This window comes from Dipodomys spectabilis, unplaced genomic scaffold (assembly GCF_019054845.1).
Source record: "Dipodomys spectabilis isolate Male_0828 unplaced genomic scaffold, ASM1905484v1 ptg000104l, whole genome shotgun sequence".
Classification (NCBI taxonomy): domain Eukaryota; kingdom Metazoa; phylum Chordata; class Mammalia; order Rodentia; family Heteromyidae; genus Dipodomys; species Dipodomys spectabilis.
The window spans coordinates 1240890-1362785 of NW_024870781.1; the positions used below are offsets into that span (position 1 = coordinate 1240890).

The 121896-nt window shown below is 40.6% G+C and overlaps 3 protein-coding genes across 3 annotated transcripts; 2 read left to right on the forward strand and 1 right to left on the reverse strand.

Moving 5' to 3' along the window:
* Positions 1–12121: 12121 nt before the first annotated feature.
* On the reverse strand, positions 12122–45282 carry Riok1 (RIO kinase 1). The gene is made up of 17 exons (XM_042687157.1): positions 45020–45282; positions 42561–42771; positions 37750–37840; positions 36293–36362; positions 33868–33910; positions 29729–29821; positions 28039–28151; positions 27866–27946; positions 25744–25830; positions 25253–25390; positions 24143–24246; positions 23661–23767; positions 18884–18949; positions 17418–17537; positions 16619–16672; positions 14940–15092; positions 12122–13974 (listed from the first exon to the last, which is right to left on the reverse strand). Exons 1-17 carry the CDS (start codon positions 45088–45090, stop codon positions 13864–13866), a joined length of 1713 nt encoding a protein of 570 aa, XP_042543091.1. The 5' UTR covers positions 45091–45282; the 3' UTR covers positions 12122–13863.
* A 378-nt stretch (positions 45283–45660) lies between these two features.
* Positions 45661–97754, forward strand: Cage1 (cancer antigen 1). Its single transcript, XM_042687138.1, has 14 exons — positions 45661–45752; positions 50729–50986; positions 53010–53097; positions 57378–57904; positions 60723–61766; positions 70720–70860; positions 73520–73630; positions 76878–76952; positions 77110–77217; positions 84734–84838; positions 87261–87331; positions 93637–93705; positions 95000–95036; positions 97646–97754. The coding sequence occupies exons 1-14, from the start codon at positions 45747–45749 to the stop codon at positions 97658–97660; spliced, it is 2655 nt and encodes an 884-aa protein (XP_042543072.1). The 5' UTR covers positions 45661–45746; the 3' UTR covers positions 97661–97754.
* Positions 97755–103887: 6133 nt separating this feature from the next.
* Positions 103888–121558, forward strand: Ssr1 (signal sequence receptor subunit 1). The gene is made up of 8 exons (XM_042687139.1): positions 103888–104065; positions 106731–106843; positions 108648–108735; positions 111662–111924; positions 113936–114012; positions 114500–114578; positions 116443–116536; positions 119300–121558. The coding sequence occupies exons 1-8, from the start codon at positions 103987–103989 to the stop codon at positions 119365–119367; spliced, it is 861 nt and encodes a 286-aa protein (XP_042543073.1). The 5' UTR covers positions 103888–103986; the 3' UTR covers positions 119368–121558.
* The last annotated feature ends 338 nt before the right edge of the window (positions 121559–121896 follow it).

A 121896-nucleotide genomic window follows, 5' to 3' on the forward strand; every position in this document is an offset into this window, starting at 1 on the left:
CCGACTTAATATAGTAAAGATGGTGATACTTCCAAAACTAATATACAAATTCAATGCAATTCCTATTAAAATCCCAATGACGTACATCACTGAAATACAGAAAACAGTCCAAAAATTTATATGGAACAACAAAAGACCTAGAATAGCCAAAACAATTCTAGGGGATAAAGACAATATGGGAGGGCTATCCATGCCGAACTTCAAACTCTACTACAGAGCTATAATCACAAAGACAGCATGGTACTGGCACAAAAACAGACCCGAAGACCAATGGAACAGAATAGAAGATCCAGATATAAATCCACAGGCCTACAGCCAGCTGATATTCGACAAAGGAGCCAAAGACATACAATGGAAGAAACACAGCCTCTTCAACCGCTGGTGCTGGGAAAACTGGGCAGCCACATGCAGAAAACTAAAAGTGGACCCCAGCCTATCACCATGCACCAACATCAACTCAAAATGGATTAAAGACCTTAACATTAAACCTGAATCTCTGAAACTACTGCAGGACAGAGTAGGAGAGACACTTGAACTAATAGGCACAGGAAGGAACTTCCTGAACAGAGTCCCAGGGTCACAACAAGTTGGAGAGAGACTCGACAAATGGGACTACCTTAAAATAAAAAGCTTCTGCACAGCTAAATCTATCGCAACTAAGCTAGAAAGACAACCAACTAATTGGGAAAAAATATTTACCAGCAATATATCAGACAAGGGGTTAACATCCTGTATATACAGGGAGCTCAAGAAACTAATCCCTCCCAAACCTAACAAACCAATTACTAAATGGGCAAGGGAACTAAAGAGGGACTTCTCAAATGAAGAAATAAAAATGGCAAAGAAACACATGAGGAAATGTTCATCATCCCTGGTGGTGAAGGAAATGCAAATAAAGACAACCCTGAGATACCACCTTACCCCAGTCAGAATGTCCCACATCCACAAATCAGCCAACGACAAATGCTGGAGGGGATGTGGAGAAAGAGGAACCCTATTACACTGCTGGTGGGAATGTACACTTATACAACCACTTTGGAAAGCAGTCTGGAGGGTCCTTAGAAAGCTAAAGATTGACCTCCCTTACGACCCAGTCATACCACTTCTAGGCATCTACCCTGAACAACAGGAACCAATATACAAGGACACGTGCACCTCCATGTTTATTGCAGCACTGTTCGCAATAGCTAGGATATGGAAACAACCTAGGTGCCCCACCACAGATGAATGGATCCAAAAATTGTGGTATCTATACACAATGGAATATTATGCAGCCATTAGAAATGACAAAATAATGGCATTTGCAGGGAAATGGATGGAGCTAGAAGGAATCATGTTGAGCGAGGTAAGCCAAGAACGAAGAGACAAACGGTACATGGTCTCCCTGATAAGTGGATGCTAAATCCAAAAGGTTAGTGATACGACAAAACTAACAGGACTTAAGAAACAAAGAACTCCCGCTCATCTGGTTGAACCACTACTAAATATCCTCATGCTGCTGATCACAAATATGGTATATAACATGTGAACACTGTTATATATTACAGACTGTGGTAGACAATTTGCTCCAGGGAAGTTAGAATGAACTTGTGACTTTGAAATTATGTAATCATTTAATCACAATCAAAAAAAAAAAAAAAAAAAAAGAACCTCGGGGAAGGGAGGGAGGGAGGGGATGGTAGGGGGAAAACAATGGAGGGGGTAACAATGTTCAAGAGGAAGTGTACTCATAACCTCACTCATGTAACTGTGACCCTCTGTATAGTAGCTTTACAATAAAAAAAAAAAAAAAAAAAAACAAAAAACAAAAAAAAAAAAAAAAAAAAAAAAAATCAATGGCTTTTCTGTATACCAATAACGATAAGAGCATGGCTGAGATCAGGAAAGCAACTCCTTTCGTAATGGTCTCACAAAAAAATAAAATACTCAGGAGTTAACTAAAGAAGTGAAAGACCTCTATGATGAAAACTTTAAAAATCTGAAAAAGCAAATTAAAGCAGCTAGTCTAAGGATGTGGCAAAACCTTCCATGCTTCTGGATTGGGAGGATTAACATTGTGAAAATGGCAAAACTGCCAAAGGCTATCTACAAGTTCAATGTGATACCATCAATATCCCAACCTCATTCTTCAATGAAATAAAAGAAGCAATCCAAAAATTCATATGGAACAATAAAAGACTCCAAATAGCAAAAACAATCCTTAGCAGAAAGAACAGTGCTGGAGGAATAACAATACCAAATTTCAAACTTTACTACAAAGCCATAGTAATCAAAACAGCTTGGTACTGGCACAAGAACAGACGTGAGGACCAATGGAATAGAACTGAAAACCCAGAAATAAACCCACAGACCTACAGCCACCTAATCTTTGATAAGGGAGCTAAAAAAAATAGAATGGAAGAAAGACAGCCTCTTCAGTAAATGGTGCTGGCAAAATTGGTTAAACACTTGTAGAAAACCAAAGTTAGATCGGTATATATCACCTTGCACCAGAATCAACTCCAAATGGATCAAAGACCTCGAAATAAAAGCAGACTCCCTGAAAACATTATAGGAAGGAATAGGAGAAATTCTAGGGCTCCTTGGCACAGGCTGAAATTTTCTTAAGAGAGACGCAGAAACACAACAAATCAAAGAAAGGGCAAATGGGACTGCATGAATCTGCAGTGCTTCTGCAAGCAAAGGACATAGCTAGCAAGATCAATAGAAAGCCCACGGACTGAGAGAAGATCTGCACTAGCCATACAATGGACAAGGGCCTCATATCTAAAATATATTTAGAACTCAAAAAACTAAATCCCCCAAGAACAAATCCTCAAAGAAACAACTGCCTGATTAATAAGTGGGCTAAAAACTTAGAGACTTCTCTGAAGAGAAAATAAGAATGGCCAATAGACACATGAAGAAATGCTCAACTTCTTTAGCCATAAAAGAAATACAAATCAAGACAATGTTGAGATTCTACCTCACCCCAGTTAGAATGGCTATAATCAAGAAATCTAATAACAACACATGCTGGAGGGGATGTGGCCAAAAGGGAACTCTACTGCATTATTGGTGGGAGTGTAAACTTGTTCAAACACTCTGGAAAGTAGTATGGAGGTTCCTCAAAAGACTCCACATAGAGCTCCCTTATGACCCAGCAATCCCACTTTGGGGCATTTACCCATATGATCACAAACAAGTTCATACCAAAGCTACCAGTACAAGCATGTTTATTGCAGCATTATTTACCATAGCTAAGATATGGAACCAACCCAGATACCCCTCAGTAGATGAATGGATCAACAAAATGTGATAGATATATATATATATACGTATATATATATATATATATATATATATATATATATATATATGGAATTCTATGCCTCCATCAGAAAGAATGATATCGCCCCATTTGTTAGGAAATGGAAAAAGTTGGAAAAAATTATATTAAGTGAAGTAAGCCAGGCCCAAAGAAACATAGATCCCATGGTTTTCCTTGTTTGCAATGACTAGTACATGTCTAGGACAAGCAGAGACGGTCAAAGGCTATGTACATATGACCACATGAGAGACATTGTTAAGCAAAATGTACCCCGACAAGAACACAAGTGGTTCTTTTCTTTCTTCCTATTGTTTTTAATGTACTTATAATGCACAATGCGATTCTTTTGCTCCTTTTGTATGTTCTTACTCCAAGGTATAACCCTTGTTTTCACTGTATTTGATTCTGGTGTTCTGCATCTTGTATATACATTTTTGTAATTTGGGGAGGGGAAGGGGTATAACAGAATGCTTAAATGGGGACGCAGGTTGACCCATCGTGAGAGATGTACAGGACACTATATTGAAAATGAACTTTACAATGTCAGGGTATGGGGGGTAGGAGGGAGTGGGGAGAGAAGTAATGGTAGGGGGAAAACAAAGGAGGAGGTAACAATGCTTGCTACGAAATGTACTCGTTACCCTACTCATATAACTGTAACTCCTCTGTACAGTATTTTTACAATTAAAAAAAAAAAAAGCCAGAGTTCCAAAATATCTTCAAGGGCATGACCCCAATGACCTAGCTTCCTAGGTCATGAGGACTCGCCCCAGCAAGGGCGACAATCCACACAGCAGCTGTCAACACTCCACTCTCTGACCTATCACTGCTCTAGCAAACTTGCTGCAGGAATGCTATGGCTCCAAAAGGACTTACTACCACTTTTCACTACCAAGTTATAGGACCTTTGCCTACTAATATGTATGTGTAAAGGCTAAAAGTTCATCCAAGATGATTAAACTCTAACCAGCATCAATACAGGACAGAAATCTTATCTCAGAGATCTAGCAATGACTCTGCTTATGTCAGAAGACCACCCTAAAAATAAAAGAGGATACTGAGCCCTGGGCCACTTCCTCATGATCATGGCTTGCCAACAACCAAAGCTGAGGATATGGAGTGACAGAGAAAGCAGAAAATGAAAGTATACAAAATCTCAATACTCCAGAAGCTTCCACACCAACTAGGACTAACGTCTCCAAAGCATAGGCGCAAGCAAGACAAGCTCTTCCTTAGGTGATGGGTTAAATTATTAATGACAGTCTAATTTCCTCACAGAAGACGTGGTCCAAAGCAATACAACCCAAAGGATGTATTAGTCAAAACTTCCCACCAAGATGCAGGGAGTGGGGGGGACCAAGATGGCGACGGGGCAGTAGGGAAACGCCACAGCTCTCTCCAACCAAAAAGAGAGTTCGAGTTCCAACCTTTAATCTCCCCAAGAGACCGACAACAACAAAAAGATGAACACTCAGAGAAAAACCAGAGGTGGAAAATAACAAAAAAAAGAAAGAGAGGAAAAGAAGAATTTCAGAACAGAGAAGAGCGAAGACCCCTCCCCCAACCTTTACTGGCCGCGCGGCGGTGCGCCAAGCCGCCGGCCAGCCGGCCCGGCAGGGGCTGCCGGAGCCACAGAGACACAGGGGGCTGCTTGCAGATCACCAGGTACCGGATTGCAGAACAGCGGATCGCCAGGAACAGAGAAACCTACCAGCCGGGAGTCTCCAGGAGGATCCCACCCCACCCATCACTCTCCACCGGAGCGGAGAGGCTCCATCCCGCCAAAGCGGCCCGGCACCAGCAGCGCCACAAAGGGACCTGTCCGCAGACCACCCGCCCAATCGCGATCGCAACGACCCGGCGGGGGGCCGCCCAACCCAGCCCGCAACCACCCCAACTGAACTCGGACTGCAACAACAACTGACGGACTGCAACAACAACTGACGACCTACAGGGTGAGTACCCATCAGGGGACAGGGAATCCATCAAGGGAGACCAGAGCTGGAGGGAATCCCCAGACCCTGACCTAGACTCCCTACCCCAACACCCGGACCACAGGACCCACTAAAACTGGGAACTGTTCGAGAGCTCCACCAGCCGGTGGAGCACACTCTGCTGGCCAGGCCAGAGCAAGAGCGCCCCTGGAAGGGAGCTTAAATGCTCAAGCCAGGAACAGTGCCCCTGGGTCAAGACTACCAACAGTAGAAGAAATTTGAACTGTGTCCTCCAGGCTGCATAACCAAGGTGGTATACACATTAGCACAGGCCTAACGAGCGCGCTCCAGGCTGGGGCCGGAACCAGGCCAGGGGACCGGCGCCTGAACAAAGCAAAAAGGGTCAGAAGTGGGGCTGTGGCTCAAATGGTAGGGTGCCAGCCCTGAGCTGAAGAGCTGAGGGACAGCACCCAAACCTAGAGTTCAAGCCCACAACCAGCCCAAAACAAACAAAAACACATCAGGAGCCCATAGCAGACTCCAGTATTTGGGAGAGTGCATCCAGAGCATCTGATCTTCCCAAGAGCACCCGCAGGAGCAAACACAAGCAGTCTAGGCTGCTCAACCCTTCCAAAGGCGGGAATTGCTACAGCAGAGAGCTGAGAATCCTAAGTGAATAGCAGCTGGAAATAGGCTCCCAACAGAATCCAGATCAGGCATAGACTCTCTCTACCAATACAGAATCAGCAACCAAGCAAAGACAGACACACCAAAACAAGATTGAAGAGCAGTCTCCTGAACCCCCATGCGAAAATCACAGAGAAAAATCACAAGGTTTACCACTACCCAGGACAGCAAGCTCACCTCAAAAGCCAGCAGCCACGCAGGGGAGAGCCCCAGAGGGAGCAAAGCAGGAATGGAAGACAAAAACTACATCCAAGGGTTGCTGGAGGCAATGACTCAAGAAATAAAGCGAGAAATGGATCAGAAATTGAAAGAGCACAAGGATGAGCTATCAAAAGATATACAGGATATCAAACAAAAATTGGATGCAAAAATAGAAGCTGCACAAACCTCAGTAAGAAGTGAGATAAACGCCAAATTAGAGGTAATGCATACTGATCTCACCTCATTGAGAGGTGAGATCAGTACTCTGAGAACCAACATTGAATCCATAAAGGGATCCATTTCCACCATGCAAACCACAATAGAAGCCACGGTCAACAGAGTGAATGAAATGGAAGGTAGAGTGTCAGATACAGAAGACAGAATACACCAACTGGACCAAAAAGTGACAGATATGGAAAAATCACTCAAATTAAACCAAAGGGAAATTCAAGAGCAAGCAGATAATGCTAAAAAATTTAACCTTCGCATAATCGGAGTGGACGAAGGTGAGGAATTCCAGAGCAAGGGAATGCAACACCTATTTAACAAGATAGTCAATGAAAATTTTCCCCACCTCAAAAACGACCATCTTAACTACATCACAAAAGCTTATCGAACACCCAACAAGCAAGATCCCAGGAGAAACACTTCTAGGCACATAATAGTAACAATGATGGATCTGAATAATAAGGAAACAATCCTGCATGCAGCAAAAAGGAAGAAGGAGCTATACTACAACGGGAAAAAAATTAGAATCACTGCAGATCTCTCTACACAAACAATGAATGCAAGAAAAGCCTGGGAAAGCACCATACGAGCCCTGAGAGCCAATAACTGCCAACCCAGACTGATATACCCGGCAAAGCTAGCATTCACATTCGATGGAGAACTGAAAACTTTTAATAGCAAAGAAAAACTAAATGAATACATAAACATTAAGCCAGCATTACAAAGAATTCTAAGAGGGGGGACACAACCTGAAGAAAGCAACCAGGAACTGGGACCTGCCCCAAACAGGCATTACTCAAAGTCTAACTGAGCAAGCACAGGAGGAAAGGAAAGAAGAAAAACTTAGGAAAACGGAATGGCAGGGACAACAATGCATCTCTCTATACTTTCTCTTAATATAAATGGGCTGAATTCGCCAATTAAAAGAAAACGAACTGAGGACTGGATCAGAAAACAAGACCCATCCATCTGTTGCCTTCAGGAGACCCACCTCTCAGCCAAACATACAAACAAACTCAGAGTGAAGGGGTGGAAAAGGATCTACCAATCAAATTCCCCCAATAAGAAAGCAGGTGTAGCTATCCTGATATCTGACAAAATAAACTTTTCATTAAAATCAGTACAGAAAGACAAGGACGGACACTACATATTAATAAAGGGAACAATCCAAGAGGAGGATATAACCATCATCAACTTATATGCCCCAAATATCGGTGCACCCAGATATGTTAAACAAATGCTCTCAAACTTACAGAATAAAATAGATCCCAATACGATAATACTAGGAGACTTTAACACGCCACTCTCACCAAAGGACAGGTCTACCAACCAGAGGATTGGCAAAGAAGCTACCGAATTAAGTGAGGCCATACTTCAAGCGGAATTAACTGACATCTACCGAGTATTTCACCCTAAAACAACACAGTACACATTCTTCTCAGCAGCTCATGGAACTTTCTCCAAAATAGACCATATCATAGTTCATTCAAGGAACTTAAGCAAATACAAAGGGATCGACATAATCCCCTGTATCCTATCTGACCACAGTGGAATCAAGCTAGCTCTCAATAACAAAGCATACCGCAGAAATTTCTCTAATACATGGAAATTGAACAGCACACTCCTTAACAAGGCCTGGGTAACAGAAGAGATCAGAGAAGAAATAAAGCATTTCCTAGAACTCAATGAAAATGAAAACACCTCACAAAGAAACTTGTGGGACACAGCAAAAGCAGTCCTGAGGGGCAAATTTATTGCCCTCAGTGCCCACATCAAGAGAATGGAGACAGACCAAGTAAATAATCTCATGTTGCAACTAAAACAGCTAGAAAAACAAGAAAAAATGGGACCTAAAGCTACTAGACGAAGCCAGATAACCAAATTGAGAGCAGAGATTAACCAATTAGAAAATCAGAAAACCATAACCAAAATAAACCAAACAAAAAGCTGGTTCTTTGAAAAAATAAACAAAATTGATGGCCCGTTGGCAAGATTAATTAAAAAAAGAAGAGAGGAAACCCATATTAATAGGATTAGGGATGCCACGGGAAACATCACAACACGTACCCAAGATATCCAAACAATTCTAACAGACTACTTTCAAAAGCTATACTCTCTAAAGGAAGAAAATCTGGCGGAAATGGATGCATTTTTAGAGAAATACAAGTTACCCAAACTGAGCAAAGAAGAAGTTAACCAATTAAATAAGCCAATATCCTATAATGAGATACAGGAAGCTATCAAAAGTCTTCCAACAAAAAAAAGCCCAGGACCAGATGGATTCACAGCAGAATTCTATAAGACCTTTAAAGAAGAACTAATACCCATACTCCTCAAGCTCTTCAGAGAAACAGAGAAGGAGGGAGCTATCCCAAACTCATTCTACGAAGCCAATATCACACTCATCCCCAAACCAGGCAAAGACCCAACTAAAAAGGAGAATTACAGGCCAATCTCCTTGATGAACACAGATGCAAAGATCCTTAACAAGATTCTAGCTAACAGAATCCAGAAACACATAAAAAAAATAATACACTATGATCAGGTAGGCTTCATCCCAGAGACACAGGGATGGTTTAACATACGTAAGTCAATAAATGTAATCCAGCATATCAACAGAGCCAAGGTCAAGAATCACATGATTATCGCCACAGATGCAGAAAAGGCCTTTGATAAAATTCAACATTCATTCATGCTAAAAGCTCTGGAGAAAATAGGAATAGAAGGAACATTTCTAAAAACAATAAAAGCCATTTATGACAGACCAATAGCCAATATTATACTTAATGGGGAAAAGCTACAACCAATCCTCCTAAAAACAGGAACAAGGCAAGGATGTCCACTGTCTCCACTCCTCTTCAACATAGTCCTAGAACCCTTAGCCAGGGCAATAAGGCAAGAAAAAGACATTAAAGGGATCCGCATAGGGAAAGAAGAAGTGAAACTATCCCTTTTTGCAGACGACATGCTACTATACCTCCACGATCCCAAAAACTCCATCCCCAAACTTTTAGAAATCATAAGTCACTTCGGCAAAATAGCAGGATACAAAATAAACCCACAAAAATCAGTTGCCTTCCTATACACTGATAACGCACAGGAAGAGAGGGAAATAAAGGGAGCAACCCCATTCACAATAACCTCCCAAAAAATAAAATATTTAGGAATTAACCTAACCAAAGATGTAAAAGAACTATTTAATGAGAACTATAAAAAGTTAAAGAAAGAAATTGCAGAAGACACTAGGAAATGGAAAGACCTCCCATGCTCCTGGATAGGCCGACTTAATATAGTAAAGATGGTGATACTTCCAAAACTAATATACAAATTCAATGCAATTCCTATTAAAATCCCAATGACGTACATCACTGAAATACAGAAAACAGTCCAAAAATTTATATGGAACAACAAAAGACCTAGAATAGCCAAAACAATTCTAGGGGATAAAGACAATATGGGAGGGCTATCCATGCCGAACTTCAAACTCTACTACAGAGCTATAATCACAAAGACAGCATGGTACTGGCACAAAAACAGACCCGAAGACCAATGGAACAGAATAGAAGATCCAGATATAAATCCACAGGCCTACAGCCAGCTGATATTCGACAAAGGAGCCAAAGACATACAATGGAAGAAACACAGCCTCTTCAACCGCTGGTGCTGGGAAAACTGGGCAGCCACATGCAGAAAACTAAAAGTGGACCCCAGCCTATCACCATGCACCAACATCAACTCAAAATGGATTAAAGACCTTAACATTAAACCTGAATCTCTGAAACTACTGCAGGACAGAGTAGGAGAGACACTTGAACTAATAGGCACAGGAAGGAACTTCCTGAACAGAGTCCCAGGGTCACAACAAGTTGGAGAGAGACTCGACAAATGGGACTACCTTAAAATAAAAAGCTTCTGCACAGCTAAATCTATCGCAACTAAGCTAGAAAGACAACCAACTAATTGGGAAAAAATATTTACCAGCAATATATCAGACAAGGGGTTAACATCCTGTATATACAAGGAACTCAAGAAACTAATCCCTCCCAAACCTAACAAACCAATTACTAAATGGGCAAGGGAACTAAAGAGGGACTTCTCAAATGAAGAAATAAAAATGGCAAAGAAACACATGAGGAAATGTTCATCATCCCTGGTGGTGAAGGAAATGCAAATAAAGACAACCCTGAGATACCACCTTACCCCAGTCAGAATGTTCCCACATCCACAAATCAGCCAACGACAAATGCTGGAGGGGATGTGGAGAAAGAGGAACCCTATTACACTGCTGGTGGGAATGTACACTTATACAACCACTTTGGAAAGCAGTCTGGAGGGTCCTTAGAAAGCTAAAGATTGACCTCCCTTACGACCCAGTCATACCACTTCTAGGCATCTACCCTGAACAACAGGAACCAATATACAAGGACACGTGCACCTCCATGTTTATTGCAGCACTGTTCGCAATAGCTAGGATATGGAAACAACCTAGGTGCCCCACCACAGATGAATGGATCCAAAAATTGTGGTATCTATACACAATGGAATATTATGCAGCCATTAGAAATGACAAAATAATGGCATTTGCAGGGAAATGGATGGAGCTAGAAGGAATCATGTTGAGCGAGGTAAGCCAAGAACGAAGAGACAAACGGTACATGGTCTCCCTCATAAGTGGATGCTAAATCCAAAAGGTTAGGTGATACGACAAAACTAACAGGACTTAAGAAACAAAGAACTCCCGCTCATCTGGTTGAACCTCTACTAAATATCCTCATGCTGCTGATCACAAATATGGTATATAACATGTGAACACTGTTATATATTACAGACTGTGGTAGACAATTTGCTCCAGGGAAGTTAGAATGAACTTGTGACTTTGAAATTATGTAATCATTTAATCACAATCAAAAAAAAAAAAAAAAGAACCTCGGGGAAGGGAGGGAGGGAGGGGATGGTAGGGGGAAAACAATGGAGGGGGTAACAATGTTCAAGAGGAAGTGTACTCATAACCTCACTCATGTAACTGTAACCCTCTGTATAGTAGCTTTACAATAAAAAAAAAAAAAAAAAGAATTAAATAAAAAAAAAAAAAAAAAAAAAAAAAGATGCAGGGAGTGTGATAACCTGAGCCAATTCTACTGTAGGATTGAGGGAGATGGCTGATGATTCCAGTGGTTAAAACGTATCTATTCTAAGTAAGTGGACTAAAAAAAAATCTCAGGAAGCTCTATATCAAAGAACCTGCCCATGCTGCTAAACCTTGTAATTCTTCCATCACCAATAAACCCCAGTAACCTTTTATGCTCAAGATGTTCTAGAGTGCAGTGAATTTAAACTCTAAAAAACTTGCCAAGTCTTTTGTTTTATTGCTTTGTTTCTGTGACAATCTTAGTCTGAGGTCTACACTGGCCTGGACCTCATAAAGTTGCCCAGGCTGCTTAGTATTCAGAATCCTCCTGCTTCAGTCTCCAGAGTGCTGGGATTATAGGCATACACAACCAGATGGGCTCTGGTTAAACATTTAATAATGAAAAGGAAATAGAGGCATGGCTGCCTAGCAAGAGACTCACAACCCAATACTGCTAATGTGTATGTATGTGTGTATCTAATGAACTTAAACCCAAACATTTACAATTAGACATCTGATGTGCCCTTAAATTTATTAGTATACACTAATAGTACAAGAGTGCATAATTCTATAGATAGGCAGTATACTTTGAATGAGTCCACCCCTTTATTCCTTAATAAATTTTTATCAGCCTCTGGAAGAATCTTTTGTCTCTTCACCTCTTGAATCTGGTTAATGAGATACCAACCATAGCACAGGTAGCCAAGAAATGAGCTCCTACTACAGAATTACAGTGCATTCATGAAAGGGGAGGAGAGTGGAATCTTCTCAAAGTACTCTTAGTGTCACAATATAGAGTGTTTCAATAGCTTAAGTCCATCTTGAATAAAATGCAGATAAAGCAAAGCAAATTTGCTATCGGAAAAACAGCAAGGACTCACATTTGACCAGGCAAAAAGCTGCCGTACTATCTCCTCACAGACCAACTCAAGTGATGAAGCACCAAGCTGAGTAATTACAGCTCTGTTGCCCAAAAGTGCTTTACAGAAGGCAGAATGAGGACAGGTTTCATAGGAAATAGCTGTGATTCTGTACTTCAAAGAAATTACCCAAAATTCACATAGAAAACCTTCACAAACATGTATGTTATTTGGAGATGAGAGAACAAACCTACAAAATGATAGAAAAGTCAGATGCCTTAGCATGCCCAGCCTCTTCTCTCCACTTCCTCCGCTACCATCCTCGGGCAAGCCATCAGCATCTCTCACTTGGGTTATGCCAAGCATGCACAATTCAATTCGCCCAGACTCTGGTCAATCCTCCAGAGGCTATAGGGATCCTTTCAAGACAAAAGTCAGGTCCCATCATTCCTTTGCTCACAACTCTCCAACAGCCTTACAATAGCCGATTTCATTGCTTGATTCTAATGCTTTAGCGCCATTTCTAGAGTAATTCTGCCTCAGGGCTTTTCCATGACTGTTCACTGAGCCTGAAATGTTCTTCCTTCTTGACATGCACATAACTCAGCTTTTTATTGGCTTGTTTTTTGAGACAGGGTTTCACTATGTAGTGCAGGCTGGCTTATGTAGTCAAGACTAGACTTGGTTTGGAACTCACAACCCTCCTGCCTCTGTCTCCTGAGTGTGGGATTACAGGCATGTGCCATGAAGCCTATCATGACTCGGTTTCTTTATGTGTTTAAATATCATCTCTCAGTATGGCCTTTCTAAGAAATCTACTTTACACTGCAAACTCCTACTTCCCTGGGCATTCTCCCTTCTCAGTGTTACTTTCCTTCCATAGAATTTATTGCCTCCTGATAAAAATTGTTTATCTTCCTATTAAAAAGTGAACTATTAAAATAGAGCAATTTTTGTCTATTTTGTTCACTGATATATCTCCAGCATTTAATATACTCAAATATCTGAGTAATGGATGAACATGACAAATAATTAACTGTGAGAGGTGAACTGAGAAGCCACAGTTCCAAGAATGCTAATGGTGACAAATGACCACAGATGTGCAAAAACAGAGCTGAGATAACTTATTATACCCAGTGATTTGTATGTCAGAAGTGACTCTGGCATGTACAAAGAAAGCAAAGTGAATTCTCCACGTTTGTCCAAATTGTCTTTACATTTACATAAAAGTTACAGATGTCCATCACATTTAAATATTTACATGAGTCTAAAAATGTATTTGCAGGAGAAAAATATAAAAGTTAAAATGTAAAAAGTTCTTCATTAATACCATAAATAAATCTTCTGTCATCACCACTCCAGTGACTATTAGAGCTGGACATCTGAATCAATCTCCATAGATGGTTCATGACAAAAATTTGTTAAAGTGAAGATGCTACCTTCCAGCTTCATGCAGCTCCAAGCTCAGGTAGGAAAGGTAGCTGGTAGAGGATCGAACAGATTGGAGCCCTCATTCTATTTGCCTTTTTTTGTTTTGGATGCCTTTTCTTTTCTTTTTTTCACATGTTTAGGAATCTTGTTTTTTCTTTTCTCTCTCTGGGCTTCCTTGACCATTTTTTTTCTTTCCTGTAAAAAAAAAAAAAAAAAAAAAAAAAAAAATCAAACAAATCTCCATGTATTTCATTAAGAGTATTTCTACTATCACATAATTATTACATAAAATAATTTGTATGCATAATAATTAGCACAGCAATCAAAAATCAATACAACAAGCCACTTATAGTAGGTAGTGAAATTTAGTCTTTGGATTTACTGTCTTTTTCTTTTTTGCAAAGCTAGGGATTGAAACCAAGGTACCACATATGCTAAGCATTCTCTAGCCATGCCCAAAGTTCAGTACTGAACTTTGAACTCAAGGCCTCCAACCTGCTTGTGCCCTGGTTGTTTTTTGAAACAGGGTCTCACTTTCTGCCTAGGTATGTATCTTGGGCCTGGGTATACATATTATACTAAGATGAGAGACACACCATTGTGCCCAGCCATCAATTGATAAGGTATCTAAAGAACTTTTTGTCTAGCCTGGCTTCAAATAGTGATCCTCCCAAATTGCTTGTATTACAGGCATAAACCATCAATGCCCAGATTCAAGCCCACATTTGCCCCCCCACCCCCGCTTTCTTTTGTGGTACTGGGGATAGAACCTAGGACTTCACACATGCTAGACAAGTGCTCTAGCTGTATCCTAGCTTCTTAAGCTTTCATAATAGGAATTTGTTGACAGCCTAACAAAAATGTCCTGTGGATGTTAACACATTTCATATTTTGACAGAAATAAAAGTTGGAAAGAAAAATAATGTTTTATTCTACGAGACAGAGTATAGTGTCCTCTCATTACATAATGCCTGAGGAATTCCTAATAACAACTTAGTTTCTATTATTACCTCCTAAAGCAAAGCTCAGCTTATTGAAAATTCTAATTAAAAATCCAATCAATAATGTTTCAGCTAACATCATCTCTTGAGAACCCTTGAGCAAAGAATCAAGAACAGCTACTACCATACTGAAGAAGACAATGTAAGTTCTTGGCCAACCTTTTTATCAATGTCAGGGTCAGTGGTATGTTTTCTACAGTGAGTATGGTCCCCCTGCTCTTCAGAGTCTGTGTCAGAGCACTCAGAGTCTCCAGCATCTTCTGAATCAGAATGAGTCTTTTCCTCAACTTGGCTTTCTAGGAGTGCAGGGACCTTGAAATCATTACATATCCATATTATTTGAAGCAAATCAGCAATCTGTTTATTGTTACTAACATGTTAAAACCAAATGTGTACAAAAATAATATTCTGTACTGAAACATCAAAACTGCCCAAATGAACATGCGAGAGAAAGAAGCAATTCTACTAGGGCTCAAGAGCACAGCCAAGTCAAAGAACCTAGGGCTTCATGGATGACCCAGATCAACAACACAACTGGCCTCAATCCACAAGTCAGAAGGTTGTGGTGAGATTTGGAAGTATATAAAGTATACATGGAGGCTGAAAATAAGGATGTAGTTAGATAATTTCACAGCTGTTTTCCTCTGAACCACAAAACAATAAACTAATCCAATCAGAAGAATGGCAATATTCAACTGAGAGTAATTTTTATTTCTCTTGAAAAGTAGCATAGCTACTTTTTATTTTACTTTACTTTGTTTTTCTGCTGCTACTGGGACTTGAACTCCAGGCATTGAACTTATGGCCAACACTCTACTACTTGAGCCAAATTTCCACTTTTGGCTTTTTGTTAGTTAATTAGAGCTAAGAGTATCTTGATTATCTTGTATTTTTTTGGGGGGGAGGGAGGGGCAAGCTTCAAACCTCTGTCCTCAGATCTCAACCTCCTGAGTAGCTAGGATTCCTAGTAGCTAGATTAACTAGTAGCAGGAACCCTACTGATAAGCTTGCCTCTGACCTGTTTCTGCACTGGCTTATTTTGGGATAAGATGTCACTTTTTGCATAAGCCCACGCCTGGACCACAATCCTCCTATTTTTTGCTCCTGTCATAGCTGGGATGACAGATGGGCACCACCACACCCCTCTATTAGTAGAGAAAGTATCTCCTGAACTTTTAATCAGGGTGGCCTTGAATCTCAACCTCCCAAGTACCTACTAGAATTACAGGTATGCGCCATCATGCGTGGCCCCACATTACTTTTTTTTGTCAGTAGTGGGGCTTGAACTCGGGGCATGGGTGCAGTTCCCAAGCTCTTTTGCTCAAGGCTAACAATCTACTACTCTACCACAGCGCCACTTTCAGTTTTCTGGTGGTTAACTGGAGATAAGTGTCTCATGTGAACTTTTCAGCCCAGGCTGGCTTTGATCTGTGATCCTCAGATCTCAGTCTCATGAATAGCTAGTATGTTATAGGCATGGGCAACCAACACCTGGCTCCATTTTAAACTGGCTGCAAAAACTATTAAGAATCACATGTTCACTGTTAATAACTTCAAGTTGAAGACCAGAGTATTAAAAAAAAATGACTTCCTAAGGGATAGTAGAGGAAAAACAGAGGAGGAGATAACAATGTTCAATAGGAAATGCACTCATTACCTTACTCGTAACTATAACCCCTCTGAACACATTTTTACAATAAAAAACATTTAAAAAAATGTCTTCCTTATTTGAACAGAAGAATTCAGGGACAGAATAAAAAATGTCTCCAAATTTAATTCTAATATTTAAACTTTAGAAGAATTTTCACATAAACAAATAGCAACACATAAATTCATACCTTCTGAACTCCTGACAAATCTTTCTTTAATCCGGTGACAGTCTGGTATAAAATCTTATAACCAAAAGGGGGGAAAAAACCACAATCAATATAAAAGCAGACAATGATATGTACACTAAACACTGTAGGCTAAATGGTATTTTCTGTGATTGTAAAATATACTTGAAATATTTCTCATAGTAACAGAAAGTATATGGTGTTATTCTCTCCTGGCCAAATCCATCCAGACACCTGGCAGGTTTCTGCATGAACAACTGACTCAGAACCCCACTAGGTGAAGTATCATCCATTTCTCCCACTTTCTCATTGGTCACTCTTATTACAAAAAGTTGTGTTCAATTTCCATTAAAGTTTTTTTCATTTAAGGAAATTTTTGTTTGTTTCTTGTTATATGAAGACTTACATAGATGCCTAAAGTTTGCTTCTTAGCTGGCAAAGACTAAAAAATTTACTAAGTAAGTCCTTCAACAGCAAAACAATTTTCCTTAAGTATGTACATTAAGGATCTACTTACTGTTAATGGATTCTACTATAAACATTGATAGATTAGACTTCTAGATATATCTCTCCTCTTATCTCACTATAGTCTGCTATACTCATTCAAATGTGTCATTCGTTCATAAATCCTATAACTTCCCTTTACATCCAGTGTGTAGAGAGGCATATTCATATAAAGAGAGCCACCTTGCTAGCTCAAAGCCAGCATTCAAGATCAGAGGAATTCAAAAGCCATAAACAGGCTTGCGACAATCCCCTCCTCCTATAAACCTGCTTATTATACACAAACCAAGCTACTCACATTGTCTTGTTGAGCATTCATGGCCATGTCCTCTTCTTTCAGTTTCATCATTATGTCCATGTCCCTCTCATAATTTTTTACTTCATTCAAGGTTCTAGGAATATAAGCTCGCTTGAATACCTAACAGAGAGGGGAAAAGTAAAACCCAACTATTATCCTCATGCCTTTCACAGCCATGGAAGAATGGATGTGCACCATCACCTCTAGCCCTGGATCTCAGCCCAGCTACACACACTACCAGGCTGCAACATCTGGGTGGGGTGTTAAAGCAAATGATTAAGACAAAACAAACACTGCATTTTGCATTCTTTATTTTAAAGGGAGGAAAAAAAAATACATTAGAGGAGACTCAAGGTTTCCCTTAGAAAAAAACATTCTTCCTATTCATTTGCGTTCCAATAAGCTCTACCTCACAGAAGGGAAGGGGATGGAATTATATTGCTGTCCTTACAAAGGAACACACTTTTTTTTTTTGCCAGTCTTAGGGCTTAAACTCAGGGCCTGGGTTGCTATCCCTGAGCCTCTTTGTGCTTTAGGCTAACTGGCGTTCTACCACTTGAGCCACGGCTCCACTTCCAGCTTTTTCCGAGTAGTTTATTGGAGAGTCTCACAGACTTTCCTGCCCAGGATGGCTTGAACCGCAATCCTCAGATCTCAGCCTCCTGAGTAGTCACCAGCGCTCAGCCAGGAACACATTTTTACACAGCAACATAACTTATCCAAGTGTCACAAGGAAAGTCCAGAACTTCCAGAGGGGACCTCATATTCATCCATCATGATGAGTATTGTGAGAATTTAAAAAAAACAAAAGAGCTACTATGGAGCCTTTGGGGGGGAAAATGTCCTGATTTCTGAGACTAAAATCATTTCACCTTTTAATTAAAATATCAGTATTTAAAGTCTGCAGTATTATGAAATCAACATTTTAGTCATTTAAAAATTCCTACTTGCAAATAGTAACAAGCTTTTCTTTTTGGGGGGGGAAAGGGTAACACTGTGTTTGAACTCAGGGCCTCTATGCAATTGCTGGGTAAGCACTCTACCACATGAACCACATCCCCACCCTGACCTTGAACTTTTGATCCAACTGCCTAGCATCTCAACTATTAGTATTACAGGTATGCACCACCACACTTGGCAGCTTTTCTTTCTTAACTCAAATACACTACAGGTTGTTTAAAATTTTTCTATCTAGTAAGTTGGTCAGCTAAATTATGCAACTTAGCTCAGTTAAATTATATTCTTTGTTTCTATTTAAAATCAAGCTTATACTCCACTAATTAACCACAAAAAGACTGTAACAGGGCATGGTGTTACATGCCTATAATCTATGCATTCAGGAAACTAAGGCAGGAGGCCCGCCTGGGTGACAAAGAAAGACCATTTGCAAAGATAAAGTGAAACAATCACTACCACCACAATAAAATCCAAGTGTTTCCAAAGACTAAATTGGTAATAAATCCTACCTCTTCATCCACATGATCCTGGTTAGACCTTTCTTCTTTGGTCCTTTGAGACGCTATTTCCATGGCCTTTAAATGAAAGCAAAAATTACATTTAACCTAGAAGAGACACATCAACTTTCCAATGTTAAAATCAGCTTACTCTAATCTGCACAGGTATCAGTTCTTCACACTTCTGGAGTATTTACTTGAGCTTTAATGGTTTATTCTCCACTACAGACCTTACTAAGAAGGCTGACACCAGCCCAAAGAAACAGAATAGACTTTCCAAGCCTCGGGAATTGTGAGCCTCCTTCTTCAAAAGCAATATTGAGGGCATAGCTCAGTGGACAAGTGCTTAATATGTACATAATCCTGGTTTCCAGCCCACAAACCAACCTAGCACCAACAAAAAAAAAAAAAAGAAAAAGAAAGAAGTAATACAACATCTTTACAAAATTTCAAATGATGATCAAAATGAAAGAACTGAGACCCAAAGAATGAGGCTATTTCTTAATTCTTAAAAAAAAATAATAATAATAATCAATGAAGGGGGCTGGGAAAGTGGCTCACATGCATAAGGCCCTGGGTTTGATTCCTCAGAACCACATAAGCAGAAACAGCCGGAAGTGGTGCTGTGGCTCAAGTGGTAGGGAGCTAGCACTGAGCTTAAGAGCTGAAGGACAGTGCCTAGGCACAGAGTTCATACCCCATGACTGACCAAAACAAACAAACAAAGAAAAATCAATGAAGGGCTGGGAAGGTGGCTCAGTGGTAGGGCTTCATGCACGCATGAAGCCCTGGGTTCGATTCCTAAGCACCACGTAAGCAAAAAGAAAAAAAAAAGCCGGAAGTGGCACTGAGGCTCAAGTGGTAGAACGCTAGCCTTGAGCTGAAGAGCTGAGGGACAGCGCCCAGGCCCAGAGTTCAGGCCCCACAACTGGACCCTTCCCCCCCCTCAAAAAAAAATCAATGAAGAGCACTATGAGGTTGAGATATGATCTAATACTGGTTAGTATAAATCATCAGAATTCTTTAACAATGACTGAAACTAAGACGACAAAGATTTTAGATACTTTAGGCTTAAACAACTCAAAGTCTACTCTCTAGTTAAAAAGACATAGACAGAAAAACAGTGGCAACAGTGTTCTATTTTAAGTACAGACACAAAAATCTGTTCTTACAGCTCTAGACTAAGAATGATGTGATTCTAAGTCAAATAACATACATGGTTCTCTACTACATGTCAAGTGCTAGCAATACACAAACACAAGTCCTATCCCCTTAAGAGATCATAATCTAACAAAGTGTGTGATCCCAGCATTTGGAGGCTAATAAAGGAAGATCACAAGTTCGAGGCCAGCTTACACAGGTCTCACCCTATCTCAAAACAAAACAAAATTCTTTTTTTTTTTGTCAGCTGTGGGGCTTGAACTCTGGGCCTGGGTGCTGTCCCTCAGCTCTTCAGCTCAAGGCGAGCACTCTACCACTTGAGCTACAGCGCCACTTCCTGTTTTCTAGTGGTTTATTGGAAATAGGAGTCTCACGATCTCTCCTGCTCGGGCTGGCTTTGAACAGCAATCCTCAGATCTCAGCCTCCTGAGTAGCTAGGATTACAGGCGTGAGCCACTGGCGCCCGGCAAAACAAAATTCTTATAGCTATACAATATTGAAAAGTAGGAAAACCATTTCTGCTGAATTTGTCCCCTAAGAAAGATTTCTCAACTAAGACCACCAGGCTGGGTGCTAGTAGCTTACACCTGTAATACTAGCTACTTGGGAGGCTTGAGATTAATTGGAAGGACTGTGATATGAGGCCATCACAGGCCTCACTGATTGATATCCCACCTCAGCCAATACCACCTGGGCATAGTAGGACATACCTATCATCCTTGCTACGGGTAAGGCTAAGATCAAGATGAATTGCAGTTGTAGGCTAGCCCTGGCAAGAAAGTTGGTAAGACTCTATCTCAATCAATAACTGTGTTTGGTAGCACACAGCTATCCAGGGGAGCATGGGTAAAACACAAAACTCCATTGCAAAAAAAATTAGATCAAGAAGAGTCTGTGATATAACTCAAGTAAAGCATCTGCCGAGCAGGTGGGAAAGCCTGAATTCAAACTCTGGTACTGTCAAAAAATAAAAATAAGAAAACAAAACAAAACAAAGTGCTGATAAGGCAAAGCAAGATGAGAAAAAGGAGAACACAAGGAAAGGGGTGATGAGGAAGTAGGACCACACTTGAAAACCTGTGTAGGGACATACGTGTAGTAACTTCACAATCCTGTGACTAGAAGAAAAGGAAGAACAGATAACTGGACTATATAAAAATTAAAAACTTCTGAACTGGGTGCTAGCATTTATAATCCTAGCTACTCAGAAGGCTGAAATCTGAGGACTGTAGTTTGAAGCCAGCCCAGGCAAGAAGGTCTGTGACACTCTCATCTCCAATTAACCCCCAAAGGCTGGAAGTGGAACTGTGGCTCAGTTGGCAGAATAAATAGTCTTGATAACAAAAGTTCAGGGCCAGTGCCTAGGTCGAGTTCAAGCCCTAAGATGGAAGGTCCTCCCAACCCCATCTAAAAACTGGGCACTAAGGTCCAAACAAGAGAGTGAAAGGCAACCTATAGAATGGGAGAAAATACCTGGACATCACGTATTTTATAAAAAGTTAATGTACAGAATATATTACCAATACTACAACTCAACAAAACAAGTGAACAAAGGAGCCAGGATGCAGCAGGGCAGGCCTATAACCCCAGCTATTTAGAAGGCATAGGTAGAAAGAGCTGTCAGAGGCAGGCCTGGGCAAAAACATAAGACACTACCTGAAAATTAATGCAAAAAGGGCTGGAGGCATGGATCAAGTAGTAGAGCATCTGTCTAGTCAACACAATTCAAACTCTAGTAGTACTGCCAAAAAAAAAAAAAGAAAGAAAAGAAAAAGGAGGGGCTGGGAAGGTGGCTCAGTGGTAGAGCGCTTGCCTTGCATGCATGAGGCCCTGGGTTCGATTCCTCAGCACCACATAAGCAAAAAGAAAAAAGCCAGAAGTGGTGCTGTGGCTCAAGTGGTAGAGCACTAGCCTTGAGCAGAAGAGCTGAGGGACAGCGCCCAGGCCCAGAGTTCAGGCCCCACGACTGGAACCCCACCCCCCCCAAAAAAAAAAGAAAAAGGAGGTTTTCAGGTAGGTAAAATATAAGAGAAAAACCTAAACATGCTCATAACTGCAGTAACTTTAGCCCAATGATGACCTCACTTTCAGTGATCAACCTGCCTTCAGTGATACAAGTTTTAAATCGTATTTTCTTGTTTCCTCTTCATCTTTTCTTTCCCCTCCTTCCTTTCCATTCCCCCATGAATAGGAACTCAAGAATGTCTTTATAGCTCCAGGAAACATTATTTCAGTCCTCTTTCACAGGAGTGAAAGAACACCCAGGACAGTTTTATCTGGGATCCAACTACAGAGACAGCACAGTGAGAAATGAGACCCATGGCAACCACCCAGCCCAAAGCCCCACCTGGGCCAGCAGATCTGCAAGCCCATGTATGCTGGTGGGGTTTCTTTGAAAACCCATCTTCAACCACTGGGAGGAGGGTGGTAGCACAGGGGATAGTAACTCATGCAGTCTCCAATTTGCCCAGCAAAATTAATAACCCTTCACTTCCGTTTCTCCAAAGACTTGCTCTCATTATTTGGGAACTGGCATCAAGTTCAGAGGGCTGTATTTCTGGTATCAAAAGGACTGAAGAGCCATTTCTTCAAAGATGTTCATATGGGCAACAAAGTACGGAAAGATGTTCAACATCATTATCATTAGGGAAATGTAAAATAAAACCAAAATTATACCATCTCCCACCCATTTGGAGGGTGAAAATGCCCGAAAGTAAGCACTGGGAAGGATATAGAGAAACTGGAGGACTTGTGTATTGTAGGTAGGACTGTCATTGTAAACAGAGTAATGGTTCCCCCAAAACTTACAATTACCACATGACCAGCTTTGGATAAGTATTGAAAAGAATCAAAAGCAGGTTCTAGAAGAGGTATTTATCCACTTATGTTCACAGCAGCATTACTAGCAGTAAGCAAAAGGGAGAGGCAACCTATATTCCACTGACAGATAAAGACAGGCAAAGCCTTAAAAAGGAGAGAAACCAGGCCTGGGAGCGTGGCTCAATGGTAGAGTGTTTGCCTTGCATGCATGGGGCCCTGGGTTCGATTCCTCAGCACCACATAAGCAAAAAAAGCCGGAAGTGGGACTGATGCTCAAGTGATAAGAGTGCTAGCCTTCAGCTAAATCGCTGAGGGACAGCACCCAGGCCCAGAGTTCAAGCCCCACGACCGACCCCCCACCCACAAAAAAAGGAGAGAAACCTGTCACAAGTTACTATGCACTTATGCATGAACCTTGATGGCATTCACCACAAAAAGGCAAACATGCAAGACTATTTAGAAGTGGTACCAAGAGTCAGTTCATAGGCAGAAACTAGAATAGTGGTTACCAAAGGCAGGGGAGTTGCTGGGATGTTAAGAAAATTCTAAAGATAGTAAATAGTGATGTTTGCACAGTAATATCAACATACTTAATGCAAATGTTTACACACATGTATTTTCCCACTACTGTAAAAATGCTGACTTAGGAAGGCCCCCACAAACACCAGACAGGAATTAATGACTAAAACCTCAACAGGCTTCTTACAAGACATTCATGAAGGATAACAATCTCAACAATCTTGTCAGATGACTGCGGTCAGGAATCCTGGCTTTCCTCCTCTCACCTCTTCCCTACCCCCAACATTACCTTGGCTAGGTAAGCATCTATGTTCTCAGCTGTAATGGAAGGATCCGTTACAAACTCAAAGAGCTCCCGCATAGTCATGACAGCCACAGCGTGCTTCAGAAAGAAATCTGTCAGAAGGAAAATCATCAACCATACTTTGTAAGATAAAAAGAGAACAAAGTAAATGAAATACATAGCACTTCCAGACAATTTTTTTTTTTCTTTTTGGTGCTAGGGAACCAGGGTCTTATACATGGTAGGCCACTGCTTTACCACCAACCTATATCCCAGCCCCAGAAAATGAGTTGAGTGTTATCACACTGGACAATGCAGTGAGAGATTTTTGTTTTGTTTTTCTGCATTGAGATCAAATCCAGATCTCATACTTGCACTCTCCCAATCTATATTCCAGTTCCTAGTGGCAAGGTTTTACATCCACAGTTTAAGCAAGTATAGAACTAATGGACACCAACAGGCTATTCAAAATTCCACTTTCTACTCACCGTTGACATTGGCACAGTCTTTTCTTAGAAACTCTAAGGCATGCGGGTGGTCATGTTCCACAGACTGAGAAACATCAATGATATACACATCTCCGCCATGATACCTTGGTGGGTCAGAAATACCAAAGCTGTAATGCACTACTATTTGGGGAGGGGGAAGAGGATTGCTGAGATTGAAGGAGTGCAAAACTCTACCTGGCTAAAAGCATTTTGTTCTTGTGCTTTTGTTTTTGGTGTTTTTTTTTTTTTTGGGGGGGGGGAGGGCTGGCTCTAGGTCATCAACCCAAGGCCTAGATGCTATCCAAGAGCTTTTATTTACTCAAGGCTAGCCATCTAACAACTTCAACCCACAGCTCCACTTCTCTGGCTTTTTGGTGGTTAACTGGAGATCAGTCTCATGGACTTTCCTGTACAGGCTGATCTCAAATCTTGATCCTCAGATCTCAGCTTGAGTAGTTAGGATTATAGGCGTGAACAAACAGTAGTTCAAATCTGTAATCCCAAGAAGTAGAGAATGGGAGGATCATGGTTTGAAGCTAGCCTGGGGCAAAAAGTTAGTGAGGACTCTCACACACACCCACACCATTTCAACAAAAAGGCATAGTGGCACACACTTAAAATCCCAGCTACATGAGAAAATGAATAGGAAGAATGTGGTCTAGGCCAGTTTGGGAAAAAAATATAAAACCTTATTTCAAATTAACCAGTGCAAAAAGGGATAGAAATAAGTCTCAAATGGCAAGAGTACCAGCCTAGCAAGAATGAAGCCCAAGTAACTACCAAGAGGTGAGTTCTTTCTGACTCTTAAGAGAAAGGGAAATAATTCATAAAAGGATAAATAAGAAAGGACCAATGTGACTAACGAGAAGCTGAGAACATTTCCAAATCCCACTAACTATTAATGATTAAAGTGGTTTCTTCCTTGTTTCTGCAGTGCTGGGGACTGAACCTGGGGCCTCATGCATACTAAGCAGTCCTTTCAAAATGGTCACTTCTAAACTTAAAGAAATGAGAAAGACACCTTTGCAACAGAAAATAGTATGACTTTGAGAACTGGGATATTGTTCAAAAAGGCATGAAATGACTAATGTCTAAGAGACAGACACTTACAGCATGTTAAATTCACTGAGGTCTGCGTGGACAAGCCTGGCGTCCTGATACATTTTTCTCATGTACTGAATGACTTGCAGATATAACTCTCGGGCCTTGGATTCAGATAACTGAGTGTTTTTTAATAGTGGTGCAGGCCTTGAAGAGAAACAAAATGAACAAAGATAAAATGACCAGGAACAGGTTTTCTTGCTTTATACACTACACCGTTACATTCTCTTCTTCATGTGAATTGTATATGAATCACTCTATATATGACACTCCAAGCAGCTGCCAATAGACAACTAGACAAAACACTGAATAAAATATCTCAAAAAACACCAGGGATAACAATTATTCTGAGGCATTTTGATACTTTAAAAGTAACTTAATTTATAAATAAGTTGCAATAGAAGGTAGGAAAGACTGAGGAAAAGAACTACTCAAATAATATTGGATAAGCACAAAATACAGTTCTGAGCATACAATTCTTAGGCTTCCCATGTACTCACATGTCACCTTTACCAATGAACCCCATGACAAGAACATGACTTCTTAGCATTATTGGCTTTGGACATGGTATCTCTGCTGTGTTCAGCCTGTGGTAAGGACAAGTGAAAGTCAAAAAGGCATATACACAAATTACAATACCAACAGTGTACGATACTGCTGCTGGGAAACAGGACATTGAGTCCTCTCAATTACATTTTATTTCATAAATTAAGGTACCAAGGATTTTAAGTGATAGCACAAAGAATAAAGCAGCTGAGCATGTTGACACATGCCTATAATCCTTGCATTTGAAGCAGAAGGATAGTGAGTTTGAAGCTGGTTTGGACTAAATAGTGAGACCTTGTCTCAAAAACAAAAATGACAGGACTAGGAAATTGGCTCAGTGGTAGAGTGCTTGCCTTGAATGAATGAGGCTCTGGGTTCCATTCCTCAGACCACATAAGCAGAAAAAAGCCGGAAATGGCACTGTTGCTCAAGTGGTAGGGGGCTAGCCTTGAGCTGAAGAGCTGAGGGACAGTGATCAGGACCAGAGTTTAGGCCCCACGACCAAAAAAAAAAGGCAAAAAGACAAAGACAAAACACTAACAATTAAACCATTAGATCCCATAATCTGTAACTTGTAACACTAAATTCAATTCTAGCACTGTAAATTGAAAAAGGGTACAATTTAGATGGAATACAGAAGGTAAGTGTACAATGTTCTTGAACACTAGCCTGAAGCATGCTTAATAAAACTGGTTGGCACTTTGGAAAGCAGTCTGGAGGGTCCTTAGAAAACTAAAGATTGACCTCCCTTACGACCTAGTCATACCACTTCTAGGCATCTAGCCTGAACAACAGGAACCAATATACAAGGACATGTGCACCTCCATGTTTATTGCAGCACTGTTCACAATAGCTAGGATATGGAAACAACCCAGATGCCCCACCACAGATGAATGGATCCAAAAATTGTGGTATCTATACACAATGGAGTACTATGCAAATGACAAAATAATGGCATTTGCAGGGAAATGGATGGAGCCAAGAGCAAAGAGACAAATGGTACATGGTCTCCCTGATAAGTGGATGCTAAATCCAAAATGTTAGGTGATACGACAAAATTAACAGGACTTAAGAAACAAAGAACTCCCACTCATCTGGTCGAACCACTACTAAATATCACCATGCTGTTGATCACATGTATGGTGTATAGTGTACACTGTTGTATGTTATAGACTGTGATAGACAATTTGCTCCAGGAAAGTTAGAATGAACTTGTGACTTTAAATGAGCATCAATATTCCACAATACTGTGAAATTCGGGAAATTATGTAATCACTTAACCACAATTAAAAAAAAAAAAGAACAACCTCGGGGAAGGGAGGGAGGGAGGGGATGGTAGGGGGAAAACAATGGAGGGGGTAACAATGCTCAATAGGAAGTGTACTCATTACCTTGCTCATGTAACTGTAACCCTCCGTATAGTATCTTTACAATAAAAAAATTAATTAAAATAAATAAATAAATAAAACTAGTTGGACTCATACCTAATAGCTAATTGGGCACAAGATTTCAGAAGGACTTTCAAAACCAAAAGTATTTACTGAAGCATAAACAAACTAATGTATAACATGTATATGTAACCAAAAAAAAGACACAGTAAGAGGAAATAGTTGACCTCAACTAAATAAGCAAGTTTTTGTTTTTTTTTAACTCTGTTAGTGCAAATCTGTAATATGTATGTTTGGAAGAAATACATAAATATATTCAAAACTGGACTAAGAAAATAAAATTGACACAGTATCTAAAATTCTAATAACTAATTGTGATACATCTTTCACACTTGAATGTGTCATCTGTCTTGTTTAAAACCCGCAGCTGCCCAGTACATGTTCTATGTATTTGCAAACAGTTCCTCCACGATTTGTTTTAAGTAAATATGAGCTGCAGTCAAGTTTTCTGCTTATAACTGAGAACAGATAGCTACTATGTCTAGTAATGTTTCCTGTGCTTGTCTCAGCAGGTAAGAGAGCTAAGTGGCATAAGGAGCCCATTTACTTGGGCAGAAACAGCGGGACCTGTGGGCAGGAAGGGCTGGAGCAGGTGTACAGCCCAGACACGTGTATCCCAGATAGTCACCTGATTAAGTTCCTCATTTCCTTTTCGGCCCAAGTTTTCACCATTTTTCGAGGATTTCCTTTACAATAGCCGTGACGAAATCTTGAATTTAAAAAAAATTGGTATTTTAACCACTTATTATTTTAACATTTTATTAAATAGGAATTAAATAGGAAAGGGGCATCTGGCCTTACCTGAATTCCCCACTAACGTACTTATCCCGATCTTTAAACACCAGAATTGAAGTTTTATAAATTTTGATTGCTCTGCTCTCTCCATCTGCTGTGCTAGCATGGTATACATTAGCCTATTTTAAGCCAAAAACAATGAAACAAAGTTTATGTTAAATAACTACAGTTTTACTTTTCCAATCAAGATAGTTCTCTTAAGAGAAATGAAACAACATGTATAAGCAACATATTTGGAAGATGTGAATTAAGCATGAATATCAAAAGGCACAGTAACTATGCCTCTCATATAGTATTGTACCCCACGATATTCTAATCATAATGGCCGTGTATACCCCAGATGTCCTATAGCTGCATCGCAGCCAAACTAGTTTTTCTAGGTTTACTGTTTGCACACAAAATGGTTTAATGATCTAATGCTCTGAAATGTATCCTATTGTTAAGCAATGTGACAGTACAAACAGCGCAAAATCCAATTTAAGATACATAAGGATTGGTTTCAAACTAGTACATGGAAAATATTTAAAGATAGTCTAACATCTAGTAATCCCCACAGAATGAGTTGTTAATTTAAAAATGATCCTGTTTGTCTTTTTCTACATCTACATATTTAAACAAATAAGAAAGACTTACTTAGAAGGGAGTCCCTAAACAATTAGTACTTTTTTGTCAGTCATGGGGCTTGAATTCAGGGCCCAGGCACTGTCCCTGAGTCTTGTGCTTAATGTTAGTGCTATACCACTTTGAGCCACAGTACCACTTCCAGTTTTTGAATGATTCATTGGAGATGAGTCTCACAGGGACTTTTCTGCCTGGGTTGGCTTCAAACTGCGATCCTCAGATCTCAGCCTCCTGAGTAGCTAGGATTACAGGCATGAGCCACTGGCACCCAGCTCCAAATGGTACTTTTTAAACTAGGCCCCAAATGATCTAAGCACCTAAGCTTGCAGTTGGGCACAACCAGTTACACTCAATATAATGTAGTAATTGTAGTGAAAAGGCATGGCACTCTACAACTTCCCATCTAGCTATTAACTCAAAAACTATTAACCAAGATCTATCCTGACATATGTATAGCTTTTTTTTTTTAAATTGGTAGTAGGGGGGTTTAAATTAAGTGTCTGCCAGAGAGATACTCTATCAGTTAAGCTATGTCCCCAGCCACTTTTGCTCTAGCATGTTTTTTGTTGTTGTTGGTGGTGGTCATGGGTGCTAGTTTCTTGAGTTTTTGCACTCAAGACTAACACTTTACCACTTTGAGCCACAGCACCACTTTGTTTTCTGGTCCTATGCAGGTAGGCTTGAAAGCATGGTCCTTAGATCACAGCCTCCTGAGTAGCTAGGTTTATAGGCATGAGCCACAGGCACCCAGCTATGCTCTGGCATTGCGAAATAGGGTCTCCTTCCCTGCTCAAGTCAGCATATACTTCTAGTTATAGTTCCTACAGGTTTGAGCCACCAAACCCAGCTTTCTGTTAAGATGGGGATCTTCTGAATAAATGCCTCGGCTGGCCTCAAACTGTGACCCTCTGGACCTCAAGTAACTAGGATTGTAAGCATATGCCACCACATCCAGTGCAGTCTGTTTCTTCCTTTTTTAAAGGCACAATTTATTTAGTAAGTGCCTAAGTTCCCTTTGGTATTTGAAATAAAGAAACTAACATGAAAACATTCAGTGATCCAAAGAAAAGCTCACTTCTTTTCCTGTGCTAATACATCCATTTATTTCTGTTATGATTCCTCGGGTCAACATCTTAAATAAAATCATTCTTGTTCTGGGGTCCAAAACCTACAAAGAAATGAAAAATAAGTTTCTAAGTCTTGTCATTAAAACACATCCTAATTACTAAACAGAAGCACAAATCTATAGTATGTTAAATGAGAGTTACTACTGAGTTTTATTCATTTTTTTTTTCATTCTCAATTTTAGTAAATGAAAAACCCACGTGAAGACCAAAGGAACCAGAAACAACAAATCACGACATTCATCCAGCCAAGGAAATCAAAGTCTACCAAGTCTGATGAAAGTAGAAATGGATTCTAGACCAACACTGGTTAAAGAAATATAGAACAAGCCATATAAAATAATTTTACAGAAAGTAAAACATAATAGGTGATATTGTTTTAAAATACTTCATTTAAGCTAATATGTCAGCATCAAAAATCTATTCAATTTAAAAATCATTAGAGACCTGTAGGTATGACTCAGCAATATAGCAACTGCCTAGCAAACTTCAGGCCCTGAGTTCAAACCTGAGTACTGCCCCCACCATAAAGAAAAATTAATGATATTTAGCATTCTATTTCTTTTTTGGGGGGGGGGGTGGGATCAGTCATGGGGCTTGAACTCTGAGCCTGGGCATTGTCCCTCAGCTCTTCAGCGAAAGGCTAGTGCTCTACCACTTGAGCCACAGTGCCCCTTTGGTTTTCTGGTGGTGGTGATAAGAATCTCATGGACTTTCCTGCCTGGGCTAGCTTTGAACAGAGATCCTCAGACCTCAGCCTCCTCAGTAGCTAGGATTAGAGGAGTGAGCCACTGGCACTCAGCTTAGCATTCCCTTTTTTACACCATCTACACAAGATCTAGCCTTTACTTTTATAACATAACTCAGGCAAAGCAAACTGCAAGTCCTCATGCTACTGTTATAAACAGGCAGTTTTAATAGGTCAGCACCCAATGGCCATGTTTACACAAATCCTAGCCATAGCCAATAAGCTAAATATGGCTTCTACATTTTAATAACTATTACCAAAAAAAAAATTATTATTCAACAGAAATCACAAATCCTGCCCTACAATGCCTAGAGTACTTGTTAGTCAGCTCTTTAAATAAAGCCTGATTAGGCTGGGAAGGTGGCTCAGTGGTAGAGCGCTTGCCTTGCATGCCTGAGGCCCTGGGTTCAATTCCTCAGCACCACATAAGCAAAAAAAAAAAAAAAAGCCAGAAGTAGTGCTGTGGCTCAAGTGGTAGAGCACTAGCCTTGAGCTGAAGAGCTAAGGGACAGCACCCAGGCCCAGAGTTCAGGCCCCATGACTGGTCCCCCCTTCCCCCCCCCAAAAAAAAGAAAGCCTGATCATCTCCAGTATCCTAGATGAGTAAATCATGTGAGTCTCCTTCAAAGACACAGGCTTTTCGTTTAATAAGGGGCAAGGAACTTAAAGCCTGTTCTTGTTCTTCTGACACTGAAGCAGCCCGACATTTGTACCTCTGTGGCTCAAGTATATCTTCTAGTTCCTGATGTGAGCTGGAAGTATACATTAACCAAACCTAGTTATATTTTAGGGACTATATACTTAGGTCATGTCACAAACCTACAGTTGATATAAACAAAAACAAGCTTAAAAGACAGTAGGACCAAATAGATGCTAGAGAAGAAAGGGAACTGAGTGAACAGGCACTAATTTCCACCACTCTCTTTACAGCTAGGTAAAGGGGGAAGTAACCTGGCTAAATGTAGAAATCTACATTTGAGACTATGCGTTGAGACTATGCATCTGCAAAATTGGGAATTAGAGAAGAGGAAAAGAGGAAGGAGCCACACACCAAACAGATTAAGAACATGGCAAAAAAATTTAAGTGCAGTGGTTCACGTCTACATTCTCAGTATTAGGAATCTGAGGCAGGAGGATCACAAGTTCTAAGCTAGCCTGGGCTACCTAGTGAGCCCTTGTCTCAAAAAAAAAAAAAAGTCAAATACATAGCCTAATACTGTAAGTATACACACCAACATTAAAAGAAAAAAAAGATTTCCTAAGCTATTTTGAGTTCTTGAAAAATAGGGTTGCTTCATTTCTCTAAGCCAAAGCATACTGCTTTCAATCACAAAAACCAAATTAGACAACATAAATGATAGAACATGGACCCTGCTCCTGCTTACTAACGATGTCATTCTTCAATTGCATAAATAATTCTAGATCACCAGTTAGCTTCTACTCCCTTGGGGGCTAAGGTACATGAAGAAGGGGTGCTTAGGCATTAATGCAAGAAGCTTATAGGTGAAGAGGGTATTACACAAAATGGGTTTGAACATGTGTGCATGAGTGGTGAAGAGTATAGCAAGCAACAGTGATGTTCTGACCCTTTTTATCCTTTCTTCACACCAAAAGTCTAGACCAAAGCCATAACACTCATGGACATCTACCCAGAATATCAAAAGCCAGGATACCATAAACACACTTGCATATCCATGTTCATTGCTGCACTATTCACAACAGCCAAGCTATGGAAACAGCCCAGAAGCCCTATAATAGATGAGTGGATTAAAAAAATGTGGTTCCGGGCTGGGAAGGTGGCTCAGTGGTAGAGCGCTTGCCTTGCATGCTCGAGGCCCTGGGTTCGATTCCTCAGCACCACATAAGCAAAAAGAAAAAAAAAAGCCGGAAGTGGCGCTGTGGCTCAAGTGGTAGAGCGCTAGCCTTGAGCTGAAGAGCTGAGGGACAGCGCCCAGGCCCAGAGTTCAGGCCCCACTACCGGACCCAAAAAAAAAAATAAAAAAATAAAATAAAATAAAATAAAATAAAAAAATGTGGTTCCTATACACAATGGAATTTTACATAGCCATTAGAAAATGTAATATTGTGTCATTTGCAGGGAAATAGATAGCTAGAACAAGTCATGTTAAGTAAGGTAAGTCAAGCTCAGAGACAGTGCATGTTTTCTCTCATATTCAAAAGCCAGAATTAAAATATACTGGGACATGATAAATTATACAGGACTCTAGGCATTCAGACACAGTGAAGGAGGATATTCTTAGGGAAGGAGCACAAATGCATAATTCCTATTTCATATAAAATAATATTTATTGAAATGAACTTCAGGAAATGGAAAAGAGGTATTTTTTGTTATTGTCTTCTTTTCTTTTGGTCTTATGATCATTTAGCTGTCTTTGAGAGGATAAGGAGAGGCATAGGAATGGAAGGAAAGGTACTCGCTAAACACTATTTTGAAAATGAACTATACAACTTGTAGTTGGGGATGGGAGGGGAAAAAATGGGAAAGAGCAGGGAAGGGGTAAGTGATATTGTCCAAAAAGAAAGGTACTAATTACCTAACTTATGTAACTGTAACCTCTCTGTATATCACTTTTATAATAATAATTAAAAAAAAAAAAGAAAATCTAGGCTAATGCCAACATCTAATCACATCCTTCTATATAGGGGAAATTTAGTCCTATCCCCCTTTTTTTTTTTTGATCAGTCATGGGGCTTTAACTCTGGACCTGGGCACTGTCCCTCAGCTCTTCAGCTCAAAGCTAGAGTTCTACCATTTGAGCCACAGTGGCACTTCCAGTTTTCTGGTGGTTTATTGGAGATAAGTGTCTCACTGACTTTCCTGCCTGAGCTGGCTTTGAACTGCGATCCTCAGATCTCAGCCTCCTGAGTAGCTAGGGTTACAGGCGTGAGCCACCAGCACCCCACTAGTCCCCTTCTTGAACAGAAACACACAATTTCTAAACAAAAAAAGGCATTTCCAATTCAAAATTTCAAGCTATTATCTTTTCCTCTCCCTCACCCATAACCATACCCCTGCTTAATGGCAGATAATCAACCTATTTTCCATCACCGCTAACAAAATCTGGGAAAAGATTCTGGGTCTGATGATCTCTGCTCACCCCTCACCCTATGGAGGAAAGCACTGCATTGTGGTTGTCACTGTGTTATGGAAGAACCACTAACTCTCTTATGAAAGCAAGGTTTCTAGACTGTAAACAAAAGGAGTATTTTATATAGAACAATTGTAGGTAACACCACCACTTAAGAAGGATAAAAGCATATCACAATTCAAAGAAAAGAGAATGCTAATTCAAAATAAGAATTACAACACTTAAATGGTACCTGCTCTACAGTTGCTCGATCAGCTTTATCCTTAATGCGATACCTGGACAAAAAAAAAGTGAAGATAATATCTTAAAATTCAGTGAGAAGCCAAAATAAAGCTAAATGTACATCACTTTACAAAAATTCCTAAGTAGTTGTTTCATAGCAAAGTTCATGATTTAATTGTAAATTTTTCACCTAGTAAAACTTCTTTCATTTTTCCTGAACATAAAATTCAATACTCTCAAGTAAAAGATACGTGTATATACCACATACACAGAAAAAAAAAAAGTCTCTCCATATTCTAGAACTATGTAAAAGAGCAGCTGGGAACTGGAAGTGTGGCTCAAGTGGTAAAGGAGCAGCTATGAGCAGAAAAAAATCAGAAACAGCTCAAAGCCCAGAGGTCAAGTCCTAGTACATGTAAACACATAAACACACCACTACCACCCTCCCATCCCCCATCACCAGCAGCAACAACTGGGTTAAAGTAACAAAGAAAACACCAACCCTGAACTTTTCAATGATCCTATTAATTTAATGATCCTAGAAGTTTTTTTTTTTGTCGGTTGTAGGGCTTGAACTCTGGGCTTGGATACTGTCCCTGCACTCTTCAGCTCAAGGCGAGCGCTCTACAGCTTGAGCCACAGCGCCACTTCCAGTCTTCTAGTGGTTTTTATTGGAATAAGAGTCTCACGGACTTTCCTGCCCGGGCTGGCTTTGAACTGCGATCCTCAGATCTCAGCCTCCTGAGTAGCGAGGATACAGGCGTGAGCCACCGGCACCCAGCCTAGCAGTTTTTGTGTATATATTTTTATTGTAAAAATACTGTACAGAGGGATTATAGTTTCATGAGTAAGGTAATGAGTACATTTCCTATTGAGCACTGTTCCTCCCTTTGTTTTTCCCCTATTACCCTTCCCTCCCCACCTCCACAACTTCTCCCTCCCCACCCCCTGAAGTTGTAAAGTATCTTGTACATCTCCTTGTTACAATGGGTCATCCAGTAATCCTATTTCAGCATTGTTATTTCCCTTTTCATCCCCAAATTAGAAAAATGTATATACAAGATTCAGGGCACTGGAATCAAATACAATCAAAACAGGGGTTATACTTTGGGGGAAGAACAACAAAGGAAACAAAAAATCACATGGTACATTATAAGTACATTAAAAACAACAGCAAGAAAGATAAAACCACTTGTGTCTCTATCTTAAGGTTCATTTTGCTTGGCATCATTTTATAGTCATATGTACATAGCTTCTGAGCTTTTCTGCTTATCCTAGACATATACTCGTTAATGCAAATAAGGGAAAACATGGAACATATGTTTCTTTAGCATTTTTTTATATCATTTTCTCTGTAGTGATATTCTAGGAACACTTACGATTTCAAGACAGTCTTCAAATGTAGGCTCACACACTAGTTCAGTTCACACACTAGTTCAGTTCACACACTAGTGATTCAATCTAGCACACTAAATTAATGCAGATTTAAAGATAGTCAGAAATGTTAGTGGATCTAAAAAGGCTACTACCTCTTGGATATAGAAATTAACCATGGAAAACTAGTTATAAATTTAAATTCTATGCTGGGTGCTGGTGGCTAATGCCTACAATCCTAGCTACTCAGGAGGCTGAGAGCTGAGGATCTCGGTTCAAAGCCAGCCCAGGAGACTCTTATCTCTAATAAACCACCAGAAAACGAGAAGTGGTGCTGTGGGGCTCAAGTGATAGAGCACTAGCCTTGACATGAAGAGCTGAGGGACAGTGCCCAGGCTCAGAGATCAAGACCTACAACTGACAAAAAAAAAAAAATTAAATTCCAAGCCTGATTTGATTGCTCCTATCTACAATCCCTGCTACTTAGGAGGAAATCAGAGGATCTCAGTCTGAACTAATACCTTATCTGAAAAATTTCCTAAAGCAAAAAAGGCTAAGGATATGGCTTAAGTAGTTGAGCACTTGCCTAAAAATCTCAGGGCCTTGAGTTCAAACTCCAGTATCATCAGTAAGTTGTAACATTGCTAGTTGTATTATACTGTTATTTTCTATGATATCCTGGTAATATTAAGAGTATTTCTGAGAAGAAAAGCATACATGGAAATAGTTCTCAGTTACATTACTATTTAGTTGTTAGTCTTCCTTGAATTTTAAAAAATATTTCTGGAAGAGAGCAATTCTTAATAAAAGCTAAAAAGGGAGAAGTTTTATATATTTAACCTAAACAAACACTGTTACTGTAATAAAAGCACACTAGTGAATTTCACACAAGATCATAGTTTTATCATGTTTCTTAAGAATTCGTATTAATATTTTTAACTTACAAGAGGTATAAAACACCCTCACTTAAGCTTTAAAAATGATTTATCCTTTGTAAAACAATTATTACTCGTCAGAAACAAGTCCCTATTACACATGTTTATAATTAAAATAGTACTTACATATCTGCTTCTTTTTGTCTAGATTTTTCCGTGACTTTATTTATGACAGAATCAGTAACATTTAGCTTATCTAAAAATATAAAAGCCCACAATATAAACAATACGTAAGATAAGACGATATTAAGTTTCTTTGAATTTATCATAATTACAATTTAGTTATGAAAAAAATTAATGTTTTTAATGGTAACTATTAAGTTGTGTTCCCTTCATAACAAGTATTACTTTCTTTTCAAATCTATAGAAATCTAGGCCAGGCACCAGTGGCTCACGGCTGTAATCCTAGCTACTCAGGAGGCTGAGATTTGAGGATCACGGTTGAAAGCCAGCCTGGGCAGGAACGTTCATGAGACTCTTATCTCCAATAAACCACTAAAAAACTAGAAGTGGCAATGTAGCTCAAGCGGTAGAGCACTCGCTCGCCTTGAGCTGAAGAGTGCAGGGACAGCACCCAAACCCAGAGTTCAAGCCCCACAAGTGATCAAATAAAAAAAGAAAAAGAAATCTAGACATAGAAAAGAACTCTTGGGAGGTGGAGATGAGAAGGATCTCAGGTGAAGGGCTAATAGCGTGGCTCAAGTGATAGAACATCTGCTTAGCAAGTGCAAAGCCCTATGTTCAAACCCTAGATGACATATTAAGCAAGAAAAGATCACAGTTAAAGAACAGCTGACAAAAAGTAACAAGATTCCATCTCAGTCAACAAAAGGCATGTTGGTACATGCGTGTGATCCCAGCTATACAACCATAGCAGGAGCACACATAGTAAGAGTATCAGACTTAAGAGGTATGCCTAAAGTGGACGAGCACTTTATAACACTTTACTCTGTATAGCAAGCATAAATCCTACCCACCCCTCAAAAAAGAAAAACTCAAAAAACTTCTTTAAAAAATACATATTAAATCTCATAATACACATAAAATGCATATTAAACCTCAGGTACTTAATATTCTTGTACAATATAGACAATGCAACTAACTGCCTGAATTTCAAAATAATTTTCTAAAATACTTGTTTTCATTATTTATTGACTGCCTGTATAAGAAACACTGTGCTAGGTTTATAGTCAGCCTTGTAAGGAGAAAACAATGGCCTTGCATTTTAAAATAGTTCAAACCAGCAAACTGATTCCTTGAATTCAATAGTTCACTAAATGATTAACACCTACATAAAAGTCTTCAGTAAAATAATATAGCATTTTCAACATATTATTATGAGATGGCCCTACCAAAAAATCTACTACAGAATGAACAAGAACTTGAATGAATACCTGTAACTTCATAGTCCCTCAACAGATGAGAAAATAGCTAAAAAAAAATGACACTTTTGGTTTTTTTTCTAGTATATATTCACTATTGACATGCAAAAAGTCTTAATCATCTTTAAGCAATATGTATATTTCATAGTTTTTGAAGAATTTCCTCATAACCTAGTGAGGTAATGTATTTTATGAACTCACCTAGATTAATTTTATTTTCAAATTTCCTTAAGACCTTATCAGTTGGAGTAGACATTCTGGCTGAATTGCAGTTGGAAGCCTGTCGATTAGCCTGTAAGAAATGAATATAGAGAATAAGGCATTAGTTGTTCTAAGATTCATCATCATGTGTTTTCCTTGGTTTAGTTAGCTATTGAAGAATCCATACTTACAAGCAGGGCCAGTGGCTTACACCTACAATCCTAGCTATTCACGAGGCTGAGATCTGAGAATTGCAGTTCAAATCCAGCTCAGACAGTCCATGAGACTCTTTACCTCCAATTAACCACACACACAAAAAAAAGCCAGTAGTGGAACTGTGCCTCAAGTGGTAGAACACTGGCCTTAAGCAAAAAAGCATAGGGACAGGAGATGGGACAGAAGTCCTCTGAGAAAAGAACAGAACTGACTCAAGGACATATTTTAAAAAGACACATGAAATAGAAGATTAAAGTGTCTGACTAGAATAGAGTCAACATGTTGTTTCCTTCTCTTCAATATGTAGTTCATTATGATAAAATTGTTTTTCTAAGGTTTATAGATTCAATACTTCAAAATGTTTATCTAATCCATATTGTTTAATGAAGACCTTAAACAAACATTAAACTCATTCTAACAATTTTGAGTCCAGTATCTCGAGAAGGAAAATTAAGCATGATGCTTACCATTTAGCTTGGTGTAAATAATAACAAAACCCCTAAATAATATATTATATATAAACACAGTACCTCTTAAATTGTTAATTCAATATTTTTTGTGTGCCAGTACTGGGGCTTGAACTCAGGGCCTGTGTGCTGTCCCTGAGCTTTTTTGCTTAAGGCTGGTATTCTACCACTTGAGCTACACCTCCACTTTCAACTTTTTCCCTCAGAGTCTCAGGGACTTTTCTGACTTGAGGGATAGCTTTGATCCTCAGATCTCAGCCGATTACATGGCTAGGATTACAGGTGTGGGCCACCAGCACCTGGCTTTTTCAATCTTTTTCTTTTTCTTTCCCTCCTTCACCCTCTTCCTCTTTCTTTAGTCCGCTGTATCTATGCAGTGCTAGGACTGAGCCCTGGGCCTAATGCATGTTAGGGAAGTGATTGAACATTGAGCTGTACTCCCAGCCCAACAAAGATAAAAATTTAATTGCTGTAACTTCAGCACATAAACCTAACAGTTAACATACATTTAAGCACATATACTTCCACTCTTTTTCCCTAGATTTTTTTTTTTTTTTGGTCAGTTGTGGGGCTTGAACTCTGGGCCTGGGTGCTGTCCCTCAGCTCTTTAGCTCAAGGAGAGTGCGCTACCACTTGAGCCACAGCACCACTTCCAGTTTTCTGGTGGTTTATTGGAGATGAGTCTTATGGACTTTTCCTGCCCGGGCTGGCTTTGAACAGCAATCCTCAGATCTTAGCCTCCTGAGTAGCTAAGATTACAGGTGTGAGTCACTGGTGCCCGGCTTCCTCTAGATTTCTTAATAGGGATCACAGTGCATCTTGCAATTGCTCAGTCTCATCAATGAATCACTGGAACAGTTATCAAAACAAGACTACAGCAAATAAATATAAAGTTTCCATAGTTTTAAAGCATGTTTTCTGTATCTGATGGCAGAAGTTTGAACAGTGGAAGGACTACTGTTGGGTGTATCTTTTAGTAATCATTACATACGACAATAATCCTGTAGCTCTGCCAAATTCCCATCTGAGAAGCAGGTTCCATGTTTGGTAATTGCTTTTTGCACACAGACCATGACAATAGTTCTACCTAATTAACACAAATTTTAGAATAATATTTTATTGTGTAAATCAGTCTTGAAGTTACTAATGCTCCTCTTTCATAAAGTCTTGGACAATCACTCTTTTAATTAAGTCTTGGCACACTCCTAGAGGAAATGCTGGTCAAAGCCATTTGAAAACTTGTAAAGTTTCAATCAATTAATCTTCCAAATAACTGTACCCACTTATTTACCATCAAGGACATAATTTCATTATCTGTCAGTTTCATAAACAAGAGTGCCATGTCCACATACTCTTCATTACTTCAATTACTGAGGTTACATATTTTCTGTATTTGTACTGTTATTCACAGCCTTTCCTCTGTGTATGTGTGTACATTTGTATGCATACATATTTTTATTTTTTGGCAGCACTGAGGTTTGCTAGGTAGGTGCCCCATTATTTGAACCATTGCCCCAGATCTGTATGTTGTCGTTACTCTCCCAGTAGGTCTTGCTTTTGGCCCAGGTAGGCATGTTCCACTATACCCAGATTTTTATTGGTTGAGATGGGGGGCTCTCAAAGTTTTTGCCCAGGTTGGCCTTCAATGGCAATCCTGCTGAGTAGCTAGGATTATAGGCACAATTCACTGTGACTATTCCTATGAACTTTTTGTTGGTCATGGGGCTTGAACTCAGCTTGGGCTGGCTTTCAACCTCAATCCTCAAATCTCAAGATCGCAGCCTCCTGGGTAGTTAAGATTTTAAGCATGAGCCACTGGTACCTAACTAAATAACTCTTTAACATTTAGTGATTATGGAAAGACTCCTAGCTAAGAAAATTGAGAAATATGGAAAAAATAGAAACATTTTTTTAAAAGATCAATATAAGCTGGGGTTAAAGGACAGTGGAATCCCGCCCCCCCCAAAAAAAATCTTCAGTAACTCAATTACAAAGCCACAAAAAGTCCTTTAAAGTGGGGTGCCTGTGGCACACGTCTATAATCCTAGCTACTCTGGAAGCTGAGATCTGAGGATTGCAGTCCAAAGCCAACCCGGGCAAGAAAGTCTATGAGATTCCTATCTCCAATTAACCACCAGAAAACTGGAGGTGGCACTATGGCTCAAATGGTAGAGTGCTAGACAGTTCCCAGGCACAGAGTTCAAGCCCCATGACCAACCAAAAAAAAAAAAAAAAATGCAGCTAGGTGCCAGTGACTCACATTTGTAATCCTAGCTACTCAGGAGGCTGAGATCTGAAGATCATGCTTTCAAGCCAGCCCAGGTAGGAAAATCCATGAACTCTCATCTCTAATATACCACTCAGAAAAAGCCAGAAGTGGCACTATGGCTCACATGATAGAGCCCTAACCTTGAGTACAAAGAGACTCAAGGACATGCCCAGGCCCCTATAAAACTTGTAGGTGGGAATAGGAGAGAAAAACTGGGAGTGAGAGAAGGGGTGACATTAAACAAAAAGAAATGTACTTGTTACCTTATATAACACTTCTGTACATTGCCTTTACAATAATTTTTTAAAAATACAAGTGGGATTGTCCAAAAATGAAATGTACACATTACTTGACTTACAAATGGTAACCCCTCTGTAAACCAACTCTATAGCAATTAAAAAATAATTTTTTAAAAAGACATAAGCTAGGTGCCAGTGGCTCACAATTCTGTTTTGGCATGTTTACATCTCCTCTAAGCAACATACAAATACACCCTGAGAAAGGGAAGGTTGTGTTCCAGGTCAACCTGAGCAGAGAAGCCCATAAGATTCCTTCTTAATGAAGGAAGCTCAATGACCCAATGGCACACACCTGTCATGACATCAATAAATAATGGATGCCTAAATAGGTGGCCTGAGGCAAAGACATGTACAGGAAGCAAGACCTCATCTCACAAATAACTAGCAATGGCTGGGAAGGTGGCTCAGTGGCAGAATGCTTGCCTGGCATGCATGAGGTCCTGGGTTCGATTCCTCAGCACCACATAAGCAGAAAAAGCTGGAAATGGTGCTGTAGCTCAAGTGGTAGAGAGCTTGCCTTGAGCTGAAGAGCTGAGGAACAGTGCCCAGGCCCAGAGTTCAGGCCCCACGGCCGACAAAAAAAAACAAGGCAAAAAAACAGGGATAAAGGTATGACTCTGCAGTCTAGTGCCTGCCTAACAACTGCAAGGTTCAAGTTCAAAACTCTATATAGGAGCTCATATCTGAAATCCTAGCTACTCAGGAGGCTGAGATCTGAGGCAAGGCAGCAAAGTCTGTGACATTCGTAATGAGTTAACCACCAAAAAGCTGGAAATGGAGTTATAGCTCCACTAGGTAGCCACTTGCTAGCCTTGATCAAAAAAGTTTAGGGACAACATCTAGGCCCTGAGGTTAAACCTCAGGATACGGATATACACACACACACACACACACACACACACACACACACACACACACACACAACCACTTTATACTGAGCAGAAATATGTGAGGTTTTTATTTCCAAATAAGCACTAAAAATCTGGAAGTGAAGATGTGGCTCAAGTGGAAGAGTACCAGCCTTGAGTAAAAAAGCTAAAGGACAGCACCCAGACCCTGAGTTCAAACTCCAATACTGGAACAAAACAAAAACCTGACACTGCAAGAAAAAGGGCAGGGTGGGAAGAAGAAGAAGGAGAAGAGGAGAGGAGAGGGAGAGAGAAAAGGACAAAGGGAAGGAGCTGGTTGAGACACAATGCCAGTGTAGCCTGGTACACAGGCTTGCACCTGTTATCCTGAGTACTCAGGAGATGGAGATCAGAGAAAATGTCAGTTCAAGAACAAAAGTTAATGAAACCCTCATCTTGAATAACAAAAGCTGGATATGGTGGTGTTTGCCTGTCATCTCAGCTATACAGAAAAGGTAAATCAAACAATCATAGTGCAAACAGGCCCACACATAAACATGAGACCTTATTCAAGAGGCTGGGGCATAGTTCAAGTAGTAGAGTGCCTACCTAGCAAGGCCCTGTGTTCAAACCCCAGTACCAAATAAACACACACACACATACACACACAGATATGAACAGAAACATACAGATGTACAGAATCATTTGATACCTGTGGGTTACTCCCTCCATTCCAGGAATAACCTTTGGTGAGTTTTCCAACTCCATCATCCCAATCCCAGTCACTGTCATCATCATAGTAGTCCTCTTCTTCCTCCTTCTCATCTTCTATCTCACCTTCACCCTTCTCCATCACATGATTTTGGAGGTTTCCAAACAGACTGCCATCTTCCACTTTGATTGTCTTCAACTCAATGTTCTCACTAAAAAGTAACAATGTTTTGGCATGTTTACATATCCTTTAAGCAACACATAAACACACACAACACATGCAAGCAATACATAGAGAATACAAATACATGCACTTTTATTGCTAATTCTCCATGTCTTGTCTTCCTAAGAAAGAAGTACACAATCTGTTAAATCTGCTTCTGTCTTAAAAAAAAAGTCAGGACTTACATTATTTTTCTATTGAATGAACTGACTTTAATCAGTGTGACAGATATGACCTAGGAAACTCATTCATGAAGCTGCTAATTTATGAAGGGGAAAAAATTCCAACCAAATTCGGGAATAATTCTTTTTTTTTTTTTTGCCAGTCCTGGAGCTTGAACTCAGGGCCTGGGCACTGTCCTTGAGTTTCTTTTGCGCAAGACTAGCACTCTACCACCTGAGCCACGGCTCCACTTCCAGCTTTTTGTTTATATGGTACTGAGGAATTGTACCCAAGTGCTTCATGCATGCTAAGCAAGCACTCTACCACTAAGCCACATTCCCAGCCCTTGGGAATAATTCTAAAGCAATCTTATCTTGAACTCAATAATATCAAGATTACTATGACAGAAAGAATTTCAATCATTTATTTGTAAAGAAAAGAAATGATGAAAAGAGGTGAGACATTACAGAAGAGTGAAATAGGCTGAGAGGGAAGGGACTTTGAGAAGAGGCTCCCATAAAGGGCACACAGATAATGAGGTCTTTTAATGCCATGCAATAACTGAGACTTTGGATTAGTTTTTCAAGATGAGCCAGAAATCCAAATGTTTGTGTAAAATCTTCCACATGATTGGTGTATTCTTTTTCACATAACTGATGTATTTAATTTTATATAACAGTTCATATCTAACAAAACATGTCTACAAGCCAAATTTGATAAAGGAATTCCCTGTTTTGATCTGTCATACAGAGAATGAGAGCAGAAATCAAAATCCTTTTCCCTATGTTTCTTTCTTTTTTTTTTTTTTTTTGGGGGGGGGGGGGTCCAGTCGTGGGGCCTGAACTCTGGGCCTGGGCACTGTCCCTCAGCTCTTCAGCTCAAGGATAGCGCTCTACCACTTGAGCCACAGTGGCACTTCCGGCTTTTTTCTTTTTGCTTATGTGGTGCTGAGGAATCAAACCCAGGGCCTCAGACATGCAAGGCAAGCGCTCTACCACTGAGCCACCTTCCCAGCCCCCCTATGTTTCTTTTAAGTAGGAGTTATCCTCCACTGCTCTTTTCTCAGATCCCTACACCCATTCAATCTAACACCAAATCCTAACACTTCTACCTCCAACTCATCTCTATAACTCTAGCTTTTGTTGGCTGTTACTGAGATTTGAATTCAAGGTCTGGGCTTGCTTGCTCACAGCCAGGGAATCTACCATTTGAGACATGCCCCCAAGCCCTAATTTTTTTCTTACCATTTTACTTTATTCCACTCTTGCTACCGAAGATGACCTTCCATAAAGCAAATGACACAATTCCCTTGCTAAAATCCTCTTAACCCCTTAGCCTCACTTGTGGGTCTATACAGCATCTGTCCATCACTTTCTCTATCTCCACTGTACTGGCCTCTTGGTTTTCCTTTAACAGACAAGGAGGATCCTATCTCTATGTGTCTTCTATGCCCAACATACTGTTCCCCTCTGCTCCTGCTCATTTCTTGCCATTTAAATCTGGGCATTCACTAGTTCTGACCGTTACTAAGGATGTAAATCTACTTTAAGTACAACGATCTGTTTAAGTGTCTTCATGGTTGCCCTTCTTCCTAAACACAAGGTGAAGGTCCACGAGGCAGGGACTTAGTTTCTCTGGTTCAGCGCTACCTCCAGCTAAAAACAAAAACCTAACCGAGTGTTCCTACAACACTGATTGTAAACACCTGGGTTCCGCACGCCCATTAGCACTCTCTATTTCTTCTCACTCCAGCCCCTGGCAACTGTGAATCCTATTCTGGATGTTTTAAATCAAGTAGAATCATACCACAAAAACGACAAGATGAGAACCTCTGTTTCCCAGCTGCGATCTGCACGCCTGCCTCTCGGCTTCGCTGATCACCTGGGAGCCCGCACACTCCCCGACAAGTGACTTTCAAGAATCCTAAACTAGGGCGGCGGCGGCCAGGATGCAGACACGAAGACTCGACACCCTCAAAGCACAAACAAGGGTCAGCTTCCCAGAGCGGGAAAGGAGCGGGCAGAATGTGTTGGGGGCAGGGGGGAGGAGTGTCGGTGTGGTCCCCTAAGGCCTACCTGTCAGAGGACTCCGCGTCGTCGAACTGCCCGGGCACCACCTGGCTCATCAGCAGCCGCCGGTAGTCCATGGCCGAAGGCGCTTCTTGCACTGCTGCCGGAGGCCGGCCTCTGCCCTGGGACAGGAATGGCACTGAGACGGTGTTACCTACAGCGACGTGGGTAAGCCGCTCCGAGCCGGCCCCACGCTCACAGCGCGGTCCACGTGCGGAGAGACACCTGCACCGACAACTCGCGCCGCCTGCGCGCCCCGCGGACCGGAAGTTCCCAGCCGGAAGCAGCACCGGAAGTCCCGCTCGCGCCGTGCGGGCCGCCGAGAACTCGCTCCGGACGGCGTGCGAGAGGGACAGTCCTCATTCTCTGGCGGACGTTTTGGATGGTCCGCACAAGTGACGCGTGGGCCGCTCGTTTTGCGTGTCGTTTTTCGTCCCTTGCGCATGCTCGGCTTAGAGTTTCCTCCCACCCGAAGAACGCACCAGAATCCCCACAGGCTCTCCCGTGGGGGCTCGCACGCTCCTAACGTCATGCTTCCGGGAGCGTGATTGACGGGCCCCGCGATTGGCCGGCGCCCGGTGACGCCACAGAGAGAGGACGCGATCCTCAGATCCAACGGCGGGGTCGCCGAAGGCTGCGGGGGGAAGGGGGCGTCCTCCCTCCCGCCGCGTCTGTCCTCCCGCGCTGGAACTGAGAACTCCTTCGTTTGGGTCAAAGAAACTATCAATGGATCATGGAAGTGAGCACAGTTTTACATGTTAGCGAATTGGGTGCGTCGTTTTGACGGGAAGACGAGATAAGAGGTTTTCGAAAGTTAGAAGTTGGTGAGACTGCAATCTGTTAGGCACAAGATGGAAGGACACCTAGAAAGTTCCTAGGACGCCTCCTCACCCTTAAGATAGCGGCTTGAGAATAACAACAGGATAGGTATCCTAACACTGAATAAGTTGTTTTATTAGTGCCAGCCCTGGGGGCTCCTCCCTGAGCTTCCCCTCCCTTCTCCCCTCCCCCAAGGCATACTCTTTCCACTTTTTTTTTTTGCTTATGTGGTGCTGAGGAATCGAACCCAGGGCCTCATGCATGCAAGGCAAGCGCTCTACCACTGAGCCACCTTCCCAGCCCTACTCTTTCCATTTGAGCCACGTCTCCACTTCCAATTTCGGCTTTGGGGCAACGGGAGACTCTTATCTCTAATCATAGGGACTTCCCTGCCCGGAAAGCTTCAAATTGTGATCTCCTCACCTATATCTCCTGAGTAGCTAGGGTTATAGATGAGTACCACTGGCGCTCAGCTGAATAAGTATGTTAAGTCTGCTAAGAACTCAAATGGAAGGTGGAAGACTGGGGACATGGCATTAATCTTAAGGCCTTTGGTTCAGTACAGGAATTTTTAAACAGTGAAAGATGGAGAGAGAAAGGCTGAATTTAAAAAGTAATAATAGTGGGGCTGGGGAGGTGGCTCAGTGGTAGAGCGCTTACCTTGCATGCATGAGGCCCTGGGTTCGATTCCCCAGCACCACATAAGCAAAAAGAAAAAAGCGGGAAGTGGCGCTGTGGCTCAAGTGGTAGAGCGCTAGCCTTGAGCTAAAAGAGCTGAGGGACAGTGCCCAGGCCCAGAGTTCAGGCCCCACGACCGGACCCAAAAAAAAAAAAGTAATAATAGTGTGAGTTCTCAAGGCTTTATGCCTACCTACTCAGAAGGCTGAGAGCTTAGGATAATGGTTCAAAGGTAGTATTAGGCTGAAAAGTCTGTGAGACTCATATCAGGTTAACCAGCAAAAAGCTGGGAGCGGAGTTACAGTGTAAGTGGCAAAGTGCTAGTCTAGAACTTTTGAAAAAAGCCAAGGGAGAGTGTCCAGTACCGGCACCAAATAAATAAATAAGCAAATCAGTGCCAGAAGATGGATGAAAAAGTTGTAAAATTGTAATTGGGAATTGTGGATTTACAAATATAAACCAAGAAATTAAGCTTTTGCTGTTTTGCCTGTTTGTTGGTTTTTGCATTTGGAAAGCAAAGCAAGACTTTTCCAGATTCCCCAGTCACCACAACCCAGGGAACATTTGTTTGCATGACAGGGAAATAATGAGTATAAGGTTGGGCCTTTCACTATTGCTGCCTAACCTCTTTGACTTACTTTTTTATAATATACCAAGTAATAACACAGGCTGGGACAACTTAAAATTATCTTAATTAATCTTAATACAGAGGAGATTTCAAGGATTGGTATATGTTGTAAACATAACAAAGAATGCAGAACTTTTTAAATCAGTATTTACTGTGTAGACAACACTGACCTGTCTGCAGTAGGAAATATTGGGAAGCCTCTGTCAATCTCTCCCCACACTCTTTTTCCCTCCCTCTCTTTCTGGTACTGGGGCTTGGGGCTTGCCACCCAAGTACTATTATCACTTGTGCTACATCTCCAACCCTTTTACTTTAGTGATTATTTTTCAGATAAAGTTCTTGCTTTGAAATCTCAGCTACCTATGCCAACTGAGTAGCTGAGATTGTAGATGTGTTCCACCATGCTGAGCTTGTTAAAACAGAATCTCTGCTATTTGCCCATGCTCGCCTCAAACTGTGGTCTTCCTTATCTCCATGTCCCAGTTATCTGAGATTACCAGCATGCACTACCATCTTAAAACATCTTAAACTGCTCTTTTTATACAACATTTCTCTGATAGAAACACTGGGAGCACTGTGTGAAGATTCAAACATTAAATGAACAGATGCTGAATTGTTGGCTAGAGATTTAGAGACCATAGCAATAGGAAATTTATAATCAGTTGGATGAGGAGATAGGAAAGTTTTTACCAGGGCAAGATGGCTCAAATGATAGAGAACATTCTCTATGTGTAGGAAACAAGCCTGATTTGGTTAGAAGAGGAGAGGGGGTTGGCTTAGCAGCTAATGTACAGATAGGCACTAGAGTGGTACTGAGTGTTGAAGGATCCAATGAAGGATCCCACACATCCATCCCAGGGGACCATGCAGAGACAGGCAGGCACAGGAGAAAGATTATTATGAGGTTTATTAAAGGAACCATATTTCCCACAAGAGGGAGCACCTGGCCTCTGTTTCCATCCAGGTAGCAGGAGAGTTTGGGGGATAGGAAGTGAGGTAGTTCTGGTGGGTCTGGGCAGAGAGAGGGAGGGGCCAGCTGTATGGAGGGAACTCCAGGAATGGGAGGGGGCCCAGGTCTGGGTGGAGCTGAGGACCAAAGATGAGCATAATACTAACAAGTGTAACTGGACATCTACTGACAGATGAAAGTGGGCTCAGCAAAAGCAGCTTATCAGTTGTCCTCTTACATGGTTGTAATAGGAGATGAAGTGAAAGCATGGGTCATGGAGAGACATTTTTCGAAGGAAAAAGAGAAGGACAGGACTTAGTAACATGGCTGTAGATGATGAATTAGAGGGATACCCAAGATGCCTCTAAAATTTCAATCCCTTTCCATTGTATGGTAGCATTCAACTAAAATTCCAGTTCTTGGGAGGCTCAAATAGGGTTGTTAGCCCAGAAGCCTCCTCTTAACATGCTCTTTCCCTAGGCAACACTAGGCCCGTGTGGTAAAGGGAGCAAAAGCTTTGCCCCTACCCCCTTTCCCTGAGAGAGCACCCTGTTGGGATAGCTATGCCATATAAGGCAGTGAAATCCCCCAAATCCCGGAGATTATAAAGGTCATCTGAGACAATAGCTGTCATTTCTCACTTCCTCTCACCTGGCGAGATAGGGTCTTGCCATTACTGGCATTAAACCTTTCTGTATGGTTTTTCTGGCTAAGTCTAATTTACTCTAACAAGGATAATCATAAGATTGGGAGTTAGATGCCAACCTAGGCTACATAGCAACAACTTGTCTCAAAACTTGTCTCAAAGCAAGAGCAGAGCAGCTTCTCGAGAAGAGTCTGAAAGGGTAAGAGTCATGGTCAGTTGGTGAGGGAAGGGAAGGCTGTTCCTGGTGGAGGCCTGGTATGTACAACGTCCTCAAGCAGAGATATAGTCTGGTAAAACAGGGTGTGCAGGAGCTGTGGGTATGAACATTTGAATGTCCTCATTTAAAAAATAATTATTCTCATCTTGCTGGTTATTAGCTCTATTGTTTAACTTTTTGAGGCTATTATATATTGTAGAAATTAACTCCTGCCTTGGATGAATATATCACAGATTTGTCTCCACTGCCCCCATCCCATCCCCAGAAAAGTAAGGGGAGTAGCCAGGTGCCCATCGCTCACACTTGTAATCCTAGCCACTCAGGAGGCTGAAATCTGAGGATTGTGGTTCAACACCATCACAGGCAGACAAAAAAATCATAGAAATTATTTTTCTCCAAAGCCGGGTGCTGGTGGCTCATGCCTGTAATCCTAGCTACTCAGGAGGCTGAGAGCTGAGGATTGCAGTTCAAAGCCAGCCTGGACAGGAAAGTCTGTGAAACTCTTTATCTCCAATAAACCACCAGAAAAACAGAAGAGGTGCTGTAGCTCAAGTGGTAGAGCACTAGCCTGGAACTGAAGAGCTGAGGGACAGCGTTCAGGCCCAGAGTTCAAGCCCCATGACCGACAAAAACAAAAAACAAATTATTTTTCTCCAATTAACCAGGAAAAAGCCAGAACTAGAGTTATAGCTTAGGTAGCAGAGTGTCAGCTGTGAGTGGAAAAGCCAAGCGAGTGGGAGAGTGGGACACCCTGAGTTTAAGCCCCAGGACTTGTAAAAAAGAAAAAAAAAGTGGGAGGAATAGCTAAGAAAGGGTCATGGGGTAAATTTGACCAAAGTGCGTTATACACGTGCATGGTAATATCACAATGAAACACCTTTGTACAGTTAATTTATGCACATAGAAAATAAAAAGAAAACAATAGAGGGGCTGGGAAGGTGGCTCAGTGGTAGAGCGCTTGCCTTGCATGCCTGAGAGGCCCTGGGTTCAATTCCTCAGCACCACATAAGCAAAAAGAAAAAAGCCGGAAGTGGCGCTGTGGCTCAAGTGGTAGAGCGCTAGCCTTGAGCTGAAGAGCTAAGAGACAGTGCCCAGGCCCAGAGTTCAGGCCCCAAGACCAGAACCAAAAAAAAAGAGAGAAAACAATAGAGAAATTCAAGTCCAGTTGCTTGAGAGAATAGATGTGACAGGAAAATGAGGAAAGAAAATTGATTTACAGGCTTAGGCATAAAGTATTCAAATAAATAGAAGGTATTAGATAAATAGCAACAGTATTTTGTGCAGACTAATAGATTTGTAATGGTATTTGTAACTATTCTTTTTTTTTTTTTTTGGGGGGGGGGGGTCCGGTCATGGGGCCTGAACTCGGCCTGGATGCTGTCCTCAGCTCTTCAGCTCAAGGCTAACGCTCTACCACTTGAGCCACAGTGCCACTTCCGGCTTTTTTCTTTTTGCTTATGTGGTGCTGAGGAATTGAACCCAGGGCCTCATGCATGCAAGGCAAGCGCTCTACCACTGAGCCACCTTCCCAGCCCCTGTAACTATTCCTCAATTGACAAAGCAATCCATTTTTTGTAGTTCCTAAGCCTTTTATTATTATTACTATATAGTAGCCATACATATAACTTAGTATTGTCCAGATCAGTATGTACTATCATACTAAGCCAACAAATGAGATTTAAAATTTAGAGCAATGAACGTTGCTTCCTAAAGTGAAAGAGGGTAAAGGGGAACCTTTTTATGTGCACATACTAAAACTAAAATTTGTTTGTTTTAAGAAACCTTCTATCATTCAGCAATTAGGAATAAGAACTCTCAGACATTTTGGTCATCGTCCCTGGCACCGCAAAAAGAAGAAAAGGCTTTTGTCCTCCCCTGCGTATCCTATACATTCTGAAGTGGATGCTTCTCATGAAAAATTAGGAAGCATGTCAGAATCAGATGCCATGAATGTCAGTGGTCTTTCTCAAGACTTATCTCACTCAGATTCTCTCTTCTGTATGGAAGCTAGCCCTGTCACCCTGGACTTGCCTCAGGTGAGCTTTGTTACCAAGTTCTAGGAGTTCAGGTTCATTCATTACTTCTCCTCACATCTCCCCTACAAACATTTCCCCAAAAGAATGAGGGATAGTAAAAGGATCTCCAATGAACATATATTGGAGGAATTCAGGGCCAGGTTTTCCTAGTCCCAATAACATACAAAGAAAGATAGAATTTTGAAAATAGAGTGTTAAAATTTATCTTTCTTAGCTTGCTCCTGAAATTCCAAGAATATAGCCTAGGGTCCTCCACAAATTTCACAGTCTAGACTCAGTCCCAAGCGAAAGGAGACCCCAAAGGACTTGATTCCTAGTCGAAGGCTTCCATCACTGTGGTAGTATGCAAATGATATGACTGGCATGTACAATGACAGTGACATCATCCTGAATGGAAAGGACTACCAGCCTGTGTCTTCATGAAATCAGAGACTGTAATGTCTCAAGATCATGAGTGTTACTGTAAATGTTTGATAGTTCCCATCAAAAGAGTAAGGGAAGCCGGGCGTTGGTGGCTTATGCCTGTAATCCTAGCTACTCAGGAGGCTGAGATCTGAGGGTCGCAGTTCAAAGCCAGCCTGGGCAGGAAACTATGAGACTCTTATCTCCAGTAAAACACTCAGAAAATCGAAAGTGGCTCTGTGGCTCGAGTGATAGAGAGCTTGCCTTGAGCTGAAGAGCTGAGGGATAGTGACCAGGCCCAGAGTTCAAGCCCCACGACTGACAAAAAAAAAAAAAAGTATAAGAGAATAAATAAAAATGTATTAAATTGTGCATATGTTAGTGCATCTTTCACAGTTAAGATGGAAATATCAGAAATTTCATATGGTCCAGCCTATGAATTTGTTCTAAAAGGATTGTTTATGATAGGAATTAATAAACTACCAGCTGAGGGCCAGTGGCTCAAGCCTGTAATCCTAGCTACTCAGGAGGCTGAGATCTGAGGATTGTGGTTTGAAGCCAGCCCAGACAGAAAAGTCCCCATGAGACTCTTACCTCCAATTAACCACTCATAAGCTGAAGGTGAAGCTGTGGCTCAAGTGATAGAGTTCTAGACTTGAGCACAAAGGATGCTCAGGAGCATCCAGGCCCGGAATTCAAACCCCACAGCCAAAAACAACAATAACAAAAAATTCTTTTTTTTTTTTTTTTTTTTGAGTCCAGTCGTGGGGCCTGAACTCTGGGCCTGGGCGCTGTCCCTCAGGTCTTCATTTCAAGGCTAGCGCTCTACCACTTGAGCCACAGCACCACTTCCGGCTTTTTATTTCCTGCTTATGTGGTGCTGAGGAATCGAACCCAGGGCCTCATGCATGCAAGGCAAGCACTCTACCACTGAGCCACCTTCCCAGCCCAATAACAAAAAATTCTATCTCTAGGGAATACTCAAGTACTTAAAAAAATGGTCCATAATAATTTCACATTGGAAAAACATAATTTTTTATGAGTAAAGGAATAGTTATTTTATAGATGGACAGTGGAAATGTAACTTAAATATTCTACTAGTATATTTTTTACACAGGAAGCTGAGATCTGAGGATCACAGTTTAAAACCAGCCTAGGCAAGAAAGGAAATTTCTGCAAAAAGCTGGAAGTGGAATTTCCAAAAAGCTGGAAGTGGAGCAGTGGCTCAAGTGGTAGAGCCCTGGCCTTGAGCCAAAAATCTCAGGACAGAACCCAAGGTCTGAGTTAAAGCTCCAGGACACTCTCTCCTCCCCACCCCTCCCCACATGCACGCATACACAATATAATAAGTTAGAGGTATCTGTACTCTCATTCACCTCTATGTCTACAGAGAGTCATGATCTTACCTAGAGAAAATCTAAAATATTAAAACAATATTACTTAATGGCTTTCCTAGAGTCATAGGTGTTAGTAATAGGGACTAAACACACAGTGGGGAAGATACTAGAAGCACATTCTACCTGTAAAAAAATTCTAATAAAAATTGCCTAATACATGTTCCTTTAGAAGTTCATGTTTGTTTGAAATACAGATATTAATGCTCTTTAAATTATTAATACAGAATGAAACAAAGAATGTAAAAATGGAAAATGAGTCTACACCCACACTTTCTGAAGACGTTTATAGCATACAAGACAACTTGCTTAGTGGTGAGTATCTCTTTTTTTGCTGTTGTTGGTCATGGGGCTTGAACTTGCTCAAGGCTAGCACTCTTCCATTTTGAGCCATGACCACGTCCAGTTTTCTTGTAGTTAATTGGAGATGAGTCTCACAGACTTTCCTGACTGGCTTTGAACCACAATCCTCAGATCTCAAGCCTTTGAGTAGCTAGGATTATAGGCATGAGCTACTACTGGTGTCCAGTTGTCAGTATCCCTTTATGAGTAATATGCAAAACACATGCATTTATTTGTGCATCCTTGATAATAAGAGCAGCCATCAGGCACATATATATGACAGAAATATTATATACATTATATCATATTATCATATAATATATATGACATAATACACACATTATATATTATTATATATACACATATATCTTACATTTAATACAAAAAATCCTATGGCATGGGTTTTTAAATTTTTAATAAGGATAGTTTTTTACCTTTATTTTACATATGAGGATATTGAGGCCCAATAATTTGCCCAAGGCAGTATAGCTTTATCTGAGTGAGCTGTGAGTCAAGTCAGTCACAACACTTGGATTATATATTGTGCAAGTATCTTAAAAGATGGATATTAATATAACCAAAGTGTCTTCTTCTAGTCTTAAGTTGATAAATGAAAGCTATTTAGGAATTCATCATACAATAATAAGACACATTGATCATGTTCATTAAAGAAAACCCAAATGTTGTATCGAAATCTTTATTTTCTAGTATTTTTAAAAATAATATTAAAAAGACTCAAAAATGCCTATTGACATCAGAGACTTCAGTATGTACAGTATAAGAAAAATAAGGTTTGAAAAGGAAAAGAAATAGAGAGGCTGTGAACCTAAGATCAATACGCCAAGAAGGTTACAGTCTCCTGAAGTACATCATTGACTTGTTAGATGGCCACCTTCTTGCTGTATCTCAAACCCAGACTTCTCTGCACCAGTCATTCTGGATTTGGATCTACGGTTTTGATTGCATATGTACTAATTACTTTTTTATGACCTTGTCTTACAATATAGTCACAGTCTAAGCTATTGGGAATTAGTGCTTTAACCTATATATTTTTGAATTTTCTATAATTATAGAAAAGCAAGAACTTTATATATGCAAAAAAATGAACATAAAAAAGATGACAATAAGCTAAATACTGGTGGCTCACACCTGTAATTCTAGCTACTGAGATTTGAGGATTGTAGTTCAAGCCACCAGAGCAGGAAATAAACTACCAAAACACAAGAAGTGGTCTATAACTCAAGTGAAAGAGTACCCAGCTCCTGAGTTCAAGACCCAGGATGGCGCGCGCGCGCGCGCACACACACACACACACACACACACACACACACACACACGCACACGCAACAAGGAAACAGAAGTTGAGCTTGCCTCAAGTGGTAGAAGGGCCAGCTTTGACCAAAAACTCCAAAGGACAGTGCCCAGGCCCTAAATTCAAGTCCCAGTACTGGCATAAATGAGATGGGAGAAGGGAGGGAGAGAGAAAGGGAAGGAAGGGAACAAAGAAAAGACAAAGTAGCATTTAATTTGTTGTACTGGAGATTGAACCCAAGGCCTTGCACATGCTAGGTGAGAGAGAGTATACCACTTGAGAGAGGTATACTCCACCCCTAAAATATCATTTGGTAGATATCAATTTGACATGCCTGGAAGATGTAAAACATAAAAATTCTTATGCTATTAGTAGAATATAAATTAACACAATCAATTTGGGAAGCAATTTTACAATATCTAGTGAAGTTTAAGGTAAGTATTTTTCTGTAATTTAGAAATTCCATTTCTAGATTACATACCTGGAGCCTTCATATCCAGTGTATAAGGTAATGTGTGTAAGAATGTTTGCTAGAGTGCTATTTCTAATACTAAAATCAGAAAAATATTAAATAGTCAATAAAAGAGGAATATTAAATAAAAGAGGAATAATGTGTAATCTCTCAATACAATGAACTAGATCTACCTGTATATATATAGCTAGGTCTCAAAAGCAAAATTTTAAGTGAAATAAAAGACCTTTTCATTTGTTTTGTTTTGTTTGTAGTGCTGGGAGTTGAACCCAGAGTCTTACACATGCTGGGTAAAACTGTTTACATAGATAGGCATAATGATGCTATTTATGTAAAAATTTACAAAATATCATCTATGTATTTGTAGTTTGCCTAGGGTGCTACAAGGATAATTTGAAACTTGAGAACATCTCAAAGATCAGATATCTGACAAACTCCATAAACTAACAGCTCAAAGCAGCTCACTATTTTAATAATTTATACTATAACCCTTTCTATGATGCCTTTATTTGCAAAGGCAGGTTTTTAGAAGTTGCTGTGATTAAAAAAAAAAGTAAATGCTGCGTGAAAATCAGTGTAGAATAAAGAAGTATTGTGCTGTTGTTTTATCTGATTCCAAGATTGAGACAATACATGGTACTCATTTGTAGTTGCTATGGTTAAGACAGGATCTCACTGTCTAGTCCAAATTACCCTTGAATTTTTGTGATCCTCCTGCCTCAACCTCACAAGTCCTGGTATTACAGGTGTGTGCCAACAGTCCTGATATGACATGTATATTCTCAAAGAGCTAATGACAGGATAAATACTAACTTGTTTGGACTTACCCAATTAAGTGGAACTCTTAGGTGTTTTGCTGCTGCTGTTCTAAGATTCTGTGAAAAAATTACTGAGACATTATTGAATCAAAAATGAGCAAGTAGGTTGAGATGAGGGTTAGACAAATGAAGAGGGAAAAGGTGAGCAAATGTAGTTATAATATTCAATGTATGTATGTGAAAAAGGAAAATGGAGGTGATGGGTAGGGTTGGGAGAGAGAGGAAAATGATGAAAGGGGTGACATTGATCAAGATGAATTGTACTCATAAACTGACATTTAATTAAAACCTCTTTGTACAACTACCTAATGAAAGGCTTAAAAAAAGATCTGGGTGCCGATGGCTTACACCTGTAATCCTAGCCACTCAGGAGGCTGAGATCTGAGGATCACAGTTCAAAGCCAGCTCAGGCAGGAAAGTCCATGAGACTCTTATCTCCAGTTAACAACCAGAAAACCAGAAGTGGTGCTGTGGTTCAAGTGGTAGAGCACTCCCCTTGAGCTGAAGAGCACAGGGACAGCGCGCAAGCACAGAGATCAAGCCCCAGGACTGACAAAAAAATAGTTTAGAAACCTGATGTATAGTATTTGGGGTACATAAATGGCTAGTAAAAGTTGAAAAATATAAATAGGAAGAATGCATATAGTAGTTATGCTTAAAGAGGCAGAAGATGAAAATTAGAAAAGTGGGCCATTTTATAACATTTTGTTTCATTTTGTCTTAATTTCTTCTGATGTTTTAAGCATGTGTTAGATAACCTGGATTCTTTGCCATATTGAGAAATGGTACAGCATTGCATTTAGAAATAATATTCTAGAATATCACCTGTACTGCTTAGCAGATATGAGTCCTTAGCAAGTGACTTAATATCTGCTTTATCTCAGTTTCCTGATTTGTAAAAATAGGGATGTTAACATTTTCCTCAATGGATTTTTTTTAAGTAAGATAAGCAAGTTTGAAACTGGAGGTGAGCTGCAAGTGGTAGAGTGCCAGCTGTGAGGGAAAAATCTGAGTAAGAACTCAGGCCCTGAGTTCAAGCCCTAGTGCCAGCACAAAAAGAAAAAAAAATTAAACAGGTTTGTGTTTAGTATTATATCCTATAATTGTATAATCTTTTGAGATATTTTAAATTTAAAATATTTCAAAATTACAGCAAAAACAACTTTGAAGCTCTCTTAGAATTTATTGTATTTGAGCAGGATAATACATAATGTGCTTTCAACCGCTAACCCTTACCCTCAGTAGTATTTGGAGATTGAACCCAGGGCCTAGAGCATGTTAGAAGAGCACTCTATCACTTGAGCCCTGTACCCAGTCCTTATATTTTGTTTTTTGAGATAAGATCCAGCCAGCCTTGCATAGTCTGGCCTCAAAGTTTGGTTCTCCTGCCTCTGCCTCCTAAATAGCTTGGATTATAGGCATATACTACCACATACTTTTATGTGGCAATCCTTTGGAGACTTCTTCCTTCCATATAAAAAGAGTTGCTTTGTTTCATTTGCTAGCACAAGCCATGCTAAATTCTATATAATGAATAAGGTTAAAATAATATGTAATTCTTAGAAGACTTTCATAGTTTATTTCTTAAATATAAGTTGCCACATAGATTTATGGTCAACCTTATCCTTATTTCCTCCTTTCTGTTTCTAAGGAGATGTCAGCATTGGAAATGACACACAGAATGTACAAATGGAGCCAGTTAACTCCAGCATTTCTTCCTCACGACAATTTGAACCCATTTGTAAATTTCACTGGATAGAAGAATTTTATGATGACACGACAACATTTCAGAATATTATGGAAAGCCTTTCTTATACAGAGAACTCAGAATTGGGAAACCATGGGTATCATTATGCAAAAGAGACCAATACAAAGCAAGATTCACTTGAGGAAGAAAATCCAATGGAAACTTCCCTGTCAACAAATAAGGACCAACCTGCTCATAATTGTATCAACCAGTCTCCTGGAAATCCATCTATAACCTACTGCAATAAAGAGACACCACAGTTCACAGAAAATTTAAAGGCTGAATGTACTGCCAAGGAATCTGCTGTCAACACTAGTCAGCTCCACGACTCTTTAGATAAAGGAAGTCTCCCCAGAAATGTTGAAAATGCATTTTATAATAAGAATAGCTTTAAACTGCTTGATCTGAGAGTTAATTATAAAGCAGAGGAGGTAAGATTATCAATAATGAGTAAAGCCTTGGAATATTAAAGGGAAAAGATGTCTTAAAAACATATATTTAGCCATGTGATGGTGGCTCACATTTGTAATCCTAGCTGTTCAGGAGGCTGAGATCTAAGGATAGAAGATAGAAGCAAGACCAAGCAAAAAAGTTTGTGAGACTCATCTCCAATTAACAACCGAAAAACCAAAAGTGGAGCTGTGACTCAAATAGTACAACTAGCTTTGAGCAAAAAAGCTTAAGGACAGAGTCTAGGCCCTGAGTTCAAGCTCCAAGAATGGCACAAAAAGTGTATTTAATTTGTATCTCCCTGATGAAAATGAATTCTGAGCCAGGCGCTGGTGGCTCACGCCTGTAATCCTACCTACTCAGGAGGCTGAGATCTGAGGACTGCGGTTCAAAGCCAGCCCGGGCAGGAGAGACTGTGAGACTCCTATCTCCAGTAAACCACCAGGAAACCGGAAGTGGCGCTGTAGCTCAAGTGGTAGAGTGCTTGCCTTGAGCTGAAGAGCGAAGAGCTGAGGGACAGTGCCCAGGCCCCAGAGTTCAAGCCCCATGACCGACAAAAAAAAAAAAAAAAGAAAGAAAGAAAATTAATTCTGAGAGATTAGTCAGTTCAAATATTTTTTTTCTAATTCAAGTCCATTTTGGGCAGGAGCTCTACCAATGGTTGGTTCTATGCAGATCAGAACTCTTTAGTCATCTTTTTATATGTCCTAGCATATACATGGTGTGTTGAATATAATGTTTTTGTATTTGTTAAAGCTGTTATATTTGTTAAGCTTTCAGGAACTAAGATCATATGTAATGAGGGGAAAATAAGAAGAGGAATATGTGAGGAAGATGTTGATTAAACTATTTGATGAGCTTGAGATCTTACTATTTTGTGTGGATAAATTAAAAAATCAAAGTTTTTTCTGAAGTGAAAAAATTCATTTATCTTTTGGTTTATTTTTTATTTTTTGCTGGTTCTGGGGCTTGAACTCAGGGCCTGGGTGTTGTCCCTGAACCTCTTTCTGCTCAAGGCTAGTGCTCTAACATTTGAGCCACAGTGCCACTTTAGGCTTTGTCTAAGTAGTTTTTTGGAGATGAGTCTCATGGATTTTTCTGCTTGGGATGGCTTCAAACTGTCATCTTCAGATCTCAGCTTCCTGAGTAGCTAGGATTACAGGCGTGAGCCACCAGCACTCAGCATGGTTTATTGATTATGGGCTTACATGTAGAATTCAAAAAGCACTGAAGATATCAACAATATAAGTTCTATACTCCGTAAATCAAGAAAAATCTCTAAGAATTGGAATGGACAAGTACATATAATTCAAGTTTTCTTTACATTTGCAATATGTGAATAATAAGAAAAGGTATAGCTATTATGTTTCATTTTTAGATATAAGCAGAGGTTTTTAGTTATTCTTTTGAAGTAGATGGCAGAATGTGAAAGAGTTCATTTACCCAATCTTGATTTCTCAAGGAAACAGTAAAATCTCTACTCAATTTTTTAAGATTGTACCTTCTTCTTTCTGTTGCATTTAGTCATTTTTTCAGTCAATCAATAGCAATAATATTTTGGCATCTCTTATGTGCCAGGTCCCTTGCTAAGTATTGATTATATACGGGTTAAAAAGAAAACAAGAAAATATATGGAAAATATATGGTTCTTTATGAAAATAACATTCTAGTAGAGGAGAGAGACAAGTAATCACACAGTACATGTACACATGCAATAATGGTAAGAGCTTTATAAAAGTCAGTTGATTATCCACACTCAGGATACTTGCCTGGTCAGAGAGTCTGGGGAGACTTCCCAAAAGAAGTGATCATTGGGGCTGGAAGGTGGCTCAGTGGTAGAGCGCTTGCCTTGCATGCATGAGGCTGTGAGTTCGATTCCTCAGCACCCACATAAGCAAAAAAAAAAAAAAAAGAAAGAGTGATCATTAAGCTGAGTTTTACAGTATAAGTAATTCAGAATGGGTGAGTGATTTGTGCATGAGGAATAGCATCTGCAAACCCTCTGAGTGTTTTGGAATCATGGTACCTACTAGGACTTGAAAGAAGCCCAGTGTTTGAAAAAAAACAACAACAGGGTTTCAGGAAACAAGATTATAGTTGATAAGGATGTAGAGGTGCCATAGGTCAGTCATCTTGGAGTCTAGGAGGCCTCAATAAGATTGCTTTAATCCCAGAGCAATTAAAAAATCATTAAAAATGTAAAAGCTGGCTATCTAAATTAATCTACTATTACTCTTATGATATCTCTTACTGGGTGCTTAATGTCATATTTATTTCAAGGTTTCATGTCATAATTTAATATCATTTGTTAACCCTCTCCCCACCAAAAACCCTGTATGGTGGGCACAAAGTCAACCATGAGGCTTACCTGTCTGTTAATGTTCATAGAGTTGTAGCATAGTGATTTAATGGTCTCGGCGAAGAAATTTTAAAAGTATTTTATCAGAAAAGCCATTGTAGTCTATAGGGCAATTGATACATTTATTTGTTTTCATTGATTTGAAATCAAAGAAAGCATCGTGAAAGTTAGTATCATAGAAAATGGAGAATATCAAATGATACTTCATCTTTTGTGAATGTTACATATTTATCATATACCTACTGGTTATTCTGTTGTGCTGTTAGGATCTGTACATATTTTCAGCTACTATGCTTTGTTAAGTAGTTATTATTAGTGAAAGTAGGTGATATTATTATTTAGTAGCTGAGAAAACCAAACTAGGGTTCAGCTCTGTCTGACTCCTGAGCTCCCAACCCTCTCTACTCTTTCACATTTATTTTATTCACTATAATTTACAGACTGAAGTTTCTTCAAAAGAAATACAGAATTCCAGGGATGTCAGTCACCAGGAAGAAGTGACATCAGCAGGTGTGAAAAGCATAGGGATTGCCATGTCTTGGTCTCCAGTAGGCAACCCCAGGAGTGGTGTAGCGTCTCAAAAACACTGCATGACACCTGCCGTGGGGCAAGACATTGAAAATTTATGGCCTCTGGAAGAAGACTTGGCTTTAAATGAAGTCTTACAAAAATTAAAACATACTAACAGAAAGCAGCTCGTGCAGATCCAAGACCTCCAGTATAGGAATGAGCACTTAGAGAAGCAGGTGAAAGAATTACAGATGAAGATCACCAAACAGCAGACATTTGTTGATATCATAAGCAAACTAAAGGAGAATATTGAGGAATTAATTGAAGACAAATACAACGTAATGCTAGAAAAGAGCGATACTAACAAGAAATTGCAAAATTTGCAAGAGATTTTCAATGACACACAAAAACATCTTCAAGAGACCAAGAAAGAGAAGGAAACTTTACAACTCCAGTTTAAAAAGCTGAAGGCTAATTATCTTCATTTACAGGAAAGATTCCTTGCTGAAATGCAAGAGAAAAACCTCTCTGTAGATCAGTGTATAGAAATGGACAAAACCTTGTACAAGAAAGAAGAAGAGATCAAAAGCCTGCAACAACTTAAAGGAGAATTAGAGATGGCCACTACTTCTGCTTTGGAATTGTTAGAAAGGGAAAAAGAGACCCGAGAACAAGAGCTCTTGACTTTACAAGCGGAGTTCCAGAAACAGGAAAAAGAAAGCCTGAGAGAAAAACGGAAATTGAAATTAAGAGTTGAGAAGTTGATCATGCAAGTTAAAAATTTGCTATTCACATGTGAACATGAAAAGGCTAAGAGTGCAAAACTTCAGCAGCATATTGATGAGATGAAAAATGAAAATGCAGAACTTCAGCAACAGATTAGAAGGTGTGGGGAGCAAAATCGTGTCCCTAAATTTGAGATGTCTCAGTTAATGGGCCAATTAGAGGATGTCATGGAACCAGGTATTATTAAGGTATTGATGCAGATTTCTTTTGCTTGCTTGCTTTCTTTTTTTCCTCCTGTAGTTTTTTTGTACAGATACTGGGCCTTTAACTCAGCTCTCATTCAACTTTTCACACTCATGGCTGGTGCTTTACCACTTGAGCCATATCTTCAGTTCTTCATGCAGATTCTTTTTTTGTTGTTGTTGGTTCTGGGGCTTGAACTCAGGACCTGGACACTGTCCTTGAGCCTCTCTGTGCTCAAGGCTAGCACTCTACCACTTGAGCCACAGCGTCACTTCTGGCTTTTTTTTTGTTTATGTGTTATGAGGAATCAAATCCAGGGCTTCATGCATGCTAGGCAAGCACACTATCACTAAACCACATTCCTAGCCCCCAGATTCTTAATCTCTAATAGAATTCCAAAAGTTTCTAGTAGTCTGGTGATAAACAATTCAACACATGCCATACTTAATACAGTATTTGTAGAAAGAATTACTAACAAAAAGAGAAACTAATAGAAAATTTCTCCACTAGTTTGGATAAATTTCTTTTGGTTCATGGTTATTCACCTTAATGATGAATAATTCTTGGTTTCTTGAAGTGGCAACCTGGGAATTTTCCCCAATCCTCTGAGACCTCCCCCCCCCCGCCCCCCCCCCCCCCCATCTCTTTCTTGTCCTGGGTCTTCAACTATGAGCCTGGGCACTACTCCTGAGCTTTTGTGCTTCAGGCTAGTGCTCTTGAGCCACAGCTCCACTTTTGGCTTTTTGTGACTAATTGGAGAGAAGAATTTCAAGGACTTACCTGCTCAGGTTCGCTTTGGACCATGATCCACAGATCTTAGCCTACTGAGCAGCTAGGCTTATATGCATGAACCACAAGTACCTGGCTCAACGAAGTTCTCTTTGAGGAAGGATTTTCTAAGTGAGACTGACAATCTTATTTAGCAATAAACTTAGTGATGCAATTGTACATTTGGTTTGCAAGGCAAAGCAAACCTGTGTTATAAAAGTTTTATAAAATGATAAATATTTTAAAAAGCTACATTAGTTCCTCATATTAGTATGTTTACAGAGGCAGCAGGTTTTTGTTGTTTGTTTTGTTTGTTTTGTGTTGGTACTTGGGTTTGAACTAAGGACCATTCTCACTCAACTTTCTTACTTATAGCTAGTATTCTACAACTTGACTGCATTTTGTTGCTTAATTGGAAATGGAATCTCATGGACTCTTCTGCTTGGGCTGACTTTAAACTGTGATTCTCAGATCCCAGCTTCCTGTATTGCTAGGATTACAGGTATGAGCCACAGGTGCCTGGCTCCGTTTTTTAAATTCTATGCTTCAAGTGATTTTTTGCTTTACAGCCAAGAACTTGAAAGCACATGTAGAAAGGGATAATTTCCACAAGCAGGCAGTAGTCTGCCTTAAAGTATATGAATCTTAACTAAGCATAGGAAAATATTATTAACTCTGACTACTTAGAAAAAAAACTAATTTAAGCTAGAAGGTTTTTTTCCCCCTACATTTGTTATAATTTAAGCTGTCAAATTGCCTAGAAAATGTCCTTAGTGGACCCACATGATCTGTAATCAGTGTGAATAGTTTCCAAGTATATAATTACAATTTTAATGATTCTTTGGAAAGAATGGAACAATATTTCATGTTTTAAAAATTCTAAGATCAGCCTAGAATCGTGGTTCCCACCTATACTCTTAACACTTCAAAGACTGAGGCAGGAGGATTTTGAGTTCAAGGCCAACTTGAGGTATGTAGTGAATCCCTACCTCAAAAAAAAAAAAAACTAAGGTCTGCTAAGGATAATCTCTTAAAGACTATTTAAACCAGTGATTCTCTCATTTGGACTTGTGGCAATATGGCCTAGAGAACATGTTAACACATAAACTGCTGGGCCCCACCCCAGAATTTCTGAATCAGTTGGTCTTGGGTGGGGCTCAAGATCATATAATTCTTGTAAGATCCCAGGTCTTACTGATGTTTCTGATTCATCAGGGATCACACTTTGAGGATAGTGGTTCACAGCCAGCCCAGGCAGGAAAAGTCCGTGAGACTTTTTTTTTTGTCAGTCGTAGAGCTTGAACTCTGGTCCTGGGTACTGTCCCTGAGCTCCTCAGTTCAAGGCAAGCGCTCTACCACTTAAGCCACAGCGCCTCTTCTAGGGATCACACTTTGAGAACAGTTGACCTCACCAAAGATGTTCTCCTAACTCACTTAGGATAAATTTTCAACCAGTAACTTCTGAATGAATTAGAGGCTTAATATAGTATGTAGTTTTTTCCTTCAAATCAAGTTCCTTTTTAAATCTTGACTAAAGAGTTTTGCTTTCTACTTATTCTACGTTCACTTCCTCAAATTATAGTCTGAGACCATCTTGTGGGGGTCAAAAGTATTTTTTGTTAGCGTACATTAGTTATGCAAGTTGGTTTCACTGTGAAATTTCCACATGTAGATGCAGTGTATCCCCTCAACTCACCCCTTTCATCACTCTCCCTTATAAACTCCTCCTCAAAACAAAATTACACCAGGTTTCATTGTTCTATTTTCATATGTCCAAATAAACCATCCTTATTACTCTGTTAGCCCTTCCCCCCAACTACTGGTGCTTACCTCTCCATCTTGAGTCTGTTTGAAAAAATACTTTCATAGGAATACATTATTGCCAGGTGTCAGTGGCTCATGCCTATAATCCTAGATAACCAGGATGCTGAGACCTAGGATTATAGTTCAAAGCCAGCCCAGGCAGGAAAGTCTCCGAGACTCTTATCTCCAGTTGCCCACCAAAAGCTAGAAGTGGAGCTGTGACTTGAGTGGAAGAATGCTAGCCTGGCACACAAAAGCTCAGGGATAGTGCCTACACTCTGAGCTCAAGTCCCAGAACCAGAAGAAAGAACGAAAGAAAGGAAGAAAGAAAAGAAAAACAAGATAGTATTGCATTATTGCCACTTAGGCATGGTGGCACACATCTGTCATCCCAACTATTTGGGAGGCTGGTTTCCCAAGTGTACAGCTCGGTTCTTTAGAAGCTATGTGACATGTGGCAACCTAACTGCCCTCATAGAAGTTGAGAAGCAAATATGAGAATTTAGCTCTCATAGTTCAACCATATTTTACAAAATGAGCTAGAGGTTTAGCTCAGGGGCAGAGCACTTGCCTTGCATGTACAAGGCCCTAAGTTCCATGGTCAGCACATATACACACAATACAAACACATACACACACATACACATACACACGTTTTAATTAAAATGTTATATTGATACATAATAGATTGATAGCCAACTTAGTAACCATCCATTCCAAAGCATTCGGAGTTATAATTCCTAACTCACAAACACTGATAGCCATTGCTGGCAGTGCCCTTGGCTTGAGGAAAGCTCAGGGTCTGTGAGTGGCTTATGGAGTGCCTTAGGATCCATAAGTTGCTGGCAGCACAGGGATGCCATTGAACTTCTGGACTTCACCTGCCTTGAAATAGCTTCTTAAAAGTTTTAGTGCGCATTTGAGAAACCTGGATCCATGTACCCACTTTTCTCTAAAATATAGACTCAAGACAGACCAACTTCTCAAAAACAAAAAGGGCTCCTTTTTTGGCTAATACTGAGACTTGAACTCAGGACCTTGTGCTTGTTTTTTTCACTCACAGCTGACAGTCTACCACTTAAGCCACACCTCCACTCCCAGCTCTTTTTTTTTTTTTTTTTTTTACTGTTTATTTTTTGGCTGGGAATGGAACTCTGGGTCTGGGCACTGTTGCTGAGCTTTTGTGCTCAAGGCTTGTGCTCTACCACTTAAGCCAGCTCCACTTCTGGCTTTTTTTGTAGTTTAGTAGAGCTTAGAGTCTTAGACTTTCCTGCCCAAGCTGGCTTTAAACTGTAATCACCAGATCTCAGCCTCCTGAGTAGCTAGAATTACAGGAGTGAGCTACTAGCACCTGCCTTTTTACTGCTTATTTATTTTATTTGTCTGCCTGGCCTGCTTGAAACTGAGATTCTCAGTAGCTAAATTATAGGTGTGAGCCACTGGTATTCAGCAAGGGTTCCTTAGCTTGAAATAAAAAATTGCCTGGCACTGGTGCCTCATGCCTGTAATCTTAGCTAAGATCTGAGGATCATGGTTCAAAGCCAGCTCAGGAAGGAAAGATAGTGAGACTCTTTATCTCCAAAACAGGCACTGTACCTAAAAGTGGTAGGACACTTACAGAAGAGCTCAGGGACAGCACCCAGGCCCCATGACAAAGAAGAAAAAAGAAGAGGAGGGAAAATTTCTCCTATTCCTAGAATCCAATTTCATTAGATCCCTAAGATAGATAGCAGCTATCTCCTTATGAAAATTTCTCTGACCAAAATTTTCCTCTTGGGAGAAAAGGCTAGTGAAAAAGGCTGGTTCTCTCTGCTGGAAGAAGATCCTAAGAAGGACTCATGAGAAAAGTCTTCCCCAGACTTTTGATCCCCTGATGAGAAATGAGCAGGAGTATTCTGAATCGCAGGATTTCTGGGTGCTCTCTAGTGGCCAGTGACAGTGCACATATACCTCCCAGGTGTCCTTCCAAGAAGACAGTCAGCTAGCCCCCAGTGAGTTGTGAGTTGTGGCCACACCCTTCAGGAATTTTTTTAAAAGGGAAATGGATCGACCATGCTTACTAAGTGAGGAAGAACAAGAGCCATTACTACAAAAGTGTTTAACAGACCCAACAAACAGATAAAAGAATGCTGAGCTGATCTATGTCAGGGTAACGTCTAATTCAAAACTAGTCATTCCAAAATTGTGAAGGGTCACCTCAGGTACATGTTCAAGGAGAAAAAGTCTGGTCACCTTAGAAAAGATACTGCTTGCAGAACACAGCCTACATGATATGCTTCCTATTTCAGAAACAGCATTGGGATTGGAATCAAGATTGAGAGCCCTGTTATTATGAAGCCTTTGTCTAATTTTGATGATTAAAATAATTCACCACAGCCATACATATTAGGTCCTCAGGATTATGTTTTCCTTTGGTTACATTTTCAAGTTCATGGCAGTACTTTGAGTAGATTTTGTGAATGAAAGTCCTGTGTAGCAAAGTAGCAACATCCCATATGTGAAGAAAGCAGCATGAATCCCCCAAGGCCTGAACTCAACGACAGTCGTTCTTCACCTTTGACTCTTCCAGGATTTTTTTACAAGGTGAATCCTCAGCAAAATCTACCCTCAAACCGTATTTGTGCTTCACTTGGCCATGTCCGAGTGGAGCACTTTTTCCAACAGCTTTTTCAAAAGACAACGGCCGTTTCAAGTCAATATTTAAATCTTGATAGGGAACATAGACGGACAAAAGTGGACTTTTCAAACCTAGTAAGTCAAACAAGACTTCAGTCCCAAGAAAGGAAATCTGACCCTGTTATTTGTTGACTTCTACTGTGGCCATGGAGAGGAAGATGGACAGCCAGAACAGAAGACTTCCACAACCTTTAAAGAAGTTGGAAAGCTCTGGAAAAAAAGTGAAGTTTATGAATCACATGAAGCATAATTTGGAACTTGAAAAGCAGAAGAGTGATAACTGGGGAAACCACATTACGTGTGGGATACAGCCATCATCAGTCTCCCATACCCTTCTACCTGTGCTGTCACATGGAACATGTGCGCACACTGCACAGACACTCTGCTCTCTGAAATCTGTGAATCGACATTCACAAGAGATGTTCTTATAGCACACGACGGACAATTACAACCCTGGAGAAAGGCTCTGTGTGTGTCAGGTTTTCAGGTCAACAGTCTTGGCTGGTGTAATAACACATTTAAGCGTGTACAATGCACATACTGGATACTTTTTTTTCTCAGAAATTTCAAAATTACATTACCATACATGTGTCATTTTAATGGGCACTGGCAAAGGGGTGTTTACTAGTTTTTAAATGCCCGCTGCAGTGTTTGACTTTCAAGGAAAAACTAGAGCATGAGAGTCGGTGTTATAAATGTTTAAGAAACCTAGGCAACTAGAAGGTTTTCTTCCTGTGAAACAAGTTATTTAAGTGTCCCTGGATCCTTTTCATGCAAGATAAGGGAAAGTAGCATCCAATACTATGAGCACAAGTGACTTTGAGGGCTGGGAAGGTGGCTTAGTGGTAGAGTGCTTGCCTAGCATGCATGAAGCTCTGGGTTCGATTCCTCAGTACCACATAAATAGAAAAAGCTGGAAGTAGTGCTGTGGTTCAAGGGGTAGAATGCTAGCTTTGAGCCCAAAGAAACTCAGGAACAGTGCCTCGGCCTTAAATTCAAGTCCCAGGACTGGCAAAAACAAAAAACAAGAACAAAACAAACAAGTGACTTTGAACCATCTTCTCCCAGGTCTAAAAGTAAAATTTCAAAATAACTCATTGCTTAATTTTAGTAAACCAAAAGCAAGTATTTTGGTCAAAACTCTCATAGAAACAAAAAATACAAATCACAATCCATTATACTAAAATTATTTGAGTGTTTTTTCTTTGTGGCATTGAAGTTTGAACTTGTGGTCTTATGGTTTGTACCTCCAAAACTTAAGATTTATTTTTAATTATAGAGCCTTCAGTGATTATTGATGCTAAATCTTAGACATCACAATTCTCTGTGGCTCATGCCTGTAATCCTAGCTACTCAGGAGGCTGAGATCTGAGGGTTGCAGTTTAAAGCCAACCCTTGGCATAAAAGCCCGTGAGACTTTTATCTCCAATAAACTGCTCAGAAAACCAGAAGTGGTGTTGTGGCTCAAGTGGTAGAGCACTAGCCTTGAGCTGAAGAGCTGAGTAACAGTGCCCAGGCCCAGAGTTCATCCCACAACTGATCAAAAACAAAATTTTTTAAAGAATTTTCAAAAAAATTAATTTCCCACACATAGTTCAGAGAAGCTCTCTCAATCCCACTTTATTATCAGGTATATTTTCCCCATGCATGCTTGCTCTCTGTCCCTGGCCCCCTTTTCTCTCTCTCTCACTCTCTCTTTGGCCATACCAGTGCTTGAACTAAGGGCCTTATGCTAACTTGGCTTGCTTGCTGGGTCAGCATTCTATTCAGCCCTGCTTTCTTTTTTTTTTTTTTTTTCAGTTGTGGGGCCTAAACTCTGGGGCCTGGGCGCTGGTCCTTCAGCTTTTCAGCTCAAAGCTAGTGCTCTACCACTTGAGCCACAGTGCCACTTCCGGCTTTTCCTGCTTATGTGGTTCTGAGAAATCAAACCCAGGGCCTCATGCATGCGAGGCAAGCACTCTACCACTGAGCCACCTTTCCAGACCTTTCCCACATTTTTAATTAGCATTATTTATACAAGGAAGTTTCATTTTTACATGTCCATATATTCATACAATATACCTTGATGAGAACCCTGTCATTCTCCCTTACTCTTCTTCCTCCTTCCCAAACCAATCTCAACAAGCACTGTTGTTCCATTTTCACACATGCATGTAAAATATTCACCCTTTTTCACCCTCAGTTTGCTTTACCTACTCTCACTAGTGACTACACTCTAGAAACAACCTGTTTTACATTCCCATCATTCAAGTGGGGTGCCTGTGGCTCACTCCTGTAATCCTAGCTACTCAGGAGGCTGAGATCTGAGGATCACGATTCAAAGCCAGCCCAGGCGCTGTGGCTCAAGCAGTAGAGTGCTTGCCTTGAGCTGAAGAGCTGAGGGATAGCGCCCAAGCCCTGAGTTCAAGCCCCACAATCGACAAAAAAAAAAAAAAAAATCCCATCATTCTTTTTTTTTTAGTATATACTATTGTTTTTATTGGTTTTACCATAATACTTAACACATGCATTTATAGTACTTTCATCAGACTGACCCCTCATTAATTTTTCTCTTTCCCAATCCCCACAATCCCTATTTCAGTGACTTCATTTTCCTATTTTCATTTCTAGACACAATGTATTTTAGTATTATTTAAATTCTGGCATTTTTTTCTTTCCTTCCTCCCATACCCTCAAACAGTGTCACAATTACAAACCTGTATTTATCTGTTAAGAGTAACATTCATACCAGGCACTGGTGGCTCATGCCCATAATCCTAGCTATTCAGGAGACTGAGATGTGAGGATCACAGTTCCAAGCCAGCCCAGGCAGGAAAAGCAATGAAATTATTATCTCCAATTAACCACCAGAAAACTGGACGCAGAGCTATGCCTCAAGGTGGTAGGGCACTAGCCTTGAGTGCAGGAACTCTGGGACAGTGATCTGAGTTCAAGCCCCATGACCAACTGCAGCGGGGGCTAGGGAGTGGTAAGGGAAAAGACTAGCATTCACATATGAGAGAAAATACGACCTTTGTTTATCTGAACCTAGCTTGCTTAACATCATCATCTAAAGTTTCCCTTGGATCCATTTCCCTTTAAATGACAAAATTTTATTATTTATGACTGAAGAATACTCCATCGTGTATACGTACCACATTTTCCTGATCACAGTCACTGGGCATACAGCATATGGATTTTTTCTATAGCATGGCTATTGTGAATAGTGTTGTAATGAACACAAGTGTGTATCAGCCTCTTGTATGGTGACACATGTTCCTTTGGATATACGCCTAGTAGGGGTGTTGCTAGATAATATAGTAATTTGATTCTTAGCTTTTTGAGTTGTTCTTCAGGAACTCTGTTTTTGTGTTGATGGCATATACATAGCATTGTTATTTTGTTTTGTTTATAAATACAGCAAATATCTTTTATCAACCCTTGTGAATTTCTTTGTCTTATTCACTGTTCTTTCAGAGAAAATTTATTATCTTATTATTGTTGCCAAAAATATAAAAAAATCAGAATTACAGTAATGAAATGTTTGGTGGAAAACATTGGTAGCTCTCACTTATATGAACAAAAGGTTTTTGGGGTGGTCAGTAATTTTTAAGCGTATAAAATTTTCCTCCCCCAAAAAAGGTCGAGAGCCACTGCTGAGAGTTTTTAAGTGTTAGTTCACTTAGGACTTTACTTAAGAGGTAATTCAGGTTCTTTATCTTGTACCTGTAGGATACAAAGATGTCTTCCAATTTGTGCCTGAATTGTAAAGAAGACAGCATGAACTCCTCAAGCGCGAGGGAGAACCTGCAGATGCAGACCTCCAAAATTCACAGTCTTCTGACCCTAGTGGCAAGACTTCTTACATGTCAGGTGATTTTAAAATATCTGATTCGTTGGGGCTGGGAAGGTGGCTCGGTGGTAGAGCACTTGCCTTGCATGCTCGAGGCCCTGGGTTCAATTCCTCAGCACCACATAAGAAAAAAGCCGGAAGTGGCGCTGTGGCTCAAGTGGTAGAGCGCTAGCCTTGAGCTGAAGAGCTGAGGGACAGCGCCCAGGCCCAGAGTTCAGGCCCCACGACCGGACCCCAAAAAAAAAAAAAAAAATCTGATTCGTTAGGTGGAAGAGTGCTGTACTAAACCTAAAGAGGCTATAAAGTTCGTCAGAATTATACCCTAGAAGTAAAGAAGTGGAAGACAAAAATGCAGATTTCTAAATCAACCAATCCATCTTTCCTTTTGCCTGCTGCTGCTTCTTACGGTTTTCCTTCAACAACTAATTCCCACATACACATTTTATACTACTAGAGACTGAACCCAGAACATTGCACATGCTAGACAAGTGTTCTACCACTTGAGCTACACTTTTAGCCATTTTATATTTTGTCTTTTTTTTTTTTTTTTTTTTTTTTGGTCGGTTGTAGGGTTTGAACTCTGGGCTTGGGCACTGTCCCTGCACTCTTCAGCTCAAGGAGAGCGCTCTACCACTTGAGCTACAACACCACTTCCTGTTTTCTAATGGCTTATTGGAGATAAGATTCTCACCGATTTTCTTGCCCAGGCTGTCTTTGAACCACATCCTCAGATCTCAGCCTCCTGAGTAGCTAGGATTACAGGCGTGAGCCCCCAGCCCCCAGCTATATTTTGTCTTTTTTTTTTTTTTTTTGGTCCAGTCGTGGGACCTGAACTCTGGGCCTGGGTGCTGTCCCTCAGCTCTTCAGCTCAAGGCTAGCGCTCTACCACTTGAGCCACAGTGCCACTTCCAGCTTTTTTTCTTTTTGCTTATGTGGTGCTGAGGAATCGAACCCAGGGCCTCATGCATGCAAGGCAAGCACTCTACCACTGAGCCACCTTCCCAGCCCCTATATTTTGACCTGAACTCTGGGCCTGGGTGCTGTCCCTCAGCTCTTCAGCTCAAGGCTAGCGCTCTACCACTTGAGCCACAGTGCCACTTCCAGCTTTTTTTCTTTTTGCTTATGTGGTGCTGAGGAATCGAACCCAGGGCCTCATGCATGCAAGGCAAGCACTCTACCACTGAGCCACCTTCCCAGCCCCTATATTTTGTCCTTTTTTTAAGATAGGGTTTCACCCCTCCCCTCCCCTCCCCTCCCCTCCCCTCCCCTCCCCTCCCCTCCCCTCCCCTCCCCTTCCCCTTCCCCTTCCCCTCCCCCTCCCCCTCCCCTTCCCCTTCCCCTTCCCCTCCCCTTCCCCTTCCCTTCCCTTTCTTTTTTTGCCACTCCTAGGGCTTGAACTCAGGGTCTGGGCACTGTCCCAGAGTTTATTTTGCTCAAGACTAGCACTCTACCACTTGAGTCACAATGCCACTTCTGGCTTTTTCTGTTTATGTGGAACTGAGGAAATCATGCATGCTAGGCAAGCACTCTGCCACTAAGCCACATTTCCAACCTGTTTTCACTACTTTTGCCTTGACTGGACTAGAACTTCTTATTATTCATATTAATAGGGTTGGGATAAAGTTGCAATGTATGTTTGTAGAATGAAAATGAATATTGGAGCTGAGTGAGCGTGAGAGTGTATATGTGTAATCTTAACACTAGGGAGGTAGGAAAAGATCATGAGTTCCAGGCCAACCTGGACTATATATTGAGATCCTATCTTAAAAAAAAAACCAAATAAACAGAACATTAAAAAGAAAGGGAGGAGGTTAGAAAAAAAAAATAAAAAGGAAGGGAAGAGGCAAAAAAAAATAGGCAAAAAAAAAACAAAAAAAAAACAAAGATCTAATCCTGACTTAGCCATTTCCTGGCTGTGTGTTTTGGCAAATAATTCTCAGTTTGCACACTTAAATAGTGATGATAACTTTGTGCAGCCCCCAAAAGCACTTTATTTGACATTTAACAATGCATGTGAAAGGATATGTGTGTGCTTGACAGGTTTTCACATAATCCTTTCTCTTCCCTTGTATTATTGTACATTTCTTTTATCTTTTTGTAACTGAGCTGAAATTTGGGGCATAGATTTTCCATGTTTCTGATCCAAGGAAAATCCTATGTCTGTGTTTTTTTTTAAATAAAAGTTATCCAACACTATTGTTTGTTGAGTTCCAGAAACCAGGCTAAGTGTTTCATACACAGATCAACAAGTGGTAATCCACAAACCACATAACTTTATTTTTAAAGATCTGAAAGTAAAGCACAAATTCTTTGTTACAACTCCTTCCAACATTTGTTTGCTTAGATTTCTCCTTTATTCAGTCTAACTTACGGGTTATTGCTCCTCCACTAGACTTCTTAATGGTAGTGCCTTGTCAGGTGATAACATACATCAAATTCCAAACAAATGTGATCTGCTTGTCTGTTCTCTAACACACCCACCAGAGGCAGGCGAATTCAAGTTCAGACACATAGGAGTGCTGTAGGTCTAGTATCTCAAGCAGAGAGAAGTATGATTTTATCTCCTTTGGTCTGGCCACTTACTTCAGAAGGGAAATTTGTTTTATTTACCTCTTCTCTTTCCTCCTTTTAATGTCCCAGAAAATCTTTCAATCTGTTTTCTCCAACTATTACCCTTAGGACATCAGCAATCCTGATACTGAACATTTCAAAGACAATAAGAAAGTTAGTGACATAATGCTGCAAAAACTGAAGAACTTTCAGCACAGGAAGAAAGAGTTAGATAAACAGGTACTATATATTTCATTCTAAATTTTTTTAGTGAAAAAACATAGTCAAAGTTGCTCCTCAAATGTGGATTCATTTAAAAAATGTTTTAGGGGGGATCAGATTAGTTTGATTATGCCTCTCATAAAGTAGATCTATCATTCAACATTTGGCTTGTTTTATCATCTGAGAATGTAATGGTAATGGAAGGTCTTATGCATCTACAGAAAAGTTGGAGTGATTATGTTTTCACTAATGGCACTACTTGTTTGTCTTGTTGTTTTATGTGTTTTTTGTATGGTTACTGGGGCTTGAACTCAGGCCTCCAGCTGTCAGTTGGCTTTTTTTGCTCAAGGCTGAACTGTACCACTTGAGCCACTCCTCTACTTTTAGCTTTTTGTTGGTTAATTGGTAAGAGTCACATGGACTTTCTTTCTGGCTTTGAACCTTGGTCCTCAGATCTTAGCCTCCTGAGTAGCTACGATTACATGTGTGAGCTACCAGCACCCAACAACAGTGTTTAGTATTGCTGTAGTGCTTTAAAACTTTGTCATTCATAATGGGAAAATGGAAAAAAAGTGATTTTATTTCTCAGGTGGGAAGAAGTGCAAGAGCATCCATTCCTCGATGTGTTGGTCACGTTTGTATTGCCATGGCCAAATATCTGACATAAACAACTTAAGAGAATTATTTTAGCTCACAATTTTGGATTGCTAAGTCACTTGGCTCTGTGTTTCTGGGCCTATCATGAGGCAGAACATCACAGCGGCCAGAGTATATGGTATATATGGTATAAGAGGTTGTTCACCTCGTGGCAGCTGAAGTGGAGAAGAAAAATATAGAACCAGTCTAGGCAAGATAATGTCCCCCCCTCCAGAACACATCCCCATGACCTTTACCCCAAAACTAGGTCAACCTCCTACATCTCTTTCACTACCTCTCAATAAAGCCATTATATTATGAATCCATCAAATGGGATCAACCCATTCATTAGAGCACTATCTATGTCTGAAGTGTTCTCACAGATACCTCTAGAAGTGTGCTTTACAGATGTCCTAGGCATTTCTCAATCCAATCAAGTTGACAGTGAAGTTTCAATTATCCCTTTTTGATGTGGAAATATAGATATTGAGAAACAAAATTAAGAAAGGAATACATAAATGACAATTTTATGGGGCTAAGGGAATAAAACATTGAAATCTGGACTCTTGGGTCCAGATTCCTAACTGTGAATTTTTCTGAATGGAAAACATGTTGCAGATATCTGGGGAAACCTTGTGTTCTAGTTAATCTTAGGGGAAGGACCAAGAAATATGCCCTGTCACACACAGGAAATGCCCGCCTCCACTTCTCTACAACAGTCTTTCAAATCTAAGTCCAAATGAGGATGTTACAAAAATGCAGTTTCAGACCTTTATATTGTTTGGGTTACTTTCTCTATGTTATTGAAATGCTGACAGACTATATGATACAAAGTTAATAATTTGAAGGGGTATGGAGAAAATGGGAATGAAATGTAAATGATATGATTGACATATCATTAGCTGTGAATTGTATTTTTTTTTTTTTTTGTGCTGGTTCTGGGGCTTGCACTCAAGTCCTGGGCATGGTCCTTAGGTTTTTGATTCAAGGCTATTGTTCTACCACTTGAACCACAACTCCATGTCTGGCTTTTTGGTGGTTAATTGGAGATAAGAGTCTTCTGAATTTTCCTGCCCTATCTGTCTTTGAACTTTGACTCTCATATCTCAGCTTCCTGAGTAGCTAGGATTACAAGTATGAGCCACCTGCATCTAACTACGAATTGTTTTGAATGACAATTTGTATTATTCTTATGTATAGGAAGCTCACCAGTATACAGTTAACCCAATTAATGTTAAATTTTGTAGACCTTGCCTTTCTCCTCTCTACGATGTGAGCTGCAGATTTTGAACCCTAGCCATTGCCTCCTCAGTGGTGGTGGGTCTGGTCAGATGTCTTTATGGTTGTTCTGGATGACTTCTACTAGCTCAGTCAGAACAGTTTCTGTGTGAAGGCAACAGCAGCACAATGGCTTTCTGTGGGTTAGATATTCCAGCTCAGCCTTCCCTTTGTTGCACCAGGGGCATCCCTGCCTCGTGACACACAGCAAGGAGCTCAAAGGCAGACTGTATAACTGGAGGGGAGAACCAGTAGCTATTAATTGCTGAAGCTAAGTTATTTTCTTCTATTTTGAAATATATATTGGAAATATTTCACAATGAAATTTTGTGTTTATTTGTATTTGGAGAGTTTAAATACTTGAACATTAAGATGTATTTTTCAGGTTGGTGGCATGGTTCAAATTATAGAATACCAACCATAAGCAAGGAAGCCCAGTGAGTGAAAGGCCCCTAAAATCAAGTCCTGGTACTGGCAAAAAAAAAGATAAACAGACAGACAGACAGACAGACAGACAGATAGATAGATAGATAGATAGATCGATCGATCAAGCTTGATATCTATCAGCTCTATATCTAGACATATCTAGATATACCGATATCTATCTCACTGTCAAGATAGATGATAGTTATCTAGATATACAGTTTTTCTGGGTGCTGATGGCTCACATCTACAATCCTAGCTACTCAAGAGTCTGAGATCTGAGGACTGTGATTAGAAGTCAGCCTAGGCAGAAAATGCCAGATTGGAGTTGAGGCTCCAGTGGTAGAGTGCCAGCCAAGAGTTGATGGGAGGGGAAGTCAAGAGCATAAAGCTCAGAGTTCAGAGTTCCTGTACCAGCACACGCACGTGTGCACACACACACACATTATTTTTATTATGAAAGGAATGAATAAAAAGTTATTGTACCCACAACCTTGTTATTTTCCTTAAAGTTGAATTTTAAGCTGGGAATGTAGCCCAGGCCTGCAGAAAAGCCTGTAAAACATCATCTTTTAGAGGCCACAGATTGGACTGTGTGTGGTTTGATTTTTTTGGAGGGGGAAGGGGGTCCGGTCGTGGGACCTGAACTCTGGGCCTGGGCGCTGTCCCTCAGCTCTTCAGCTCAAGGCTAGCGCTCTACCACTTGAGCCACAGCGCCACTTCTGGCTTTTTTCTTTTTGCTTATGTGGTGCTGAGGAATGGAACCCAAGGCCTCATGCATGCAAGGCAAGTGCTCTACCACTGAGCCACCTTCCCAGCCCCTGATTTTATCATATATTTTATACAATGTAGTTTTATTTCTTCTCTCCTGAAATTTAAAATTCTTTTGTTTTCTTAGCTACTGAAGCATAACTCTTTTGTTTCTTAGCTACTGAAGCATAAAGACAAAATCTCCATGCTTCGAGAATTAATTGCTAGAGAGACAGCATATCACAAGACTGAGGTGAGTTTAACATTTGCTATACATTGTCTTCAGCGTACAAAAACATAAGTTCAGGTAAATTTGTTGATCTTCTAACTCATAATCTCTTGGATGTTTAAATCAATAAAGTATTATCAAATGTCACAGGTACTAAAAGAACATAAATTTTTTATCTTAGGGCGCAGACATTGATTCAAATGAAGCTAATGATTCTAGAGATACATCTTTCTTATTGACAGCCAAACTGGATAAGTACCACAATCTAAATGAGGAGCTTGACTTCTTGGTAAGAAAGACCTCTTCATGTCCTGCTATCATTTTTATATCCAACACCATTATATTAGCAAGTTTAATACATTATCAGCCTTCAGGAAGTGTGCTTGTTAAGATAGCCATATGCTGGTGTTGTAGCAGGACTATTTACTAACCGAAGTAGAGAAATGATTATTTTCTTTCTTTTTTTTTTTTTGCCAGTCCTGGGGCTTGAACTCAGGGCCTGGGTACTGTCCCTGAGCTTCTATTGCTCAACGCTAACACTCTACCGCTTGAGCCACAGTATAACTTCTGGCTTTTTCTGCTTATGTAGTACTGAAGAATCAAACCAAGGGCTTTATGCATGCTAGGCAAGCACTCTACCACTAAGTCAAATACCCAGCCCCTATTTTTGTGATTTGAAATTTTTCTTGTGTGTGTACCAATACTGGGGCTTGAACTAAAGGCCTGGATACTTGTCCCTCAGCTTTTTCAGTCAAGCTTGTACACTTGAGCCACAGCTCTATGTCACATGTTATAAATTTTTAAATCTTGTCTATTTAGACTATTGTGTCTGCTTTCTAGTTAGACTATTGTGTCTTTCAAAATGCAGAAACTAGGGCTGGGAAGGTGGCTCAGTGGTAGAGCGCTTGTCTTGCATGCCTGAGGCCCTGGGTTCGATTCCTCAGCACCATATAAGCAAAAAGAAAAAAGCTGGAAGTGGCGCTGTGGCTCAAGTGGTAGAGCACTAGCCTTGAGCTGAAGAGCTGAGGGACAGTGCCCAGGCCCACAGTTCAGGCCCCAGGACCGGACCCCCCCCCCCAAAAAAAATGCAGAAACTAGCAGGATACTGGTGGCTCATGCCCATAATCCTAGCTACTCAGGAGGCAGAGACCTGAGGATCACAATTCAAATCTAGTGTAGGTAGTAAAATCTATGAGACTCTTATCTCCAATTAACCACCAAAAAGCTGGAAGTAGAGGTATGGCTCACGTGGTAGAGTACCAGCCTTGAGTGAAAAAGCTAAGGGGTAGTGCCCAGCAAGCCTAGGGCTCTGTGTTCAACCCCAGTACTAAAGAAAAAAAAAAAGTTACTGTGCTGAAGCTGGAGTAAAGCTTATGCTTAATGAATATAAAGCCCTAGGTTCAATACCTGGCACCAGAAAGAAAATATAAAAATTACATTCATTTTAGTAGATGTGATTGTAGTAGTAGTATGCTTTCAAAAGCCCTTATTTGTTAGTGGTGTATGTCAAAAAATACTTACAAGTGAATTAATATGATAAGGTTTGTTTAAAGTACTCCAGGAAGACAAAAAAAAATGGCGCTGCAGAGAGATAAAAGATAAAACTGGGGACTGGAGAGAGATAAAAAGCATAAAAGACATAGCATACATCTAAACCCTTATTCTTACTTTATACTTCTATTCAACATATTCCTGCATCTCTTAATAGTTATAATTTAATAGGATTTTGTTGTTGTTTTAGCCCATGTGCACATGCTTTGCTTCCAAAGCTCTGAGCTCTTGCTCTTTCTCAAAACTGGTACATTAACACTCTAACCACACCTCCACTTCTCACTTTTTGCTGGTTAATTAGAGATAAGAGTCTCAGGGACTTTCCTTCCCAGCTAGTTTTGAAATATGATCCCTCAGATCTCAGCCACCTGAGTAGTTAGAATTACAGGAATGAGCCATTGCCCTTTTGCCTCTCATTTACAGGTGCCTTATATTTTCAAAGATTAAAATTATCATAGAATAAATACTATCCACTATGGGTAGATTCCAGATCAAGACAAAGTATTGAAACCCACAGATTACATATTCAGGGTCTAGAATCCACAGATTCTTCTTCTTTCTTCACTTTAATTTGTCCTCAAATCTGAATCCCCTTCTTCCTTCACTGAGCTACAGGGAATGAGTTAGTGGGGGAAAGATAAGAAAAAAAGATTGTCCATCAGAGTTGAGACCCTTAATTGCCAAATTCAAGCACAAGGACCAGGCAGGTATTATGTGGAAATCTAGACAAAATGCCTCAAGAAATAGTTATTAAATAGGAGGTTGGGATCACTGGACTGAGCTGCCAAACAGTATCTATGAAATCTGAGATTGAGGACCAAGTGAATGAGTGAGTGCTGTCTCTCACCTGACTTCCTGTGTGTTGACTCACAGTGCTATTTCCTGCTGTGTAAGGTCAAGTGCATGTCAGTTCACTCTACTAACCCACAATTTCTCTTCCTTTATTCAATGCTGCTTTCTGTTGTGGAGGCCTTGATGGTTTCCCTTTCCCTAGCATCCATCCCTGATGAGACATCAAGGAAAAGACACCGTCTTAAGAAGAGAAATCACATAATCACATAGCCATGTTCAAGGTTATCTAGTAATATCTTCCATTGCAAAAGAAAAATGTTGCCACTCTCCTATCAATTCTTGCATAAATATTACTTTACTTTAATAAAGTACTCTTTGGCATACTTTCATGTGATGTTTTATAGCCTCTATCTTCCAAATTTTTCTGTCTTGAAATTTTTTTTAAGTTTTAAAATGAGCTCTTAATGAAAAGACAAGCCACAGACTAGAAGAACATTTTTGCAAATCACAGATCTGATAAAGCACTTGTATGTAGAATATATTTTTAACGAACTCTAAAACTCAGTATTGAGAAAAAAATACTTGGGGAAAATAGACACAAAGGTGGGGGGGCAGGAGGCTTGCAGTTCAATGCCTGAAAAGAACATGAGACTCCAGCTTCAGTTAATCAACAAAATACCCGAGTCTAGGTGTGGCTCAAGCATTAGAACTCTAGCTTTAAACGAGCACGTAAACTCAAAGCCCTCAAGTGCCAATACTGGAAGGAAAGAAGGAGAGATAGACAGAAAAAAGAAAGAGACACAGAGACAGAGAGCAAGGAAGAAAGGAAGGAAGGAAGGAAGGAAGAAAGGAGGGAGGGAAGGAAGGAGGGAGGGAGGAAAGGGAGGGAAGGAGAGGAGAAAGGGAGAAAGGAAGGGAGGAAGGAAGGAAGGAAGGAAGGAAGGGAAGGAAAGAAGGAAGGGAGGGAAGGAGGGAGGAGAGGGAAGGGAGGGAAGGAGGGGGGAAAGGAAGGAAAAGGAGGGAGGGAGGGAAGGGAGAAAGAGAGAAGAAGGGAGGGAGGGAGGAAGAGAAAGAGAGGGTGAGAGGGAGGGAGGGAAGAAGAGAGAGGGAAGAGAAAGGAGAGAAAAGGGGAGAGAAAGGGAAAAAAGAGAAAAAGATTTGAATAGACACATTACAAAGTAGATACATGGATGGCAGCTTTTTTTTTTTTTTTTTTTTTTTTTTTGGGGTCCGGTCATGGGGCCTGAACTCTGGGCCTGGGCACTGTCCCTCAGCTCTTCAGCTCAAGGCTAGCGCTCTACCTCTTGAGCCACAGCGCCATTTCCGGCTTTTTTCTTTTTGCTTATGTGGTGCTGAGGAATGAAATCCAGGGCTTCATGCATGCAAGGCAAGTGCTCTACCACTGAGCCACCTTCCCAGCCCTGGATGGCAGTTTTTTATGTGAAAATATCCTCAACAATATTATGTTCAAATTAGTGAATAACAGTAAAAAAAAAAATCACATACCTAAAATTAAAGATTGACCATACCATAAGTTGGAGAGAATGTGGAGCAATTACAACTCTCATACATTGCTGGAATGACGTAAAATGATACAACCACTTTGGAAAATATTTTGACATTTTCTTTAAATAGTAAACATATACTTTTATCATTATACTTCTAGGTACTTACCCAAGAGAAATCTCTGTTCATACAGAGATATATATGTGAAGGCTCACATATACGTAAAAGCCCACAACTGAAAGCAATCCAAATGTCCAACTATGATTGAATGGATTAAAAAAAAAGCATTATAAGCCAGTCTGAGATCTGAGAATCACAGTTCAAAGCCAGCCCAGACAAGAAAGTCCATGAGACTCTTATCTCCAATTAACCACCAGAAAACCAGAAGTGGCACTGTGGATCAAGTGGTAGAGTGTTCATATTGAGCTGAAGAGCTCAAGGACAGCGCCCAGGCCCAGAGTTCAAGCCCCACAACTGACAAAAAAAAAAAAAAAAATCAGATCCGTACAACGAAATACTATTTAGCAATGAAAATTTACATGCAAGACAAATGAGTTTCAAAATAATTGTGTGCATTGAAATGAACTAGACAAAAAAGGCATGAGTGCTATTTGATTTCATTATATAAAATTCTTGAAAATACAAAATAATCCATAGTCAGGGAACACAGGTCAATGGTTGCCTGAGGCTGGTAGTGTGGAAGTAAGAGACAGCAGGGGGCAGGCAGGCAAACTTAGGTGGTAGAGGTGGAAGTGCTACATACATTCATTAGTTTGATTATAGTGATATTACATAGGGAAAAACTTAACACTTAGAAAGTTGAGGCAGGAAGACCAGGAGGAGTTGGATACAGGGTGATTCTAGAATGAAACAGAAACAAAACTTGACCAACGTGCACATTTTAAATATATGCTATTATGTATGTATGTCTATATGTATGCTATTATATATCTATGTCAATTATAATCTTAAATTGGTTACATTTTACACTCTAACAGAAATATAAAAAATTTTAGTCCTCTTTTTTTTGGGGGGGGGGGTCTGGTCATGGGGCCTGAACTCTGGGCCTGGGCACTGTCCCTCAGTTCTTCAGCTCAAGGCTAGTGCTCTACCACTTGAGCCACAGCGCCACTTCCGACTTTTTTCTTTATGTGGTGCTGAGGAATTGAATCCAGGGCCTCATGCATGCAAGGCAAGTACTCTACCACTGAGCAACCTTCCCAGCCCTTTAGTCCTTTTTTATTGTAAGCTAAACTGGCTTTTGCAGAGCTATTGCTTTGTCTCTAAAATTTGTATTATCCTATAAGAAATATTTTGCTATTGTTTCTTTCATCTGAAGTTAGCAAATTAAAAAAAATCCAATCTGTAAAATTGTTACTACTCTGATCTTGAAAGTCATTCATTCAAAACATGCCATGAAGTTTACAATAAAAATAGAAAGATTTTCATTCTGCTTTATTAGAATGTGTGAACTCGCTATTCCAAGATAAAACTAGGAGAGGCAATAACATGGAATAGAAAAAGGCCTACACTGATGGATAACAAATATGGATTCTAGTGTTTTCCACTTCTAGACACATCCTTTCAAATTCTCTCTACTTTGCTACCATCTGTTAAAATGAGATAATAATATCTATATTACCTACTTTAAATGATGTATGCAATCAATGTATGTAACCATCAAAGCAGTAGGGACACTGATGTGATATTTTCCTCATTAATTAAATAAGAAAAAAGGCCAGATGTGATAGGGAACACCTGCAGTCCTAGCACTTGGGATACTGAAGCAGGAGGATCCTGAGCCAGTTTGAGATACATAATTGTGGTCCTGTCTAAAAACAAAAACAAATCGAGCTAAATTGGGCATCAATGCCTCATACCTGTAATCTTAGCTACTCAGGGGGCTGAGATCTGAGGATTGAGGATCAAAGCTAGCTTCTGCAGATAAATCCAAGGGACTCTTAGAACCAATTAAGCAGCAAAAGTCAAAAGTGGATGTTTTGCTCAAGTGGTAGAGTGCCAGTCTTCAAAAAAGCCATGTAAGGGCTGGGAATATGGCTTAGTGGTCAGTGTTTGCTTAGCATGCGTGAAGCCCTGGGTTCCACTGCTCAGTACCACATAAATAAAAAAAAAAGCCAGAAGTGGTTCTGTGGCTCAAGTGATAGAGTGCCAACCTTGAGCAAATGAAGCTCAGGGAGAGTGCTAGGCCCTGAGCTCAAGCCATAGGACTAGCCAAAAAAAAAAAAGTGGAAAAGTTTTGCTGGGCAGGTGCGGGTGGCTACACCTATAATCCTAGCTACTCAGGAGATCTAAGGATCATGGTTCAAAGCCAGCCCAAGCAGGAAAGTATGTGGACTCTAATCTCCAGTTAACCACCAGAAAACTGGACGTGGCACTATGGCTCAAGTGGTAGAGTGCTTGCCTTGAGCAAGAGCTCAGGGTCAGTGCCTAGGCCCAGAGTTCGAGCCCCACCACCAAAAAAACCCAAAAAGCCAAGTAAGAACAGTAGGCCCTGCTCCAGTAATGGTAAACAAATAAAATAAACCTATCTTTTTTTTTATTTTTTTTTTGTCTGGTTCTGAGGCTTGCACACTTGGCCTGGACATTGTCCCTGAGCTGTTTTGCTCAAGGCTAGTGCTTTACCACTTGAGCCACAGCTCCATTTCTTCTTTTTTTTTTGTCAGTCATGGGGCTTGAACTCTGGGCCTGGGCACTGTCCCTCAGCTCTTCAGCTCAAGGCTAGCACTCTACCACTTGAGCCACAGCATCACTTCCGGCTTTTTTCTGCTTATGTGGTGCTGAGGAATGGAACCCAGGGCCTCATGCATGAGAGGCAAGCACTCTACCACTGAACCACCTTCCCAGCCCCTCCACTTCTTCTTTTTTGATGGTTTATTGAAGAGTCTCATGAACTTTCCTGTCCAGGTTGGCTTCAAACTGCAATTCTCAGATATCAGCTTCCTGAGTAGCTAAGGCTTCAGGTGTGAGCCACCAAGGCCCAGTTTAAACAAATATATCTTACCTGGTGATGGATGTCATAAAGCATTTTATCTGCTCAATCATTATTGGGGCTGAAGATGGGAGAAAAACCCCATAAGGACTGGGCATGTACAGCTCAATAATAGAACATGATCCTGGGTTCAATCCCCCATACACACACATGAAAAAAAATGGAGAAAGAAAACCCTATGAATTTTGCAGCAAATTTGTTTCACCATTGTGTAAAGCAAATACTCATTTATACATGAATATATTTCAAACTTTAGGAAACTGAAGGACATCCTTAAAATGGTTATTAAGTGGGAAAGTCTATGTAAGTTTTTCCTCTATAATTGCTTTGAAAAATTAAGATAGCTCCTCAGGGGAACTTGTGAGTAGCTTTCCTGATAAATAATCCTATATGCCATCTTTAAAAGGGCATATTCTGAGGATTTAGTGATGCTGGGAAAATGCCCTGCCACTGAGCTATATCTCCAGCCTATGAACACAACTTTTAATTTTTAATGTTTTTTCCTGAAAAAAATACCATAGGTAAGAACATGAAATATATTAGGCCAGACTTAAAAGGAAAAAAGAACTGGAAGCCATTTATTCAGGGCTGAGAATGTCTCTTGACCTACATATGTGTCTTGCTTTACTTCAAATAGAATCAAATGTGTGTATACATTGTCTATACAAAGAAAGTTGTAAAGATTGGACCTAATAGGTGTTATTTTCAAAGCAGTTTCATAGTATAAAAATACGATGTAAAACTCTAGAATAACTTGTGCTCATCTGTTTATGTACAGTCCAACGAGGATCTGATTCACAGCATCCCATTAGTCACCAGTGTACAACAGTGTAAGAGAATTTTGGAATAAAGTATAGATAGATCACTGTCTTCATTTGTTCTTAACACCCATATATAGGTTGTATGATTGTTCCAGGTTAGTGTTTTCACTGATTTTTCTCCATAGATCACAAAATTGGGAGGCCTCCTAGAGTCAAAAGAAGACCACTATAGCAGACTCATTGAAGAGAATGCCAAGTATCGAAGACATGTAGGCAACCTAATAAATAAGGTACAAATTTCCTTACTTGCCTGTTGACTTGGAGCTACAGAAAAAAAAAGAGAAAGTGTGAAAATACATGACAATTCTCCTCTTCTGGGGAAGGCTAGGATAAGCATAAAGAATTCCTTCATTTTTGTGCATCTACAATGCCTAAAAATCAGTTCAATGAGCTAGGGGACATAATGTTTTTTTCTTTAAAATTCACACGTAATTATTTCCTCAAAACCTCCTTTCCTCTTTCCTGTACCATCACATTGATCAAACTCTGTTCACCCATACAAGTGAAGAAAAGCAATGCTAACTTACCCAAAGAAAACTAGGTTAGATTGCACCAAAATGACTACACTCAAATCTCTTCTCAACTGACACCATTGTCTTTCCTGTGGCAGAATTGTTGGAACATGGTACGCCAAATGTTGTTTGGAGCACAATGAAGTCCTATAAGAACTTCTAGTAAAGGAAGGCATTTTTTTCAACTGCACACTTACATCTGAAAGAAATGAAAGTAATCAATCAGGATACATGAAGAACATATTATCTCTTCTCAATAGTCTTAAGTCTTCCTATATTCAAGAAGGGTTTATGCTTGTGTTGTCACAGTGTTTGATCAAATTTTTAAAAAATTGCCTGTTGAAATGATTCCACAAAGCTGGCCACTGGTGGTTCATTTCTGTAATCCTAACTTCTCAGGATCTGAGGATCAAGGTTCAAAGCCATCCCAGACAGAACTACCAAAAAAAAGCCAGAAGTATAGCTCTGATTCAAGTGACAGAGCACTAGCTTTCAGCAAAAAAGCCTCAGAGACAGTGCTCAGGTTCTGAGTTCAAACTCCAGGACTAACACGCATGCATGATGCATCAATGAGATACATCATGAGATACACCAGTGAGACAGATAAATGTGCTATAGCCACATTTATGTTCCTCCGTTGGATTTTGTGATGGTGTGTAAAATATCCCCTTAGCCTTGTAGCTGGCTAGCCAGGAGGCTTTGTGTATATCCATGCCTTTGGCTGTAGGCAATCCAAGTCATAGTATTATGATTTATTTCCTTCCTTCCTTCCTTCCTTCCTTCCTTCCTTCCTTCCTTCCTTCCTTCCTTCCTTCCTTTCTTTCCTTCTTTCTTTCTTTCCTTTCTTTCTTTCTTTCTTTTCTTTTTTGTCTGTCATGGGGCCCAAACTCTGGGCCTGGGCACCATCCCTCAACTCTTCAGCTCAAGGCTAGCACCCTTCCACTTGAGCCACAGCTGCACTTCCAGCTTTTTCTGCTTATGTGGTGCTGAGGAATTGAACCCAGGGCCTCATGCATGCAAAGAAAGCACTCTATCACTGAACCACTTTCCCAGCCCTAGTATTATGATTTCACTTTCATGACATTATTGTCAACTTAGGGTTCTAGTTTACTGATTTTGTGTGTGTGTGCCAGTCCTGAGCTTGAACTCAGGACTTGGATGCTTTCCCTAGGCTTTTTGAGTCAAGGATAGCTTCTATCTACCACTTGAGCCAGAGCTCCACTTCTGGCTTTTTTTTTTTTTTTTGGTAGTTAATTGGAGATAAGTATCTCACAGACTGTCTTGCCCAGCCTGTTATAAACTGCTCTCCTCATATCTCAGCCTCCAGAGTAGCTAGCATTAGCTACTCTGGTAGCATGAATCACCAATGCCCATCCTAGTTTACTTTTTAAAAATGGCATCAACTTTAGGCAGATGCTAGTGGCTCACATCTGAGATATGAGGATCCTGATTTGAAGCCAGCTCGGGCAGAAAAGTCCTCAGACTCTTAATTCCAATTAACCAGCAAAAAGCTGGAAGTGGAGGTGTGGCTCAAGTGGTAGAGCCATCAGCCTTAAGTGAAAAAGCTAAACAAGAGTGTCAAGCAGGGGCTGAGAAGGTGGCTCAGTGGTAGAGTGCTTGCCTTGCATGCATGAGGCCCTGGGTTCCATTCCTCAGCACCACATAAGCAGAAAAAGCTGGAAGTGGTGCTGTGGCTCAAGTGGTAGAGCACTAGCCTTGAGCTGAAGAGCTGAGGGACAGCGCCCAGGCCCAGAGTTCAGACACCACGACTGGCAAAAAAAAAAAAAAAGTGTCAAGCATGCACACGTGCACATGTGCGCGTCACTCTAATTTTGAGCAACTAGATTACATTCCTCAGTTGACACACCACTGTGTGGAAGATCACTGGATCACAGTTGATGTACTAGTGTTGTCATTCGTTGGTACTTTTGCTGCGTAATGAACAGGCATGTCATGCTATTCATTTTCCTGATCTTTAAATACAAGGAGGATGCTTTTTTATCTGTTGTACAATTTTTATTGATTATAGTTAAATAATTGAACTTCAACTTGTAAAGATTTTAAAAAACACAAAAGAACAAGTCCAGTAAAGATACCAGAATTTATCAAGGGATAATCTGTTTGGCTTGTGTTGTTCAAGGTAACATCATATGAAGAAATTATCAAATGTGCTGACCAAAGACTAGAGATATCCCATTCTCAGATTGCACAGTAAGTTGCTAAAATTTGATTTTATAAACATGTACTACTATTTCATTCACTGGATTCTATATTCTTTTTCTCTAACTCTTAGAAAGAGGAAAAACTTGGAATATGCTCTTTAGAATGATTTGAATTCTGGTTTCAGGGACATGATGCATATTTGGCTCAGGAAAACTATTTTGTTATTTCTTTAAAGCAGACTTACAACAACAGGGAGTTGCGGGGGGGGGGGGGGGGGAGGAGGGATGAACGGGCCTGGGGCTTAAACTCAGGTTTGGGTGCTGTCCCTGAACTTTCTTGTTCAAAGCTGGCACTAAACCACTTTATATAACTCCACTTCCTGATTTTTGAAGATTAACTGGAGATAGGAGTCTCAGAGGCTTTTTTGTCTGGGTTGGTTTCAAACTGCAATCCTCATATCTCAGCCTCCTGAGTAGCTAGGATTACAGGCATGAGCCACCAGCACTCAGTTTAGAGAAAGTATTTTGAAGATGAGACAGGAAATGTCAGAGAGATACGCAGTGGGGAAGCTGGGCTCTTAGTGGCACAAATCTGTAATCTTAGCATTTTAGACATTGAGGCAGGGGGATCACAAGGTCAAGGCCAACTTGGATTACATAATTAGACCTTGTCTCAAAAACCAAAGGTAGCTGGGAGCCAGTGGCTCATACCTGTAATCCTAGCTACTCAGGAGGCTGAGATCTGAGGATTGTACCTCAAAGCCAGCCTGAGCAGAAAAGTCTGAGAGACTCTTATCTCCAATCAATCACCAGAAAATTGCAAGTGGTGTAGTAGCTCAAGTGGTAGATCACTTGCCTTGAGCTGAAGAGTTCAGGGACAGCGCCAAGGCCCAGAGTTCAAGCCCCACGATCAAAACAAAACAAAAAGACCAAAGGTAAATGCTGTGGTCATGGCTCAAGTGATAGAATAAGCATGAGGTTCTGAGTTCAAAAATCCAAGTAACACCAAAAAAATAAAATAAAACCCAAAACATATCAAACGAAAACCCAAGGCCTGAGAGTATATAGCTCAGAGATAGAATGTTTGCCTAGCATTTTAAAAGCTCTGAGATCCATCTCCAAAACTGCCACCAAAAAATGCATTTTCATAATTCAGACTATTCTTCATTAATGTAGCTGAGCTAGTCAATTTCTAGACTACTTAATAGAGCTGAATACTGTAACCAGATTTTCATTGTCAAGGAATTAGCAAGAAACATCCAAAATGTTTAGAGAGTATGATCACGATATTGAAGTAAAATTAGTTTTCATTGCTTACAGCTATATAGAAGCCAGACGTGGTGGGACAAGCACGTGGGCAACTGAGGTAGAAGGATGTCAAGTTTGTGCTACATATGTGTTTGCAGCCAGCATAATGAAGCCAACATAATGAGACTCTGTCTCAAAAAAAGATAGCTGCTAGATGCTGATGGCTCATGCCTATAATCCTAGCTAATCAGGAGGCTGAGATCTGAGGATCACTATTCAAAGCCAGCCTGGGCAATTAAGTCCATTATCTTCAGTTAACTACCTGAAAACTGGAAGTGGCACGTGGCTCAAAGTGATAGAATGCTAGCCTTGAAAAAAAAGTTTAGGGCTGGGAAGGTGGCTCAGTGGTGGAGCGCTTGCCTTGCATGCCTGAGGCCCTGGGTTCAATTCCTCAGCACCACATAAGCAAAAAGAAAAAAGCCGGAAGTGGCGCTGTGGCTCAAGTGGTAGAGTGCTAGCCTTGAGCTGAAGAGCTGAGGGACAGTGTCCAGCCCAGAGTTCAGGCCCCACGACCGGACAAACAAACAAAAAAAAAGTTCAGGGACCAGTGCCCAGGCCCTGAGTTCAAGCTCCACCATTGATAGTAATAATAATAATAATAATAACAGAAAATTTGTTCCCAAAAAGCTGTCAATGGCTCACACTTGTAATCCTAACTACTTAGGAGACTGAGACCTGAGGATCCTAGTTTGAAGATAGACTCGGCAGAAAAGTCAGTGAGCCTCTTCTCTCCAGTTAATCAACAAAAAGCTGGAAGTAGAACTGTGGTTCAAGTGATAGAGTGCTAGCCTTGAGTGATAAAGCTAAGGACCAGGCCCTGAGTTCTATCCCCAGTAATGGCATTAAAACAAAGTTATTAAATGTGCACCAAATTAGCAATAACAAAAAGCCATAGAACTAAGATATGGTTAGAAAACTGCAGGTGGAAGCTGGAGACTGGTGGTTGAGATCTAAGGATAGCAGTTCCAAGGATGGAAGTTCTAAGCTAGCCTGGGCAAAAAAGGCCACAAGAACCTCACATCCAATTCACCAACAAAAAGGCAAAAGTGGAGATGTTACTCAAGTGGTAGAGTGCTAGCCTTGAGCTGAAAAAGTTCAGGGACATCACCCAGACCTTGAGTTCAAGCCCAGAACTGGAAAAAAATGTACACCAAGTAATATGTCCATATATCAAATACTACATTAACTCATCAAAATAAGATTCACCATAAAACACTCCAAAATTAGCATTTAATTTGTTTTCAATTCTCTATTGGTCTCATTCTAATATGCATCTCTTGTACCCTTCCACAGTTTCATTTATACCATGCTATCTTTAGAGCTTGAACAAAAGGCCTCGTCTGACCTACCTTCCCCAGATTTTGAACATTCTGTAGGACTTCTCTCATCATCACTGTTGGAAACTTTGAAAATGTGTTTCTGTGGGGGTGTGTGTGTGTGTGTGTGTGTGTGTGTGCATGCGTGCGCGCACACGCGAATGTATGTGTATATGCACACACGTGCACATGCCAGTTCTGGAACTTGAACTCAGGGCCTGACTACTATCATTGAGCTTTTATGCTACACACTTCTGGCTTTTTACTGGTTAATTGGAGGTAAGAGTCTCATAGACTTTCCTGCTTGTCTGGCTTCAAATTGCAATCCTCAGATGTCAGCCTCCTGAGAAACTAGGATTACAGGCATCAGCCACCAGTACCTGACACTGAAATTGTCTTCTGTAGCTTGGTATACTGGCTATAATCCTAGTTACTGTGGATGTGGAGAAGGAGGAGTTATTGGGTTCAAGTCCAACCCAGGGGAAAAGTTCATGAGGCATAGTGATCATGGTGCTACGTACTATCATCCCAGCTATGCAGGAGACTGTAGGTAGGGGGACCATGGCCTGTTACATGACCTGGCAAAAATATAAGACCTTACCTGAAAAATAAGGGCTAGAGGTATAGCTCAAGTGATTGGGTACTGCCTAGAAATCATGAGCTCCTGAGTTCAAGCACCAGTATCATCAGAAAAAGAAAGTTTGCTTTTATTTTTTACTGTTATTTCTAATCAGAATAATGACAAACAATTTCAGACTATAATAAAGACATGTTTTAAATTTGAAGGGGATATAAGAATGTTGAGGAAGTGGTTCTGTGGCTTCAAGTGGTAGAGTGCTTGTCTTGAACAAAAAAAGGCTCAGGGACAGCTCCCAGGCCCAGAGATCAAGCCCTAGGACTAGCAAAAAAATCAGAAACAAAAAAGCCATTTTAGCCGGGCACCATGGCTCACACCTGTAATCCTAGTTAGTCGGGTTGCTGAGATGTGAGCATCGCAGTTCAAAGCCAGCTGGGGCAGAAAAGTCTGTAAGACTCCAGTTAACCACCAGAAAAAAACAGAAGTAGCACTGTGACTCAAAGTGGTAGAATGCTAGGTTTGAACAAAAAAGCTAAGGGATAGAGCCCAGACCCTGAGTTCAAGCCCCATGACTGAAAAAAAAAAAAAAGAAGCAAAACAAAAAAAGAGTGTTGTGTGCTCAAGTGAAGTAACATTAGACTCCTTCAGCAGTGCTCAATATCACAGGTTCATGAATGATCAAAATATGGATCAATAGCATGGCCATATTGCTTTGCCTCAGTTATTTTTTTTTGTCGGTTGTGGGCCCTGAGCTGCCTCAGTTATTTTTAAAATTAAAAGAAATTAAATGTATGCTTCAGCCAAGTAATCCAATGAGACATAATGCTGGAGTTCTTATTAAATGTGTGGTTGGGCTGGGAAGGTGGCTCAGTGGTAGAGTGTTTGCCTTGCATGCATGAAGCTCTGGGTTCGATTCCTCAGTACCACATACACAGAAAAAGCTGGAAGTGGCGCTGTGGCTCATGTGGTAGAGTGCTAGCCCTGAGCAAAAGAAGCTCAGCGATAGTGCCCAGGCCCTGAGTTCAAGCCCCAGGACTGGTGAAAAAACAAAACAAAAAAAATAAAAAATAAATGTGTGGTCAAGTGTGGCTGATTCTTAGAATTCCTTTGAATGTGACTTTAAATAGATACCCAGGTATGGACCCTATTCCTAGCTCTCCAGTAAGCTCAATACCAGTTGGGACCTGGGCATCAGTGCATTTCACAAGTTGTGCGAATGATTCTCATACTTACACAGGACAAGAACTACTGCCACTCTCCCTGTAAGTGGCCTGAGGTGAGCTGTAAAAGTGGTTCACTGCTTTTTGACCCAGAAAAAAATCATGCAACTCCAGAGGTTCAAATTTTCATGTTCACTTTACGAACACCAGAAAAGAGAAACAGCCTAGGCCATCAAGGGTATGCATATCTGAAAAGCAACCAAGTGTCTGACAGATGGCGCTTTAAAGCAGTGTGTGTGTGTGTGTGTGTGTGTGTGTGTGTGCCATTCTGGCATTACAGTGGTGGTGTAGGCAGGTGTAGTCAAAACATTGTGGCTGGACGCATGGTCAGTGACCCAAAAAGAGTGCTGAATTTCTGCTGCACATGCATAAGAATGCAGGGAGTGATGCCAAACTGAAGGGTTTAGAAGTATACTCCCTGGTCCATTGAACACGTCCAGGTGAACAAAGCACCCAAGATGCTGAACTTGAGACCATGGTGGGATTAACCCATCAGTGAGCTTCCCCTGTCACACTGAGATGATCCTTACTGAGAAGGAGCAAATTGTTCCTAAGCCAGGACAGGAGGGTGCACAGAAGAAAAAGGTATCCCAGAAGAAACTGAAGAAACAAAAACTTGTGGCTCAGGAATAAATTTAGCTTAAAATAAATGCTAATAAATGGGGGGGGGGAATCACTGCCAGATATCTTGTATGTTGATTTGCTTTAAGTGATCAGGATTGTGATTTTTTTCCATAATTATCTTAAGGAGGTCAGCTCAACAAATCAGTTTATGAGTACACTGCATCTTGGTCCAGAACAATGACCCCTTATATCATTGTCCTGCATCTTTTCCAACCCTATCCATACCCCCAAATTATGTGGTTCCATCTTCACATATGTACACTGAATTTAAATATATATATATATATATATATATATTTAAACCATGTACAGTCTTTTATAAGCCATAAAGATACATTTTTGTTATAATGAATTTATTTGGGATTCATGAAAAGTTAGTGTCCATATTGAGGGATGGCTTGATGACAAGATGAAGAGGCAATTTGATGATGGAAGAAGGGAGAAAAGTCCATGTGATGTGAAGCTGTGAGCCCAGAAATTGGGCAAGGCAAAGCAAAGCACTCTCCTGCAGACACTGCAGAGTGTTGCACATCCTACCCACCCCTTGACTTCAGTCCAGTGAAACCGAATTTTTGGACTTCTGACATCCAGAACTATAAAAGAAGCAAAGTGGTTTTTTTTAATTGTGAAAATACCATAAAGAGGGGTTATAATTACATGGACAAGGTAATGAGTACATTTCTTATCAAGCATTGTTGCCTCCTCCTTTGTTTCCCCTTCCCTTCCCTTCCCATCTCCCACTTGTTATAAGCAACCAAATCTGTCATTATTTGTTGTAGCAGCCAGAGACAACTCAAAACCTGGGAGGGAAAATAGCTTTGGGAAGGAAGCTGTTGTAACTCTATTTGCCCTGCTAGGAGCAAAAAGGAAACGCACTAGCGTCATTCTCACTAAAAGTCATAGCAACAGAATACATGTAAATCTCTTACAGTAAAATGTTGTGACCATCCTATGACAACATTGCATCTTCCTGTGGTTTTATTTTAAATATACCATCTCTAGGTATATAATAACGGGCTTGTTCATAAGGGGGTCCATCCACTCTCTATCTACTGTGCAAACAAATAGAATGTCACCCTACAAATTCACTGCTCTATACTTGTATTTTACTCTGAAACTGTAAAGGAAAAAGTTGACCAAATAGTTTGTGTTCCTACCAAAAATAAGTTCTTATTTGGTGAGATGGATGGAAGTTACATGAACTACACTACTGCTTAAATTTATCTACTTATCCTCCAATCAATCTATAAAATACTCATCTAGAGACATCTATGTTAGCCAACAAATTCAATTGATTTTTTTCCTTTAGTTTGGAAGAAAGAAATAGACATTTGGAAGATTTAATTAGACTACCCAAAGAGAAAGCCAGAAAACAAAGGTAAGTTTTCTTTCCTTTCAAAAAGAATAGTCTTGAAAAATGTACATTTAAAATAGTACACTTTTATTTACTATATATTTATATATTCCTAAATAGTACATTTTTATTTACTATATTTATATATGTATTTGTATATGTATTTACGTATGTATTATGTACTACTCTCTATATAGCATATATACATATATAAGTATATGTAACTATATAAATAAGTGCATAAACACATATATAAATAGTATTTATATGTAATTACATATATAAATATACTATTTACTATATATATATATATTTTTTTTGTCGGTCGTGGGGCTTGAACTCTGGGCCTGGGTGCTGTCCCTCAGCTCTTCAGCTCAAGGCGAGCGCTCTACCACTTGAGCTACAGCGCCACTTCCGGTTTTCTGGTGGTTTATTGGAGATAGGAGTCTCACAGTCTCTCCTGCCCGGGCTGGCTTTGAACCGCGCGCGATCCTCAGATCTCAGCCTCCTGAGTAGCTAGGATTACAGGCGTGAGCCACCAGCGCCCGGCTTACTATATTTATTATATAATAAATATTACAGTAAAATCCTTTTTTCTTTTTTATATGCTTTTTTTTTAAATTTTATTTTATTTATTTTTTGTTTATGTGGTACCAAGGAATCAAATTCAGGGCCTCATGCATGCTAGGCAAGCACTGTACCACTAAGCCACATTCCTAGCCCCAAACCTTTTTTTCTTATCTTTAAGATAAATTATATGAACATGCTTGCCTAGCATGAAATAATTGCTTTATAAAACTTATAAAAATTATTCTTTGCCTTGCATCATCATGTACATATCTGTAAATTTAGCTCCTTAGGAGCTTGAGACAGGAGGGTCTTGTATTTGAAGCCTGTCCAGGCAAATTGCTAAGACCCTGTCTCCAAAAAGGGGGGGGGGGGGTTGGAGGGAGGCACCAGCAGCAAGAACCTCAAAGAGAATGGGAGGTTCTTTGGGCCTGATGAAGGAGGTACTAAATAATTATTAGAAGAAATATGCATCAGCCTGTGTCAAGGGAACTTCAGGTCAGAAGTCACTAGCAATGACAAGCTCCAGAGAGTTCACTTTTAGTCTCAGACTTTGAAGCTCTCAGCCAATAAAAACTGTCCTATTACCTTCTTTACCTCTCCTCTCTTCTGCCAGGGAGAAGGACAGCACAAGGAGAGCAAACTCTAAAGGCAGGCAGAGATGGTCTCTAGCTGAAAATTCATATGCATGTTCACTATTTTAGTCCTTCCTCCTACCCTTTTTACATTGTTTTCTTTCTCTTCATTACAGGTCAAGATTAGAAAATCGTCCGAAGTCTATGACTTTGGTAGGTTGTGTTGATGGTCATTAGAATGTTCTGTTTCCATTAGAAATAACACAAGAGGGGCTAGGAATATGGCTCAGTGGTAGAGTGCTTGCCTCACATGCATGAGGCCCTGGGTTCAATTCCTCAGCACCACATAAGCACATAAGAAAAAGCCGCAAGTGGATGATGTGGCTCAAGTGGTAGAGTGCTAGCCTTGAGCTGAAGAGCTGAGGGACAGCACCCAGGCCCAGAGTTCAGGCCCCACAACAGACCAAAAAAAAGAAAGAAAGAAAGAAAGAACACAAGATTAAATGTGCACTCCTGAGTGACATTTCAGTTGTGATCATAGCTGTCCCTGTGCTCTCAGAGGCAGGCACCTTCAGTTTCCTGTCACACCTTGTCCCACAGTGAGACGCCCCTTTCTTTGAAACTTTTCTTGTTTGGTCCCCTTGATCTCAAACCCACTGCCACATTTCATTTTTTTCCATTTTTTTTTTTTTCAGTCATGGGGCTCAGGACCTGGGCGCTGTCCCTGAGCTCTTTTGCTCAAGGCTAGTGCTCTACCACTTTGAGCCACAGCACCACTTCCCTTTTTCTGGTGGTTATTTGGAGACAAGAGCCTCACAGACTTTTCCTATCTGGCTGGCTTTGAACCATGCCACCTGAAAGTGCTAGGTTTACAGGTATAAGTCACCAGCACCAGTTTTTTCATTGGACCTATTGCTATTCCCTCCTACTTGGTGTTTCTACCTTTAGTTTGTGCCCTCATTCCATCCTCCACAGCATAGATAGTAATTTTCAATGCCAAGTATAAGCTTATCCCTTCCCTAAATAAAGCCCCTCAATGGTTCCCAACTGCATATCTAAGGTCCTCTGTAATCTGCTTCTTGCCTTTCTATCCAGTCTTACATTTCCTTCTGGCCATATACTCAGTTAGATCTAACCACTCGCTTTCCTTCCTTCCTTCCTTCCTTCCCTCCTTTCCTTATTTCTTTCTTTTTCTCTCTCTCTTTCTTCCTTCCCTCCCTCCCTCCCTCCCTTCCTTTTGTGTGTGTGTGTGTGCTGATCCTGGGTCTTGAACTCCGGGTCTAGGCACTGTCCCTGAGCTCTTTTTGCTCAAGGCTAGTGCTCCACAGCTCCACCTCCAGCTTTTTAGTGGTTAATTGGAGATGAGTTTCATGGACTTTCCTGCCTGGGCTGGCTTTGAACCACTCTCAGATATCAGCCTCCTGAGTAAGTAAGATTACAGGTATGAGGGTCTGGGAAGATGGCTCAGTGGTAGAGTGCTTGTCTTGCATGCATGAGGCTCTGGGTTCAATTCCTCAGAACCACATAAGCAGAAAAAGCCAGAAATGGTGCTGTGGTTCAAGTGGTAGAGTGCTAGCCTTGAGCTGAAGAGCTGAGGGACAGTGCCCAGGCCCAGAGTTCTGGCCCCATGACTGGCAAAAAAAAAAAAAAAAAGATTACAGGTATGAGCCACTGGTGCCTGGCTTCAATCTGGGATTTTCTAAACACATTTTCTTAGTTCTATGCCTGTTATACTCACACAACTTCCTCTATTTTTTTGGGGGGGGGGGGGGTCCGGTCGTGGGGCCTGAACTCCGGGTCTGGGCGCTGTCCCTCAGCTCTTCAGCTCAAGGCTAGCACTCTACCACTTGAGCCACAGCGCCACTTTTGGCTTTTTTTCTTTTTGCTTATGTGGTGCTGAGGAATCGAACCCAGGGCCTCATGCATGCAAGGCAAGCGCTATACCACTGAGCCACCTTCCCAGCCCCCAGCTTCCTCTATGTGGCATGTTTTTACCAACTCCCTTCCTCTTCAGTCCTCAACTTACAACCCCCTGCAAGACATCTTTCTTCTATATAGACAGAACATATTACCACCCACCATATTTGAAAAGGCAATGACTCTAAAATCCTTTGAACTGAAATTCTAAATGAAAAGAGATAAATGATCCTTTAAGACCTAACCTTATTTTCACCTTAATGTACTTTTGAGGAATTTGTTCTGAGTTTCAATAGAGCCAGAGATGGCTGATTTGTGAGATGCACCAGGAAAATAAAACATATTATCCTTTTCATAAATCCTGAAACAAGATTGAAGATAAAGCTATTAATCAACTATCCCTTGAGTAGAAAGGAAGATATTATTTTATCTCACTGAAGTTAGTATACCTGTAATCCTAGCTGACATCTGAGGAGCACAGTTCGAATCCAGCCTGGGCAAGTCTGTCTCTTATCTTGTTAATCATCAAAAATCCAGAAGTGGAGTTGTGGCTCAAGTGGTAGAGCCCTACCTCAGAGAAATGCCCAGGCCCTGAGTCCAAGCCCTAGGACCACCATAGACATACTCAAAAATTTTTGGAACATAGAAGAAAAGCATAGTAAGTTGCTGCTAGGAGTATTTGCTTTAAGAAAAACAAGCATTGAAAGCTTGTAGGTGATCCGATTGTAAAAACAGACATTTCTTCTTTTTATTATTGGTGTCATGAGCTCCTCTAGGAAAAGCTACAATAAAGGCTTACACGCAAGTGAGATGAGATGGTGTCAACAAGAGGTTGTGAACAGGATTCTGTGCATCAATGCTGACTTAACATGTATTATAAGACATTTATGTCCTTTTACCTACAGGTTATCTCCAAATAAATGTGCCTCCCTTGATACGTGAGTCAAGGAGAAGAGTCAAACCTAGACCTTTCATTAAACATTTAATGACATTCAATAAACTAAGAAAGGTGAGGTGAAGAACACAAGCAGTACCTACTTTCCTGTGGTAACAGATCAGTGAACTGTTCTACAACTATGTATAGCGTAACAGTCCTGTGTGCTATAGAAGCAGATGGGAAATGGTGCTGGACTGTATGACAAAGAACCAGGGAAAGTTTTACAGAAATGCTTAGCCAGACCTTCAGCACTGATTAGGTGTTTCCAGGATAGAAGAGGAAAACAGAGTACCCTCAATTCATGGGGATTCTCTGAACATCAAGTTGCATCTGAACGCAAGTGGGCAAGTGATGAAGACGATCATGATGAGCATCAAATGCAAACCTAAGAAATTCATCATGGAGCTTGATGAGAAACTCTTGAAAGATTTTAAATAGAGGAGTGTATTTACAAAAAGGTCACCCTAGCCAGGTATTGGTGGCTCACTCCTCTAATCTTACCTACTCAGGAGGCTGAGATCTGAGGATTATTGTTCAAAGCAGGAAAGTCCATGAGACTCTTATCTCCAATTAACCATAAAAAACTGGAAGTGGAGCTGTAGCTAAAGTGGTAAAGTGCTAGAATAAGAAACCTAAAGGAGAGCACCTTGGCCGTGAGTTCAAGCCCCAGTACTGGCATGTGCATATGAACATACATATCCCACCCACACACACACACAAAGTCACCATAGTCAGGTGCCAGTTGCTTATGCTTATAATCCTAGCTACTCAAGACACTGGTTCTGGAGGATTGAGGTTCAAAGCCAGCCCAGGCAGAAAAGTCAGCAAGACTTTATTTCCAATTAACCAGCTGGTTAAGCCAAACTGGAGGTATGGCTTAAGGGGTTTCACTGCCCTCTTTGGGCTTAAAGCAGTACTACTGTAGGACACCCATCTTCAAGATGTGTCTAGTTTCTGGGAAAGTGTTTTTATTAACCATTATCATAGCTCTCTGGAGGTTATGGCCCTTCTCCACCACTTCTCTTGTTCTGCATCTGCAGCTCATTTTCATCCACCGTAATCACCACCAGGTGGCTACCACCTGGTTTCCACCTGGCCTTCATTCTCATCCACTCACCCCCCATTGCTTTGGCCCCACCTCTGCTACCATCATCCCATGCTTAGACACCAGGCTCCAGAGTGCAGCTGACTACTGTCTTCCTGGACTCTCAGTGGTGCATTCCTTTCAGCTTTGGTGATGGATGTCCTCCAGTTCCTCTTACAGAGTGCGGTTTCCAGCTGCAAGTCTAGTAGCCAATTCTAGCAGCCCTACATAGCAGAAAGACAGGGAAGAAGGGACTACAGAGGTGGAAGAAAAGCCAACTAAGGATGGTTGTTGCTGAGCTGGGAGTGTTGTAGAACAAAAGGATCCTTAGATTTAGTCAAGTGGTGGTGGAATGTTAAAAGCCTAGTTGGAATAGGCTCAGATGAGATAAAGTTTCACTATCTAGGAGCAGAGAAATCAGATTCAGTTTAGAGGCAGAAGAAATTTCAGATTCTTACAACTAATGCAATTAAGAATATACTTGGATGTTAATGGGAGCCATGAATTGATATGTAGAAATTTACAAGGAAGTAAAGGGACCTGTTTTCAGAATCTCAAGTCTGTTAGCAGGTGATGGGATTCTAACCATAAGTGGTAGCTGGCCTTTGATTTGCCTATCTTTTTTTATTGTAAAAAGGAAGGAAAGCAGAGCCAGGGGCACAGAGGCTGCAGGTGAGTGGTAGATTTTGTGGTGGGCAGTTTCCTTGTTTTGGGTTTTTTTTTATTTGTTTGTTTAGTGGGTTGGTTTTTATAGTGCTTGGCCTGGGGCTTGAACTCAGGGCCTGGGCACTGTCCATGAGCTCTTTTTGCTCAAGGCTAGTGCTCTACTACTTGAACCACAGCTCCATTTCCAGTTTTCTGGTGGTTAATTGGAGATAAGAGTCTCATGGATTTTCCTGCCTGGGCTAGCTTCAAACTGGGATGCTCAGAGCTCAACCTCTTAAGTGGCTAGGATTTAGGAGCGAGCCACAGGCCCCCTGCTGTTCCTGAGGTTTTTAGCTGAAGCCAACTACTCTATCACTTGAACAATGACTCCACTTGTTTTTTTTCCTGGTAGATAACTGGAGATGTGTCTGATTTTCCTTCCCCAAGCTTGTTTTGAACCACATCTTCAGATCTCAACCTCTTGAGTAGCTAGGATTACAGGCCTGAGCCACCAGTGCTGAATTAATTTGGTATATGTTTAATAACGTTTTGGTACCAGTTCTGCTGTCCCTTTATCAATCAAGACAGATGCTCTACCACTTGAGCCACAGTTCCATATCCAGCCTTTTTAGTGATTAATTGGAGATAAGAAGCTAATTTTTTTTTTGTCAGTTGTGGGCCTTGAACTCTGGGCCTGAGCGCTGTCCCTCAGCTCTTCAGCTCAACGCTAGCGCTCTACCACTTGAGCTACAGCACCACTTTTGGTTTTCTGATGGTTTATTGGAGGTAAGAATTTCACGGACTTTCCTGCCCAGGCTGGCTTTGAACCACAATCCTCAGATCTCAGCCTCCTGAGTAGCTAGGATTACAGGCGTGAGCCACCGGCACCCGGCAAGAGGCTAATATTTTTAAGACACTATGATGGGGAAGGAATGGAGGAGTTAGCCTTAAGAGCTAGTACTCCTGACATCTTCATTGTTGTTTCCTTTTCCCTTATCAATGGATCATAATATTTTTTTCTCTCAGAGGTATAGTACCAAAAAAATTTTTTAGAAGGCTGGGAAGGTGGCTCAGTGGTAGAGCGCTTGCCTTACATGCCTGAGGCCCTGGGTTTGATTCCTCAGCACCACATAAGCAAAAAGAAAAAAAAAAAAAGCCAGAAGTGGCACTGTGGCTCAAGTGGTAGAGTGCTAGCCTTGAGCTGAAGAGCTGAGGGACAGCGCCCAGGCCCAGAGTTCAGGCCCCACAACCGGTCCCCCCCCAAAAAAATTTTTTTTAGCCCATGCTATGTTAAACAAAAACAAAAACAAAAACAGGGCTGGGAAGGTGGCTCAGTGTAGAGCGCTTGCCTTGCATGTATGAGGCCCTGGATTCAATTCCTCAGCACCACATAAGAAAAAAACCGGAAGTGGCGCTGTGGCTGAAGTGGTAGAGTGCTAGCCTTGAGCTGAAGAGCTGAGGGACAGCGCACAGGCCCAGAGTTCAGGCCCCATGACCAGCCCCTTCCCCCCAAAAACAAAACAAAAAAAACCAAAAACCACTTTTTTGCTTGTACATAACAACACATAATTTTTGCTTGATTTTTTTTCCCACTTACTAGTTCTATAATCAAAATTAGGTTGCAAGTTTTTGGAGGGAAGATATAATACTAACAATACCATACTTCATTGATTCAGCAAATATTTACTATCCAGCCACTATCCAGCCAGCATGCTTGTAATCCAAGCAGTTGGAAGTTGAATCAGAGGGCTAGAGAATTCAATGACAGGGCTGAGAATATGGCTTAGTGGTAAAGTGCTTGTCTAGCATGCATGAAGCCCTGGGTTCCAGTCCTCAATACTACATAAACAGAAAAGACCAGAAGTGGTGCTTTAGCTCAAGTGGTAGAGTGCTAGCCTTGAGCACAGAGAGGCTTAAGGACAGTGCACAGACTCTGAGTTCAAGCTCCTGGATTGGGGAAAAAAAAAAAAATTAAATGTCAGTGTTGGCTACACAGTAAGAAACTATCTCAAAGTATGTTGTTGTGTAACTATTTTCTTTTTCTTTTTTTTGGGTCCGGTCGTGGGGCCTGAACTCTGGGCCTGGGCACTGTCCCTCAGCTCTTCAGCTTAAGGCTAGTGCTCTACCACTTGAGCCACAGCGCCACTTCTGGCTTTTTTCTTTTTGCTTATGTGGTGCTGAGGAATCAAACCCAGGGCCTCAGGCATGCAAGGCAAGCGCTCCACCACTGAGCCACCTTCCCAGCCCTGTGTAACTATTTTCTATTGGGAGTTAGGCACTGAGTCAGAGGCATAAGCCCTCTCTGGCTGCAAAGATGCTCACAGGAGACAAATGGGGAATTTTGTGAGTTTGTATTGTGTGGGATTTTTTTTTTCTTTGTCAGCAGTGGGGTGATGTTCCTGAGCTCTACAGCCCAAGGCTAGTGCTCTACCACTTTGAGCCACAGCACCACTTCCAGTTTTCTGGTGGTTAATTGATGATAAGAGTCATATGGACTTTCCTGCCCTGGCTGGCTTTTTGAACAGTGATCCTCAGATCTTAGCTTCCTGAGTAGCTAGGATTACAGATGTGAGCCACTGGGTGCCTAGAATGAGGAAATTAAAAAAAAATTATTGTAAAGATGCTGTACAGAGGGGTTACAGTTACATGAGTAAGGCAATGAGAACATTTCTTGTTGAGCATTGCTACCCCTTCCTTTGTGGTTCTCCCACTATCCCTTCCCTCCCCCAAAAGGGAAATCTGAAGTCATCAAAGGGAATAACCTTCTGCTCTTAAAACTGTAAAGGAATAAAATGACAAAAGTGGAGAATCAACTGGGTGTGCCCAAACTGGAGACAAACAGTATTTCTGGAAAACAGAGAGGGAGGAGGTAGTCAAATATCTGGGAAGACTAACCTAGTAAACAGGATTTAAACATTTTTTGTGGGCGTGTGTCAGTCTTGGGCTAGAACTCAGGGCCTGGGGGCTGTCCCTGAGATTTTTATGCCTAAGGCTAGGGCTCTACCACTTGAGCCACAGTTCCACTTCTGGGATTTTGGTAATTAGGTGGAAGAGTCTCACAGCTTTTCCAGTCCTTACTGGCTTTGAGACATGATTCTCACACGTCAGCCTCTAGAGTAGCTAGGACTTTTAATTCTATAAATTCAGGATTAGCTTAATTGGGAAGATATTTATTTGCCAGTCCTGGGGCTTGAACTCAGGGCCGGGGCACTGTCCCTGAGATCCTTTTGCTCAAGCTAGCACTCTACCACTTGAGCCACAGTGCCACTTCTGGCTTTCTGTTTATGAGGCAGAGGAATCGAACCCAAAGCTTCATGCATGCAAGGCAAGCACTCTACCAGTAAGCCACATTCCCAGCACGTGAACATAGTTCTGAGGGATAGCTGCTTAAATATGGAGAATGTGGGTCTCCTAATGCTGAAACTCGTGAGCTCAGGGCCAATGTTTTACCCTCCAAGCTTTGGCCTTTGACAGGGCAGGGCAGTCGTGCAGGTCCTTTTACTTTGTATGTTTCCATTTTCCTTGCAGTCATAACACAATATTCAGATAAGCCGCTTTATTGGTCTCTGCGGCACTTTTCCTAGATGATAGTCTAAACAAGTCCCAAGTAGAACCCACGGTGCTGCTACTGCTGCTGTAGTTATCAAAAAACACTCTCCCACTTTGCTTCAGTGAGTAGCTGCTGAAGCCACCACTTTACGCCACAGCCACCAGCACCCGTGACCACTCGGCTGTGCCCCAAACCCTGAAGGGGTTCAAATCCCCTCCCCCACTCCTGACCCTGGAGGGGTCCAAAGCCCCCTCCCCCACTCCTGACCCTGGAGGGGTCCAAAGCCCCCTCCCCCACTCCTCTGACCCTGGAAGGGTCCAAAGCCCCCTCCCCCACTCCTCTGACCCTGGAGGGGTCCAAAGCCCCCTCCCCCACTCCTCTGACCCTGGAAGGGTCCCAAGCCGCCTCTCCTCCACCTCTGACCCTGGAGGGGTCCAAAGCCGCCTCTCCTCCACCTCTGACTCTGGAAGGATCCAAAGCCCCTTCCCCCTCCTCTGACTCTGGAAGGGTCCAAAGCCCCCCCCCCCTTTCCGACCCTGCAGGAGTTCAAGGCCCTCCTATACCCCGAGGCCCGGCCCGCGCTACGCCACTTGCGCACACCCCCAGTCCTGTCATACTTAAAACTACGCAGACTTCACGGCGCAGAGGACCAAGCGGACCGCTATTCAAATAAACCACATACAGCCCTGACGAGTTGGGGGCGAAGGGAAGGGCCCGGCCGAACCACTGTCAAACCGCAGCCAGCCAGCGATGGGAGGAACTATCGCCGGAGGCCGGCTCTCGCGGGAACTTCCAGAGTGGGACCGCTAGCCACGTGACCGCGAGGGCGGGGCTGACGCTCTTCGCCTCTCCGCGCCGAGCAGCCACGTAGGCTGCATTCGGTAGTCTTGATAGGAGGCGTGGCCTAGGCCCTTTGCGTGGTACGTGCCTTGCCCCGCCCCTTCCGGAGCCCGGATGAAGAGTAACGCCATTGCCGCCGGAGCCGCCGAGAACACTCGCGGACGCGTCTGGACAGTGGACCGGCCGCGCCATGAGACTCCTCCCACGCCTGCTTCTGCTGCTCTTGCTGGTGTTTCCCGCCACCGTGTTGCTCCCGAGCAGCCGGGCAGGTGAGGCGAGGGCCGTGGGCGGCGGGGCTGGGTCGGCGTGGAGACGCCGAAGAAGGCAAGTTTGAAGTTGGAGGCGGTAGCCGCGCGGCTTCCGTCCTCGCCATCTCGCCTCCAACGCCCCGCGCGAGCCGGCGAGCCTCCTGGCGCCCCGGGACCCCGGCCTGCAGCCGGCGGCGGCCGCCCGAGGGCGCGGGGCGGCGGGCACGCGTGCGCGCCGGGCCCCCGAGGCCGCCCGCGGCGCCGCTCCGCCCCCGGCGCCCGCGCTGACGTGTCTTTAGCGGCTCGCCGGACCCGCCAGCTCTTCATTCATTCGCGCTCGCGCCGGTGGTCGGCCGGCCTCGGCTCTCACCGCCTCGCGATTCTGGCCCACTGGCTCGCGTCTCCGCACCGGCTCCCCGTGGGAGGCTCGACTTCAGAACCTCCCGGGGCCCGCAGCCCCGGTTGGCAAGCTCTGCGCCCCTGCGCGCTGATTAGCCCGCCTTCGTCCCTTCCCTCTGCACGGTCATTTGCTTTTTGGTGGTGTTGGCTGGAAACGTTGTGTACGTGTGTGTGTGTGTGTGCGCGTGCGTGCGTGTGTGTGTAACGTTTCTGGGGCCTGATCTATGGCAAGTTTGTGTGTGCGTGCGTGTGTGTGTAACGTTACTGGGGCCTGATCTATGGCAAGTTTAACTGTGGGTGTGGGTGTGTGGTGTGTTACTGAGGCCCGAACTCGGCCTCAGCGCTGTCCCTTAGCTTTTTCCACTGAAGGCTAGCACTCTACTACTTGAGCCACCACAGCACCACTTCTGTCTTTCTGGTGGTTAATTGGAGATAAGAGTCGATTGGACTTTGGGTCTGGCAGTGGGGGATCTAAGCCTCATAAGTGGCTGCAATTACTGGCTTGAGCCACCGACGCCCTTCTAAAGTTTTACTTTTTGAAGTATAGCTTTATTCATTCCAGTGGTTAACCTGGGGCAAAAATAACTTAATATGGCAGAAAACAAAACCATGGAGATGGAACTGAATTGCCCCGGCATTGTTAATCAACTTCGATTTTCTACCTTATTAAGTGAAATAGTAAGTCGAAGTGATCACTACATGTCTTTCCATTCTCTTAAGTTTGAGCAGTCTGTGTGGCTGAGTGAGTGATAATGATTAGTGTCCTCCGGCTGCTCCGTAGCTGCAAGGCAGAGAAAAGTGAAGTGTCTGGTTTTTTGTTGAGTGGCTGGTATAACTTTGTTACCGTCTCAGAGATTTTGTGTTTAAAATGGCTTTTGAAAATAATTTGCAAGCTGTAAATATGCCACTTTAGTCCTTTTTTAGCCAATAAGGACTTAATGAGGTGAAGACTGAAAAGAATGGTACACACACACACACATGCACACACACTGCATTGCCTGGGCCTTGCACATGTGTCTCTTCCCACAGTTTTTCCTCTACTAAATTGCCACATCATCATTCTTTCTGAGAAGTGGTCAAAGACCTGTTAGAACTTTGAAATGAATATTTGAGGCTCTTGCCTGAAATAGTGTAGCTTATGTAAGTTACCAATTATAGTCAACTCTCATATCAGTGTTTCTTGTCTAATACTGAGAATGATATTTTCTTTTAGACCAAGCCTTTTGTTTTTGTTTTCATTGTAGGAATTTCTTGCCTTTGTAAGAAAATTCCTGTATGTGTGTGTGTGTGTGTGTGTGTGTGAGAGAGAGAGAGAGAGAGAGAGAGAGAGAGAGTGCTGGAGTTAGCACTCAGGGCCTCATGCTTGCTAAGTAGGTAATCTACCACTTGAGTCACCCTGCCAAGAAAGGGTCTGGACATTGATCCTCCTTTTTGTGCTTCCCTTTGTCACGATGACAGTCCTGTACCACTGCCCACCAGTTATGCTTCCCTGGTAGCCTGGGATGGCTTTGAATGAGAGATGCACACATCCATGTCCAGCCATTGGTTAAAATGGAGTCTCTTATTGTGTGCTGAGGATAGTCTTGAACCACAATCTCTAGATTGCCACCTCCCAACTAGTGAGGATTTTATGCTTGAGCCACCATGCCAGGCTTTTTGTTTTTTGAGACAAGTGTTCACAATTTGGCCCAGGCTGAGTTTAACATTATGTTCAGACTACCAAGTGCTGAGGTTATAGACAAGATTACAGGCATGCCACACACAGCTCAAATTTGTTTTTCTTAATTTGTATAACAAAATTGCTTGCAGTTCTTATTTTGGACTTAAAGCCAATTTCTGTAGTTCATTTTTTCAAGTCAAGTGCGTTGTCTAATTAAACAGCAGTTCCCATTAAAATTAATATATAGTAAAGACTGCTACATAAGATAGTCTATTTTTGGATTGGGATTAGTGGTAGAGTGCTTGCCTACCATGCATAAAGCCCTGGGTTCAATTCCTAAGTACTATATAAATAGAAAGCCAGAAGTGGAGCTTTGGCTCAAGTGGTAGAGTGCTAGCCTTGAGCAAAAGAAGCTCAGGGCCAGTGCCCAGGTCCTGAGTTCAAGCCCCAGGACTGGCAAAGAAAAAAAAAATAGTGTCTATTTTTATATGCATAGTTTAGCATCATTAAAGTGATTCAGGAGACTGAGTTATTTCAGGGGGAACATTTTCTTGCCTATCCCTGATTTTTAAAGAAACATTGGTATTCAGGTACAAGGTAACTGCTTATTTTATATTTTATTGTTAGGGTCATTAGTAGTGGCTCAAGATCTTACAGAAGATGAAGAAACAGTGGAAGATTCAATAATTGAAGTTGAAGATGATGAAGTTGAGGTAGAAGAAGATGAACCCACAGATTTGGTTAGTGTTATACACTGTTTAATGTAGATTTATACAGTGCATTAACAATTTACTCTTTATAGACAAGTTTAGTATTAAAATTATTTTATGGGGTTTTAAGAATTTATATTCAAAGTGGCTTGAAGTTGGGAGAATAGGGTCTAATTATTGAGGTGGAGCATGAATATATGTATTTTCTGGAGTAGGGAAGGAGACAGGAGACACTTAAAAGAATTATTCAGGATCATATAGATGTAAATGTAGATGGATAACAGTAGAGAAGGCTGACCCTGGACCATAAGATGTTGGAGTCCATGGAGCTTGGTTTTCCAGCTTGTCTTTTGTAACTTTGCTTTTTTTTGTATGTGTTTGTTTTCATGTACTAAGTATTCATTGAATCCTATTCAGTGTGCCTTGACTGTGTCAGGCACTGTTCTGAAAGCTGAAATGAGCAGGTAAGATACTTGCTCTTGGAATTTCCTTGTCTCAGAAACGGTATATGTGTGTTTTGGTGTTAAGAGATGAGGAGCACATGTCCTTTGAAGAGTATACAGGGATTAGAAAAGGTCGCCTAGAAGTTGTATACTCTGAAGTTTTTACCATGTAATTAACAGTGTGACAGAATCTTCTAGCTAATTTTTACTATTTCTGTGAGAGTACACTATGTGTGTGTGTGTGTGTGTATATATATGTGTGTGTGTTTTGTTTTATGCCAGACCTCTGGTTTGAACTCAGCCTGTACACTGTCTTGAACTTTTGTGTTTAAGGCTAGCGCTATACAACACTTGAACCACAACTCCAATCCTGAGCAGATAGGATTACAGCTTTGAGCTACCAGCACCCAGATTCATTTTTTTTCCTTTCAAACTGGTCCATTACTATAAGTGTTGGTTGTTCCTGGATGCTTGAAACCTTCAGTCTGAAACAGATCTGCTAGATTCTTAGTGGATTGGTATGCACACTCAGATGGACTGTTCTACAGTTTTTTTTTGTCAGTTGTGGGCATTGAACTCTGGGCCTGGGCACTGTCCCTGAGCTCTTCAGCTCAAGGCTATTGCTCTACCACTTGAGCCACAGCGCCACTTGCAGTTTTCTAGTGGTTTATTGGAGATAAGAGTCTCATGGACTCAAAGCTTTGAACCATAATCCTCAAATCTCTGCCTTCTGAGTAGCTAGGAATACAGGCGTGAGCCACCGGCACCTAGCTGTTCTGCAATTTTTTTTTTTTTTTTGTCGGCTGTGGGGCTTGAACTCTGGGCCTGGGTGCTGTCCCTCAGCTCTTCAGCTCAAGGCTAGCGCTCTACCACTTGAGCTACAGCGCCACTTCCGGTTTTCTGGTGGTTTATTGGAGATAGGAGTCTCACGGTCTCTCCTGCCCGGGCTGGCTTTGAACCGGGATCCTCAGATCTCAGCCTCCTGAGTAGCTAGGATTACAGGCGTGAGCCACCAGCGCCCGGCATGCAATTTTTTTTGTGTGTGTGTGTGTCTATGTGTCTATCATGGGGCCTGAACTCTGGGCCTGGGTGCTGTCCCTTATCTCTTCAACTCAAGGCTAGCACTCTACCACTTTAGCTGTAGTGCCACTTCTAGCGTCTTCTGCTTATGTGGTGCTGAGGAATCGAACCCAGGGTCTCATGTATGCAAGGCAAGCACTCTACCATTAAGCCACCTTCCCAGCCCCTGGTCTGCAATTTTTAACTGCCATATGATGAAATTCAGGAAGAGTTATGAAGAAGCATTATTTTGTTCTAAATTAGGTGAAGCTTTTTATTTAAAAATGTGTTTTACTTTCACAGTAATCCCTGTTCAATATTGTTTTTCTTAGGCAGAAGATAAAGAGGAAGAAGATGTGTCTGGTGAACCTGAAGCTTCACCAAGTGCAGATACAACTATTTTGTTTGTAAAAGGAGAAGGTAATGCAGAATTACTGATTTGAACTCATGTATAGGAAGGGATGTTTCAATCTTGAACTTGCTTTTTTTGGGGGGAAGCGTCAGTAATATCTAAAAATCTTATTCATCTTCCTCTTTTATGTTACATATATTACAATATTACACATACAAGGATATTGGAAATCTGATAAGTATGAATACTAGTATCTGTGGTGTTGCTGGCATTTAAACTAAAGAGAAAAACAAGTCATATGGTTTACTTAGGAATTGAATGTCCTTTTCAAAGATACTTTTTTCAGCACTGTAGGCATAGCTCAAGTGATGAAGTGCCCACCTAGCAAGCACAAGGTCCTGTGTTTAAACCCCAGTACTACCCAAAAAACAAAAGCTAAGTTACTGGGTTTTTTTTGTTTGTAATTGTTTTTGTTTTTGGTGTGAGTTTTGAGGCTTGAACTCAGGATCTGGGCACTGTCCTTGCGCATTCTATACTTAAGTAAGCCACTGCTCCACATCTGACTTTTTAGTGGTTAATGGGAGATAAGAGTCTCATTGATTTTCCTGCCCTGGCTGGTTTGGAACATTGAGCCTCAGGTGTCGACCTCTGGTGTAGCTAGGATTATAGGCTAAGCATCTGGTGCCTGGAGCCTTTAAGATACTTTGTTTAAATTTGTTTTACAAAGTGGCTCAGCAGAGGAATTTTGTACATGCATACATACATATATACATTTATCTATACATACATACAGATATTATATATGTATATACTTTTTCTTATTACTTTGAGCATTTTATTTACATATATTATTTGTATAAGGAAGGTTCCATTGTAACAGTTTTCACATATGCATAATGTATTAATCCCCTATCACTCTCTATCTACTCTTACTTTCCCAAAACAATTTTAGCATGTTTCACTATTTTCACACATACAAACAAATTACTCAGACCATATTCATCCGTATTCGCCTTCTTTGTTAGTCTTTTCCCCCCCACTGTTGCCTATTTCCCCAACAGAACTTGTTTTGCTTTCCTGTCATTCTTCCCCCTTATCAAGACATATACTTAAGTACTGTACATGCCTTCCTCACTCCTACTGGTACCATGTTACCCACTTGCACCCCTCAGTAGTGCCTGTACCTTGCTCAGAACAATCCACTACTGCCTTCTCCTTCCTCAGCTCCCAAACCTTTGATCAGCAGCTTTCATAGAGACAGAATCTTACTATATAGCCCAGGTTGGCTTCGTAGCTCAGACTGACCCCAAACTTGTGATCATCCTGCTTTAGCCTCTTAGGCTTTGAAATTACAGTTGTGTACCACCATGTCCAGCTAGAAATTCTGTTACATTCTTTAATGTTTGCATACTAGTGAAATATTAATTATTATTAAACTGTGGTTCACGACTAGGTCCGGTTGAATAATACTTTGCACCAGAAATGTTTCAGGGTTTTTGTTTTTGTAGTGGTAGTGGTCTGGGTCTTTTTGGCAGTTATTTTTTGTTTTGTTCTGTTTTAGGGTTTAATTTTTATTTTTTATTTATTTTATTTATTTTTTAATTTTTTGTGTGCCCGTACTAGGGCTTAAACTTAGGGCCTGGGTACTGTCCCTGAGCTGCTTTTGCTCAAGGCTAGCTCTCTACCACTTGAGCCACAGCGCCACTTCTGGCTTTCTCTGTTTATGTGGTATTGAGGAATCAAACCCAGGGTTTCATGCATGCTAGGCAAGCACTCTACCACTATGCCATATTCCCAGCCCTTAGTTTTTATTTTATTTTTTTAGTGTTTGTTTATAAATAATGGGGTATTTTGTGCATGGAATCCAGGTCCACACATGAAATTTCATGTGTACCTTATCTATATAATGTAAAGGTACTTTTTTTTTTTTTTGCCAGTCCTGGGCACTGTCCCTGAACTTCTTTTGCTCAAGGCTAGCACTCTACCACTTAAGTCACAGCACCACTTCCAGCTTTTTCTGTATATGTGGTACTGAGGAAACGAACCAAGGGCTTCATGCATGCTAGGCAAAAGTCTATAACACTCAACCACATTCCTAGCCCTGTAAAGGTACTTTTATGCAATATTTTCAGTGTGCCCATCACTTGAAACCAGGTGGAATTACCACTTAAAGCATCCTTGTCAGTGCTCAGAAAGCTTCAGGTTCTAGAGCATTTTAAGTCTTTAGATTAGGGATGTTCAACCTGTGAATCTAAAGCTGTTGCATTTACTGAGGGTTCTGTGATAGGGAATGTTCTCAAAACTTTGTATGTGTGGTTTAACCCTAACCGGGTGTCCCAACACTATCCAGTTTGCAAATAGATTGTGGAGATAGAATTCATACTCAGACTTACATGACACCTAGCCTGTACAATACTGGGTAAAACTGCTTAGTAGACTACAATACAAATTAGTTACAGAAAACTTGATAATAGAAGTTATTAATTTTCCTGGTGTTTTCAAAATGTTTTCTGTCTTATTATACATATTCCAACTTTATGCCTACAAAAAGTATAATTTGAATGACTTTTTTTCCATTATGTTCAATTTTCAGTTTGACTTAATTGCCTAATTGGGATAACCAATTTTCAGATGAAATGCAATGCTAGACTTTTTCTTTGTCATTCCCTCCATTTATTTGCACAGGTAACTTTGATAATTATGCTGACTAAAGTGCAGAAGTCTTTCTTGGACCACAAAATTTGCAAATAACTCAGCCTGAAATTGTCATTCTCAGTTCAGTTCCTTAGTGGGAATCCTACAGTACAGATGAAAGAGTTTAAGCTTTTATCATTGCTCCAATCCGTTACTAGTGTGTGACTAGAGCACTCCGTTAAAAACAATTCTGAAGTCATTTCCATGTGTGCAGAAAATTGTGCCAGAATCTGTTAATACTGTCTCTTTTGTTTTATTACTCTGAAAATGTGTACTGATTTCTTGTCTTTTGTGTTTTAGATTTTCCAGCAAATAACATTGTGAAGTTCCTGGTAGGCTTCACAAACAAGGGTACAGAAGATTTTATTGTTGAATCCTTAGATGCGTCGTTCCGTTATCCTCAGGACTACCAGTTTTACATCCAGAATTTCACAGCTCTTCCTCTGAACACTGTAGTGCAGCCCCAAAGACAGGCAACTTTTGAGTATTCCTTCATTCCTGCAGAGCCCATGGGTGGAAGGCCCTTTGGTCTGGTCATCAATTTGAACTACAAGGATTTGAATGTAAGGCCTTCTAAGCCTTTGCAGTTTGACTTTTGTTTATGTTAGAGATGGGTAGGATAGTTTACATTATTTTATGTATACTGTATTCAGGTGCCTGTTTTGTGGTTGAAACTATCAACAATACAACAATTTCTGAAGTCTAGAGGGGAACATGGTCATAAACAAAAAACAGGCACTAAAACGGATGTGATTTATATTAGAGCTCTGCAATTATATGCTGTTGTGTGGTGTGAAGGTGACTTGAGCTAGATCTTAAAAGGAAGTAAGCCATTAGTGGAGTCTACTTCTTAGGTGTAACTATGTGTCCTTGTTGCTTGTTGCTAAAGACATTTTTATGTGCTCATGGTAAAATACAAGATTTATAAGGATAGTTTTAGCAGCAGAGTGTATATCTTAGTCCTAATTTATGAGACTCAAATGTCCTAAATAACACCTCAGTGTCCTAGTAAAACCTATTTCCAGTGCCAACTAAATTAAATTTAATTTTACTTCAGTGAAACATGAGATAGATTTTTCTCAAGTTATATAACTTCTTTTTTTTGCTGGGGGGAGAGGTCCGTCTTGGGGCCTGAACTCTGGCCTGGGCACTGTCCCTCAGCTCTTCAGCTCAAGGCTAGCGCTCTACCACTTGAGCCACAGCGCCACTTCCAGCTTTTTTCTTTTTGCTTATGTGGTGCTGAGGAATCAAACCCAGGGCCTCATGCATGCAAGGCAAGCACTCTACCACTGAGCCACCTTCCCAGCCCCTCAAGTTACATAACTATTATTTTGAGAAAAGGATGAAAAGTCTACCTCTCTACTACTAAGTAACTTTGTTTTTATTTTATTTATTTTTATTTTTATTTATTTTTTGTCGGTCATGGGGCTTGAACTCTGGGCCTGGGTGCTGTCCCTGTGCTCTTCAGCTCAAGGTGAGCACTCTACTGCTTAAGCCACAGTGCCACTTTGGTTTTCTAGTGGTTTATTGGAGATAAGAGTGTCATGGATGTTCCTGCCCAGGCTGGCTTTGAACCGAGATCCTCAGATCTCGGCCTCCTGAGTAGCTAGGATTACAGGCGTGAGCCACCGGCGCCCGGCTTATTTATTTTTGTAGCCAGTACAGAAGCCTGAACTCAGGGTTCATGGTCTTGCTTCACTTTTTTCTGCTTAAAGTTGGTGTTCTACTACTTGTGCCACATTTCCACTCCCAGTTTTTTGCTGGTTAATTATAGATAAAAGTCACTTGGTTTTGTCTGCTTTGGCTGATTTCAAACTTAGATCTTCTGATCTTAGCCTCCTGATAGCTAGGATTATAGTTCTGAGCCACCAGCACCTGGGATTATCATTGAAAGACCTTGAAATACAATTTACGTAATTACTATTTAGCAGTTTGTGACAGTGTTGTAAAAGTAATACCTTCATGTGAAGCACCAAATATTAAGAGGCATACTCTTTGAATATGTTCTAGTGATTCTGATGTCTTTGCCACCTGTTAAAAATTGTTTCAAGACTAGCAAAAAAAATAGTTTGATACTGAAAACCACCAGCCCATTTATTATGAAGAAATTACTACCAGCCCATTTCTAGTTTAGAATATGCATTTAATTTGGTTTAGGTCTGTGTTGTGTCTTGACACTATCTGCTGTTACAACTATTGTACATTTTCATGTGTCCTTCCTTGTTTTTTTTTTTTAAAGATTGTAAACAGAAGCTAGAACTGCTAATGTGGAATGCTCTGTGAGCTTTCTTTCTGCATATTTTGTATAATTTTTACTGCATTTTCTTGGTTCTTCGCACCACCATCTTTCCATTCTCTGCTGTAAATGGAGAGCAACTTTGGCAAAGTTGGAGACATTTTTAATCCTGTTAGAGAAATTAATTTCATAATTTTGAACACAGTTAGGTATTTGCTGAGTTTTAAAATATAAGTGATGAGAAAGTTATATTGTCAGAGTAACTTAAGAAATCTTGCAGGCTTTTATTTTTTCAATAAATGGCATGTTTTTGAAATTTATAATTATTTTTTAATCAGGGCAATGTGTTCCAAGATGCTGTCTTCAATCAAACAGTTACAGTTATTGAAAGAGAGGATGGGTTGGATGGAGAAACGTAAGTGAAAGTTATAGTCTGTAGGCCTTGATATCTCATAAGATGGGAATGGAAGTATGTTTTTAGGTGAACAAAATGGAATTGACTGTACAGATGTGATGTGGTGAAATCATTAGCACAGAGGTCCATACTTAGGTGATTCTTATACTTTAATGCTTTACTAAGCAGGAAAGATAGTTGAAACTGACAAAAATGTCTTGTAAAAGTAATATTTTGGTTTCCATCCTTTTCTAAATTCTTTTCCACTCCATGGAAAGTTAAATTCCTCTAAATATTAATTTCTAGTGATTGAAAGAACTCATCTTGAAAGCGAGTTCTTTTTTAGTTAGAAAAAGATCTTACTGTAACTTATATTTAAATCTTTTGACAGTTGCACTTAAATACCTAAAGGAAACGTATAGAACCTGTTGCCTAGATCTAAGTTGAGTTAAAAGTATTTTATTCCTTTTCCCTACAAATGACCTGTTTATATTATCTCTTTACTCAGAATCTTTATGTATATGTTCCTTGCTGGTCTTGGACTTCTGCTTGTTGTTGGCCTTCATCAACTCCTAGAATCTAGAAAGGTAATTATGAGTGAATGAACAACTTTTTTTCAGTCCTGGGGCTTGAACTCACATCCTGGGCACTTTCTTTGAACTTCAGTTGCATTCTACCACTGAAGCCACAGTGCCATTTCTGGCTTGTTCTGTTTATGTGGTACTGAGGAATTGAACCCAGGGCTTCATGCATGCTAGGCAAGCACTCTACTAATAAGCCATATTACCAGCCCCAACTTTTTTTTTTAAGCAAGGATTTCTTTTAGTATAGCATGGTTAAAAGTAGGGAGAAATAGAAAAATTTTCTGCTTAGGCAGTGGAAGTTAAAGACTGAATGACGTTCTTACTGTACTGAATACAACATAGTTCTTAATGGCTATTCTTACAGTTTTACGTTGTCTTTTCAAAATAGCCAACAAACAGCTGAGTGCTGATGGCTGTACTAGCTACTAAAGGCTTGGAGGATTGAGGTTTGAAGCTAGCCTGAGTAGAAAAGTCCACGAGATCTCCAATTAACCAGCAAAATGTTGGACTAGAGGCAGGGATCAAGAGGTAGAATACAGTCATGAGTAAGAAAGCTGAGTGAGAGCAGAAGACCCAACTGTAAGTCCCCACCATCAAAAACTGCACATTGGATATGTAACTTGAATTAGTATTTCCAGTTAGTGTCCTGTGAGTTATATTTACCATTTATTGTAACTCTCAATTTTATTAGTTTTTATTCTTCAGACTTAGAAAAATGTCATTGTTCTGTTTATTGTACTTTTTTTTAAAACCAGTCCTGGGGCTTGAACTCAAGGTCTAGGCACTTACCCTAAGCCTCTTTGTGCTCAAGGTTTGCCCTCTACCACTTGAGCCACATCACCACTTCTGGCTTGTTGTAAGTAATTTATTGGAGATGAGTCTCAATGGCTTTTTTTCTGCCTAGGCTAGCTTCAAACCATGATGCTCAGATCTCGGTCTCTTGAGTAGCTAGGATTACAAGCATGAGCCACTGGTGACAGGCTGTTTATATTTATTACATTTTCATGGTATGCTACTTTAATCATTATGTGTGTGTGCATGCTGATACTGGACCTTGAATTCGGATCCTGGGTGCTATTCCTCAGTTTTTGTGCTCAAGGCTAGTGCTCTACCTTTTGAGCTACAGTTCTACTCCAACCTTCTGGTGGTTAATTGGAAGTAAGAGTCTTAAAGACTTCCCTGCACAGGCTGACTTTGAACCACAATCCTTAGATGTCAGCTTCCTGAGTAGGTAGGATTAAATGTGTAAGGCCACCAACATCTGGCTTTACACAAGATTTTATAAGCTGTAGAAAACTTAATTACAAGAATAATTTCTTTTTGGGGGGGGGGGTACTGAGTTTGAACTCGGCACCTCGAGCTTACTTGGCTTGTTTGCTAGGTTGGCATTTTGCTGGTTATTTTGGTGTTGGACCCTTGTGAACTTTTCTGTCTGGGCTGGCCCGAAACTATGATGTTTCCTCCTGAGTAGCTAGAATTATAGGCATGAGCCACCAGCTCTGGGACAATGTTTTAAAACTAGAACATAGACTGGGAAGGTGGCTCAGTGGTAGAGTGCTTGCCTTCCATGCATGAGGCCCTGGGTTCGATTCCTTAGTATCACATAAGCCGAAAAAGCCAGAAGTGGTGCTATGGCTCAAGTTATAGTAGAGCACTAGCCTTGAGCTGAAGAGCTGAGGGATAGTGCTCAGGCCCAGAGTTCAGGCCCCACCACAGACCAAAAAAAAAAAAAGCTAGAACATAAAATCAAAGCAATAATGTAATCTGTGTGTTTAGATACTTAACATACTTTTCTTCATCTATGTTTAAAAAGTAGAATAAACAATACTGTGCTATTCCTTTAAAATACATCTTTATGTTCTCTCAGCGCAAGAGACCCATACAGAAAGTAGAAATGGGTACATCAAGTCAAAATGATGTTGACATGAGTTGGATTCCTCAGGAAACTTTGAATCAAATCAGTAAGTAGTCTTACAGAGTTGGTAAGACAATGTGCTTCAGTGCTATTTGAATTTATCTTTTCTATTACCTTTGTAAAATCTAACATGGCTCCTGAAAACTATAAAGACATTTATTTTTCATGCTTTAACTTAGAAATGCTTTTAAACATACAGTTATCTCCAAATATCTGAGTTCTCCGTTTCTAATCTGTTTCCTGTGTCTTTCTTTCCTGTGGCTTCAGTGCAGAGTAGAAGAGGTGAGGCAATTTTCTTATGGTATTTGCTATAGTTTTGGGGACTCTTGTATAGCACAATAATATTGTACAGCAAGTTGAATGTGTAATGGAACAGTTTACAGGTACTGTATTTCACTAAAAAAAACACTAATTACTGCTTTTTGAAGCATATATCAAAAATATTGCCTGATAGTTTACCTGAAATATATTTCCAACTTTCCCGTAAGTTTTTTAAATGTTAATTTTTATGGAGTATAAGAGTTTTGTTCTCCATTTGTTAAAGGTCTTTAAAAGTTTTATTTTAAAAGCAATAACTTAACAGAACATTAAATTGTACAGATGTGAAAACTAGTCACTTCCTGGCTTCACTAATCCCCTTTCTCATGTCTGATTGGTACTATGTATTAGAAATATGTCCTATGCATTTTTGTGAGTGTTAAACTCACAGGGCATGATACTGTCACACAGTTCCAGTGGAAACTTTCACTTTACAGGCATTGGACATCCATGTGCTAGTTGCATATATGTTTATCTCACTTGATTAAAAAAAAGTATTCCTTTATATAAATACATAAACGTTATAATAGATTAAGCCTATTTTATATGAAAAGTGTTTTAAGTTATTGACAATTTTTCCCTCTGTGATAATGCTGCAGTATCCTCACATATAAATTTCGATGTTAAATTAAAATGTATTAAATTTTGTTAAATTTGTAATTAAAATATTAAACACTGAATATTCTCACAGTAGATTTGTAAGGTAACACTGTGTGCTGATACCAGGGCTGTGAACTAAGAGCCCTTTGTTCTTACTTGGCTTTTTTGCTCACAGCCAGCACTCTACCACACCTTTCTACATCTCCTGTCCAGCATTTTACTGCTTAATTGGAAATAGAATCTCTCACATTTTCCTGTGCATGCTGATTTCATAACTTGATTCCGCAGATCTTAGACCTCCTGAGTTGCTTGAATTACAGATTTGAGCTACTGGCATCCAGCTTTTAAGGACTAATTACCATTAATATTTTAGTCAGCACATAAACAGACTTAAGAGATGTTTTGCTTTTTCAATTTTTTGCCAGTACCAGGGTTTGAGATGGGGGTCTCATGCTTATTTAGCTGGTGCTCTACCCACTTGAGCTATGTATCTAGCCCAACTTTTTGTTGGTTATTTGGGACTTTTCTCTAAGTTGGCTTTCAAGTTCTAACTCTTGCCACCTGAGTAGCTAGAATTATAGATGTGAGCCATCAATACTCAGCTTTTAAAAATATTTTTAATAAGTATTTACTGTAAAATATTAAAAACAGGAATGATAATCTAGTAATTTTTTGGGGGAAAGATGTTAAGCATGTTTTGTTTTCATTTAATAAAGAATATAAATCTCATATTAACTAGAAGAATTGTTTAGTGGATAGAGACAGAATCTCTTTTATGTTGCCCAATCTGGCCTTGAAACCGAGTTCATCTGGTGATACAGGCATACATTCCCACACCTTTTATTTTTCCTTTGGAAAATTAGCTTATGTCACAGTCCTGATACATAAAATGTTCTTTGAAAGTAAGAAAGGGGTACTTTTCTTTTCACTTCCTTTCATTATTTTTTCACATCCTTTTTACTTTTTTTTTTTGTGTGTGTGCCAGGGTTTGAGCTCAGGACCTGAGTGCTATCATTGAGCATTTTTGGCTCAAGGCTCGTACTCTACTATTTAAGCCACAGTTCTACTTCAGGCTTCTTGGTAGTTTATTGGAGATGAGTCTCATGGACTTTGCTGCCTATGCTGGCTTTGAATTGCAATCCTTAGATCATCCTCCTGAGTAGGCAGGATTACAGGTGTGAGCCACTGGTGCCCAGCAGCCTTTCTTTCACTTTTTAAGGAAGACTATTCTTCTATGGAATGGAAATAGAAGAAGCACAACGCATTTATTTTCTGTAAACCTTATGAAGAGTCTCCTGTGGGAAATAAATGAAGAGATGTTAAAAAAAAAATACTGAGATGCTAATTTTTTTAATTTTATTTTTTGCCAGTCCTGGCTTGAGCTCATTGCCTGGGCACTGTCCCTGAGCTTCTTATGCTCAAGGCTCGTACTCTACCCTTGAGCCACAGCGCCACTTCGAGCTTTTTCTGTGTATGTGGTACTGAGGAATTGAACCCAGGGCTTCATGCATGTGAGGCAAGCAAGCACTCTACCACTAAGCCACATTCCCAGCCCAAGAACTGCTAATTTTCTTTTTGTTCTACTTGCTAGTCCAGGTAAATTTATTAAATTGCCAAAGTTGTACAAACTGAATAACTGCATTAAAATTTTTAAAGGATTAATTTATGCATGTATAAACAGGTTGAATTACAGAATTCATGATTTTGCATGGTGTTTGCAGCAGCACAGTAACCACACTCTTTTAATTGGAGTTGCCCTTAGATGTATTCGTGCATGTATATGTACTTTTTTAACATGGTGATAAAGTTGAAAGAAAACACTTATAAATTTTTCTTGTTATTCTTGTTGTTAGAATAATCAGGCAAGCTTAAAGCATTTGTTTTCTTCCAGATAAAGCTTCACCAAGAAGGCTGCCTAGGAAGCGGGCACAGAAGAGATCGGTGGGATCTGATGAGTAAATGTTCCTTTGTGCAACAATTCAGTCTGTACTTACCCTGCCCTAATGTTTCTCGCCCGATGAGAACTAGTGCAGAGAAGTCATACCACCATAGAAGGCAACTACTACTTATGTGTGGACTGAGCAATCAGAGTCTGTGGCAATAATATTGCTGAAAATGCACTGCATTCATTTTTCTAAAAGTAACAAATTTGGTTTTTTTTTAAACCATTAAAATCTATGTGTGTGCGTGTGTATGTGAGCAGTTGGTGTTACCATAATCATTGTTGAACTACCTGAAATCTGCCTTTAGAATACTAAATATAATGTTCTTGTCTCTTTTTAACATTTTCTCATTTTTGTCCCCAAACTCTGGATATTTGCTCTTATTATGAAGTCTCACCTTGAACTATTTTGAGGAAATACTTTGTTTCTTCCTTGGAACCATCTAGATTGAGGCTCAAATTAGCAGTTCGTTGTTGCTCTGCTATAAGAAGTATTCTAAAGGCATGAACAGGAGTAGCTGCTTCATTAGCAATAGAATTGTTTTGGTATTCTGCTGCTGTTTGCAATAATGCACACCTCGAGAAAACTTACCAAACTTTAGGAATTTGGGAATTCTAGCAACAAAATTGTGAAATATGAAAATTTTGCTGACTTTGGAATACAAAGTTTAACCCTGCCTCTTTTTTAAAAAAACAAAACAAAACAAAAAGTAGTACATTTGTGCAAACTGAGTTGTTGTGTCCTCCATTGTTTTTTATTTCTGACCCGGGACAAGCTCTGGAATGATGAGACCTATTCTAATGGTCTGTTTTGTTTTTTAAAGGGAGAAGGTTTTTCTCCTTGAAAGTGTTCCATTTGAAAAGTTGTCTTGCTTTGCCAACTAAGCAGAGCAAATGATAGGGCAGAGATGCATTTCAACTAGTCCTTGCCCACAAAAACATGAATTGAAAAGTTTTAAACTAGTTGTTTCTGATCTGATTTTTGGGGGGAGTGGAAGGGATGTTGGTTATTGACATATCTAGTTTTGGTTATTGTGGGAAAATTCAAGCACTTAAGACGTTGGAATCAAATTAAATTGGACTTTATAAAATCTTAGAGTTATTCTTTACCTTGGTGTAGTAAATTTAAGTTTGGCATTACTGTCAAACTAGATAAAAGGTAAATTTTAGTATGAGTAAATAAGAGGATTTCCCCTCTGTCTTTAAGCCATACTTATATATGAAATTTTAAAGGCTCTTCAATTCTTGACCTCTCCTTAATCTCATCTTCTTTGGTACAATCCCCTCCACACACACTCATGCCCACACATCCAGAGGAGGAAAACAGTGGCAAAACAAGATACACAAACACAAAACCTTTTTTAAGCTGTTGATGTGTTTATTTAAACATCTGAGCCAAAACCAATGACAATGAGTTTCTGTATAATTGTTAATTACTTTGCAAGAGGGGCCAAGGATATATGTATATATATATATGAACTGCTGGACTATGAACTTTCTATTCCAATAATATAAAGTAAGTTTTAATTGGGCTGTGTGTTTATTTTGAAAAAGTTCTGTGGGGTCTAAGTAACTGCATGTTTTCTGGCTTAATGTAATATAAGAGACCCTTCTTATTTTTCAGGAAATATTTTCCAAAGCATTTTAGTGAATATCTGTTTTTGAAACTACTAGAGCATAATGCAGGAAGGTGTAATTACGAGATGTTAAATGGCCTGTGGAGTCTTCTTGAATACCTGGTCATGCACAGGCAATCGCAAGGCCGAACTTGGCTCCAGCTGCCCTTCTCACCCTCAAGTCACTTGCCTTACACATAGCAGTTCTTCCATCTCTGACATTTAAACTAGTATAGAGTGGGAACGGTTGAAACTTAAATCTTCAACTGCCAGGAGTGTACTATATAGCATCAGTCAGAATTTAGCAGCAATCTAACTCCATAATAAATGGAATTCAATTCCACACATGGTTTGTTCAAGCACACTTAATAAGTAGTCTATTTTTAAATGTCTTTTTAACGTGTAAATGTTTGGATGAAGTTTTTCTTAGTTTGAATATATTCATTTGCTACATCAACCATGATTTCAGAATTCTCCTTTTGAACAACTTGGTTTCAGAATCTGTAAAATGGACTTAATCTTGTGTAACTGACCTGTTATCGAGATCTGTGAGCATATGTGTTCATAAAGAATGGATCTTGCTTTGATTGTATATCTTCATTCTGTACATGTTCTTTCCTCCTGCCTCTAAAACATGTGGGGGTGGGAGGAGATGCGCAGCTGCCCTGTGCTTCCTAGAGGAGAGGCCTAAGGGAAGGAACAGAAGGAAAAAAAAATTAATAAGGTTTTTCTTAATTTTCTTAAGCAGCTTCAGAAAATTTGATGGAAAAGGTATATTTAGATCTTAAGATATAAGAGCATCTGCCTTAAATATGTAGTGCATCATGCACTACTGGAACCTTTATATATAAAGTCTTGTTATTTTGGAGGTACTGTAGGTCGATGTGATCATATGTAGGGCCTGTATTGAGCACTCACCTTCTGTTGTAC

What these genes read in the sequence shown, in the direction of transcription:
- Cage1 (XM_042687138.1), top strand. An exon ending in ACAAGACAACTTGCTTAGTG is followed by an intron (nt 53,098 to 57,377) that starts GTGAGTATCTCT and finishes TCTGTTTCTAAG; the next exon opens with GAGATGTCAGCATTGGAAAT. An exon ending in TGGAACCAGGTATTATTAAG is followed by an intron (nt 61,767 to 70,719) that starts GTATTGATGCAG and finishes TTGTACCTGTAG; the next exon opens with GATACAAAGATGTCTTCCAA.
- Ssr1 (XM_042687139.1), top strand. Translation starts at nt 103,987, where the DNA reads ATGAGACTCCTCCCACGCCTGCTTCTGCTGCTCTTGCTGGTGTTTCCC. An exon ending in AAGATGAACCCACAGATTTG is followed by an intron (nt 106,844 to 108,647) that starts GTTAGTGTTATA and finishes TGTTTTTCTTAG; the next exon opens with GCAGAAGATAAAGAGGAAGA. An exon ending in GATGGGTTGGATGGAGAAAC is followed by an intron (nt 114,013 to 114,499) that starts GTAAGTGAAAGT and finishes CTCTTTACTCAG; the next exon opens with AATCTTTATGTATATGTTCC.
- Riok1 (XM_042687157.1), bottom strand. Translation starts at nt 45,090, where the DNA reads ATGGACTACCGGCGGCTGCTGATGAGCCAGGTGGTGCCCGGGCAGTTC. An exon ending in ATGGAGGGAGTAACCCACAG is followed by an intron (nt 37,841 to 42,560) that starts GTATCAAATGAT and finishes CATTTCTTACAG; the next exon opens with GCTAATCGACAGGCTTCCAA. An exon ending in CTCAGTGAATTTAACATGCT is followed by an intron (nt 24,247 to 25,252) that starts GTAAGTGTCTGT and finishes TGACCCACCAAG; the next exon opens with GTATCATGGCGGAGATGTGT.